This window comes from Mobula hypostoma, chromosome 22, assembly GCF_963921235.1.
Source record: "Mobula hypostoma chromosome 22, sMobHyp1.1, whole genome shotgun sequence".
Lineage (NCBI taxonomy): Eukaryota > Metazoa > Chordata > Chondrichthyes > Myliobatiformes > Myliobatidae > Mobula > Mobula hypostoma.
The window spans coordinates 47,598,760-47,742,938 of NC_086118.1; positions in this window are offsets into that span (position 1 = coordinate 47,598,760).

Genomic DNA, 144,179 nt, shown 5'->3' on the forward strand with positions numbered 1-144,179 from the left:
TGCAATTTTTTTAATCCTAAAGAGAACTCCACTTCTCTTTTCCTTCTTAAGCAGAGTTTTTCTCTTTTTTCATGTTTATAGAAACATAGAAACATAGAAAATAGGTGCAGGAGTAGGCCATTCGGCCCTTCGAGCCTGCACCGCCATTTATTATGATCATGGCTGATCATCCAACTCAGAACCCAGCCTTCCCTCCATACCCCCTGACCCCTGTAGCCACAAGGGCCATATCTAACTTCCTTTTAAACATAGCTAATGAACTGGCCTCAACAGTTTGCTGTGGCAGAGAATTCCACAGATTCACCACTCTCTGTGTGAAGAAGTTTTTCCTAACCTCGGTCCTAAAAGGCTTCCCCTCTATCCTCAAACTGTGACCCCTCGTTCTAGACCTCCCCAACATCGGGAACAATCTTCCTGCATCTAGCCTGTCCAATCCCTTTAGGATCTTATACGTTTCAATCAGATCCCCCCTCAATCTTCTAAATTCCAACGAGTACAAGCCCAGTTCATCCAGTCTTTCTTCATATGAAAGACCTGCCATCCCAGGAATCAATCTGGTGAACCTTCTTTGTACTCCCTCTATGGCAAAGATGTCTTTCCTCAGATTAGGGGACCAAAACTGCACACAATACTCCAGGTGTGGTCTCACCAAGGCCTTGTACAACTGCAGTAGTACCTCCCTGCTCCTGTACTCGAATCCTCTCGCTATAAATGCCAGCATACCGTTCGCCTTTTTCACCGCCTGCTGTACCTGCATGCCCACTTTCAATGACTGGTGTATAATGACACCCAGGTCTCGTTGCACCTCCCCTTTTCCTAATCGGCCACCATTCAGATAATAATCTGTTTTCCTATTTTTGCCACCAAAGTGGATAACTTCACATTTATCCACATTAAATTGCATCTGCCATGAGTTTGCCCACTCACCCAACCTATCCAAGTCACCCTGCATCCTCTTAGCATCCTCCTCACTGCTAACACTGCCACCCAGCTTCGTGTCATCCGCAAACTTGGAGATGCTGCATTTAATTCCCTCATCCAAGTCATTAATATATATTGTAAACAACTGGGGTCCCAGCACTGAGCCTTGCGGTACCCCACTAGTCACCGACTGCCATTCTGAAAAGGTCCCGTTTATTCCCACTCTTTGCTTCCTGTCTGCTAACCAATTCTCCACCCACACCAATACCTTACCCCCAATACCGTGTGCTTTAAGTTTGCACACTAATCTCCTATGTGGGACCTTGTCAAAAGCCTTTTGAAAATCCAAATATACCACATCCACTGGTTCTCCCCTATCCACTCTACTAGTTACATCCTCAAAAAATTCTATGAGATTCGTCAGACATGATTTTCCTTTCACAAATCCATGCTGACTTTGTCCGATCATTTCACCGCTTTCCAAATGTGCTGTTATCACATCCTTGATAACTGACTCCAGCAGTTTCCCCACCACCGACGTTAGGCTAACCGGCCTATAATTCCCCGGTTTCTCTCTCCCTCCTTTTTTAAAAAGTGGGGTTACATTAGCCACCCTCCAATCCTCAGGAACTAGTCCAGAATCTAACGAGTTTTGAAAAATTATCACTAATGCATCCACTATTTCTTGGGCCACTTCCTTAAGCACTCTGGGATGCAGACCATCTGGCCCTGGGGATTTATCTGCCTTCAATCCCTTCAATTTACCTAACACCACTTCCCTACTAACATGTATTTCGCTCAGTTCCTCCATCTCACTGGACCCTCTGTCCCTTACTATTTCTGGAAGATTATTTATGTCCTCCTTAGTGAAGACAGAACCAAAGTAATTATTCAATTGGTCTGCCATGTCCTTGCTCCCCATAATCAATTATATGACGCAAACATTACTGATTTCTCAACCATTCCAGTTAGACACCTCGTGGCCTAGTATGGAAACATCAATAGCCAAGCATACAAAACAGGGTATAAAAAGCACTGGATTTAGTCCAGTTCGTCACAGAGAGAGCCTTCCCACCAGTGTTTAACGCTGAGCATGTCTACAAGGAGCCCTGCTACAAGAAAGCTGCATCTATCATCAAAGGTTCACCAGATTGATTCCTGGGATGGAAGGACTTTCATATGATGAAAGACTGGATCAACTAGGCTTATACTCTCTGGAATTTAGAAGACTGAGGGGGGATCTTATTGAAACGTATAAAATTCTAAAGAGATTGGACAGGGTAGGTGTAGGAAGATTGTTCCCGATGTTGGGGAAGTCCAGAACAAGGGGTCACAGTTTGAGGATAAAGGGGAAGCCTTTTAAGACCGAGATGAGAAAAAACTTCTTCACACAAAGAGTGGTGATTCTGTGGAATTCTCTGCCACAGGAAACAGTTGAGGCCAGTTCATTGGCTATACTTAAGAGGGAGTTAGATATGGCCCTTGTGGCTAAAGGGATCAGGGGGTATGGAGAGAAGGCAGGTATAGGTTTCTGAGTTGGATGATCAGCCATGATCATATTGAATGGTGGTGCAGGCTCGAAGGGCCGAATGACCTACTCCTGCACTTATTTTCTATGTTTCTATGTTTCTAAGATTCCCACCATCCAGGCCATGTTCTCTTCTTGATGCTGCCGTCAGGAAAGAGGTACAGGAGCCTCAGGTCCCACACCACCAGGCTCAGGAACAGTTATTACCCTTTGACCATCAGGCTCCTGAACCAGCATAAATAACTCACCTCAAGACTGAACTAATTTCCCAACCTATAAATTCTCAAGACTCTACAACTCATGTGCTCAGTATTATTTATCTATCTGTTTATTTATTTACCCGTTTGAATAGAATGGACATCCGTTAGTCCCGTGAGACCATGGACTTATGCCTTGGAAGGTTTCCAGGGGGCAGGCCTGGGCAAGGTTGTATGGCAGACCGGCGGTTGCCCATACTGCAAGTCTCCCCTCTCCACGCCACCGATGTTGTCCAAGGGAAGGGCACTAGGACCCATACAGCTTGCCACCGGTGTCGTCGCAGAGCAATGTGTGGTTAAGTGCCTTGCTCAAGGACACAACATGCTGCCTCAGCCAGGGCTCGAACTAACGACCTTCAGATCACTAGACGAACGCCTTAACCACTTGGCCACGCGCCAATATTTACCCATTTACTTGTCCATTTATTTATTTGTTTGTTTGTTTACATTTGCGCAGTTTGCCTTCTTTTGCACATTGGTTCTTTGTCCGCCTTTGCTTGAGCAGAGCTTTCCATCGATTCTAATGTATTTCTTTGTTGTACCGTGAATGCCTGCAGTAAAATAAATCTTTATGGTGGTACATGCATACTTTGGTAACAAATTTAATTTGAACTTTGACCTTGAATCTCCCTCTATCTATTACCTCAGTAAACACTTTAAACCATATCTTATAAGGCTGTTTCATGGAAAATACATGCTGATATTTATGTATTTATGCATATTTATTACCTACCTGTACTTTAACTTCTAAGTTTATTTTTATGCAGTTCTTTACTCTAGCAATCGTTAAATGTTGTGTTTGTTTCATGTCATGCCAACACACCACAGCAAATTCCTAATACATGTAAATGTATATGGCGAATATAATTGATCCTGGAAATCAGATTCACTTCAGCTGTGCAGATCCCTGCAGCACCCGGTGACACTGCGATCTCCGTCTCTGAGGCTGACTTCAGGTGACAGAACCCAATGGAATACCTCGTAAGGCTCTGCAAACCTATGCCAATCAACTGGTGGATGTGCTCAAAGATACTTTGAATCTCTCATTGCCGCTGCCAGATGTTCCCATCTATTTCTAAAGGACAACAATCATATCAGTACCAAGAAGAGCAGGGTGAGCTGCCTTGATGACTGTCGTCCAGTAGCGCTCATGTCTACAGTGATGAAATGCTTTGAGAGGTTGGTTATCAACTCCTGCCTCAGCAAGGTCCTGGACCTACTGCAATTTGCCTATCGCCACAATAGGTCTACGGCAGATGCAACTTCACTGGCTCCTCATGCGACCTTGCATCACCTGGACAAAACTAATACTTACATCAGGCTGCTGTGTATTGACTGCGGCTCAGTGCTTGACACAATCCTTTCTACAGTTCTGATCGAAAAGCTATGGAACCTGGGCCACCCTCTGAAACTGGATCCTCGTCTTCCTAACCGGAAGACTACAATCTGTGCAGATCAGAAATAACATCTCCACCTCGCTGGCAATCAACACTGGCACACCTCAGGGACGTGTGCTTAGCCCACTGCTCTACTCCCTCTATAGGCACACCGCAAATGCTTCTATAAATCTGCTGATAATACATAGTTGGCAGAATTTCAAATGATGACAAGAGGGCATAAAGGAGAGAGATGCATCAGTAGTTGAGTGGTGTTGAAGCAACAACTTCGCACTCAATGTTATTAAGACCCAAAAACTAATTGTGGACTTCTGAAGGAGTAAGATGAGGGAACACACAGTAATCCTCATAGAGGGATCATAAGTGGAAAGAATGAACAATTTCAAGATCCCGGGTGCCAATGTCTCTGAAGATCTAACTTGGACCCAACATGTTGATGTAGCTACAAAGAAGGTATGACAGCAGCTATACCTTATTAGGAGTTTGAGGAGATTTGTTATGTCAACAAAAAGACTTTCAAATTTCTACAGATGTATCACGGAGAACATTCTGACTGGCTGCATCACTGTTTGGTGTCGGGGTGTGGGTACTACTGCACAGGATTAAAGTAAGCCGCAGAGAGTTGTAAACTTAGTCAGCTCCATCATGGGCACTAGCCTCCACAGTATCTGGGACATCTTCAAGGAACAATGCCTCAAAAAGGTGGTGTCCATGACTGAGGAGCCCCATGCCCCAGGCCATGCCTTGCTCTCATTGCCACCATCAGGAAGGAGATACGGGTGCCTGAAGGCACACCGAACGGTTCAGGAACAGCGTCTTCCCCTTTGCCATCTGTTTTCCAAATGGACATTGAACCCATGAACACTACTTCTACTGTTTTATTTCTTTTTTTTTGCACCACTTATTTAATTTAACTATTTTATATATATATATATATATATATATATATATCTACTTTAATTCTCATTTTTTCTCTTATTATGTATTGCATTGTACTGCTGTTGCAAAGTCAACAAATTTCATGATGTATGCCGGTGATATTAAACCTGATTTTGATTCTGAACTGAGTGCAGCGCCCACAGTTATATGAGGAACACATGTAAGGTTTAATCTGCATGTATCATAGTCACGAACTGACAAAGATGAAATTCCCTGCCTTTTCTTATGCAAATCAAAGGCTCTCCACTCTTCTTCCACAATTTAATTCTTCACCTTTATTCAGTAAGTGGTATAATTACATCTGCACAGCTGCAAGATCTGGTAAAGACCATGGAATTCCTGGAATGTTATGAAAGTTGAGCAACATTGTAGGTTACCTTGGCTTTACGATGGCTTTCACTTTTTCCCCCGCTGATTGCTTCCATTTCCGCCCACTCTTAACTGGATAAACAGCTTCTTTCTGTATAAACGCAAGATCCAAGTTTATTTATCATGCGTCTATCGAATGTCACTGAAATGTGTAATTTGTGTTAAAGAACCAACACAGCCAAGGAATGGGGGAAGCCTGCAAACATCGCCACACATATGGTGCTAAACACAGCATGCAGACAATGTTCAGCTGACCTACATAGCATGTGGACAACCAAGCAGACCAGCATAAATAACATGCAGGCAATACTTTACATATACTTTTTAATCCGACAGGCATATGATTCATTTCAAGCATCACATCATATTCATGTGCCTATGTGAACTCCTCCTGTAGTTGAGAACTTTCTTCTTCTCTACGTGACTGTTACCTTGATCCTGTATTGTGACTGATACCTTGTCATATCCTGTCCTTTATAGCTTGAAAGCAAATGATTTCATTCCATGAGGTACTTCTGGAGAGAATGAGAGGCCTTTCCATGTATTAATTATTGAGCATTTCTAACTCCTTACTTGAGCATTCATATGACAGAATTAGTTTCATGATCATTTTGATGCGTAGGAAATAGAACAGTACAGCATAGTACAGAACCTTTGGTTCACAATATTGTGCCAACCTTTTAAGCTCCACGTGTTGCCGATTAAACTTGTGCGAGAGACAATGGATACTGCTTCCCTTTATTGTACCTATATCTTTCGGCCTTTACTTTCTCCTACAATTACTGTTGTCCAATCAGCTTGCCTTCTCTTTACTAAGTCCTAGTGCTCTTCTAACTTGTTCAGCTTTTCCTCCACTTGATCAAACCAATGCAAGATACAGCTTTTCTTTGTCCAATCCTACTGAAGGGTTTCGGCCCGAAACGTCGACTGTACCCTTCTCCACAGATGCAACCCGGCCTGCTGAGTTCCTCCAGCACTTTGAGTGTGTTACTAAGATAAATCCACTTTTTGCTTTAGACCATATTACAAGAAACAGTACGACACAATGCAAACTCTTCGGCCCTTGATGTTGTGCAAGCTGATATAAACCTACTCCATGATCATTCTAATCCTTTCCTCCTACACAGCTTTGGAATGGAATAGGATAGAATAGAACGTTATTGTCATTGCTCAAGACAGTGAGCTTGCTGTGCTACTCCAGTCTGCAGTATGTTTTAATTTTTTTTTAAGTTCCTATTTTACATGCAACTAGTGACTTCATTAGTGCATAATACTCAAAGGCCATCGTAGGCCATCTCAAGCCAGGGTGTAGCATTATATAATCCTTCACTTTTCTTACATCCACATCTATGTTCATTTAGTAAAATACTTAATTCCTTTTCAAGGACTTTTTTTGTGATGATTTAACTTTTGTGAAGAGATCTTGTGACTGGAATTGTTTTACTGTAATTCCGTCCTTGGCTTTAGACTTGTATGCTGTGTCCTTTTTCCTGACAGTTAAAGTGCTTTGCTGTTTAACACTGACATGCATGTGATGGATGGCTTCCATGACATCAGCAGCAGCAAAGCATCCTGGGCTCACCCATATGCTATATATTACTCTTTACGCCTCTATCCTCTGCCCCGGCGCTGTGACTGTGAAAAGCAAGAACATTTGTCCATGCATTGGATGAAATTCTCAGGTAATTTGTAATGTCCTCTCCAGAACTGTCAACATTTTGTATGCAAAATCAGACATAAGATTCTGTGTGTTGAATAACTGATTGCATTCAGTAATTGATTAAACAATAAACAAACTTCTCACGTGGAGGATGCACTGGGAAAATATTGAAGTCACAATGTTGAGGCTGATCCTTCAATGTGACATTGTATTCATTTGCCAATTCTGATGAAGGGTCAGGACCTGAAACATCAATTGTTCATTTCCCTCCCTAGATGCTGCCTGTCCTGCTGAGTTCCTCCAGCATTTTGTGTGTGTTACTCAATGTACTTACTGATAGTCTTACTCGCTTTGCAAATTTGTCTCTGTCCGTAATTTCTCATAGTTTTGGATTAATGTAATCCTTTACTATCTGCTCTATTTCATCAAGCACATAGTTTGTTTCCAATATATTCCAGAGCATATTATATTTTTGTGTTTTATCTGTCATTGTTCTGCACCTGAGCACCTCCCTCCACAGTATTATTTGCTTTAAATTAAGTCCGCGCATTTCCAATCTGGACCGAACAATTCAGGAACTCAGTCGTACAAACATGGGCTTTCAAAGCATCCAGCTTGGTTTTCCACAGCCATTTTGTTCTACTCTGCAAACCTTGTGGCCAACAGAACGGATGAGATTATACCGGTGTGCGGAAAGTCTTCTCATCAAGTTTGTATCTGGTTAGTTTAAGGGATACGCCATGCAAACTTTAGGCAATGCACACTTACATGTACACACATTATTGTACCACCACACCCCCCCCAAGACACACACACATTCACTTGCAGTCACACCCACATGCGCACACACACGTGCCTACTGTATATACACACACGCACACAGTTCACAATCTCATATACACATAGACTCAATCACTCTCAGGAGCCTCGCACACTAATTACTCTGGCACTGGCTGATCTTCAGACTGCCACCATGTTCAATCACCTCCCAGGTACAGTTGTCTTTTTGTTTACTTCCCTCAAAGTACGTTTATTTTACCCTCATCATTCATTCAGCTGCCTAAGAGATTCTGTATTTGCGTTTAGATGTTACATGGCACATTATTCATTTACGTACAACTTGCTCTGCACAAAGAAATTACCTTCCATCTCAATCTGACATGATCTATCCCTCCTCCTGAGCTCCCTGGCGTTCCAGCCAGAGGAAGCAGCTTTTCAGCGACTAGCTCTGCTTGCGTCAGGGTGTCCGGATGAACAGGAGGATGTCCAGGTGAAGAGGAAGGTATCCAGATGAACAGGAAGGTGTCCAGATGAACAAGAAGGTGTCCAGGTGAACAGTAGGATGTCCAGGTGAACAGTAGGATGTCCAGGTGAACAGGAAGGTGTCCAGATGAACAGGAGGATGTCCAGGTGAACAGGAAGGTGTCCAGGTGAACAGGAAGGTGTCCAGATGAACAGGAGGATGTCCAGGTGAACAGGAGGATGTCCAGGTGAACAGTAGGATGTCCAGGTGAACAGGAAGGTGTCCAGATGAACAGGAGGATGTCCAGGTGAACAGGAAGGTGTCCAGGTGAACAGGAAGGTGTCCAGATGAACAGGAGGATGTCCAGGTGAACAGGAGGATGTCCAGGTGAACAGTAGGATGTCCAGGTGAACAGGAAGGTGTCCAGATGAACAGGAGGATGTCCAGGTGAACAGGAAGGTGTCCAGATGAACAGTAGGATGTCCAGGTGAACAGGAAGGTGTCCAGATGAACAGGAAGGTGTCCAGGTGAACAGGAAGGTGTCCAGATAAACAGGAGGATGTCCAGGGGAACTGTAGGGTGTCCAGGTGAACAGGAAGGTGTCCAGATGAACAGGAGGATGTCCAGGTGAACAGTAGGATGTCCAGGTGAACAGGAAGGTGTCCAGATGAACAGGAGGATGTCCAGGTGAACAGGAAGGTGTCCAGATGAACAGGAAGGTGTCCAGATGAACAGTAGGATGTCCAGGTGAACAGGAAGGTGTCCAGATGAACAGGAAGGTGTCCAGGTGAACAGGAAGGTGTCCAGATAAACAGGAGGATGTCCAGGGGAACTGTAGGGTGTCCAGGTGAACAGGAAGGTGTCCAGATGAACAGGAGGATGTCCAGGTGAACAGTAGGATGTCCAGGGGAACTGTAGGGTGTCCAGGTGAACAGGAGGATGTCCAGGGGAACTGTAGGGTGTCCAGGTGAATAGGAAGGTGTCCAGATGAACAGGAATATGTCCAGGGGAACTGTAAGGGGGTCCAGGTGAACAGGAAGGTGTCCAGGTGAACAGTAGGATGTCCAGGTGAACAGGAAAATGTCCAGATAAACAGGAGGATGTCCAGGGGAACTGTAGGATGTCCAGGTGAACAGGAAGGTGTCCAGATGAACAGGAGGATGTCCAGGGGAACTGTAGGGTGTCCAGGTGAACAGAAAGATGTCCAGATGAACAGGAGGATATCCAGGGGAACGGTAGGGTGTCCAGGTGAACAGGAAGGTGTCCAGGTGAACAGGAAGGTGTCCAGGTGAGCAGTAGAGTGTCCAGGTGAACAGAAAGGTGTCCAGGTGAACAGGAAGGTGTTCAGGTGAGCAGCAGGGTGTCCAGGTAAACAGTAGGGTGTCCAGGTGAACAGGAAGGTGTCCAGGTGAACTGTAGGGCTTCCAGGTGAACAAGAAGGTGTCCAGGTGAACTGTAGAGCTTCCAGGTGAACAGGAAGGTGTCCAGGTGAGCAGCAGGGTGTCCAGGATAACAGCAGCGTGTCCAGGTGAACTGTAGGATGTCCAGGTGAGCAGCAGGGTATCCAGGTGAACAGGAAGGTGTCCAGGTGAACTGTAGGGTGTTCAGGTGAACAGCAGGGTGTCTAGGTGAACTGTAGGGTGTCCAGGTGAACAGCAGGGTGTCCAGGTGAACTGCAGGGTGTTCAGGTGAACAGGAAGGTGTCCAGGTGAACAGCAGGGTGTTCAGGTGAACTGTATGGTGTCCAGGTGAACAGCAGGGTGTCCAGGTGAACTAAAGGGTGTTCAGGTGAACAGGAAGGTGTCCAGGTGAACAGCAGGTTGTCCAGATGAACTGTAGGATGTCCAGGTGAACAGCAGGATTTCTAGGCGAACTGTAGGGTGTTCAGGTGAACAGCAGGGTGTCCAGGTGAACTGTAGGGTGTTCAGGTGAACAGCAGGGTGTCCAGGTGAACTGTAGGGTGTCCAGGTGAACTGTACAGTGTCCGGGTGAACAGCAGGGTGTTCAGGTGAACTGTACAGTGTCCAAGTGAACAGGAAGGTGTCCAGGTGAACAGTAGGGTGTTCAGGTGAACAGGAGGGTGTCCAGGTGAACAGGAAGGTGTCCAGGTGAACAGGAGGATGTCCAGGTGAACAGTAGGATGTCCAGGTGAACAGGAAGGTGTCCAGATGAACAAGAGGATGTCCAGGGGAACTGTAGGGTGTCCAGGTGAACAGGAAGGTGTCCATTTGAACAGGAATATGTCCAGGGGAACTGTAAGGGGGTCCAGGTGAACAGGAAGGTGTCCAGATGAACAGGAAGGTGTCCAGGTGAACAGTAGGATGTCCAGGTGAACAGCAGGGTGTCCAGGTGAACTGTACAGTGTCCGGGTGAACAGCAGGGTGTTCAGGTGAACAGGAAGGTGTCCAGGTGAACAGCAGGGTGTTCAGGTGAACAGCAGTGTGTCCAGGTGAACTGTAGGGTGTCCAGGTGAACAGCAGGGTGTTCAGGTGAACTGTGCAGTGTCCAGGTGAACGGGAAGGTGTCCAGGTGAACAGGAAGGTGTCCAGGTGAACAGTAGGGTGTTCAGGTGAACAGAAGGGTGTCCAGGTGAACAGTAGGGTGTTCAGGTGAACTGTACAGTGTCCAGGTGAACAGCAGGGTGTTCAGGTGAACTGTAGGATGTCCAGGTGAACAGCAGGGTGTTCAGGTGAACTGTACAGTGTCCAGGTGAACAGGATGGTGTCCAGGTGAACAGTAGGGTGTTCAGGTGAACAGGAAGGTGTTCAGGTGAACAGCAGGGTGTCCAGGTGAACTGTAGGATGTCCAGGTGAACAGGAAGGTGTCCAGGTGAACAGCAGGGTGTCCAGGTGAACTGTAGGATGTCCAGGTGAACAGGAAGGTGTCCAGGTGAACAGCAGGGTGTTCAGGTGAACTGTACAGTGTCCAGGTGAACAGGAAGGTGTCCAGGTGAACAGTAGGGTGTTCAGGTGAACAGGAAGGTGTTCAGGTGAACAGCAGGGTGTCCAGGTGAACTGTAGGATGTCCAGGTGAACAGGAAGGTGTCCAGGTGAACAGCAGGGTGTTCAGGTGAACTGTACAGTGTCCAGGTGAACGGGAAGGTGTCCAGGTGAACAGGAAGGTGTCCAGGTGAACAGTAGGGTGTTCAGGTGAACAGGAGGGTGTCCAGGTGAACAGTAGGGTGTTCAGGTGAACTGTACAGTGTCCAGGTGAACAGCAGGGTGTTCAGGTGAACTGTACAGTGTCCAGGTGAACGGGAAGGTGTCCTGGTGAATAGTAGGGTGTTCAGGTGAACAGGAGGGTGTCCAGGTGAACAGTAGGGTGTTCAGGTGAACTGTACAGTGTCCAGGTGAATAGCAGAGTGTTCAGGTGAACTGTAGGGTGTCCAGGATAACAGAAAACAATGGACTGAAAGCCCTTCCAACTGCATCTAACGTGATTCTGTGGGATTGCTGGGTGGCGTGGCTTGAAGGGCCAGAAGGGCCTATTCTGTGTCGTATTTCAATAAATAAATAAACAAACACAATTGACTATTCATGAAGTGATTGAGATTGTTGTAGTATAAAGCTCAGAGGTTAAATCATTACAGTCTGTCCACAGCATAGTCTGATTAATAAAAGCATTGGAACAATTCCTTCAGTCTTCAAACTTAATCATATCTGACCTGCAGCTGAAGTCTGGATTACCTCTTGGCTGTCAAGAAGTGAACAATCTCAGATTTAAAATTAACCAGTGGGCAAATATTTGGAGGAGATTGTTCCAAATTTCTATCTTCTCTGCTTATAGTTTTCTTAATTTCACTTCTGAAAGGTTGAATCAAACCATTCGTCTGGTCACTTGAGCCAGACACCCAAACCGCCAGCAACAGTTTTAATTCTGCCTGGTTTAAAAGTTCCCTGTAACATCCTGAATCATCTCTTAACCTTCTAAACTTCATGGAATACAGGCCTAGTTTCTGTCACCTCTTCTCAGAATTTAACACATGCATTCTAGGTATTGTTCTGGTAACCCTGCAATGCATACCCTTTAAAGTCTACACCCTCTAAAGGTCTGATGCTTGGAACCGCTCACAGATCATCAACTGTGGTTTAACTGTTCCGTTGTGCAGATTAGTGTAACCTCTACCCCTTCAGCTCCTGTCTGAAATGTGAAGGCTAGCATTCAATTAGCCTTTATGATTGATTTCTCAACATGTCTATGCCATTATCATGATTTATTTATCCAGATCCCAGATCTGTCCTCTCCAGTTTGTCACCATTTCTGTCCTTTAGGTTTAATGATAGAATTTTTTAACTCTTTATGTGAAGATTTGCCCAATCTCCTTACTACAGTATTTCCCATTCGCTTTATGTACTTTTATGTGAAATCATCATCATTATAGAATTGAATTGACTTTATTACTTACATCCCTCATATTCATGAGAAGTAAATACATTACATCTCCGTCTAAATGTGCAATGTGCAATTTATAGTAATTTAATTATAAATAGTATGTAGAACAGGACAGTCAATATAACATAAAAATACAATTGTGTCAGCATGAGTTAATCAGTCTGATGGCCTGGTGGAAGAAGCTGTCCCGGAGTCTGTTGGTCCTGGCTTTTATGCTGCGATACCGTTTCCCGGATGGTTGCAGCTGGAACAGTTTGTAGTTGGGGTGACTTGGGTCCCCAGTGATCCTTTGGGCCCTTTTCACACACCTGTCTTTGTAAATGTCCTGAATAGTGGGAAGTTCACATCTACAGATGCGCTGGGCTGTCCACACCACTCTCTGCAGAGTCCTGCGATTGAGGGAAGTACAGTTCCCATACCAGGCAGTGATGCAGCCAGTCAGGATGCTCTCAATTGTGCCCCTGTAGAAAGCTCTTAGGATTTCTTGTCACAGAAGGCTGTACAGGCCAATTTAATCGGTGTATTTAAGGCAGAGATTGTTAGTTACTGATTGGTAAAGCAGTTAACGGTTACAGAGAGAAGGAGGTTAAAAATATTCAGCTATGATTGAATGGTGGAGCAGACACAATGGTCCATTAATATCATTTGTGTTGTGTTCCATGGTCTTCTCTCCTTGGAGATATAAACTAATTCTCGTACCACAGTTCCTTTCAAAGAGCTTCCTGCGATGTTTGGGAGTCTTATTCATTAGCAAACTTGTACATTTTATAAATGCAAGAGATTCTGCAGATGTTGGAAATCTTGAGCAACACACATGGGCACCCTAATGAAGGGTGTCGTGCTGAAAATTCCACTGTGCGTTGCTCTTGCCTGACTTGTTGAGCTCCTCCAGTATTTTGTGTGTGTTGCACACTTTACTGTATCATTACTCAGGGATCATCACTCATCTCAAATCTACAATGTTAGTAGCTGTTTCACATTTTTCTGATTTAAGTATCACATTTTACTTGATTGCTTAGTCATTATTATTAGATAAATACCTCTTGAATGTTAGGTTGTGCAGTAAGTCTGGTCGGTTATCTGTACTAGATCTAATATGGACTGCCCCCTAGTTGTTTGTTGCAGAAAACTAGGCTGAATGGCTTTCAGATATTGCTGACGTTTCAGACATGGAATTCACTGTGAAAAAGTTCACCATTTCTACACCTGACTCTCTTCCTGATTTCTCATCTTTTTTCCCAGTCCCGATGAAAGGTCTCGGCCCAAAATGTCCACTGTTCCTTCACTTCCGTAGACGCTGCCTGACCTGCACGAGTTCCTCCGGTACTTTGTGTGCATTGCTCGGGATTTCCAGCATCTGCAGACTGTCTCGCATTTGGCCCTCTTCATTCTGTTCTTTTCTCCTTTCCCCTCCTCCACCTGCCCATCAGCCACACACTATCTCCAATCGGCCCCCTCCACCTACTGTTCTCGTCTGACCTCCCCACCTTCCTCATTTGATACCACATTTCCTGTCCTATGAGATTCTATCATCCGCAACCCTTTGCTGCCTCCACCGACCAATTCACAACATCTGTCACTCTCTCCACTCTACCTTCCTCCATCTGCCTGTCAGCTCTCCTCACCTGGATCTGCTAACACTTGCCAACCCTTGCTGCACTGCTTCCCCTCATTTCCTTTTACAGACTATCTCCTATCTAACTTTTCTGGTCTCAGCCCGAAACATTAATGGTTCACTTCCCTCCACAGATACTGGCCAACCACTTGAATCTTGTTCTGTTGTTCCACGTTCCCAAATCTGCAGGTTCATGTGTCTCCATCAATATACAACATCTTGATGCATTCTAAACAACACAACTTTTCCTCATCAGGTGAGTGTGAGAATCTGAGTTATCAAGGAATCATTGATAAACATTATTAGCAGCTGGGCAGTCTACAACCAGATGGCATGAATGCTGAATTCTATGGTTTCAGGTAAACTGACCAGGAAGACATTTGTGCACAAGTCCTTGAAACTGCGAGAGCATATTTACTGAGAGTTTATAACAGATTGTGAGATTTATAATTAGATGAAAGATTAACAAATAAACAAGTGTGTTGAACTTATTAAAAACAGCTGGGGAAACAAATGGAGGAATGTAGCACACACAAAATGCTGGAAGAATTCAGCAGCTCTTTACTGACGGGTCTTGGCCTGAAGCGTTGACTGTTTATTCCTCTCCATAGACGCTGTCTGACCTGCTGAGTTCCTCCAGCACTTTGTTTGTGTGTTACTCAGGATTTCCAGCATCTGCAGAATCTCTTGTGTTTATAAAATGGAGGAATGTCTCCATTTATGGCCACCACCCTTCAGAGATGACACAAGAAGCTGAGATTTATCTAAAAGCGCAGACACGAGGAAATCTGCAGATGCTGGAAATTCAAGCAACACACGCAAAAAATGCTGGTGAGCGCAGCAGGCCAGGCAGCATCTCTAGGAAGAGGTACAGTCGACATTTCGGGCCGGGACCCTTCGTCAGAACTAACTGAAAGAGGAAATAGTAAGAGATTTGAAAGTGGGAGGGGGATGGGGGGGATTTATCTAAGATGGTTTAAGGGATGGAAGCTTGCACCTACAATATTAGAATGAAGAAGCTGGTGTTCATCTCTTGATAGGAGAGGTGATTTGACAGAAGTTTCAAAGTTCAAAGTACATTTATTATCAAAGTACAGATATGTCACCATATACAACCCTGAGATTCATTTTCTTCCAGGCATACTCAGTAAATCCAAGAACCATAATAGAATCAATGAAAGACCACACTTCACTGATTTAGATAGTGAGAACCCATTGCCCGAGTGAACAGTCCAAGGACAAGGGCTACAGATTTGAAATTTCAGCTAAATCACATGGAAAGAATGTGGGAAAACATGATTTCTTTTAAACAAAGCACTTCAACTCAGAGTTCACTGCCTGTGGGGGAAGTGGAAATCAGAAACGTTCAAAAAAATTGGATTGGCACTTAGGAGGCTTTTGGGAAGAGGAGAACTTCCAGGAACTGAAATGGGCTTAGGGGACTAAATGCCTTCCTTGTATGGCATTTAAAAACAAATAAGACAAAACCGAATTCTCCATATACAGTCTAATTACAGCTGCAGGAAACAAGATGCTGGAAATTTGGAAAATAACAAAACAAAGTGGGAAATACAGGAAAATATTTGTTCATAGCTGGTACATAAACTTATCTTTTCTTCCATTGATGTCTATCTGCGCCATGTTTTGCTTACACTCAGCAGTGTATTTGTATGGTGATAACAAGTACAAGGAGCTTGGAAAAGTTGTTTGCAGCATATTGCCAAAGAGTATAGGAAAAGGCTGACAGGGCAGTGAATGACAGGACAGGGCCTAGCAGGGCAGTGAATGACAGAGGGGTGAGTGAGTGACAGGGGAGCGAGTGACAGAGGGGTGAGTGAGTGACAGGGGAGCGAGTGACAGAGGGGTGAGTGAGTGACAGGGGAGCGAGTGACAGAGGGGTGAGTGAGTGACAGGGGAGCGAGTGACAGAGGGGTGAGTGAGTGACAGGGGAGCGAGTGACAGAGGGATGAGTGAGTGACAGCAGAGAGAGGGCAGGAGTGACAGAGGGGTGAGTGAGTGACAGGGGAGCGAGTGACAGAGGGGTGAGTGAGTGACAGGGGAGCGAGTGACAGAGGGGTGAGTGAGTGACAGGGGAGCGAGTGACAGAGGGGTGAGTGAGTGACAGGGGAGCGAGTGACAGAGGACACTGCCGTTGGTTCGTTTATCCAAAAAAAAGAATTTTCGAAGATTTGTGGAGACAGCCTTTGAGACATTTTCCCAGTGCTCCAAGGAGCTAGCTACCTACTGAGTGGGGCAAACCATTTCATCTCTCCAAGGATTTGGGGAGGCTGGTTGAGGAGGGGTTAAGTGAGAGCACCTGGTCCTGGCTCTATGAATGAAGTCAATGGATTAGTATGTCACTCCATTTGCAGGGAGTTAGATCTAAAGATAAACCCAGATGAGGGCCATCCAATACTCAAATACGTGAACTAAAGTGGAAAGGAAACAGTGAAACAGAAATTTAAAATATAATCTCCTTACAAATTATCTTCTATTTTCAGCTACAGATTAACTGAGCCAGTTTAAGGACTCTGCCAATCTTTCCAGGGGCAATAAATGCAGATGCATATCTCCTCTTGACATCCTTGATTTTGGGTTCTATGCCATGAAAATGTTCTTTGTTCCATTCCCACCCACCTCACCATATTCACATTTCACCTGTGTTTAATGTCTTCATCCCAACCAAAATGCTGTCAGCCCACCTGTTAGACATGCGCCAGTTTACCTGTATACAAGACATATCTCACTTGTCCCACAGCCCGACTAACATACATTGTGACAGACAAGTTACATTCTGTTACAAACCCCACACCCTACGCAAGCTTCAGCTGACATGAAACTACCTCTAGGCACTCTAACTATTACTTATGGTGGCGGGGTGGAGCTAAGTCTCTATCAAAGGAGGTGGAAGGCGCTCCTTCCCTCCGCTGGCCTGCAGGTGTAGCACCTGCTTCGCTCTCTGATCAAGGTCATGTGAAGTCATGGGAGCCGGTGGTGGATGGTCGTATGAGCAGCTGGTGCATATCACCACTGACACCGAGCAGCCAATCTCTGAAAAGTTTTGATAATGCCTGGGGTTACCCACCTTGCAAAGACACTGCCAAGAAGAAGGCAATGGCAAACCACTCCTGCAGAAAAATTTGCCGAGAACATTTATGGTGATGGAAAGACCGTTCTCGCTCATCTCATGTGTCATGGCACATAACGAATGAATGAATGAACCGGTTACTTACCTGGGTAGATAGGGACAAAGTCCAGAAGGTACAGTTCTGTGCAAAAGTATAGGCACATATATATAGCTAGAGTGCCTAAGATTTTTGCACAGTACTGTAGTAATTTTATGTATTGCACTGTACTGCTGCCACAAAAAAAAATCTCAGGACAAATGTGGTTAATGATGATAAACCTGATTCTGATATGGGTCTCTATTGTGGACCGAGGGTGGGAAGGGGGCAGGGAGAGGGGAGGGAGCAGGAAGCACCAGAGCGAGATTCTGTAATGATCAATTGTTTGGACCTTGCCTGTTCTCAGGGATGGGTGCGTCTGCACCCACGCCACCCCCTGACCCCGGCACTCCTTATCTGCCACCTGTCCCACACCTCTCCCGCAGCGCTCCACCCTCGCCATTCCCAGCATCCTTTGATCCCACCAGATTTACAAACTTGCTCTCCACTCCACATTGACAAATACAGTACTGTGCAAAGTCTTAGGTGCTCTAGCTATCTGAAAGACTTCTGCACAGTACTGTACGTCACTCATTTTGCATCCTGACCAGTATATGCCCCACTCAATATATATTTAATGTCTTCATAATACATGTACCCATTCGGTATTACCCAATGATTACCCAGCATCTTTAAGTCTGATGCTAGAACATTAGAAGAATAGCTTTATTTGTCACATTTACATGAAAACATCAAAACATACAGTGAAATGTGTTATTTGCGTGAAGGACCAACACTGTTCAAGGATGTGCTGGGGGCAGCCCACAGGTGTCACCGTGCTTCTGGTGCCAACTTAGCAAGCACACAGCTTACTAACCCTAAACCATATGTTTTTTTGAATGTAGGTGGAAACCAGGGCACAGGGTCACAGGGTCACAGGGAGAACGTACAAACTCCTTACAGACAGTGGAGGGTATTGCATCCAGATCTTTCGATCATTGGCACTGTAAAGCATTAACCTTAAGGCTGATTTATACTTGTGCATCAAATGGACGCCGTAACCTACGCAAGTGGCTTACGTGCGTAGTGAGCATTTATACTTGTGCGTTGGTGTGTCTGCGTCGCTCTGCAATTCGGGCATGTCGCGTATGCACACACACCTGCCCGCGCAAGGCTTCATGGTCTTGGTAGTCTCTCTCCGCGTAAATAAGTTTAAAGGCTGCGTCTTTTCTCGTAAAAGCGAAATGTGTCCTCCATAATTTCGGAGGTCTGTAAGGCTTTATGGAAAGCATTGCAGCCAGAGTCCCTTCCCTGCCCTTCAGTCGCCCAATGGGAAGCTGTTGCAGCGTAGGAGGAAATGCGATACTACCAGGCTGACCAATCACAGTTGTTGCGGTTTGTGTTGCCGCGATGCATAGTTACATTTTGGGAGAGGTACGCGTCAGGCTACGACGTAGGGATCGGCATAGTCTCTGCGTAGGGTTAGCAGCTACACCGTGCCTACGGTGTCGATTTGACGCAGAAGTATGAATTAGCCTTAACCACTGTGCTACTGTGCCTCCCAGAATGCTAAGATAAACCTAGAAGATAGAGACATTCTCCTGCTCTGGACGGGTGGTTTATGTTGATTTCAATGAAGTGATATTCACTCAGTGGCCATCTGTATACCTGTGCACTTGCTCACTAATGCAAATATCTATTCAGCCAATCAGGGGGCAGCAACTCAAGACATAAAAGTATGCAGACAGAGTCAAGAGGTTCAGTTGTTATTCAGACCAAATGTCAAAGTGGTGAAGAAATGTGATTTAAGTAACCTTGACCATGGAATGATTGTTGGTGCCAGACAGGGTGGTTTGAGTATCTCAGAAACTGCCGATCTCCTTGGATTTTCACCCACAACAGTCTCTAAAGTTGACAGAGAATGGTGTGAAAGAAAACCATCCAGTGAGAGGCAGTTCATGTTACTGAGAGAGGTCAGAGGAGAATGGCCAGACTGGTTCAAGCTGGCAGCAAGGCGACAGTAGCTCAGATAACCATGCATTAAAATGGCTGTGGGTAGCAGAGAATCTCTGAGCACACAGCACATTGAATCTTGAAGTGGATGAGCTACAGTAGCCGAAGACCACAAACATACACTCTGTGTCCACTTTATTAGGTGCCTTCTGTATCGAATACAATGGCCCACTGAGTAAAATAGCACTGAGAAGTAACCGGCTGCCCAGACTTGATCGATTAGCAAGGGCAGAGTGAAACACCTCAGGCTCCGTTCTTGCAGAATAAACTTGTGAGTTTGCAGATTACGTGTGGAAAGTCTCCATCATTATTATGTGAGGAATGTACTTTTGCCCACAAGCTTTCAGACTGTTGAGGGAAGGAGGATGCAAACTTCATACTAAACCCACCAATCTGTTCTTAATGAAATGAGGAATGTGGTTCATTTTTTAAATCCAGTAATGTATGACTGCTGTATCTAAAACTGTCACATAATGGAATCCTGTATGCGCGAAGTATGAATATCCTGCTATAACTCAAACCATCGGCAGCAGTGCCGCGGCCATGCAAAATAAAACGTGTCCGTGATAAGGGAATTTTGGTTTTGACCATCTGTTTGAGCAGAATCTTGGGATTTCTCTGACAACATCGTTCATCTTCATATCTCCTTAATCTGGTTTAATCCAGAATAAAGGTTATTGCGCTGGAGATCTGCTTCAGTTGCACTTTTTTAAAGCTCCAGATAATATCATGTACTAACATGTAGCTGGTTGTGTGCTGTTGCTGATAATGGACACAAAAGCCAATATTTCCCGTCAGTGGAATCATTTCTTAACATTCTGGAATCAGCCCAAGGTCTTAAACATGATTCCAAGAATTCTGAAGCCTACCAGTCAGAAGACCAACAACAGCAGCTTAGAAATATGAAAGATTTTAGTGCATTGTGCCTAACCTAAAAGTAAACTGTTGATATAGGGGAGACCTCTGGCTTGATGAAAAGATTTCATGGGATTCCTTTTATTTAGCAGTGTGTGGTTATACAATGCATATTAACTGCCCAGCTAGGTTATTTGTTTGTGATTGTTATGTGACTCATGTTTTATTGACTGTAAGCAAAGGCAACATCGAAGCCTTTATTTACAGCTGTCATAGTTACACCCTGTAGAAATTATTATGGCTTTGTATGTTCTGATAAGCCCCTTCTAAAAACAATCAGGTCATGGTCTAATTTGTGTTGCTATTTTTCTCGTTCATTTACAAGGTGTTACTGGCAAGGGCAGCATTTATTGCTAATCCCTTTAATCACCCCTGTAAAGCTTGTGATAAAAATGGTGACATATCTCACAGTCAGGCTGTTGTGCCATCTCCGCCACGCATGGTCCCAAGTCCATCTGCGAAAGGAGGAGGGTTGGGCATGTGGCTGGAAATCCCATCCTGTAAAAGCCTAGTGCAACAGAAACGGCAAAAGAATCTCCTGCCCCAATCTCCAATTCATGCCCTGACTAATCAAGAATCTATCAACCTCTGCCTTAAATATACCCAATGACTATAGACACATGTGGTAACAAATTTCTCTGATCCACCACTCTCTGGCTCATCTCCACTCTAAATGGACATCCCTCTATTCTGAGGCTGTGTCCTCTGGTCTTAGACTCCCCCACCATAAGAAGAATCCTCTCCACATCCACTCTATCAAGGCCTTTCAACACTTAATAGGTTTCAGTGGAAATCCTACCCACACCCCCACATCCCCCCCACCACCCAGCTCCGCATTCTTCTGAATTCCGGTGGGTACAGACTCTGGGCCTGTAAGAACGAGGAAGTATCTTCAGAGATTGGCTACACCTGGGGACGACTTGACAGACTGGCCCAGGACAGAAGACTCTGGCAAGCTGCTGCTGGCAGCCTATGCACCAGAAGGGGAAATGGGATTAAGAAAGAAAGCAATGATGTGCCTCTTGGAGTAAAAGCTTCAGGTCATGATGTTCTCTTTCACCAGCTGCCTGTGAACTTGTGGCCGGTAGTGATCACAGACTTGGCAGAGGCCCTTGAAAAATACTTGGCAAATTGCTGAATGGATCGTATACACTGTAGACACAATTCTTTGGTGGTAGAAGAGATAAGGTATGGGTGTTATAGATAGGGTGCTAATCCAGCTGCCTGAATTCCCTGGATCACGTTGACCTTTGTAATAGATGTAGGAGCTATATCCATCTAAATTTCAAACTTCAAAGCACATATATGTCACCATATACTTCCCCTAAGATTCATTTTCTCGCAGGCATTCACAGTAGAGCAAAGAAATACGATAGAATCCATGAAAATCTCCTCACAGACTGACAAACAACCAATATGCAAAAGAAGACAAACCATGAAAACTATGTAATAAATAAGTAATACTGTTCTTGAACCTGGTGATGTGGGACCTAAGATTCCTGTACCTCTTTTCCGATGGCTGCAGCAGGAAGAGAGCTTGGCCTGGGTGGTGGAGGTCCTTGACGATGGACGCTGCTTTCTTGTGGCACTGCTCCTTGTAGATGTGCTCGGTGGTGGTGAGGGCTTTTCCTGTGATGGACTGGGCTGTGTTCACTCATTTTTTGTAGGTTTTTTCTGTTCTTAGACATTGGTGTTTCCATACCAGGCAGGATACTCTCCACTATGCATCCTTAGAAGTCTGCCAAAGTTTCAGATGACATTCTGAATCTGTGGATTCTTTGTAATGGCAGTTGTATTCCATGATACTCCTGAGATCCCCCTTGCAAAAACTGGAAAGACTTGGGTAAATTCAAATGGAAGTTTCGGTAGCCTCTGACCTGCCTTTCTTCCCTCAGTATCTCCTACATGTGTCCGACCTGATCAATGGTTTTCTTACTTTTCAGCTTGACACTGGAAAGTTTCGTTAAAGTCACCTTCAGAAAAGGATCAAGGATCAACTTTGTTTGCCATATACGTTCACATGAATTAAGAATGCGCAATGGTGCATTGGTCAGGGTGTGACATGCAACTAAAAGCAACATTCAATAATTTTAAAGAATAAAAATACATAAAAAATAAAGAATTATATACAAATAAAACTCGTAAAGTTAGAGGTTAAAGGATGGATACGGTCTAAAATGTGCATATATAAGTACCAGCAAGCATTTACAATGTAAACAGCATTACAAAAAGTGTTTTGCAATTCAAAGTTCAAAGTAAATTTATTATCAAAGTACAGATGTGCTGCTGTATACCTTAAGATTAATTTTCTTGCAGGCATTCAGAGTAGAACAAAGAAGAACAATAGAATCAATGAAAAACTACACACAAGGACTGATAAACAACCAATGTGTAAAAGAAGATAAATAGAAAATCAAAAAGTAAGTAAATAAATAATACTGAGGATCTGAGTACTGCATTGCATTGCAGTGAAGGGGGTAATAGAGGGAGTAAGGAGGCAATCTATAATGGCTGATCAGATTAATTACGGTACATACACTCAGTGGCCACTTTATTAGGTACACCTGCACACCAGCAAATCATGTGGCAGCAACTCAATGCATAAAAGCACGTAGGCATGGTAAAGAGGTTCATTTGTTGTTCAGAACAAATGTCAGAATAGTGAAGAAATGTGATCCAAGTGGCTTTGACCGTGGCACGATTGTTGGTGCCAGAATGAGTGATTTATGTAGCTCAGAAACTGCTGATCTCCTGGGATTTTCACATACAGCAGTCTCTAGATAATGATGCAAAAAAAAGAACAAAAATATTCATCCATTGAGCAGCAGTCTTGTTAGTGAGAGAGGTCGGAGGAGATTGGCCAGACTGGTTCAAGCTGACAGGAAGACAACAGTGATTCAAATAACTATGCATGACAACAGTGGTGTGCAGAAGGGCAACTCTGAATAAACAGGACATCAAAGTTTGAAGTGGATGAGCAACAGCAGCAGAAGACCATGAACATACACTCATCGACAGGTATCTCGTCCCTACTAAAGTGGCCACTGAGTACGAAGGTCCAAGTTTTTATTTTTAAGGTTTATACGTTTCCAATTTCAGCAGATTTCATAATCAGAGTCAAGCTTAATGTTATTGACATGTGTTACGAAATACGTTGTTTTGTGGCAGCGGTACACTGCAATGAAGAACTTTTTTAAAAAAGCTATAAATTACAATAACCCGAAAAATATGGATACATATAATGAAATTACACAGCACAAAATGAGAGCAGAAAATAATAGTGAAATAGTGTAATGGGCTGGGTTGATCAGACCCAAAAGACTCAAACCAATTCGAGGTCCAGGAAGTGTGGTAATAAGCATACAAGCAAAACAAAGTAACTTATTGTAAGCCTAATTTATTATCATAAAATTGAAAGCACAAATAAACTACATAAAATACTATGTAGTAAGTTACAAGGATTTCCACAAAGATGTCAGGGCTCATGATTCGTAGTCTCCACTTGATTATTGCTGTCATCAGGGGACTTGATTGCCACTCTTGTCAGGGAAGCTCCAAATTTTGACTCGTGAAATCATCCTGGGACCATCTGAGGCACCTATTGATCATAATTTTTCAGTCTAGGTGAAGTTCCGAGAACTGAGGGAAAGGTGCCTCAATAAACTAGTGTTCAATCCCCAAGCATTGAGAGACACACAGAGACAGATAAGCTCTGTTCTCTGTTCTCATGCCATTACCTCAGCATGGTTCCTTTCATTCAAGCTACTTGAGTTCATCGACAGACATCCCCATGCCACTTGTGCCTTGAGGCCAAGGAAGACTCTAGCGGCTATCAGCAAACATTAGACACTAACAACCCTACAGTGTTTAACTTGTACAGACACCTTGACATCGTACATGTTGTGAGCTCACAAAGAATTAAAGTTTCACTTGGAGCTGTTCAAATTTTCATCCAATAGAAACATAGAAACATAGAAAATAGGTGCAGGAATAGGCCATTCGGCCCTTCGAGCCTGCACCATCATTCAGTATGGTCATGGCTGATCATCCAACTCAGAACCCTGTACCTGCCTTCTCTCCATACCCCCTGATCCCTTTAGCCACAAGGGCCATATCTAACTCCCTCTTAAATATAGCCAATGAACTGGCCTCAACAGTTTCCTGTGGCAGAGAATTCCACAGAATCACCACTCTCTGTGTGAAGAAGCTTTTCCTCATCTTGGTCCTAAAAGGCTTCCCCTTTATCCTCAGACTGTGACCCCTCGTTCTGGACTTCCCCAACATCGGGAACAATCTTCCTACATTTAGCCTGTCCAATCCCTTTAGAATTTTATACGTTTCAATAAGATCCCCCCTCAATCTTCTAAATTCCAGAGAGTATAAGCCTAGCCGATCCAGTCTTTCATCATATGAAAGTCCTGCCATCCCAGGAATCAATCTGGTGAACCTTCTTTGTACACCCTCTATGGCAAGAATGTCTTTCCTCAGATTAGGGGACCAAAACTGCACACAATACTCTAGGTGTGGTCTCACCAAGGCCTTGTACAACTGCAGTAGTACCTTCCTGCTCCTGTACTTGAATCCTCTTGCTATGAATGCCAGCATACCATTCACCTTTTTCACTGCCTGCTGTACCTGCATGCCCACTTTCAATGACTGGTGTACAATGACACCCAGATCTCGTTTCACCTCCCCTTTTCCTAATTGGCCACCATTCAGATAATAATCTGTTTTCCTTTTCTTGCCACCAAAGTGGATAACCTCACATTTATCCACATTAAATTGCACCTGCCATGAATTTGCCCACTCACCTAACCTATCCAAGTCACCCTGCATCCTCTTAGCATCCTCCTCACAGCTAACACTGTTGCCCAGCTTTGTGTCATCCGCAAACTTGGAGATGCTGCATTTAATTCCCTCGTCTAAGTCATTAATATATATTGTAAACAACTGGGGTCCCAGCACTGAACCTTGTGGTACCCCACTCGTCACTGCCTGCCATTCTGAAAAGGTCCCATTTATTCCCACTCTTTGCTTCCTGTCTGCCAACCAGTTCTCTATCTACAGCAATACCATGCCCCTAATACCGTGTGCTTTAAGTTTGGACACTAATCGCCTGTGTGAGACCTTGTCAAAAGCCTTTTGAAAATCCAAATATACCACATCCACTGGTTCTCCCCTATCCACTCTACTAGTTACATCCTCAAAAAACTGTTTCACAAAATTTTAATACACCAAGGCGGTGAGTTCATTGTCCATTCAGAAATCTGGTGATGGTGGGGAAGAAGCTGTTCCTAAAAAAAAATTTGTTGTGTATTTAATATTTCAATAATATTTGAGTAATATTGTAAACATATTGTTTGATTAAGAATGTTTTGTTTGTTTACATAATTCATTATGGATTATATATAAGAAGTATGTGAATGGTATACATCATTACGCCTCAATGTTATATGTGAGTTCTTCACCTAGTGCACGAGTATCCCCAGGCTCCCATGTATTTCTTTAAATTAATTTCTGGAGGTACAAAACGTAAGAGTTGAGTGTGTGTCTTCAGGCTCCTCTGCTTCCTCCTTGATGGTGGCAGTGAGAAGAGGGCATATCCTGGGTGATGGGCCCTTATTGACAGATGCCTCTTTTTTTGAGACATCGCCTTTTGAAGATGTCCTTGTAGCTGGGGAGGCTAATGCCCATGATGGAACTGGCTGTGTTTGCAGCTTTCTGCAGATTTTCTGATCCTGTGCAGTGCCCTCCTCCCACCCCTCCCCCCATACCAAACAGTTATGCAACCAGGTCGAATGCTTTCCATAGTACGTGAAGTACATGAATCGTACACGTCATTATGCCACCATGTTAAGGCTGATTTATACTTGTGCATCAAATTGACACTGTAGGTATGGCGTAGCCGCGAACCCTATGCTGTGCCTACGTGGATCCTTACAGCGTAGCCTGACGCGCACCTCTCCCAAAATGTAACTACGCGTCGTGGCGACACAGACCGCAACAACTGTGATTGGTCTGCTTGGTAGCATCGCATTTCCTCCTACGCTGCAATAGCTTCCCATTGGGCGACTGAAGGGCAGGGAAGGAACTCTGGCTGCAATGCTTTCCATAAAGCTTTACAGACCTCCAAAATTATGGAGGACGCATTTCGCTTTTATGAAAAAAGACGCTCGCTTTAAACTTGTTTACCCCGAGAAAGACTACCATGACCATGAAGCCTTGCACAGGCAGGTGTGTGCACATGCATGACGTGCGTGAATTGAGAGTGACACAGACACACTAACGCACAAGTGTAAATGCTCACAACGGCGTAGCCCACTTGCGTAGGCTACGACGTAAGCTGGTACGCACAAGTATAAACCATCCTTTACGCGTAAGCACCTCACTACAGTAAAGAAATGTAGGGCATGAGTATCCTTAGGCTCCTATGTTTTTCTTTCAATTAACTTCTGGAGTTACAAATCATAACAATGGTGATGATGTAGTTTTAAAACAAAGCGGAGACAACTACCTATTTGTTGAAGTGCAGCATGTTGTTCTTTTTAAGGGGAGAGACAGATGGTCAAGTTAAAAAAAGCAGAAAATGGACAAAATTCACATGTTCATAAACAGAGAATAGTGGGTGATAATAATCATAAATTAAAAAGGCAGAAATGGCTGGCTACATCTGAAAGATAGATGTGTTTGATTGCACAACGGATAACTGGACGATGTATTTTGAACAAATTGAATCAGAATCAGGTTTATTATCACTGGCATGTGACATGAAATTTGTTAATTTAGCAGCAGTAGTTCAATGCAATACATAATCTAGCAGAGAAAAAATAATAAATAAAATAAAAAATAATAATAATGAGCAGTATTTTAAAACAAATGGAATAGCCAATAAGAAACGAGTGCCAGTTCTGCTGAGGCAATTGTTGGAAAAGCTTACAGTTTGCTTAGAAATTAAGCTACTCCATCCAAACCAGCTGAAATGAGCTTTGCTGATATCATGAAAGTATTGCAAGAATAATTGTTACCAAAACAATTTTTTTGGCAGAACTCTTTAGGTTTCATTGAGAGGAATCAAAAGGAAGGGAAATCTATTTCAGCTTACATGACTGAATTGATGATAAACGTCCAAGCATTATCAGTTCAGTAATGGGCTTAATGATGCACGGAGAGATCATTTAGTTTGCGAAGCTTTAAAAGAAAACACTCAGAAACAGCTCCTAATTGAAGTACAACTTACATGTAAAAAAGCAGTTGAAATTGCTGTATCAACGGAAACAGCTGCCAGGACACAATTGAGTTTCAGTCAGGAATGAAAGTAAGCGTGAACAAAATTGCAACATCTCAGCAGAAACCTGCTGAGCAAACAACTTGCATTACTGCTGTGGCAGGGGCTCACATAAACCACACCAATGCAGGTTTAAAGGCAAAACTTGCAGAAAATACAACAAAATGAGGCCTCTATTGGTCAGAGTTGGCTGTGGATATTGCATCCTAGCTGCTTAGATATGCAAACCAGGGCAGTACAATATGGAGAGCAAGCTGTTGCCCATATAGCAAGCTTCTCCTCTCCATGCATCTGATGGAGATGATACATCAATCAATTGAGGAGAGCAGAGCCAATTGTAGAGAAGAAAGGGGTCCAGAGTTGCCAACATTCTCACTTGGCAAGCAGAGTGACCCTTCCCCCCCCCCCCATCCCCTTGTCAGGAAAGACATTATCCACAAGAGTAAGAAATCCTCCACAGTGATTAAATCTTCAGGCCTGAATGGGACATTTTAAAATCTACTATGCTGTAGATGTCTGTATAGTGTATTTTATATATATTTAGATTTTAGATTATGAGGACACTCAGTCCTCATTTATTGTCATTTAGAAATGCATGCAATAAAAAATGATACAATGTTCCTCCAGAATGATATCACAAGAAACACAGGACAAACCAAGACTACAACTTACAAAACCATGTAATTATAACATATAGTTACAACAGTGCAAAGCAATGCCATAATTTGATAAAGAGCAGACCATGGGCACGGTAAAAAAAAGTCTCAAAGTCCCGATAGCCTCATCATATCACGCAGAAGATAGAAGGGAGAAACTCTCCCTGCCATGAACCTCCAAGTACCGCAAACTTGCTAATGTATATACACATACACACACACACACACACACACACACACATTACATATATTCTATACATTATGTACTGTATATATATGACTAGAGAGCAATACATTACATATTTGAGTTGAGGTGCATTCTATATTGAGTTGGAGTTTATAGCTAGGCAGGAAGGAGTGTTGTGTAATGTTTCAGTAATATTTGATCAGTATAGTAAATATGTTGCTGAATTAATCATTGTTTACATAATTCTTTACAGTTACAGTATATGTAAGAAGTCTGCGAATAACATGCAGTCCATGAGCGCCTCACTAAGGTAAAGAACCAAGGAACTCTGGGCTCCCATGTTTTCCTTTCAATTAATTTCTGGAGATATAAAACATAAGAGTTGAGTGTGTGTATTCAGGTTCCTGTACCTCCTTCTTGATGGTAGTAATGAGAAAGGGGCATGTCCTGGGTGACAGATGCTGCTTTTTGGAGGCATGGGCTTTTGAGGAAGCCCTTGAAGCTGGAGAAGCTAGTGCCCATGATGGAGTTGGCTAGTTTACAACTTTCTGTAGTTTTTTTTTTCTAATCCTGTGTAGTGGCTCCTCCATATCAGACAGTGATGCAAACAGTTTGAATCCTCTCCATGGTGCATCTGTTGAAATTTGACAGTGTCTTTGGTGACCTACCAAATCTCCTCAATCTCCTAATGAAATATAGCCACTGTCATGCCTTCATTGTAATTGTATCAATATGTTGGGCTCGTGGTTTGATCTTCAGTGATATTGACACCCCGGAACTTCCAACAGTTCAACTTTTAAACTGCTGATCCCTCGATGTGGATTGGCTTGTGCTCCTTCAACTTCTCCTCTCTAAAGTCCATCAAGTCCATGGTCCTACTGGCATTGAGTTTCAATACTACTCAATTAGCTGATTCATCTCACTCCTCTACATCTCCTCCTCACCATCTAAATTTCTACCCATGCTTATGTCATTGGCAAATTTATAGATACCATTTGAGCTGTGCCAAGCTAAACAGTCATGGGTGCAGAGAGAGTAGACCAGTAGGCAAAGCATGCATCCTTGAAGTGTGCCAGTGTTGATTGTCAGTGAGGAGATGTTATTTCTGATTTGTACTGACTGTGGTCTCTTGATGGCGAAATCAAGGATCGAATTGCAGAGGGAGATACAGAGTCCAGGTTTTGGAGCTTGTTAATTTGTGCTGATGTATGATGGTGTTGAACACTGAGCTGTAATCAATGAACATCAGCCTGATGTAAGTATTGCAATTGTCCAAAAGATCTGAGACCAAGTGGAGAGCCAGTGAGATTGCATCGACTGTAGTCCTGTTGTGGTGATAGGCATATTGCTATGAGTCCAGGTCCTTGTTTAGGTGGAAATTGATTCTGGCCATAACCAACCTCTCAAAGCACTTCATCACAGTGGATGTGAGTGCCGTTGGGCAATGGTTTCTTTTCTTGAAGGATATTAATGAATCAGTTGGGGCTGCTGTTGTCAGTTCAGTAGTTTCAAGGTTACTGTAAGTAACACCAGCTTTTTAATTTTCCTTATTTATTTGATTACTGAGTTTAATTTCCCCATCTGCTGTGGTGGGGGTTGAAGAGTCAAACATATTTCATGAATCACTTCACAGAATGAAAATCTGGGGCAACAGTCTCTCCCCCTGAACCTTCAAAAACACTAATCACTGCAGTTTACAAACACTATGACAATTTTGACCTGAAATAAACTTTTTTTTCGTTCTAGTTATGTTTTCTTGTAAACATTATGCATAATTTATGCTTAATTAATGGCTTTATCTGGAGAACATTCTGACAGGCTGCATCACTATCTGGTATGGGGAGGAGGCTACTGCATAATAAGTTGCAGAAACTTGTAAAATTGGTCAGCTCCATCATGGGTACTAGCCTTCATAGTGTCCAAGACATCTTCAAGGCGACGTCCATCATTAAGGACCCCCACCACCTAGGACATGCCCTCTTTTCATTGTTACTGTTGGGAAGGAGGTACAGAAGCCTGAAGGCACACACTCAGTGATTCAGGAACAGCTTCTTTCCCTCTGCCATCTGATGTCTAAATGGACATTGAACCCACAAACATAACCTCACTACTTTTTTTATTTCTGTTTTTTGCACTACTTACCTTAACTATTTAATAGACATACTTAATGTAACCCAGTTTTTCTCTATATTTATTTGTCATGTATTGCATTGTACTACTGCCATAAAGTTAACAAATTTCATGACATATACCAGTGATATTAAGCCTGATTCTGATGTTGATTATTTGATGCCTGTGATGCAGCAGTTTTTTGTTATACCTTTACATTCGTGTGCATATTGTGTAGATGACAATAAACTTGACCCTCTCATTAACTTTGACTTAGTAATGATCTGGAGCCCTTCTATGCAATTGAAATAGGTTGGAATGTAAATAATTAAGTTATCTTGCAGCATTCAAACTCTACAATTTAACCTCAAAAATGTCACCAAGCATAGTCACTGCTCTGTTGTAGGTAATGTCAATTTTGATCAACAGTTTAATTTAGTGTTAAGTAATGAGCATTATAGTTAAGGTTTTCATTATTGTGATAAAAGATTTGCATTAACTGACCAGAAGTGCCCAAAGGAGTTGACTGTGACTCCTGTAGAAATGCTAGGAATGTAGGAACCCTGTCCCAGTGAGAGCCTCCAGCAAACCTTCAAGATATCTTGGCACAAACACGAGGAATTCTGCAGATGCTGGAAATTCAAGCAACACACATCAAAGTTGCTGGTGAACGCAGCAGGCCAGGCAGCATCTTTAGGAAGAGGTACAGTCGACCTTGGTCTCGGCCTGAAACGTTGACTGTACCTCTTCCTAGAGATGCTGCCTGGCCTGCTGCATTCACCAGCAACTTTGATGTGTGTTGCTCAGATATCTTGGCACAATAGCCATTGATGAGTTCAAATAGGCATTTTAAAAGTATGCTTGGCCAGAGACCGTCTCACCATACGCATATGGATGGGTTGATGAGCAAAATGTAATCAGGTACTTTAAAGATTTGCACTGGCATCGCACTACTTTCTATTGACATTGCTGGTTGACTATGGGAGAAGTATTGATTCCAAGGTATGGTGCACTCTCCTTTCGCATGATCTTGCGCAAGTTTTCAATAGAGCTGTCATCTCAGGCTCATATCTGTCTCAGAGGTTTGCCTAGCATAGGTATCACACTGAATTTAACTCAATTGCTTCAAGATCATCTGTTCTTTGAGCAAAATCCGTTGGTTTGAAACCTTAGTTATTCATTCCTCTGTTAGTATGGTCGACCACCCTCCTCTGGCTTGAGTTTCTGTCCTGTTGTGCTTTGGCCGTTACTCAGCAGAGAGTCGCGGGACTGATATGAAGGATTGTGGAATTATGTTCAGCAGAAATTGTCTTTCTGTGATCTTCTACCGCTAGTCACTGAACAACCAGAATTAGAATCAGGATTATTATCTATGAAATATGACATGAATTTTGTTGTTTATTCACAGCAGTACAGTGTTAAACATAAAACACACACACACACACACACACACACACACACAAACACAGAAATCTACAGCACATTACAGGCCCTTTGGCCCACAACGTTGTGCCAACCATGTAACCTTCTCTAGAAGCTGCCTAGAATTTCTCTACTGCATAGCCCTCTATTTTTCTAAGCACTATGTACCTATCTAAGAGTCTTTTAAAAGACTCTATTGTATCCGCCTCCACCATCGTCGCTGGCAGTGCATTCCACGCACCCACCACTCTCTGCGTGAAAACACATATGCATATATATTTAAATAAGTAGAGCAAAAAGAGAGCAAAAATGGTAGAGTTCATGGGTTCATTGTCAGTTCATAAATCTGATGCTGGAGGGGAAGAAGCTGATCGTAAAACATTGAGTGTGTGTCTTCAGGCTCCTATACCGCCTCCCTGATGGTAGCAATTAAAAGAGGACATGCACTGGATGGTTGGGGGTCCTTTTGATTACAAAACTTAATTCGAAGACATGCAAACATTGAAAGGACAAGGATTACAATACAGTTACTAAATTCAAATTAAAACACAGTTATTAGCATCTATAATACGCTGGGTTCCCTGGTGGGCCCTCCATTCCCGAAAATCCCCCTCCGAACCTCTAGTGATCACATGCTCCTTCCCTAAGGACACCCTGGCATGGATGTAGCCCCGCAGGAAGGGCAGGCATTTGGCTCAGGCAGAGCCCGCGAAAACCCGCTACCTGGACCTGTGAATGGCCAGAGCAGGCCTCCCAGGACACCCTTAGAGCAATACCACCTTTTTGAGGCATTGCCATTGTCCTTGATGGTGGGGAGGGTACCCATGATGAAGCTGGCTGAATTTCCTGCCCTCGGCAGCTTTTACCCATCCTGTGCAGTGGTCTCTCCATACCCACTTACTAGGGTGAATTAATCATCCTTTGGGTCCTCAGATACAGGCTTTCGAGGTGTTTCAAAATTGGGCACAAGGAAACTAATGGAGCTGTTTATTTGAAAGAAGCTTTACTCAAATGCAATAAAAGTTTTATTTAAAACTCACATTCAGTGAGTTCAAGTCAGCTTCTGCACAGCTGATAGATTAATGCTGGTTTTGTACCGTTCATAATTTTATCTAAGTCCATCTCAAGCTGCACATAGCAACTACTATTCAATATTTCAATTGCCGAAGGGACAACGTTTTTAATCACGGTTACTTTATGAAACACAATTCTTTTTCAGATTGCCCCAACCACTTGCAAGTAAGTTGGAGCTGAAACTCAAAAATGAGGAAATCTTCTCAAAGTAGAAACAATTCTGAGCTGCTGATCACATCCAAAGTAGACATTCTATCCAAACATTAGCATTTAAGCATTAAGGAATAGCAACAATATGGATTCTGTTAGTGAGTTTGTCTTCATGTGACGTGTGCAAACCTGTCACATTATCTGCACAAAATGCCAAAAAGATTCATTGTTATTGGACAGTAATGCTCAGGCCCAGGCTTTCAGTTTGATTGGACAGACATTTATGAAAAAGAATATTCAGTGATTTTCCAGGTTTTGTCAAATTCCCTCAACCTTCCTTTGACAAAGTCTGACATCTATTGATATTGGAGTTTTGTTTACATCTGAGTGCTTTGTGGTCCAGACAAAGACCCAAATCCCAGAATATGCCAGTATTTCGTATTAAATTCTATAATCTCAGCTAAAATAAAGGCTGGACTTCTTTCGTGACATTCAGCCGAGTAATCACTTCCAGAATATTAAAAAAAAATTAAGATGGGATTCATTTTGCTCATTTCCCCAGCTCTCTGTTGAATACATCTGCTTAAGATGTTCCATAGTACGATCACCCGAGTTGAGCGTGCTGTTCTCCTGAGGGGCTGATTATTGGTGGGTCCTCAGGTACTTGTAAAGGCCAAATCGGCATCCACATATGCAGGACGTTAGGGTGGACGTCCTTAATGGATTATGTAGATGTGACTTTGTTTAACATGTGGAGACTGATACATGGGCAGCCAACACACGGTCCTTGACAGATCTGGGTCAGGGTCCGGCGGTATAGAATCCAAGAGGACTGGGGACCTTTCATCGCTGTAGCCTTCCTCCACCTTCACTGCCATTGTGACGTGTCATCATCTTCTGCCAGCTCCACCGTCGATTGGATTAGTTGGATTACTCTTTAGGGAACCTTCCCCCTTAAACATACCGGCATAGGTGAGCCTACCAGGAACTAAGTTCCGGATGGCTAAACTCCAGACGGTATCGTTCTCGGGATCTCAGGAACTCACAAGCTGACAATCCTCGGAGACGTAGCCCATCTCGGGCAGTACAACAGTGACTGCTCTTCAGGAATACTTAAAGCACTTCAGGACATTCTGATGTTCAATTTAGAGTTGCAAATCCTTAAGCTACAGAGGAAAAAAAGCAAATTAATAATCCTCAAATTCTTTAAAAACATTGAAATAAGAATTTTAATGAATGGATATGTTTACTAAGTTGTCAAAAACTTCCATTGTTCCAACACTACATCCAACTCCACTTATGCAAACACAGCAGGGCAAAGAAAAACTTTCACTTGTGTACCACTTTTCACTCCTTTGGGATATTAACATAGAAACATAGAAATCCTACAGCACAATACAGGCCCTTCGGCCCACAAAGTTGTGCCGAACATGTCCCTACCTTAGAAATTACTAGGCTTACCCATAGCCCTCTTTCAACCCATATTCCAAAGTACGTTTCAGGCAATGACTCATTATTAGAAATGGAGACCCAGTATTAAGGCAGAGAGTTAGGTTGAGATTGGGGATGTCGAAGGGAGATTTACAAGCCAGGCCGTGAGACCACTCAACTCCCTGCCACCGTCCAGGTGTCATCACTTATGAAACACCAGAGGCGCGTTATACTGGTCACTTTTTAACTTGTGTCATGAATGCACCTTATAATTTTTTAATTTATTTGTGGTAATGTAGGTTTTCGCAAATAAAATGGACTGAGGCATTTTATGTTTAAGGAAAACCATAACAACCCACTTATTGTACTCCAGCCACTGAACAAAAATCATGGTAACAGTACTTCATGTAATTACCTCATTGCGTTAGACCAGCCTCTTAAAGTGAAACCCCAACTCAACGTCAGTGGTTGTGAGTTACGTACATTTTCACCAACTATATTACCTTAGAGTAATATTACTTCCTATGTTGTGTGTTGTGTGTGTGTGTGTGAGAGAGAGAGAGAGAGAGAGAGAAAGATATCAGCTGTGTTCTACGCCTTGGTCTGGAGGAACATTGTTTTGTTTGGCGGTATTTATGTGTACAGTTGAATGACAATGAACTGATCTTGAAGTTTTTTTTACATAGAGAAGTGTTATGTGTCAGGAGCATGCTGTTCAGGGAAATGGTGGAAGCAGTCGCAGCAGCAATTTTAAAGTCATTTAAACAGGGTGTGGAGAGATATAGACCATTGGCAGGCAGATACACAGTGTAATGGTCATCCTGTTTCCACAGAGTTGTGGGCCGAAGGGTCTGCTAATGAGATGTACTGTTCTATGTTCTATGTTCAGTTTGCACAAAGTAAGTTCCCACACAGAGTACCTACAAAAAGTATTCACTCCCCTTAGAAGTTTTCATGTTTTGTTGTTTTACAACATTGAATCACAGTGGATTTAATTTGGCTTTTTTTGACACTGATCAATAGAAAGAGACTCTTTCATGTCAAAGTGAAAACAGATCTCTACAAAGTGATCTAAATTAATTACAAATATAAAACACAAAATAACTGATTGCATAAGTATTCATCTCCTTTAATATGACACACCAAATCATCACTGGTGCAGCCAATTGGTTTTAGAAGTCACATAATTAGTTAAATGGAGATCACCTGTGCGCAGTCAAGGTGTTTCAAATGATCGTAGTAAAAATGCACCAGTAGCTGGAAGGTCCAACTGCTGGTGAGTCAGAATCCTGGCAAAAACTACACCATGAAGACAAAAGAACACTCCAAGCAACTCCGCAAAAAGGTTATTGAAAAGCACAAGTCAGGAGATAGGCACAAGAAAATTTCCAAGTCGCTGAATATCTCTTGGAGTACAGTTAAGTCAATGTTCAAGAAATGGAAAGAATATGGCACAGTTATAAATCTGTCTAGAGCAGGTAGTCCTCAAAAACTGAGTGACCGTTCAAGAAAGGGACGAATGAGGGAGGCCACCAAGAGACGTATGACATCTCTGGAGGAGTTACAAGATCAGTGGCTGAGAAAGGAGAGATTGTGCATACAACAATTTACGGCCAGGTGCTTCACCAGTCACAGCTTTATGAGAGAGTGGCAAAGGGAAAGCTGCTGTTGAGAAAAACTCACATGAAATCTCAGCTAGAGTTTGCCAGAAGGCATGTGAGAAACTCTGAAGTTAGCTGGAAGAAGGTTCTATGGTCTGGTGAAAGCAAAATTGGGCTTTTGGCCATCAGACTATATGCTATGTTTAGCATAAACCAAACACCACATATCATTAACAACACCATCCCTACTGTGAAGCCAGGTGGTGGCTGCATCATACTATGGGGATTCTTCACTGCAGCAAGACCTGGAAGGCTTGTGAGGTAGAGGGTAGGATGAACACAGCATATTACAGGGAAATCCTGGAGGAAAACCTGATGCAGTCTGCAAGCGAACTGCGACTAGGGAGAAGATTTGTTTTCCAGCAAGGCAATGATCCCAGGCATAAAGCCAAAGCTACGCAGGAATGGCTTAAAAACAACTAGGTTAATGTCCTGGAGTGGCCAAGTCAGAGTCCAGACCTCAATCCAATTGAGAATTTGTGGCTGGACTTGAAAAGGGCTGTTCACTCACAATCTCCATGCAACCTGACAGAGCTTGAACAGTTTTGTAAGGAAGAATGGAGAAAAATTGCAGAGTCCAGATGTGCAAAGCTGATAGAGACCTATCCACACAGACTCAAGGCTGTAACTGCTGTCAAAGGTGCATCTAGTAAATACTGACTTGAAGGGGGTGGGCAATTATGCAATCAATTATTTTGTGTTTAATAATTGTAATAAATTTAAACCAATTTGCGGCAATTTGTTTTCACTTGGTCAGTGTCAAAAAACCAAATAAAATCCATTGTGATTCAATGTTGTAAAACAATAAAACATGAAAATTTCCAAGGAAGGTGAATACTTTTTATAGGCACTGTACGTGTTTCACAGTACCAGGAAGAAAACAACAAGTAGTATTGCTCCCTGGAATAAAGCTTTAAGGAATATTAAAGATGAAGTAAAAAAATAATAACATTTTTGTTGAGCAGAGATTGAGATGAATGAGTCTATATACTCTCGTATTTCGAAGAGTGACGATTGTCCCTCTGACACATATAAGATTATAAGAAGGACTGATTAAATTTGTTTCATCACAGAAGAAAGCCCGCCCCACCATTGAGCACTTCTACAAGGTGTGCTGCCGCAAGGAAGCAGCGTCCATCATCAAGAACCTCTCCACCCATCTCTTCTCTCTTGGCTTCATTTGGTTGCTTGTCAGTCTTTGTATATGTATAGTTTTTCACGGATACTTTGTACTACTATGAATGCCTGCAAGAAAATGGATCTGAGGTTCCATATAGTGACTTTATGTACTTCGATAATAAATTTACTTTGAAGTTTGAAATTTGATTTGATAAGGTGCTGCACATGAGGCCTGTGTAACAAGAGCCCATGGTATTACTGGAAAGATGCTAGCATGGATAAAGGATTGGCTGATTGACAGGAGGCAAAAAGTGGGAATAAGGGGCACCTTTTTCTGGTTGACTGCAGGTCACGTGGTGTTCCACAGGGGTCTGGGTTGGGACCTCTTCTTTTTGCATTAAATGTCAATGACTTGGATGACAGAATAGATGGCGTTGTGGCTGAGTTTGTGGACGATATTGAAGATAGGTGGAAGAGCAGGTAGTGTTGAAGAAGCAGAGAGGCTGCAGAAGGCCTCAGACAGATTAGGAGAATGGACAAAGAAGTGGCAGATGGAATACAGTGTCAGTCAGTGTACGGTCATGCAATTTGGTAGAAGGAATAAAAGCATAGACTATTTTCTAAATGGGGAGATAATCCAGAAATCTGATGTGCAAAGGGATTTGGAAGTTCTCATGCATTCCATAAAGGTTAACCAGCAGGTTGAGTCAGTGGCGAAGAAGCCAAATGTAATGTAAGCATTCATTTCGAGAGGTTTAAAATATAAAAGCAAATACGTAATGCTGAGGCTTTATAAGACACTGATTGGGTCTCAACTGGAGTATTGTGAACAGTTTTGGGCCTCTTGTGAGAGAAGGATGTGCTGACATTGGAGAAAGTTCAGAGGAGGATCACAAGAATGACTCCAGGATTGAAAGTGTTCGAACTTGAGGAGCGTTTGATGGCTCTGGGCCTGTACTTGCTGGAATTTGGAAGAATGAGGAGGGAATCTCATTGAAACCTATAAAATGTTAAAAGGCCTGGATAGAGTGGCTGTGCAGAGGATGTTTCCTATAAAGTACATGTATGTCAGCCTCTCAAAGTACAACCCTACACCATGAGAGGTGGAAACGGGTAAGGCTGGCCGTCAGGGACCTGGTGAAGCTGTATAGGCCAATCCGCTGTACAGCGGATGTATCGGATAACAGAAACATTGATAAACTCCAACCATACGATTGATTTTGAACGATGGAGACGGGAGGTCATCAATGGCCTATACTCCACTGGGAGCTCAGGGCCCACAAACAAGAAGACATACAGTATATGTCACCACATACAACCCTAAGGTTCAGTTTCCTGTAATAGACTGGGCAGTATCCAATACCTTTTGTAGAATTTTCCATTCAAGGGCATTGGTGTTTCCATACCAGGCTGTGATGCAGCCAGTTAATTGTACTCTCCTCCACACATCTATAGAATGTTTTAGATGTCACGCCGAATCTTCGCAAAGTCCTATGGAAGTAGAGGTGCAGCTATGCTTTCTTCATAATTGCACTTGTGTATGGGGCCCAGCTCAGGTCCTCTGAAATGATTACACCAAGGAACTTAAAGTTTCTGACCCTCTTCCCCACCGATCCTCCGATGAGGACTGGCTCCTGGATCTTTGGTTTCCTTCTCCATAAGTCAATAATCAGCTCTCTGGTCTTGCTGACACTGAGTAAGAGGTTGTTGTTGTGGTACCACTCAGCCAGATTTTCCTTTTTTATTTTGTTCAGATACAGCGTGGAATAGGGCCTTCCGGCTCTATGAGCCGCGCCACCCAGCTATCCCCTGATTTAACCCTAGTCTAATTTCAGGGCAATTTACAATGACCAATTAACCTTCTGGACTGTGGGAGGAAACCAGGGCACCCAGAGGAAACCCACATGGTCACAGGGAGAACATGAAACTCTTTACTGGCAGTGGTGGAAAATGAACCTGCGTTGCTGGTACTGTCAAGTATCGTGCTAACCACTGCACTACAGGCTCCCTCTGTTATGTTGATTCATCACCACCTTTGATCTGGCCCACGACAGCAGTGTCGTCAGTAACCTTGAGTATGGCGTTGGAGATGCGCTTGACCACACGGTCAAAAGTGTAAAGAGAGTAAAACAGGAGGCTAAGCACACAGCCTTGTGGAGATTGTGGAGGAGACATTGACACCAATCTGAACTGACTGGGGTCTGCAAGTGAGAAAAGCGAGGATCAAATTGCACAAGGAGGCATTGAGGCCAAGGTCCGAGGCCCAGTGCCAACTCTCAAACACCTCCGCTTACTTACCCCTCGATCGGGACCCTACTAAGGAACACCAGGCCATTGTCTCCCACACCATCACCAACCTTATTGACTCTGGGGATCTCCCATCCACTGCCACCAACCTCATAGTTCCCATACACCGCACCTCCCGTTTCTACCTCCTACCCAAGATCCACAAACCCGCTTGTCCAGATAGACCCATTATTTCAGCTTGTTCCTGCCCCACTGAACTCATATATGTATATCTTGACTCTGTTTTATCCCCCTAGTTCTGTCCCCTCCTACCTACATCCGTGACCCCTCACACACTCTTGATCTTTTCAAGGATTTCAGGTTCTCTAGCCCCCATCATCTTATTTTTACTATGGATGTCCAGACCCTGTACACATCTATCCCCCACCAGGAAGGCCACTAAGCTCTCCGTCTTTTTCTGGACACTAGACCCAACCAGTTCTCCTCCACCACCACTCTCCTCCGCCACCATTTCTCCTTTGGCTCCTCACACTTACTTCAAACGAAAGGAGTAGCCATGGGCACTCGCATGGGTCCAGCTATGCTTGCTTGTTTAGTCTATGTTCCAAGCCTACACTGGTGACTGTCCCGCACTTCTTATACATTACATCGACAACCGCATTGCAGCTCGTCGATTTCACCCACTTTGCCTCCAACTTCCACCCTGCCCTCAAATTCACCTGGTCCATTTCCGACACCTCCCTCCCCTTTCTCAATCTCACTGTCTGCACCTCCGGAGAGCACTTATCCACCGAGGTTATTACAAATCCACGGACTCTCACAGCTACCTGGACTACACCTCATCCCACCCTGTTACTTGTAAAACTGCCATCCCCTTTTCTCAATTCCTCTGTCTCCACCACATCTGCTCTCAGGATGAGGCTTTCATTCTAGAATGGAGGAAATGTCCCCCTTTTTCCAAAAAAGGGGCTTACTTCCTCCACCATCAAAGCTGCCATCAACCGCATCTCTTCCATTTCAAGCATGTCTACTCTTACCCCCATCCTCCTGCCACGCCACCAGGGACAAGGTTCCTCTTGTCCTCACCTACCACCCCACCAGCCTCCACGTCCAGCACACAATTCTCCAAAACTTCCATCACCACCAACAGGATCCCGCCACCAAGCACATTTTTCTCTCTCTCCACTTTCTGCTTTCTGCAGCGATCGCTCCCTATGTGACTTCCTTGTCTATTCATCCCTCCCCACTGATCCTCCTCCTGGCACTTATCCTTGCAAGCAGAACAAGTTCTACACCTGCCCCTACACCTCCTCCCTCACTACTATCCAGGGCCCTAAATAGTCCTTCCAGGTGAGGTGACACTTCACCTGTGAGTCTGTTGGGGTCATTTACTGTGTTCAGTGCTCCTGGTGTGGCCTTCTGTACATCAGTGAAACCGGACATAGATTGGGAGACCACTTTGTCCGCCAGAACAAGTGGGATCTCCCAGTGGCCACCCATTTTAATTCCACTTCCCATTCCCATTCTGATATGTCCATCCATGGCCTCCTCCACTGTTGGGATAAGGCCACACTTAGGATGGAGGAACAACACCTTATATTCCATTTGGGTAGCCTCCAACCTGATGGCATAACAATCGATTTCTCAAACTTCTGATAATGCCCCCCTTCTCCATTCCCATCCCCTTTTCCCTCTCTCACCTTATCTCCTTGCCTGCCTATTGGCTCCCTCTGGTGTTTCTTCCCCCTTTTTCTTTCTGCCTCTTTCACCAATCATCTTCCCAGCTCTTTACTTCATCCCTCCCCCTCCAGATTTCACCTATCACCTGGTGGTTCTTTCTCCTGTACCCCCAATTCTTAAATCTACTCCTCAGCTTTTTTTCTCCAGTCCTGCCAAAGGGTTTTGGCCCAAAATGTTGACTGTACTTTTTTCCATAGACCCTGCCTGGCCTGCTGGGTTACTGCAGCATTTTGTGCGTGTTGCTCAGATTTCCAGCACCTGCGGATTTACTCTTGTTTGTGATTGAGGCCACGGTCCTGAAGCTGACTGATGAGTTTTGAGGGGATGATAGTACTGACTACTGAACATAGCTATAAAGAGCATCCTGGTGAATGTTGTTAGTGGGTTAATTTGTCATTGTAAATTGTCTTGTGATTAGGCTAGGATTAAATCGGTGGGTTGTTGAGTGTCACGGTTCAAAGTGCTAAAGAGGCCTGTTCTGTGCTGTATCTCTAAGTAAATCCAGATTAATTGGTTTAAAAAAATAAAGACTTGGTATTAATAGTACCAGAAAAGTTCAAAACCATGGCAGTTTTAAAAATGTTTAAGCACATCGAGTGGCAAAGATTAAGCAGAATAGAAAGAAGCTTCTACCTCATACATAGCCATAGCGGGTGTCAATTTAAACAGTATTTCACATACAGCATAAATGCACTTCAGTGCTGTCCATTGTTACTGGCGACAGTTTAGTATAACCTCATTCCAGTACCAAATGAACCACTGATAGGCCTGCTTTTGAACGATAATTAATTTGTAACTGACTGCTGTCAAAAAATGACTACTGTTTTACGGGAAAGTCTTGCTGATATTGTTGCCATGGCAGCAAAGAGACATGACTCCCTCAAAAGCTGAAATGCCGTCTTGCTGAGCTGTCTGAAAGCCGCAATTGTTCTGGATAAACTTTGAATATATAGAGGGGTGTTGGTTCTTGATAGTTCTCACAAGGAAGGAGATACATTATCTGCACTGCATCTGTGCCTATTGGTTCATTCGAGTTCAAGTTTATTGTCATCTGACTGTGTATACATACAACTAAGTGAAACCACATTCCTCCAGACCCCAGTGCACCAACCAAACATAAAAACGTAGAGCAGATGAAACAAAATATTACCACAAATTAGCTAATGAACTATAACTCAGAATGCATGTAGTCAACATGCATTTGGTGTCTGTTGCTCGGATTTCCAGCATCTGCAGATTTTCTCTTTGTTTGTGATTAGTCAACAGTAAACAACTTGCTGTCCTAGTGACGAGACCTCAGAGGTGTGTAGCCCCCGGCCAGCCTCAGGCTCGCTCAGCTCGCTGTCGTCTAGGGGGAGCAGCCTTTGGCCCTGCCAAACTGAGTAATCAGTTTGTGTAGATGCTGTGTGATGTACCCCACCACGCCAAATAACAGACAATACACCATATGTGATTAAATGATTACACTTTATAGATCTTACTGGAACTATGTAATTAATAGAGATACAATACAAAAGGGAAAGTAAAAGGCGCCAAACTTATCAAAGTTCAACCACTTCGTGCACAACAGTTAGTGCTCAATTAACGGAGTCTTCTTTCCACCATTCGATCCCCTCCGACTTCCTCAACCCGCCGCCTGGGACCAACCACGGTGGTTGACTAGATACTCCACATGAGTCTGTCCTTGTCTCCTCTCCTTGCCGAAGACTCTGGGCCTCGGACTTCCGCTCGGGGTCCGGTCCATCACCCAGCTTACAGCATCGCGTCTCCTCTCTCTGTCCCCATCGCGCCATCTGCCCCAAAGCCCGCGAAAACAATAGCTTACAGACACACAAGAAAGAATAACATCTATCCCAATTGGTTAGCAAATGAATACAATTCTCTCTATCAGTAATTATAACCCAAACAAGCTGTGAGAGAGAAGCACTTTCTCAGCAGTTAACATAACAAAGAAGCCATTTTATTCTAACATAACAAAGAAACCATTTTTATTAGCCTTAGCAGTAACATAAAAGAAAAAAACCCTTACAGGTGGCAGGGTGTTCATTAGTCTCAGAGCATGAGGGAAGAAGCTGTTACCCAATCTGGCAGTGCAAGTCTTGATGCTCCTGTACCTCCTTCCTGATGGTAATGGGTCAGAGAGATTGTAGGAAGGGTGGTAGAGATCCTCAACGATGCCTTGGACCCTTTGTCGACAACACTCCTGGTAACTGTCAAAGTCATGGTGAGGGAGACCCCAGTGACCCCCTCAGTAGTTTTCACTGTCCTCTGTAGGCTCTTGCAGTTCATTTTTAGAATTAATGATAATTTTATTATGACATGTCACTTTATTTGGTATCCCCTTATCTAATATAGTGGCCATTGAACGTATATTTGTAGTTGGCTGGAATGGTTGAGTATTTTGTTTAAATTGTGAGGGAAGGATACGGCCTGGGAGAGAGAGAGCTTCAGTCATCAGAAGAGACTGGATTGACTGGGTTAGTTTCCTTGGAGCAGAGGTAACTCAGGGAAGGGCTGGAGTACTTGCGCTGGGTTGATAAGGAAGGAACTGGAACATGTGCAGTGAAGGCTCACCAGATTAATTCCTGGGATGATGGGTTTGCCACTTGAGAAGAGATTAAGCAGATTAATTTTATGCTCATGATTTCATTGCATTACTGTCTGGTATGGGGGGTGGGGGAGGCTACTGCACCAGATTGAAGTAAATTGTAGCGTTGTAAATTGAATCAGCTGCACCGTGGGCCTTTGAGGTATCCAGGACATCTCAGGAAGGCGGCATCCATCATTAAGGACCCTCACAACCCAGGACAAGCCCTCTTCTTATTCCTCCCTTCGGAAGGAGGAACAGGAGCCGGAAGACAGACACTCAACAATTCAGGTATAGCTTCTTCCCCTCTGCCATCAGTTTCTGAATGGACATTGAACCCATGAACACTACCTCAATACATTTTTATTTCTGATGTCACACTACCTATTTAATTTAACCATGTAATTAATACATACTTGCTGAAATTCCATTTTTTTCCTATATTATCATGTATTGCATTGTACTGCTCCTGCTAAATTAGTAAGTTTCGCATCATATGCTGGTGATATTAAACCTGATTCTGATTCATTGAGAGGCAATTTCATCAACAGACCAGCATCTTGATGTGGAGTCAATGTTTCCCTGACTGGGCTATTGAGAATCAAGCATCATAGTCTCAAAACGAGGGATAGTCATTCAGGACAGAGATGAGAACATATCCCTTCACCCAGAGCTTCGTGAATCTTTGGGTTTGGATGGCTGGATTGGAATCAGGTTTATTATCACTGACATCAGCTGTAAAATTTGTTGTTTTCTGCTGTCAGTACTGTGCAAGGATAACTTACAAAAATTAAGTGCAAAAAAGAAACAATGAGATGGTGCTCATGTTCTGGGCCATTCGAAAATCTGATGGAGACGAGTAGAAGCTGTTCCTAAAATTTTGTGTGTAGTCTCCAAACTCCTGTACAACCTCTCTGATGGTAGTAACGAGAAGAGAGCATGTTTCCGAAGGTTGAGAGTATTTAATAATGGTTGCTGCCTTCTGCAGGCACCACTTACTGAAGATGACCTCGATTGGGTGAAGGAGCGCACCTCAACTATCAGGCTCGCGAACCAGAGAAGATAACTTCATTCTCGCTTAAATTCAGAAGAATGAGAGGAAATCTTATAGAAATGTATGAAATTATGAAAGGGATAGATAAGATAGAGGCAGGAAAGTTGTTTCCACTGGTGGGTGAGACTAGAACTAGGGGACATAGCCTCAAGATTCGGTGGAGTAGATTTGGGACAGAGATCAGAAGGAACTGCTTTTCCCAGAGGGTGGTGAATCTGTGGAATTCTCTGCCCAATGAAGCAGTGGAGGCTACCTCAGTAAATATATTTAAGACAAGGTTGGATAGATTTTTGCATAGTAGGGGATTTAAGGGTTATGGGGAAAAGGCAGGTAGGTGGAGATGGATCCTTGGCCAGGTCAGACATGATCTTATTGGGTGGCGGGGCAGGCTCGACAGGCTGGATGGCCGACTCCTGCTCCCATTTCTTATGTTCTTATGCCCCATCACTGAACTGTTCCCACAACCTACGGATTCACTTTCAAGGACTCCTCATCTCATGTTTGCAGTACTTATTGCTTAAATATCTATTATTATTTTTCTTTTGTTGTCTTTTGCACACCGGTTGTTTGTCTGTCCTGTTAGGTGGGGTCCTTCATTGATTCTGTTGTGGTTCTTGGATTTACTGTGCATGTCCGCAAGAAAATGAATCTCAAGGTTGTATATGGTGACGTATAAACTTTGAAGTAAGTTTACAATTGAAGTAAGGAATAGATTTCAAAGTCCAGAAATAGAATCTGTTGAAGATGATAGCAATCATGTCAAAATGAAATTTAACTCTCTAAAGGATGGCTTGGTAGAATCAGCAAAGTCAGTGAATCCTAAAAAAGAAAAAAGCACAAAGAATAAATGGATGACAGATGAAATCAAAAATCTAATGGAAAAAAGGAGACGGAAGAAAGCAAATCCTATAGAATATAAGTCCTTAGATAAAAAAGTTAAGAGCTTATGTCAAAAAGCCAAAGAAGAATGGTTAAACCAGGAATGTGAGCAAATAGAAAGAATCCCTATTACTGATCCAAAAAGGTTACATCAACAAATCAAGAATATCACTGGTAAAAAGCTCCTCTGTTCTTCAGGTGGATGATTGAAAGCAAAGGACGGTACCATTATCATGGAAAAAGATGAGATTATGAACAGATGGACTGAGTATGTTCAGGAATTGTTTGAAGACGATCAAGGTGATAAACCAGAAATTAAGAAAAACATTGAAGGTCCAAGTATTTTAAAATCTGAAGTTCGTAATGCAATAAATAAGATGAAGAAAGGAAAGGCAGTAGGTCCTGGTGAACTCGTAATAGAACAAATTATCGCCCTTGAAGATTATGGAATTGAAAAACTTACTGATTTAATCAATGACATTTATGAGACTGGAATAATACCAGAAGAGATGAAAAAATCATTATTTATCACTCTCCCTAAGAAACCTGAAGCAATAGAATGCAAATTACAGAGGATCATAAGTTTAATGAGTCATATCACTAAGATATTTTTAAGGATTTTGATGACAAAAGCTAGAAGTGAGATACAAGCTGAAATAGGCAAAGAACAATGTGGTTTTGTGAAAGATAAAGATACAAGAAACGCAATATTGATGTTAAGGATACTATCAGAATGAGTTATTCAAGTGCAAAAACATTTGTTTGTTTGTTTCATTGACTACACAAAAGCATTTGATAAAGTGAAGCACAATAAGTTATTTGAAATATTACAGGAAACTCTAGATGGAAATTTGAAAAACCTTCGCCTAATCAGAAATCTGTACTGGGAACAAACTGCCGCTGTAAGAATAGATGGAGAAGTGAGTCAGTTTATGAAAATCAAGAGAAGCATTAGACAAGGGTGTGTTTTCTCCCCTGATTTGTTTAATGTGTACAGTGAAACAATATTACAAAGAAATAAGAGACATCTTAGGAATCAAAGTTGGCGGTGAAAACATCAATAATTTCAGATATGCAGATGACACTGTGTTAATTGCAAGTACGGAGGAAGAACTACAAAACATAATTGATATAATTGTTGAAGAAAGTGCAAAAATGGGTCTATCTATCAATTGTAAAAAGACAGAATGTATGGTGATATCCAAAATGGAGAATTCTATCTGCAGGCTGAGAATAAATGGGGAAGACATAAAACAAGTACAGAACTTTTGCTACTTAGGAAGCTGGGTGACATCAGATGGCAGGTGCGACATGGACATCAAAAGAAGAATTTGGGATGGCAAAAGACACCTTTATGAGAATGAAGAGTATGCTGACCAACACTAAACTAGGCATGACAACCCGCCTCAGAGTACTGAAATGTTACGTTTATCCAGTTATGTTATATGGCTCAGAATGTTGGACAATATCTAGTAACATGAGGAAATGAATTGTAGCAGCAGAGATGTGGTTTTTGAGGAGGATGCAAAGAATATCATGGACGAAACGAATATCTAACGAGGATGTCATGAACAGAGCAAACACAAAAAGAGAAATAATGTATGAGAACATGAAAAGGCAAGGTAACTTTATTGGACATGTGATTAGGAAAGAGGAGTTAGAATGCACGGTAATTACGGGAAAGATTGAAGGGGAGAAAGCAAGAGGAAGACAAAGACAAATGATGATGGAGACAGCAGCCAGAGAACTGGAAATGAATACCAATGAATTGATCCACTTGACCCGAAACAGGAGTGTGTGGGCCATGGCAGTCAAAGCTCAAACTGGGCACGGCACCTGATGATGATGACGATGATGATAAAATTTGATAATAAATTTATTTTGAACTGTATCTACATAGTCATTCAATATACTTAAGGCAGGTTAATGGATAGCTTTTTTTGGAACGTTTGGGTTTGTGGTAGAGTATTTAAAGTGGAAAAATCATTGCACTGGAGCAGTTTCACCCTTTCAAGCTTGGAAATCTGGGTCCAGTGGTATAAGTAGCCATCACCACTCAGATCCGTCCTAGTTGCAGTGGATGACCATGACTTTTATGCCTTCTCTTGCCCTTCACTCTCCATGAAGCTTTGAAGTTCTATCTTTCTACCCACTGGATCTCACTGTAGATCTCATCCGTCCAGTCTGTCAAAACAGACTTCATATGCTAGGACAGGCAGCTCCCTATCTCACTGGAGTGTGAGGCCTGCCAGCTACCGTCCCAGGATTTAGCCCACCTATCAAAGTGATATACCAGGGTGTGGCCACTGTCACATGCAAACACTTATTTGGAAGCATGTTATTAGAATGGTGGAAAGGGCTGAGGAGTTAACGGTGAACAGCTGGCCATTCAGCCCATTGTGCTGTGTGTGTGATCACACACTGGCCAATGCGATTAAGGTCCACAGATTTCCTTCTCTAAAAAACATTATGAAACCTACTGAGCTCAATACTGCTTATTTTCAAAAAAATTAATTAATTGAGGGCAACTTTTAAAATCCATATTGTGATATGGAAGCAAAAAATAGCCTATCATCTTGTAGAAGGAGATATATATATATAGATTGTGACTCTAGTGTCATAAGTGGACACATAATATGTTCATTGTTATTCTGTGGTACATTTTTAACAATAGTAATTTATGGGTTAAGGCTTCCTTCTTACAGGCACATTAAATATTTATACACTAATGTTGCCAATAACAACTTGTTACTTTAGTGTACTCCTACACTAAAGAAGATTAAATTAGGTACACGTGTACACCTGCTCGTTAATACAACTAACTAATCAGCCTATCATGTGGCAGCAACTCAATGTATAAAAGTATGCAGACATGGCCAAGAGGTTCAGTTGTTCAGACCAAACATCAGAATGGGGGAAGAAATGTGATCAAAGTGACTTCGACTGTGAAATCATTGTTGGTGCTGGACACAGTGGTTTAAGTGTCTCAGAAACTGCCTATCTCTTGGAATTTTCACATATAACTGTGTAGAGATGACAGAGAATAGTGCTGGTGCAAAAAACAAAAAAAAAATCCAGTGAGCGGCAGTTCTGTAGGCAAAAACACCTCGTTAATGAGAGAAGTCAACAGAGAATGGCCCGAGTGGTTCAAGTGACAGGAAGGGAAGGTGACAGTAACTCAAATAACCAGCGTTAAAACAGTGGTGTGCAGAGGAGCATCCCTGAACACACAACACATTAAACCTTGAAGTGGTTGGGATACAGCAGTAGGAGACCTCAAAGATACATTCACCTTATCGGGTGCAGGAGGTACCTAATAAAGTGGCCACTGAGTGTAAATTGCCACAAATAGTGAGTGCACTTGGTGGGCTAAACTTTGGCGCAAAATTACACTGATTCAGAACGGGCGATGGAGATCGGTTAATGAGATGGTCAGAAATTGAGCAGTTGTGAAACGCATATACCAGATCATGGGTGGTAGTTTTCCTCTGTCAGTCAGCAGTCTCTTCAGGTTGTCTTCCCGCTTTGTTGGAACTGTTGCCTAAAATTCCTTGTGGTAACAAAGAAAGGCTTTGTACTGATCCGCCACATAAGCCTGGAACTTGTGACTTCAGATAAATGAAGTTTCATAAGCAAATGCCTACGAAGTAATCTTTCTGTTGGAGTTTGACATGGGTGAAGAGCATGTTGAAAGCATTAACATACTGCTATTCCAGAAACAGAGCCGGAGGAACCCAACAGTTTGATTTCTGTTCCGTGTTTCAGCATCTGCGGTCTCCTGTGTCTCCTGCTATTCAATAAAGCTGGCTGCAGTCCTCAACGCTGCCCAGATCAGTTTAAATGTTTGCCTGCGTGCATTGTGTGAGATGGAATAAAGGGAAACAATTGCCAATATCTGAAAATTATCGGTCTGAAAGCAGCATAAATAACTAACTTGAGGAAAATATTCAAGGTGGGACTGTTAGGAGAAAAAGTTCACTGTGTTCCCTTTCCCAGCATCACAAAGAGTGATTTCATTACAGACTCTGAATGAGGACCCGTCTCCTGATAACATTAAAACATAAGAATACAAGGTTAATAGAAAGGTTTCTAGCAGTGTGGAGGAACAGAGGGATTTTGGGATCCATAGAGCCCTCAAAGTTTCCCTGCAATTTGATAGGTTGGTTAAGAAGGTGTGTTGGTTTGCATTAGTCAGACGATTGAACTCAAGTGCCGCAAGGCACTATTAACGCTCCATAAAACCCTTGTTAGACCATACATAGACTATCGTTTCAGTTCTGGCTGACTCATTAGAGGAAGGATGTGAAAGCTTTAGAGGAGATTTACCAGAATACTGCCTGGATTAGCATACTTGTCTTCTCAATGAAGGTTGAGCAAGTTAGGGCTTTACTCTTTGAGGGATGAGAAATGTATAAGATCATGAGAGACTTCGGGCCACTGCTCACTGGATGTTTTCTCTTATGCTTTTTATTTCGATTTTCACAACCTTCTCCGTGAACTTGCAGGGGTTCCCAACCTTTTTTATGCCATGGGCCCTTTTTCTCGGGATGGCCATGGCCAACACTAGTGGAGAAAAGTTCAAAGGGAGGGTTTTTTTTCATACACAGAGTGCAGAGTGCCTGGAACACACTGATGGAGTTGCCCTCTCTATTGCCTGTAACACCACTGGCATTTAGGGCAGCAATAAAGTTCCTCCAACTCTGGTGGTGTTCAGGGCCTCTTTCACCATGTCAGTAGCTTCCTCTCGGTTTTTACTACTGCTAACCATGCAAGTTCCAGGTGGATGACTATCACACTCAAATGTAGAAGGTCTCTCCATTGCTGTTTCCATAACAGTTTTGTTTTACCGATCAGGGTTGTTAGCCCTGAGCTGAACCCCAAATCTGGAGGACTGGCAGACCACTCTTAGTCTGACCTCTACCCTTTGACCTGTTTGGCATGCGTGACCTCTACCATGAGGCAAAGCTCAAAGTGTTGACTCCAGCCAAATGAATCTCAGGGTAGTATATGCCAACATGTACAGTACTGTGCAAATGTCTTCGATATTTTAGATTCATTTTCTTGATGACTACACACCCGAGTTAAGAAATTTCAATTCACTTCCATCCCAAATCTTCAAATGGGATTCCAGGTTCTGTAGCTTAAAAACACAGAGGAGTTCTAGATATCATTACATTTAAGAGAAAGGCACTCGAACAGTTAACATATATGGACCTTAATGCAGAGAAATGGGATTCGTAGTAGCTAGTGGGTGTCATGGGTACCATTTTCCACTCATCACTGGCATATGCAGATCAAGTTGTATGTATCCCATAGATCCAGTTTAGTGAAGATCTGCACTCACAGAGTGTTTGAATGCACTATACATCAAGGAAAGAGGGTAGCAGTTCTTATTGGTGATTTTGTTGAGTCCACGGTAATCGATGCAGGGCTAGAGATCCCCATCTTGCTTTTTGACAAAGCAGGATCCTGCGTCGGCTTGGGACTCAAATGGTCAAATGAAGCCATGCTGTAGCGCTTTGACAATGTAGTCATTCCCTGGCTTATTGGCGAACGGCGGGGGAGCTGAAGACTACGTCTCAACCGCGGTGTCACCTGTTTGTGACCACCTAGAAAAGAGGCGTCGGAGTGGGTGCAGTCCACCAGCGTGCCAGAGGCAGTGTGGCACGGCATACAGAGTGGAACTGGTGCTGCTCTCCAGTGTTCACTCAGCAGAAGACAAGACATAGTGTTCAACTGCAGACTGCTGCAACTTTCTTGGACTATTTTTTTTTTGCGTGACTGTATTTTCTTCTTCTTCTTGGGCCCTTGGCTCCCAGTGGAGCATAGGCCATTGATGTTCTCCCATCTCCAACATCCGAAGTCAATGGTATAGTTGGAATTCAATGTTCCTGTAATCCATTGTATCCACTCTACAGGGGATTGGCCTGTACGTCTTCACCAGAGCCCTGTGGGCTGACCTTCCCCATTTCCAACTCTCACAACGTCAGCGTTTCCAACTCTCATAACGGACATGCAGGGTTGGACTCTGAGAGGCTGACTGTATTTTACTGCTGTCTTATATGTGCTGTGTGTGACTGTTGGTACTGGGTTTGCACCTTGGCCTGGGAGTAACACTGTTTTGCTTGGCTGTATTCATGTGTTTTCATGCATGGTTGAATGACAATTAAACTTGAACTTGGGCCTTGATGCAGGTGAAGTATCCAATCCGCCGCCTCGCTTCTACTTCCCAGTTGGATGAAAACCCGGTGCATCTCAGCGGTGAATTCTTCATATTTACTGCAGATGGTGGCTTTGTCGTTCCAGTTAGTGGTGACCCAGGTCGCAGCTTGTCAGTCAAGAGAGAGGTGATGAAGACAATCTTTGCTTGGTCCATAGAACATAGAGGTTGCTGCAGCTTGAAGTGTAAGACACACTCAGACAGGAAGTTGCAGCATCGGGTTGGGGATCCATCAAAGCATTCGAGCACCGTAATCCAGGGCTACGAGGGAGGAGGTTGACTGGTGCAAGGTTACGGTAACAAAACGGAGAATTGGTTGAGAGTGGTGAGCAGACGGTCAGTGCTTTACTGCTGCTTCTGGATCAGGTGCTCATTAGGGCAGGCTACTTCCTTTAGGCAAACAAACTATGCTGAATCAATTATAGGTTCACCCATCCTGTTAGGAAATGTAGAGGAGCCTTCACCCAAATGCAAAGCAGTGGAGATGATTTAGCAGTGAGCCAGCACTTTAACAAAAAAACCAGCAAAATAACAATCCGTGGAGGGCCACAAAACAAGCGAGAATGGATACTTAACACAACAAAGTTAGTGACGGCTGGAAGCAACTGGTCGAAAATGGCTGGTTTGATTGGTGAACAAACACTGTGGATGACAGCTGGGTTTAAATAGGTTGCAGGTGATGAGTTGCAGATGAGTGACAGGTGACTCCTGTTATGTGGGTGGAGATCGGGGGGTGCATGCATGTGCAGGCCAGACAATACTACCTTTCTTCCAGGCAAAATAAAAATGCAACAGAATTTATGAAAACTACAAATAACAAATAACAAACATTGAGGCCATGATTAACATTAGTTTGATCTGTGTATAGATGGCTGGCTGCAGGAGGGAAATGGCTGTCACCAATGTAAAGAATGCTTTGATTGGGTCACAACACTATTTGACGCAAGAAGCTATCAAAAGTATAAGAAATTATATACATGAGTTGAAAGGACCTCAAGGTTTGTTGGAAGCAGTTTCTAAGCAAATAAAAAACCTGCTCATGGACTGTTTGTCCCAAGGAGGAGGCCTTGTAACCAAGACCACTAGACTCAAAGACAGTTACTATCCCCAAGTAGTAAGGCTGATCAGCACCTCCACCCATTAACTCACCCCACCACACTTCCACCGCCACTACTTTATCATTTCTGGTCAGAATCACTGCATGCACAGATACTCCTGTGCATTGTGTCACTCCATCGATCTTCCATCATCCATCTCTCCTTTATACTTAAGTACTGGAAATAACTTTAAATCATCTTGTATGTTGGATCTCGTGCTTTCTTCAAACCTAGAAAAGCTATAAAACTCCATTAAATGATATTTAATGCGATTTAGTTCAGAATCTTAAAAGTTTCTGAAACTAATTGAGAACAAGACTGAGCAATTATAGTATGTTGTTTAAGCATGCTGTACAAAGAGGACTGATGTTTATAATTATGTTCAACATTCACAGACACTTGAGTACCATATAAATATCCATACATCTGCTGGTTTATTTAACACAATTGGGTCTAGTTTCTCAGGGATCAGGAGTGGGAATGTTCTCAAGCATAGATTTCCGATGACGTGCTTGTCCCATTTTGCAGAGTAATCTTACTTTTCTTTCACATATATTTGTTCCTCTATCTAAGTGGGTGAACTCTGAATTGAAAGATTAAATGCATGTACATCTTACTGTCAAACAACATCAGCAGGCTGTCAGGATTGATAGCAGGAGGGCTACAACGAACGTATCACTAATCAACTAACAGATGGAGAGGAAACTTGATCCATACAGACATCCAAACTCAAATCCTTGCCTCAGTATCATACACGACAGGTTTAATTCCCATTCCAGAGACTCAAACATAACATTCAAAGATGATACTTTGGAGGTGGTGGAAATTAAATTAATACAGGCTCTCAACCCCCACCCTCAATATCTCAAAAACAACACCATACACTAAGTGGCCATTTTATTAGGTACACTTGTACACCTGCTCATTAATGCAAATATCTAATCAGACAATCATGCGGCAGGAACTCAATGCATAGGTGCATGCAGGCATCTTCAAGAGGGGCAATTGTTGTTCAGACAGAAACACCAGAATGGGGAAGACATTTGATCTCAGTAATGTTGACTGTGGAATGATTGTTGGTACCATACGGAAACACAAGGAAATCTGCAGATGCTGGAATTTCAAGCAACACACATCAAAGTTGCTGGTGAACGCAGCAGGCCAGGCAGCATCTCTAGGAAGAGGTAAAGTTGACGTTTCGGGCCGAGACCCTTCGTCAGGACTAACTGAAAGCAGAGCAAGTAAGAGATTTGAAAGTGGGAGGGGGAGGGGGAGATCCGAAATGGTAGGAGAAGACAGGAGGGGGAGGGATGGAGAAAAGTTGAAGAGTTGAAGAAATTACAGATGGAGAGCAGTGAGAGATGGTTTCACTGAACTGCGTTCACCAGCAACTTGTATGTGTGTTACTTGAAATTCCAGCATCTGCAGATTTCCTCATGTTTGCGTTTTTAAATTCACTACTGCGAAGCCTCTTCCAGTGATGCCTACACTGAAGAAGTTTAAATCCTCTCTTCGACGGGAGTTCAGTGAAACCATCTCTCACTGCTCCCCATCTGTAATTTCTTCAACTCTTCAACTTTTCTCCATCCCTCCCCCTCCTGTCTTCTCCTATCATTTTGGATCTCCCCCTCCCCCTCCCACTTTCAAATCCCTTACTAGCTCTGCTTTCAGTTAGTCCTGACGAAGGGTCTCGGCCCAAAACGTCTACTGTACCTCTTCCTAGAGATGCTGCCTGGCCTGCTGCGTTCACCAGCAACTTTTATGTGTGTTGGTACCATACAGGATGGTTTGAGTGTCTCAGAAACTGCTGATCTCCTGAGATTTTCACTCACAACAGTGTCTAGGGTTGACGGAGAATGGTGTAAATAAAACATGCAGTTTGCGGCAGCTCTGTGGGTGGAAATGCCTTATTAATGCAAGAGATCAGAACAGTACGGCCAGACTGGTTTGAGCTGACAGGAAGATGACAGTAACTCAAATAACCCCATGTTATAGCAGTAGTGTGCAGAAGAGCACAGCACATCAAACTTTGGAGTGAATGGGCTACGACAGCAAAAGATCGTGGATGTACACTCAGTGGCCACTTTATTAGGTACAGGAGGTAGATCAGAGGACTAAGCAGATGCTACGTCATGCCCAAAGGTGACCTGTGTGCTAGGAGAGGGAAGGAGTGCCTTGAACCTCCTTTGGGAGAGATGTATCTCCAACCCGCCACCCTAAGTTTTGATGTACATGGTGACAAAGCTCAGCTAACAACTAAGCTAAATCTGCATTCCTTCCCCGAATCGCAGAGTCCTCCAGTCATCTCCAAGGTTGTGTGAAAAATAATCACGCCACACCTTATTACAGGTGACTTTTATTGTTAACGAGTTATGTTGATCAACATCTGATGAGGTTAATTATTGAAGGAATGCCTTATATCTTTCCATAAGTAATCACTGACTGCAATTTACTGTAATTAGTCGGCAATTGTTAGGAGCCTTACAGTAAAAGGGCTGTAAAAAGAGTGATTAGTTTAGCTCAATTTACATATACCAGAAGTGGAAGTTTACATAGCAAGAGTCTGCTATTACAGTAATGGCAAGATAGTATCACATCATGAGAGTATACCGAGGCTGGTAACAGCTGGCAGCTGCTGCCAGCTAAAAATCTATTTCTAAGACAGGCAACATTTGCAGCTGGTATGATTTCTCCCTTTTTAAATAGCTTCAGGAACCAAGGTAATTTTTAGAGGCTTTTAAAAATGCAAACACAAGGAATTCTGCAGATGCTGGAAATTCAAGCAACACACATCAAAGTTGCTGGTGAACGCAGCAGGCCAGGCAGCATCTCTAGGAAGAGGTACAGTTGACGTTTTGGGCCGAGACCCTTCGTCAGGACTAACCTCATTAGTCCTGACGAAGGGTCTCGGCCTGAAACGTCGACTGTATTTTTTTCCACAGATGCTGCCTGGCCTGCTGTGTTCACCAGCAACTTTGATGTGTGTTGCTTTTAGAGGTTTTTTTTTAGGTTTGAAGGAAATACTACAGTGTATGAATTGATACTATTTTATTCTATCAGAGTCACCTTGGGTAGAGGCACTCCTGTACCTAGCATCACTTTATGTATATAAAATCAATATATATATATGCTATCTTTTGTACTTGTGTTTATGTGATTCTTTAACATTATTATTGAGTTCTTTATCTTGTGTTTTTCTTTGTGCTGCCCGGAATTCAGAGTAACAATTATTTTGTTCTCCTTTACACTTGTGTGCTGGAAGTGACATTAAGCAAACTTGAACCTTGAATCTACACTTTGGAATACTCTAACACGGTTTGTTATTACAAAGCCTCAAATTATGTGACTGTCAGAAGAACAGACATCTGACTTGAGAGTTTCTGATACTTTCCAAACTGCACACTGAATGGCTGGTCACAAGGTGGGCACTAGACACGAGAAAGATGAAAGTTACTGGAGAGTGTGCCGACAAACCAAGTTATCAGAAGATTGATGCTGATGAGAGAGATAAGAGAGACAATGGAGAAACATTCAAAATGCTGATAAGAGAGAAGAGAGAGATTAACGAGCAAGAAACACACTTCAGAATATTGACAGACTGGTTGCTTTGAACCTGAACTGTTTGAAGTTTGATGGACAGGCGATACCCCAGCAGGGGGATAAAAAGAACAGGTTCGCTAAGGCACAACACCACGAGATCACGAGATAACGAGACCCTGGAAGAGCGGTGTGCCCCCACAAGTCGGTGGGAGTTTGGAGGTCTGGACGCGGGAACCGACCATAGATGCACAGGGTGAAAGGGTACGATCGGCGAGAACCTGGTGTGTGTGTCCGCCCTTGCCTGGGTGCCGGGTTCACCACAGAAGAACGGTCGTATCTGGAGCAGAGGGTTCACAGTCGGTGACCACAGAAGACATAAAAGGGTCCGCCCGAAACCACCTGTGAACATCAAAGGTCTGCTGAGTGAAATTTGCATTCTTTCTCTCTCTCCAACGGCACAACAGCGATTACTGCGAACTGTACTAAGCTGAACTGAACTCTGCGTCACTTGAGACTGATCATTTTACCCCTAGGCTGCGATACAGCTTGGTTGATTCCTATTACCCTAGTTCTGTGTACATGTGTGTTTTATCATTGCTAACCTGTTGCATTTATATCCCTACGATTAGAGTACTGTGTTACTTATTTCTTTAATAAAACTTTATTAGCTTCTGTTAAACCAGACTCCAACTAAGTGGTCCTTTTCTGCTGGTTTGGCAACCCAGTTACGGGGTACGTAACAAGAGACACTGAAGTTATTGGACACAGAAGTGTTTAATTCAACAATATGAGACACTCTTGGAGGAAGAGGCCTCTCGACCCAACATTTCATGAAATTTTTATTTGCTAAAGATCAAAGAAAACAGCAGGACAATTCTATAGTCGCAATGTATCCACAATGTTTTCTTTGAATTACATATAGTTTTCAAACACCTTCTTCTTCACACCCACACTCCAGACACCCAAAATGAGTGTTAATCAGCATTTTCAGGTTTGATATCAACTCCAGTCCACAGCTCCAGAAAAACTATTGCTCTGGGCTGCATTTTAAATTTAATTTACAATTCAAATTCAAATCTGAAGAAGGGATGCCATTGAACTTAATATTTGCTATAAACCCTAACTCCAGGATATGCTCTAACAAGGCCTCGTAACAGTAACAGTGACAAAAATCAGATGCACTGTCAGGCATTTCAATGCATCATCAGATCTAGTCTGTTTTGGGTGCTAAAAGATCATAGAATCATAGAGTTTTACAGCACTGACATTGGACCCTTATCCCAGCTAGTCCCATTTGCTTGCATTTGGCCCATCTAAACCCTTCCTAACCATGTCATGTCCAAATGCCTATTTGATATTATAATTATACCTGCCTCCACCATTTCCTGGGGCATCCCATCTCCAATGGACTCACTTTCAAGGACTCTACAACCCATGCTCTCAATATTATTTATTACTTCTTTACTTATTATTATTTTTCTTTTTGTATTTTAACATGTTTTGAACAATGCATCATTTGTGAGTAGCTTTTCATTGATTCTAGTGTGCTTCTTTGTAAATGCCTGAGAAAAAAGAATCTCAGGGTAGTATACGGTGACATATACATACGTGGGTAATAAATTTATTTTGAACTTGAACTTTCCTCAACACCCTCTGTGTGGATAGGACCTTCTGGTCTCTTTTCACTTCTCACTTTAAACCTACGTCCTCTGGTTTTGGATTCCCTACCCAGAGGAAGAAGACTTCGGCGGTGCCTTCCAATCCTGAGGGCAAGTCGTAATTGCTTATGGCACATTACCCACTGTAACAGGAGAAGCTGAAATAGTTGGCATACAATGCAGGCGTAGGCTAATTGACCCCATGAGCCTCCTTCACCATTCAGTAAAATCATAGCCAGTCTACTCATGCTCTCACCTCCTCTTCCCTGGCTGTTCCCTGTGGTGCGGATTCAACTCAACACCGTCTCGGCCATGATTATATTTACTGACTCCACCTCCTTCTTTATTCCGATACAGTTCAGAACAGGCCCTTCTGGCCCCTCGAGCCACGCCGCCCCCAATTTAACCCTAGCCCAATCACGGGACAATTTACAACAACTAATTAACCTACCGACCGGTAGGTCTTTGGACTGTGGGAGGAAAGCAGAGCACCCGGAGGAAACCTACTCTGTCCTGGGGTGGAGGGGAGAATGTACAAACTCCTTGCAGGCTGCATCAGGAATTGGACCCCGGTCGCTGGTACTGTAAAAAGCGTTGTTCTAACCACTATGCCACCATGCCGCCATGTCTGTTTGATGTGGAGAACGCTGAAGATTAAAACTGCACTGATAGAGGAAGTTTATTCCCAACTCTCTCCTTAAACGGGCAGACCTGATTCTGAAGGACACAGTTGTTGTAGATTCACCATAATAAGAAACACCTTGTCATCAGCCACCCCATCAAGGACCCTCAGAATCGTATCCTTTCTCTAATTTGTCCAAATTCCAGTCAACATGGGCTCTCAGCATTTCCACAAGACACTCCAGCTTTGCCTGAGGAAACAGTCCTGTGAATAAAAAGATTAAAAAATTGCAGACACTTGAAGTGAGAAACAGCCAAAAGATGCCAAAGAGATCAGCAGGTCAGGCAGCATATTGGGAGGGGAGTGAAGTAGTAAACTAGAGACACGAGAGATCACAGATGCTGGAACCTTGAGCAAATGGCTACTAGCATCGGGCAGGAGACACCAGAGTCATGTGGACTTCAGGAAGATGGAAATGAACCACCCTCTCTGCGAGTACATGGCTCCTCCGTAATGAGAGTTAAGTGCACCAAGTTTTCGGGAGTTCACATCATGGATGGCCCCACCTGGTCCCTTAATAACACCTCCTTGAACAAGAAGGCACAGTAGTGCCTCCACTTCCTAAAGAAATTCAGGCAAACAGCTCTCTCCCCACTCCACCCCTTAACTGTGTTTTACAGGAGCACTATTGAGAGCGTCCTGACAAACTGCATCTCCACCTGGTATGGGAGCAGCCGAGCATCGGACTGTAAATCCCTACAAAGGACTGTGAGAACAGCAGAGAGGATCATAGGGGGTCTCCCTATCACCCACTGAGGACATTTATCAGGAGCACTGCATACACGACACCCTTAGTATTATTAAGGATCCCTACCATCTGTCAGCATCCTCGTTGGCTTTCTACCATCAGGCAGGAGACTCTGATGCATAAAAACAAGAATGGCTAGGAAGAGAAACAGCTTCATCCTTCTGGCCATTAGGCTTCTGAACTCCCTGCCGCATCACATTCGAAGTGTCACAGTTGAACCTGTTCTGTACCTTACAATATATAATTTATGCATTTTACTTTCTTATTTATACATGATTCATGTATAGTTTTTATCCTTGCATTCATTAATTATTGAGTTGTGTGTGCTATGTGTACTACTGTGCTTTGCACTCACGTTCAGAGAAACATTGTCTCTTTTCTATATACGTTATTTGGTTATTTACATGAATATAGATAAATGACCATGAACTTGACTTGAACTGGACTTGACTTGATTTTCCTCCCATACGGTAAAGACATACGAGTTCGGTTTAATAAGCCGTGAGTAAGCTATGTTGACGTTGGAAGCATGGCGACACTTGCGGACAGTCCCCAGAACATCCCCGGGCTGTGGTCATTGATGCATATGTTTCAATGTACTTGTGGCAAATAAAACTAATTTTTAGATCTCTAATCTTTAAACCCAGAAACACTCAACAGATGAGGCAGCATCTGTCGGGAGAGAAACATTTCAGCATGATAGAGATGGAGAGAAGATTTCAGAGCCTAAAGCAAGGACCAAGGACAATGTTTGCTGGAAAATGTTACTACCTACCTACTAACACACAATATGCTGGAGGAACTCAGCAGGCCAGGCAGCATTTATGGAAAAAAGTAAAGACGACGTTTCGGGCTGAAATACCGACTGCACTTTTTTCCATAGACGCTGTCTGGCCTGCTGAGTTCCTCCAGCATCTTGTGTGTGTTGCTTGAAATTCCAGCATCTGCAGATTTTCTCTTGTTTGTGATTGGTCTACTTACCTACTGCTGACTCGTGGTCTAGCAATGTGACGGGTTGGAAATCATGAGGGGTGTGACGAGAATACACATAAAATTAAGATGTTTGCTGGCCTGGGTTAGCATCAGTGACATCAGCAAGTGGTCTGCCACCTGCCCTCAGGGGAAGGAGAGATAAGGAACAATGGAGCAGCGTCTGGAGATGTGTAATGAAGGGACGTGGGAGAGAGAGCTGTCTGGAGCGGCTTCCCCTTTGAACCTTGAACTGTTTGAAGTGATGGACAGGCGATACCCCAGCAGGGGGATAAAAAGGGACCGGTTCACTAAGGCAGCACACACGCCACCCGAGGTAACGAGACCCTGGAAGCGGTACGCCTCTCATGAGTCGGTGGGAAGTACCAGACAACGGCCAGGGTGGAAAGGTACGATCAGCGGGAACCCGGTGTGTGTCCGCCCTTGCCTGGGTGCTGGGTTCACTGCAGAGGATCGACCGCATCTGGAGGAGGGGTCACAGTCGGTGCCCTCAGGTGACATCACCAAGGACCCGCCCAAAAGCTGCTTGTGAGCCATCTCGCTGGTCTGTGAGTGAAGCCGTGTCTGAATGATCAGTTGTTCCTGTTCTCTCTCTCTCTCCCCCCCCCCACGTTGTCCATCGCCATGGCAACGATTACTGCGAACTGAACTACTAAACTGGACTGAACTTTGAATCACTTTGAAATTTGGTCATTTACCCCTAGACAACGATAGAGCTTGATTGATGCTGTTATCTTAATTCTGTGCACATGTGTGTTTATCATTGCTGAACTGTTGCATTTATTATTCTTTCGATTACTGTGTTGCTTATTTCTTTAATAAAACTTTCTTAGTTCTAGTACTCCAGACTCCAACTGAGTGATCCATTTCTGCTGGTTTGGCAACCCAGTTACGGGGTACGTAACAGGGGGAAGGTGTTTGTTAGGAGAGTTGTGGGTCAGTTGCTATTGGAGGTCCATGCAACATGGCAGGGAGGGGTAGGGTGAGGTCAGGGTGGGGAAGGGGAGCTCTCTGAGCATCAGGGACTACTCAATGGCAATGTGGACCTTCTGAAATCCAGAGTTGAGTGCATTCCCTGGGTTGGCAGCATTCTTAACAAATGCAGCTAACATATTGACCCCTATGTTATTAGTGAAAATTGCCACTTAGCAGCTCTGTTTGTTCCTATAATTAAAAAATGGTTGAAATTCAGCTGAACAGATTACCATGCAGGGCACCAGAGAGAGTAAAGATGTCATCTGTTGAATGCTTTGGTACAAGTGACATAAACTAAAGTATTTTCACTTTCGCAGGGCAAAGGATCCCGAAGAGAATACAATATAGAAATATAGAAATGTAGAAAACCTACAGCACAGGCCCATCGGCCCACAAAGCTGTGCCGAACACGTCTTTACCTTAGAAATTACCAAGGGTTACCCATAGTCCTCTACTTTTCTAAGCTCCATGTACCTATCCAGGAGTCTCTTAAAAGACCCTATTGTATCTGCCTCCACCACTGTCGCTGGCAGCTCATTCCACGCACTCACCACTCTCTGCGTAAAAAAAAACCTACTCCTGACATCTCCTCTGTACCTACTTCCAAGCACCTGAAAACTGTGCCCTCTCGTGCTAGCCATCTCAGTCCTGGGAAAAAGCCTCTGACTATCCACATGATCAATGCCTCTCATCATCTTGTACACCTCTATCAGGTCACCGCTCATCCTCCACCGCTCCAAGGAATAAAGGCCGAGTTCATTCAATCTATTCTCATGAGGCATGCTCCCCAATCCAGGCAACATCCTTGTAAATCTCTCTGCACCCTTTCTATGGTTTCCACATCCTTCCTGTAGTGAGGCGACCAGAACTGAGCACAGTACTCCAAGTGGGGTCTGACCAGGGTCCTATATAGCTGCAACATTACCCCTCGGCTCCTAAACTCAGTCCCATGACTGATGAAGGCCAATGCACCGTATGCCTTTTTAACCACAGAGTAAACCTGCGCAGCAGATTTGAGTGTCCTATGGACTCGGACCCCAAGATCCCTCTGATCCTCCACACTGCCAAGAGTCTTACCATTAATACTATATTCTGCCATCATGGTTGACCTACCAAAATGAACCACCTCACACTTATCTGGGTTGAACTCCATCTGCCACTTCTCAGCCCAATTTTGCAACCTATCAACGTTCAACTCAACCACTTTCAAGGAATCTTTTTCTCAAGTTCTTGATATTTATTGCTTATTTATTTATTTTTCTTTTTTTTATTTTCACAGTTTGGTGTCTTCTGCACGCTGGTTGAATGCCCTGGTTGGGTGGTCTTTCATTGATTCTGTTTTTGTTATTATTCTATAGATTTTTTTTGAGTATGCCCACAAGAAAATGAATCTCAGGGTGACGTATATGTACTTTGATAATAAATTTATTTTGAACATTTGGACCAGATAGCCTGACTTCAGTAGCTGAAAATGTTGGAGTCCATTATTAAGAATGATACACATCCTTAATAATGGACGTCAGCATTGTTTCCTCAAAGGTAATTCTTGCCTGACAAATCTGTTGCAATTCTTCGAACATAACAAGCAGGATAGACAAAGGGTCAGTGGATGTTGTTTGCTTGGATTTTCAGAAAGCCTTTGACAGCGTGCTGCACATGAGACTGGTAGTTAAGATAGAAGCCCACAGTATTACAGGAAATATATTCGCACAGTTAGAGTATTGGCTGACTGGCAGGGGGCAGACAGTGGGATTAAAGAGTGACTAGTGTTCCACAAGGATTAGTATCGGGACTGCTTCTTTTCACATTGTATGTCAGTGATTTGGATGGTGAAATTGATGGTTTGTGTCCAAGTTTGCAGACTATACGAAGAGAGGTGGTGGGGCAGGTTGTGTTGAGGAAGCAGGGAAGTCTACAGAAGGAACTAGGGCTAGGAGCTAGGGCTTTACTCTTTGGAGAGAAGGAGGATGAGAGGAGACATAATAGAGGTGTACAAGATAATAAGAGGAATAGATAGAGTGGACAGCCAGCGCCTCTTCCCCAGGGCATAACTGCTCAATACAAGAGGACATGGCTTTAAGGTAAGGGGTGGGAAGATCAAGGGGGATATTAGAGGAAGGTTTTTTACTCAGAGAGTGGTTGGTGCGTGGAATGCACTGCCAGAGTCAGTGGTGATACACTAGTGAAGTTTAGGAGACTACTAGACAGGTATATGGAGGAATCTAAGGTGGGGGCTTATATGGGAGGCAGGGTTTAAGGGTCGGCACAACATTGTGGGCTGAAGGGCCTGTACTGTACTGTACTATTCTATGTTCTATGTTCTATGAATTAAATGAATTAGGAGAATGCGCAAAAAAAGTGGCAAATGGAATACATTACAAGGAAACGTATAGTCCTGCACTTTGGTAGAAGGAATAAAGGCTTAGATTATTTTCTAAACAGGAAGCTAATTCAGAAATGTCGAGGTGCAAAGAGGACTTGAGAGTCCTTGTGCAGGATTCCCTAATGGTTAACTTGCAGATTGAGTAGGTGGTTAGGAAGGCAAATGCAAGGTTAGCATTTATTTCAAGAGGACCAGAATATAAAAGCAATGATGTAATACTGAGGCTTTATAAGGCATTGGTCAGACTGCACTTGGAACATTGTGAGCAGGTTTGGGCCTCTTAGCTAAGAAATCATGTGCTGGCGTTGGCGAGGGTTCAGAGGAGGTTCATGAAAATAATCCCGGGAATGAAAGGGTTAACGTATGAGGTGTGTTTAATGGTCCTGTACTCATTGCAGTTTAGAAGAATGGGGGGGGGGCCTCACTGAAACCTATCGAATACTGAAAGGCCTGGACAGAGTGGACGTGGAGAGGACGTTGCCTTTAGTGGAGGAATCTCGAACCGGAGACTCAGACGTCACTTTAGAACAAAGAACAGCTGGAGCTTCTTCAGCCAGAAGGTAGTGAATGTGTGGAATTCATTATCACAAATGGCCATGGAGGCCAATTCACTGGGTAGGTTTAAAACAGAAGTTTATAGATTCTTGATTAGTAAGATCATCAAAGGTTATGGAGAGAAGGCAGGAGAATGAGATTGTGAGGCATAATAGATCAGCCATGAAAGCGTAACATAATAAACAAATTCTTCAGAATTTTCTCATGCCTCTATTAATCTATTAGGTAGTGTGTTCCAGATGACGTTATTCTCTTTATTTCCTCACAAGTTCTTTTGCCAGTTATATTAGAACTGTGACTCCTGCTTGCCACCACAAGACTGAAGAGATGTAGTGGAAATGTGACTAAATTAATGGTTGAGCTTCGAGAGGCCTGGGCTATCGATCCAGTGAGATAAAATCTAATTTGGCAGCTGGGGAGTTTAAATTCAGTTTGTTTAAAAAAAAAGGAATTAAAAAATTCAGTCAGTAAATTAGAGTTGGAATAAAAAGCTGTTATTTTAAGGGTGATCATGAAATGACCGGACTGGTGTTAAAATCCCAAAGGATTTACTAATGTACTTGATGAGAGGTAAATTGTCATCAACTGATCTGACCCACATGCTAACCAGACCTATAGGCTCAAACATGTTGATCAAGTTCAAGAACACTCTAAAATGGGCAACACATTCAGTTTTGCTTAAAATGAAAAAATGGAATGAAATATTTTCTAAAAATTAAAAAAAATGCAGATGCTATATCTCTGAGATGGAAACTGCAGTGTATTTAATATTTCAATAACATATGAGTAATATTGTAAATATGTTGTTTGATGTAAGAAGTACATGAATGGTATATAACATTCTGCAACCACAGCCTTACTGAAACAAAATCTAAGAGGATACGTATATCTCGGCCCCCGTGTTTCCCAGTTGACTTGTTTCTGGAGTTACAATACATAACAGTGGCGATAAGGAAGTTTTAAAATGGATCAAGGTTGACTACCAACTTGTTCTTCGGAAGGGGAGAGGGACAGATATTCGAGTTTTTTAAAAAAAGCAGAGAAAATGAACAAAATTCACAGGTTTAAAAATAGTGAGTACCTGGTGATAATATTTTTTAAAAAAGAAACAGACATTGCTGGCTACATCAGAAGGATAACACAGTTGATTGCATAATTGTTAATTGGATCATGTATACTGAATAAATTCGGCAGTATCTTGAAGCAAATGAAACAGTTGCTGAGTGCAGTGGGTGCAAAAGCATACAGTTTGCTTTGAACTTTAACTACTCCAACCAAGCCAGCCGAAAAGAGCTTTGCTGATATTGTGAACATAATGAAGGAACATTCGCAGAGTGCTTTAGGTTTTAAAAGTAGAATCAAAAGGAAGGGGGGTCCATTTCAGCTTGTGTAGCTGAATTGAAGAGATTGGCTGAGCTTTGACAGTTCAGTGATGGGCTTAATTATGCACTGATAGGGCAGTTAGTTTCAGGAATCTTACAAGAAAGCATTCAAAAACAGCTCCTAACTGTAGCCACCTCACATTTAAAAGAGCAGTTGAAATCACTGTATCACAGGACCCAGAGAAGCAAGTGAGTTGCAGACAAGAATGAAAATGAACATGAACAAAATTGCAACATCCAAACAGAAACCTGCCTGGATGAAAAAATTGTGTTTCTGCTGCGGCAGGGGCTCATATACAACAGACCAGAAGAGGTTTAAAAATGAAACTTGCAGAAAATACACATAGTAGGACACATACAAAGAGCTCGTCAGGCAGACAAAAATAAATAGGCACAGTGAACAGAAAAAAATAAAAAAAAACTAGTTGCATTTTCAAAAAGAGCACTAATCTGTACACAGTCGATAAAAAATCTGATAATGATGTGAGTGACTCGTCACAAGGGTAGCCTTGAGATTTACAATGTGAAAACTAACAAGAGACAAGTAATATGGCTTACAGAAGTGAACAGCAAATTAATTAAAATGGAATTGGACACTAGCTCAGCTGTTTCAGTCATTACATAAACAGAGTTTGAACAGCATTTCAAAGATACAGAACTGAAACCTACAGATATCCAACTAAGCACTTATAGTGGAGAAAGGACATTCATTACAGTGCAATACAACTTCCAACAAGCCTTGCGTGTGGTAAAAATGGGAAGGGCAGCATAGTGGGCCCATGACTGGCTGAGATGACTACAACTTGATTGAAGATCTATCCACTATTTGCATGCAACATGCCATGCAATATTGCCATCAGAAAGTAAATTAAGAAAGGTACCTAACGATGCCACAGCAATGTTCAAGGAAGGCTTTGGAAAACTCAAACATAGCATGGGTAAAATAGTATTAAATGAAAATGCCACACCCAAGTTTTGCGAAGCCTGTCCAGTTGCTTATACCATCTGTGATAAAGTAGCCAGCGTGCTAGATTGTATCCAGACTGAAGCAATTCTTTCCAACGTTGAGTGGAGCCCATAGGCAACTCCAGTAGTCCCAGTAGCCAAGAAGGATGGGTCTGTCAGGCACTGGCATGATTTTAAGGTCACCATCAACCCAGAACTGAAAGTAGATTAATACTCTCTGCTCAGGATAGAGAATATCTTCGCAAACCTTTCTGGAGGGAAACACTTCAGCAAAGTGGACTTAGCTGAGGACTACCTAGAGACGGAGATGAAAGAAGAGTCCAACGTGTTTCTCACCATAAACACGCACAAAGGGCTTTATTGCCATAATAGCGCAAACATGAGGAAATCTGCAGATGCTGGAATTTCAAGCAACACACATAAAAGTTGCTGGTGAACGCAGCAGGCCAGGCAGCATCTCTAGGAAGAGGTACAGTCGACGCTTCAGGCCGAGACCCTTCATCAGGATTAACTGAAAAAAGAGATATCTCTTCTTTCAGTTAGTCACTTTTGCCAATCAACTGTCCAGCTCTTGGCTCCATCCCTCCCCCTCCTGTCTTCTCCTATCATTTTGGATCTCCCCGTCCTCCTCCCACTTTCAAATCTCTTCCTATCTCTTCTTTCAGTTACTCCTGACGAAGGGTCTCGGCCCGAAACGTCGACTGTACCTCTTCCTAGAGATGCTGCCTGGCCTGCTGCATTGCCATAATAGGCTTATTTTTGGAGTAGCATCTGCACTTGCACTCTGGCAGAAAGCTATGGACCAGGTTCTGCCCAGGCACTTAGTGTTACCTGGATGACATCATTGTTCCAGTGAGGATGACCAGGAACATATCTAATATCTCAGAAGACAGTGTTAAAAGGATTAGAAGACTGTTGGATCAGAGCACAGCACAGCAAGTATGAATTCTTTAAACCAAGCATCACATACGGTGGTCACACTACTGATGCACAACGAGTACACCAGGTGCTGAAATAATTCAAGCAGTGGTAGATGCCCGAAGTTGCGGTCCTTTTTAAGATTTCTCAGTTACTATAACAGGTTCCTGCCAAACCTATCTATTTGTGCTCCAACCCTTGAGCTCATTACACAGATCAGGAAGAAATGGCAATGGACAAAGCAGTGTGAGATGGCTTTCCAAAGGGCAAAGAAAATGGTAACGTCAGATACTGTACTCGCACTTTGTCCAGTGAAGTTTGCCCTGTGACACTTCGCATTATGGTAAAGGTGCCGTCACATCTCATGTTATGAATGGTGGAAGCTTTTGCATCACATTCCCTTTCTGCTGCAAAGAAAAAATATGCACAGATTGACGGAGAGGCCTTGAATCTGTGGATTATCAATCGCTGTGGAGGATTTCTTGCTATTGTGAGATAATGCTTTCATGACAATGGTGGTCACTCTGCTTGGCAGGTGAGATCTGATAGGTTTGACTATAAGACCATGAGATATAGGAGCAGAATTAGGCCATTTGGCCCATCGACTCTGCTCCGTCATTTCATTATGGCTAATCCATTTGTGGTGTAAAATGTTTCAACCAGTCCTTGTATGGGAGAGAGTTTACCCTCATTACTGATCATCAACCACTGGTGTCCATTTTCAACCTATAGAAGGACGTTCCACTAATGACAACAGCATAAATACAGAGATGGGCTCTGTTTCTTGGAGGGCACAATTACAAGGTCGAATCCAAAAGACCAGCTAATCATAGAAATGCCAGATGGATTGCTCTGTTTACCTTTGGAAAAGGAAATAAATTGCAATGCAGAACACTCCACAACCACCAGCTCCCCAGCTATGCATTTCCTGCGTTGTCCCTTGCATTCACACTTGGATCTTCTCAAACTCAAGCTCAAGAGTATGCAGAAGAAACAACTGAGACAAACTAAGGGCTCCTCAAACAAGGAGGTTTGATATTTCACCTGCCAAACAATGTGACTGCCCTTGTCAAGAAAGACAATATCCCACAATCTTCAGGCTTGAATGGGACAATTTAAAATTGACTATGCTGTGGATGTCTATATAGTAGTTGTATTGTACAGTATACCCTATGTGTGTGTATGAATACATATAATGACTAGAGAGCATATTTGAGTTAGGGTGATTCTACATTGAATAAGAGTTTATAGCGAAGCAGGAAGGAATGCAGTGTATTTAATATTTCAGTAATGTTTGAGTAAATTGTAAATATAGTTTGATTAAACATTGCAACACACATAAAAGTTGCTGGTGAACGCAGCAGGCCAGGCAGCATCTCTAGGAAGAGGTGCAGTCGACGTTTCAGGCCGAGACCCTTCGTCAGGACTAACTGAAGGAAGAGTGAGTAAGGGATTTGAAAGTTGGAGGGGGAGGGGGAGATCCAAAATGATAGGAGAAGACAGGAGGGGGAGGGATGGAGCCAAGAGCTGGACAGGTGATAGGCAAAAGGGATACGAGAGGATCATGGGACAGGAGGTCCGGGAAGAAAGACAAGGGGGGGGGGACCCAGAGGATGGGCATCTCTTCCTAGAGATACTGCCTGGCCTGCTGCGTTCACCAGCAACTTTTATGTGTGTTGCTTGAATTTCCAGCATCTGCAGAGTTCCTGTTGTTTGCGTTGATTAAACATTCTTTGTTTGCTTACATAATTCATTATGGGTTATACATAAGAAGTATGTGAATGGCGTATGTTATCACGTCATATGTGAGCAGCCTCACTATGAGATGAACTAGGTAGACACGCATCTCCGGGCTCCTGTGTTTTGCTTGCAATTAGTGTCTAGAGTTACAAAACATAACAGAAAACGGAGATACAATTAATATTTTATGTTGAATTTCATGACGTACACCAGTGTTATCAAACCTGATTCTGAAGACCGTTTGTCTCGGAAGGTGAGAAAACAAGCTATTGTAAATTGCAGAGGAACTTGGGGGGAGATGATGGGACCAAAGAAAATAAACCTGGTAGGGTGAGATCAGAGCTTTGAGGTTTACAGAGCAGTGTGGTTAATAGATTAATGAGAGACAAAAAAGAAAACAGACAATGTTATAAAGGAAATTCCTGAGTAATTTGATATAAAAAGAGAAAATGCTCAGAAGGTGAGGCAGTGTCTGTGGAAAGGGGAATAGAGTTACCTTTTCAGGTTGTAGAGACATAGAGTAGCACAGCATGGAAACAGGCCGTTTGGTGCAACGCATCAATGGTGACCATAGTGCTACCGAACTAGTCCCATTTGCCCACATTTGGCCCCCATCCCTCTAAACTGCTCCCATCCAAGTACCTATCCAAATATCTTATAAATGTTGTTGTACCTACACCAACCACTTCCTCTGACAGCTCATTTTGTATGTACATCATGCTTTGCCTAAACAAGTTACCTCTCAGGTCCCTTTTAAATATTTCACCTCTCATTTTAAACCTATGCCCTCTGGTTTTTAAGTTCCCCTTCCCTGGGAGGAAAAAAACTGTATGTTCATGATTTTATAGATCCCTATAAAGAGACCTTTTAATCTCCTTTGTTCCAAGGAATAAAGTCCTAGCCTTCCCTATAACTTGAGCCCTCGAGTCTTAGTAGCATCCGTGTAAAATAACTCTGTACTCATTTCATATCAATTATCCCTTACCAATTTTCAGAACTTACTCATTCCTTTATTACTTTTTCAGTCGGTGCGTTCACAATCTTTGCAATCCTATGGGTACCCACCAACGTGATGGCATGAATATCAATTTTTTTCTTCCAGTGACCAATTTTCCCCTCCTTCCTCTATTCCCCACTCTGATCTTTTACTTCATCTCACCTACCTATCACTTCCCCCTGGGTCCCCTCCTCCTTACCTTTCTCCGATTGTCCACCCTCTTCTCCTATCAGATCCTTTTTTCTCCTCCCTTTGACCTTCCTCACCAACCTGACTTCACCTATCACCTTCCAGCTAGTCTCTTTCCCCTCCCCTCCCCTTTTTATTCTGGCATCTTCCTCCTTTTCCAGTCCTAAAGAAGAGTCTCGGCCCGAAACATTGATTGTTTCCTCGTTTCCATCGATGTTGCCTGGCCTGCTGAGTTCTTCTAGCGTTTTGTGTGTGTTGCTTTGGATTTCCAGGGTCTGCAAGACTTTCTCATATTTGTGAAAAACAATCTCTTGATTTACCCACCTGCTCTTCTGGAAGTCATTTTAAAACCGTGACCTCAGCTTACTATCCCAGGGCTAAAGAAATGCAAAGGAAATGTGACAGCAGGAATGAGCAAATAAAGCCCATTCGAGAAATGAGATCAGTGAATGCCTGAGGAATTGGTAAGGATGTAAGCACAACAGATGCTGCACATCTGCACACTTTTATGCATTGAGTTGCTGCCACGTAATTGGCTGCTTAGAAATTTGCATTTGCAAACCTAATGAAGTGGCCATGGAGTACATATGTTTCATTTTCTTGCAGGCATTCACAACAGAACAGAGCTCCTTTGATACAATAGAATCAATGAAAATCTATACACAATGACTGACAAACAACCAATGTGCAAAAGAAGACAAACTGAGCAAATATAAATAGATACATGAATGAATGAATCAATCAATTAATCATACTGAGTTGTAGTGTCCTTGAAAGGGAGTCCATTGGTTGTGGAATCAGTTCAGTTGATGTGTGACGTTATACATACTGCTTCAGGAGCCTGATGGTTAAATGGTAATAACTGTTCCTGAACAAATTATGGTTTGAAGACAGGATGTTAAAGCAAAATAGAATTGACATTTTCAAAGTAGTTGTAAGAACAGAGAGTGCAGAGATAATCAACAAGTCAGGTAGCATATAGAGAGAGTGAAACAGAGTTAACATTTCAGGTCAGTGACATGCCATCAGAGACACAAGAGAGTCTGCAAATGCTAGGAATCCAGAGCAACACACACAAAAAGAGGGAGGAACTCAGCAGGTCAGGCAGCATCTATGGAGAGGAATAAACAGTTGACATTCTGGGCTGAGATCATCAGGAACAGAGCAGAGGCCAGAATAAGAAGGAGAGGAGGAGGGGAAGAAGTACAAGCTGGCAGGTGATAGATGGGTAAAGGCCAATTTATACGTCTGTGTCAAAACTACGCCATAGGTATGGCGTAGCCGCGTACCCTACGCCGTACTCTACGCCGTAGCCTGACGCACACCTCCCCAAAAATGTAACTACGCGTCGCGGCAACGCAGACCACAACAGCTGTGATTGGTCCGTTTGGTAGCATCACATTTCCTCCTATGCTGCAATAGCTTCCCACTGGGCGACTGAAGGGCAGGGAAGGAACTTTGGCTGCAATGCTTTCCATAAAGCTTTACAGACCTCCGAAATTATGGAGGACCCTGTACTTGACGCCAGTTTGTAGCCAGCTGCTACAGCCTGCTGACTTCCACCTGAAGCTAAAACTCGAATGGTGATTGCCAGTCTCTGAGTATACTGCGCGTACACTGATGCGAAATAAATGGTTGGCAACAATGAACCAAATCGTCAAATCTACCTGCCAACATCCAAAAATATTTGAAATGCATTTCCTCGTCCATGTTTCACAGTGGCCGGACAAGCACAGAAAATTCACCCTCCTTCAGTTTCAGTCGCCGTTGTTTGAGGTTTGAGTTTCTTCGTGTTGAGTTTCAACATGAAGAAACTCAACACAGTGGCATAGAAACCCCACCACCAACTAGCATTTTGGTGATGAATTGCAGAGCGATGTAGACACACCAACGCACAAATATAAATACTCACAATGGCATAGGCCACTTGTGTAGGCTAGTATGCAGAAGTATAAATCAACCTTAAGTACATATTCCTCTGGCTCTGTTTTCCTTCTCTTCCTGGGTTGCTGAGAAAGCCAATTTTGCCAAGAAAAAGGCTGTGTCATTTTCAGAATGTTGAAATCTGTTAGTTCAATTTCTGAGCAATACATCATTACATCTTTTCCATCACTTCGAGGCAGAGTTTAAGTGTTAGTCAACTATTTAAGATTTACTGCCATGTTTGTATTATCAGTTGAAGAATCAGCCAAAGAGCAGCTTTCAATCTGATGAAGTAGAACTGGTAAATGTTATTAAGCTGATTCCATTGGGAATTACCAGGCAGTGATCTTGAGCTTCAGATGACTGCTTTATACTGCTTGAGTTTCTGCAGTGGTAGCATCTAAATCATAGTCTAGTGTTTGCTAATGGGTACCTGCATGACATTAAGTACATATTCCACATAATTAGTTTGAAGGCATTGTCTACAGTAGTCAGAGACAAGAAAGAATTCTTAACCTTCTGCACTCCCTTCCCAGTACATAAAAAAAATTCAGTGTTGGTTTTTATGTAAGATTGTAATTGTGGAAGAAAATACTTCCTTTTAGAAGACTGAAGGTTAATTTTCTTTAGCAAAAGTGCCAATCGTAATGAGAATCACAAGACAGAGCTTACATTCCTCACTCTCGGGTAGTTGGTGTTTATTTGTATTGTTGTATTTGCACACGTTGTTGTCTTTTGCACACCGGTTGTCCGCCCTGTGGGCGTGGTCCTTCATTGATTCTATTTTGGATTTAGTGAGTTCGCCCGCAAGAAAACGAATCTCAGGGTTGTACATGGTGACATATTTGTACTTCGAACTTTGATCTTTATGTGGGCGGATCACTGGGAAAGGAATAAAGTGGTTGAAGTCATCCGGCAATGCTTTTCTTCCTCTGGCATGACAACAGGAAAAATTCCAAGATGTGAAAAGCCAGACTTGCACTCATCATCACAGCCTGTCACACCAGACAGCCAGCCACTCTAGCATTGTTTGGTTGATGTTGAGCTGGTCAGTGTCAGCTAAATCAGGTGAGAGTGGGCAGTTGCACAGAATGTGTTCAACGTTCTGCACCCTTTTGCCACACTCACAGGTCTTTAAACCCCACTTCACCATATTGTCTCCCGTCCTACGAACTCCCGCTCTCACTCTGTTGAGAGTGCACAACTTCCGTCTGTCAAGCAGTGCCCCGTCTGGCAACATTTCTGTGGGGTCTTGCACTGTATTATTTGGTGGGGTTCTGGCTTCTGTTTGTTGCCAGAGGTCAATCCTGTGTGTTTGGGGGGATGTTCCATGCGGTAGTTCCTCTACTGTAGCAAAGCTTCTCCTTGATTTTAGGCGGTTGAAAACTGGCACACGATGGTGTAGTGGGTGCCCTGGATCCGAATTCTGTTTACCTTTTTCAATTTTTGTTGTGGTGTGTCTTCGGATCTCTAGGGGAGCAATGCCTGAAAGTCTGTAGATGATGTTAGTGGGTGTGGGGCGCAGTGTGCCCGTGATTATTCAGCAGGCCTCGTTGAGCAATGGGTCTATTTTCTTCGCATGAGCTGATCTGCCCCACACAGGTGCACAGTATTCTGCAGGTGCATAGCAGAGTGCTAGGGCAGTTGATCTAAGTGTGTGAGCATTAGCTCCCCATTTCGTGCCTGCTAATTTTTTCAAGAGAGAATTGCGAGAGCCAACTTTCCCTTGGAATTTTTGGATGTGGGTGGCAAATGAGAGCATCCTATCCAGTGTCACGCCCAGGTAAATTGGAGTCGGATGGTGTTCGAGCTCCTTCCCACACCAGAAGATCTTGAGTTTCTGAGCTGCTTCTCGATTCCTCAGGTGGAATGCACACACTTGAGTTTTTGATGGATTTGGGTTCAGAGACCATTTTTCGTAATACTGCTTCATTGCTTTGAGGACTGCTGGAAGTTGTACTTCAACTTCTTGGAAGGAGTTAGCTTGTGTTGCTATGCATAGGTCGTCTGCATAGATAAACCTGCATGTGTTAGGAAAGGTTGGTTGGTTATTTGTGTAGACATTAAATAGTAGAGGTGCCAGGACTGATCCCTGTGGTAGTCCGTTCTTCTGTGGACGCCACCTACTCTTAATTCCATTCATTTCTACATAAAGTCTATGATTTTCTAGGAGGCTTCTTATTACTTTGACTGTGGTTTCGTTCTTTAACATTTTAGATAACTTCAGTAGAAGGCCTCTGTGATTCACGGTGTCGTATGCTGCTGTTAAATCAACGAACACTGCCCCTGTAATTTGTCGCATTTCAAAGCCATCCTCAATATATTGGGTTAAGTTCAGGACTTGACCGCAGCAAGAACAGCCTGGCCCGAACCTGGCTTGTTCTGGTGTTAGAAGATCTTTGACTAAGGGGGATATTCTTTTCAGTATGAGTCTCTCGTAGAGTTTATAGAGGGTGCAGAGCAAGGAAATCGGTCTGTAGTTTTTAGGAATGTTGGGGTCTTTATTGGGTTTTAGGAGAGCACAACTTTGGCTCTTCTCCACTTTTTAGGTATTTTTAATGATTTTAGGCGACAGTTAAAAAGAGACAGAAGCCAGTGGAGTGCTTTAGGTCCAAGATGTTTGAGGAATTTATTAAGAATCCCATCTACGCCAGCAGCTTTGTTGGATTTTAGGTGTGATACTTCATCCTTTAATTCTTCTAAGGTGAGAGGTGGGAAGCTGTTATTCCCGTTCGAGAGAGCTGACTCCATCTCCTGATGTTGCTTTTTCTTTTGGCTCTGTTCCTTGTTATTTGGTCGACCATTTAGTATCAGTTGGTGGGCAACCTGATTGGGTGTTACGGCAGCAATTCTCTGTGGTGGTCTATTGTCCGAGTTGAGTTTCCGAACAGTTGCCCATGCCTTCTTACTGTTCGCAAACACGAGGAAATCTGCAGATGCTGGAAATGCAAGCAACACACATAAAAAATGCTGGTGAACACAGCAGGCCAGGTAGCATCTATAGGAAGAGGTACAGTCCATGTTTCGGGCAGGACCCTGATGAAGGGTCTGGGCCCGAAACGTCGACTGTATGTCTTCCTACAGATGCTGTCTGGCTTGCTGCGTTCACCAGCATTTTTTATGTGTGTTCTTTCTTACTGTTCTTGGTCATGCCTGTGTTTTCTATCAGTTCCTGCCAACGCTGGTGTCTCTCTTGGCTCAGTGAGGACAGAACTGACTCTCCCATTTCAATTGTGTCTTGATCAAATGGGTCTTGGTTGTGTAAGTTGACATACTTATCATAACGTTGCTTGATATCACTAGTCAATCCCTGAATATATTTGGTTCTGCAGCCTCTAGCTATGTTCTGCTGCTCTACTTTCCAGATTTGTTGGACAAATTCATCATAATGATCAGGCTCTGGCGGTATGGCATCGATAAGTTGATCAAGGGATTCTGCGAAAGATGTTCAATTCGCTTTTCTCAGGTTAAATCTTTTACCACCCAAGTGATCCAGTGGGTGGTAAAAGGATGAAAGAAAACTCGCACTAAACAAACACAATTCAGTGTACCCCTAGAATCATGGCGACATCAACTTATAAAATCATAGTCATACAGCAAGGAAACAGGCCATTCAGCCCAACTGTCCGTGCTGACCACGATTCCCATCTAAGCCAGTGCCATTTGCTTGTATTCAGGTTTATTATCACCGGCACGTGTCGTGAAATTTGCTCAGGATCATATCCCGTGAAAATTTTCCTACCTGTGTACTTGTCCAAGTACCTGTTAAATGTTGATCAGATCTACCTGCCTCAACCACTTCCTTTGGCAGCTCATTCCATATTCTCACCACCCTCTGGGCAAAATGGTTGCACCTTTGCTTCTAATTAAACCTCTTACTTTCTTACCCAAAACCTATGTCCTCTAGTTCTTGAATCCCAATCCAGGGTGAGGGAAAGCTGAGCATTCACTCTATCTATATCCTTCATGATTTTGTACACCTCTATAAGACTTTACTTTATACTTTATTGTCGCCAAACAATTGATACTAGAACGTACAATCATCACAGCGATATTTGATTCTGCGCTTCCCACTCCCTGGATTACAAATCTACAGTAAATATTAAAAATTTAAATTATGAATCATAAATAGAAAATAGAAAAATGGAAAGTAAGGTAGTGCAAAAAAACCGAGAGGCAGGTCTGGATATTTGGAGGGTACGGCCCAGATCCGGGTCAGGATCCGTTCAGCAGTCTTATCACAGTCGGAAAGAAGCTGTTCCCAAATCTGGCCGTACGAGTCTTCAAGCTCCTGAGCCTTCTCCCGGAGGGAAGAGGGACGAAAAGTGTGTTGGCTGGGTGGGTCGTGTCCTTGGTTATCCTGGCAGCACTGCTCCGACAGCGTGCGGTGTAAAGTGAGTCCACCCCTTATTCTCCTATTCTCCAGTGAATAAAGTCCCAACTTGCTCAACCTCTCAGTCCTTTGAGTCTCAGCAACATTGTCATACATTTCCTCTGCACTCTTCCCAGCTTAATGGCATCTTTCCTTTAGCAGGGTGATCAAAACTGAACTCTATATTCCAAATGTGGCATTACCAACATATTTACAACTGCAATATAACATTCCCAGCTCTGTACTCAGCGCCCTGACTGATGGAGGCCAGCAAGACAAAGGCGTTGTTCACCACCCTGTCTACCTCGAAGCCACTTTCAGGGAGCCATATACTTGCATTCCTTGTCCCTCTGTTCTGCAGCACTCCCTAAGGTCCTACCACTCACTGTGAAAGTCCTGCCCTTCATTTGCGTTCCCAAAGTGTAACGCCCTGCACTTGTCCCTGTTAGAGGAGTAGCAGAAAGGCTAGCGCTACCCTATGGCAGCTTGGCACATCAGAGTTCAGTCCTGGCGCCCTCTGTAAGGAGTCTCTGCATCCTCCTCATGGAATCCATGGGTTCTCTCTGGGTGCTCCGATTTGCTCCCACAGTCCAAAGAGGTACAGTTAGTAGGTTAATTGGTCATTGTAAACTGCCACGTGATTAGGTTAGGGTTAAATCGGGGTGGGGGGTGGTTGTCAGGGGGTTGCTGGGTAGCCGGTCTGGTAGGGCCTATTCGGTGCTGTATCTCTAAATAAATAAACTCTATTTGCCATTTCTTGACGCATTTACCCAACTGATCAATATCCTTTTGGAAATCCTGATAACCATCTTCATTGCCTATAAACCACCTGCTAACTTACTAACAATGCCTTGTCCATTCTCAGTCAAATCATTGGCGTAGATAACAAACATCAGTGAACCTAGCACTAATCGCTGGGGCTCACCACAGGTTACTAGGCCTCCAGTCCGATTAGCAATGTTCCACTTCCACTCTTTGCTTTCTACTTTCAAGCCAATTGCACATTCAGTTAGTTAGCTCTCCCTGGATCCTATGCAGTCTGACTGTCCATAGCTTTCTACCTTGCAGAAACTAATCGAAGTTATTTCTCCAGATATTTAAAAAGTTTAACCACTTTGCAAATAAGCATTTATACTTTATACTTCATTGTTGCCAAAAAATTGATACCAGAAAGTACAATCATCACAGCGATATTTGATTCTGCGCTTCCCACTCCCTGGATTACAAATCGATAGTAAATATTTAAAAAATTAAGTTATAAATCATAAATAGAAAATAGAAAAATGGGAAGTAAGGTAGTGCAAAAAAACCGAGAGGCAGGTCCGGATATTTGGAGGGTACGACACAGATCTGGGTCAGGATCCGTTCAGCAGCCTTATCACAGTTGGAAAGAAGCTGGAAACTCAGCAGGTAAGGCAGCATCTATGGAAAGAAGTAAACAGTCAACGTTTCAGACTGAGACCCTTCTCAGTTCCTCCAGCATTTTGTGTGTGTTGCTTTGGATTTCCAGCATCTGCAGATTTTCTCATGTTTGTGGTGAAGGGTCTCAGCCCAAAACATCAACTATTAAGAAAAGGGGTCCCATTCACAGACCCCTGGATTAATGATAAGACTTTAAAATGGTTGGGAATCCCCAATTTAGAGGAATGATCAACATTTTATCCACTTAAAATATAATAATATGCAGGGTGTAGTTGACTGGAGGTTTAGTTCATACTCTGAAGCAGAATCTGGGCAAAATTTGTCAACTCCACTCCAGAATTAAGATCACTCTAACCTCAGTCGTCAATTTACCGTTTGCAGAGAATTGTACATGTGCTGTTTAGGGGGTGAGCTTCAGATTCATTACTGACTCCCTCACAATCGGTAAAACTTCCAGTAAACATGATTAACCTGTTCTTGCCACCTAACAGTCAAGACCCACAATGAGATCAGTTTCCATATTCTCAGAATTCACTTCTCAAGGAAGGCAGCTGCTGCTGAGAGAAAAACAGTCATCCTGCTTCCAATATGCCAAGTGGCTTACTGCTCTCTGAGCAGAACAATATTTGAAGATCAGGATGTCAAACATCAGACCTAGTGGAACTTCAAGTGCCAGGAGAAGTACAGGTTTCAGTATCCGCATGGATCCAAATCTATTGGTGAGAAAGGCAAGCCAATATTATAATCCTCTCCTTGGCTGATGTTTACAATATTGAGACCCTGAATGGGTTAAACCAATCCTATGGACAGACCGCCCTCCCGAAAATGCATAGTACTCAAAGTTCTCTCACAAGGGATCCCAGAAAGACCGAAATCTTCTCAGAATCCAACTGGAAGAAGCCTAGCAGCCTCACAGAGCCATGGAATCCCTGACCCATGACCCTTAAAATGGAGGAGGAGGATCTGGAAGCAATCGGTACCTCACAGGACCGCGTGGGGGCCATGCATGACCAGCAGAAGATGAAAACACCTCTGAACTCACAGAAGTGGATGGAGGTATATCATCCTCAACTCTGAGGCAATTACCAAGATACTGAAGGAGGAGGAGGAAATCAGCTAGCAAGATGCAAAGCTGTTCACAAAGAGTTTTTCCAGAAAATGTTAGAAAAACATTATTAATTTCACAATCTATGAGTCATAGTAAATGGCTTCAAGATTTATATTTGTTTCAGCAGTGAACATTTCACTGCATTAGAAGCAGTAGAAGTGAGTTAAAAGATCACAAGAAACAGCTGTTTAAATACCCCATTATAAGAATCAGAATTAGAACTAAGTTTATTATCACCTAGAAAGGTGAACTAAGTGACTGACTGCGGAATGACTATTGGTGCCAGATGGGGTTGTTTGAGTATTTCAGAAACTGCTGATCTCCTAGGTATTTTCACATACAATAGTCTCCAGGGTTTACATGGAACGGTGCAAAAAAGCAAAAAATACATCCAGTGAGCAGCAGTTTTGTGGGCGATTATGCCTTGTTAATGAGAGAGATCGGGGAGAATGTCCAGACTGTTTAAGCTGACAGGAAGGAGACAGTAACTCAGAGAACCACAAGTTACAACAGTGGAGTGCAGAAGAGCATCTCTGAATGCACAACACATCAAACGTTGAAGTGCATAGGCTACTGTGGCAGAAGACCACGAACATACACTCAGTGACCACTTCATTAGCTGCAGAAGGTAATATTAGGTAGCTAATAAAGTGGCCACTGAGTATGAGTCTTGAAGCATTTGCTTCAGAGATACTAAAAATTCAGGAAAACATCCCTCCATTTCAAGTATCACGAATAACAAAATCAAGATCTTCAGTGTAACACATACAAAATGCCAGTCCTGATGAAGGTCTTGGCCCAAAATATTGACCTGACTCTTTGTCTGTCTCCATAGATGCTGCCTGACCTGCTGAGTTTGTTCAGCATTTTGAGTGGGTGACTCTGGATTTCCAGCTTCTTCAGAATCTCTTGTGATTTTTTGAATGTATTCAATCTGTACATGCTGAGAACAGTTTTCTAATGAGGATCAATGGCCCCTGCGAGATCGAACTGTTTAATTTTTCTTTTCATTCTAGATGCCTGCGGGGTAATCACCATAAAAATTGGTGCTTAAGTCATGTCGTTATTTTTGAAAGGATATAAAAAGGGGTGGGAGAGTGAAGAGAAAATGTTTTGAACCAAAATGTGACCTCTCCACCACTATGTTAGTTGAATTTGGCCTGTTAAAATGCAACACTTATTTTTCAAGATGGTCTTTGTTGAGGTCTGTGTTTTTTCTATTTGTTCATACTTTACTAAATGACACATAATGATACATTATTAATAGAAAGGAAATCAAAATATGAATTGATTTTTTTTCCATTGTTGGCATTTAACTTTTCAGCTAGAACTTACGGGGAAAGCTAAATGTCTTTTATGTGCTTTAAGCCCAAGAAAATATTTTTTTTTTAATTGGCTCTCAAAAGTAGGGAATTAACTATAACTGTAGAGCCTTTGTCTTTAATGGCTGTTCGTACTAGGATTAAACTAGAACTGGTAAAGTAATTCTTCATTGAAAAACTGACATCAAACCCTCCTTGGCTGAAGTTGGACGACCGGCGAGGTTTAGAGTTGGTGTGTGGACCTATGGTATCATTTTCCTACTTGAAGTTGTGATCCCTTTTGGTGCAGCTGTCTATAGTTGGGGTCTGGTTGTGCTTAAGTGAACAAGCCAGAGAGCAGCAGTCAGTGAGAAGGTCAAGGAAGGATCTGTGGAAATGCCATCCCCTTTCCTGGGGCAAATGGGATGACATGTCCGGGAGATTCATGACGTTGAAGGAGCATGTCCGAGAAACAAAAGAATGCATTACATCAGTCTCACCACAGAAGAAGATACTCTTGGAGTCTCAGCAACAATAGATAGATCTGGCCACCTGCAGACACATCGGCTAGCTTCTTCCATATATCTTGTTCCTGAGACGTGAAAACTGTATATGTTACCCTCTTGCACAAAATAGGCTGCGGGGAAAAAAAATTATTAACTGCAGGCAAGTCTGTTTAATCTCAACAACTGGGGAAAATTCCAGAAGCGTATACCTCCCATCCATGTTCATACTCAATTTTCTCTTAAGTGCTGAAATCGAACTCGCATTCGCCACAGGTCGTTCCACACTCTCACCACCTTTAGAGTAAAGAAGTTCCCCCCCCCCCCCAGGTCCACATTAAATATTTCATCTTTCACCTTAAGCCTCTAGTCTCACCCACCCTCAGTGGAAAAAAGCCTGTCTGCATTTCCTCTATCTGTACCCCTCGTAATCTTGTATAGCTAATTTTCTAATCCTACTTGCCATGGGCACCAACACGGCCCCTTTTAATCCCCTGAATCTTTTGTTAATGGGTGGAGATACGTCTCTACCAAAGGAGGTGTAAGGTGCTCCTTCCCTCCGCTAGCCTGCAGGTCACCCTTGGGCAAGGTGTAGCACCTGCTTAGCCCCCGCATCCCCAAGATCAGGGCCACATGAAGCCATAGGAGCAGGTGGTGGACGTATGAGCAGCTGGCGCATATCACAAGTCCTGGTTATGCGACCGCTGACGGCAGGCAGACAACCTGAGGAGTATTGACAATGCAGTTCAATTGTTAGTCCTGACGAAGGGTTCCGGCCTGAAACGTCGTCTGTACCTCTTCCTATAGATGCTGCCTGACCTGCTGCGTTCACCAGCATTTTTTGTGTGTGTTGCTTGGATGTCCAGCATCTGCAGATTTCCCCGTGTCTGAGTATTGATAATGGCTGGGGTCACCCATCTTATGAAGATACTGCCCAGAAGAAAGCAATGGCAAACCAGTTCTGTAGAATTTGCCAAAGACAATCATGGCCATTGATCAACCATAGTTGCCTATATCATACGATATGACACATAATGATAATGATTTAACACGGGTTGCACAAAGCTACAAGGTCATTGGGGAAAAAAACATCTGGTTCATTGCTGTTCTCTTGTGAAGGAAATGCACTATTTTTAACAACTCTTGTCTCAATATTACTGTATAAGCAGAGCATTTGATTTAAGAGTCTTATGAAATGGTCTGGCAAGCTACTTGATTGGAGGGCCATGCATACATCTTAGCCTTGTCATCAATACAAAATAAACTCCTCTCATAATCTTCTGTCACAGGCAACAAACTCTTCCTTAGGTTACAGTCTGACCTGCTGATTAGTTTCTGCATTTTGTATCATTAACTTCAAAATCAGAAAAAAAAAATCCTGCCAATCTAATCTTAATATTCCAGGCATAGCCATTTACAAAGTTGATCAAAACAGGATCTGCTGGGAATATTTGACAAAATTAATTGAGGATAGGGGTCAACAAGAATGAGTTGGAATGTTTCATTGAAAATTCCTTCTGGTAAAATAAACTCAGTTTTCTGTTCAGAAAAGGAATAGTGTCAGTAAAAGTCAATGGGTATCTGGCAGTTCTTCCAGTAAAGGTTAAGCATCACAGGTCCCCAAGGACTGCTGTCAATCATAATGAACAGGAGTGACCACACTCCCACAGACATGCAGAAAACAACTAAACTATTCAAGACCAATCCCAGTGATAAGTGACACCAGAATCTCTCATTGTGAGACGTGTGGGGAGAATGCGAGGGTGTAGACAATGTAGGGATCGCCAGCCATTGTGATGCAGCCCATGCATTCTATTTAAAAGAAAGATTTGCATTTCAGTAACTGCTTTCTTAATGCCCCAAAGCTCCTTGGTTGGTCTCCTCTGCGTCAAAGGTTGAGGTAATACTTCATTAAATACCTTTGCTCTATTTGCAACGAGCAGGATTTCCCAGTGGCCAACCGTTTTAATTCCAATCCCCATTCCTATTCCGACATGTTGGCCCATGGCCTCCTCTGCTGCCACAACGAGGCCACTCTCAGGTTGGAGGAGCAACACCTCATATTCTGTCTGGGTAGCCTCCAATTTGACAGCATAAACATCAATTTCCCTAACTTTAGATAATTTTCCCCCCTCCCCTTCGCACTTTTTCCATCCTCTATTCTGGCTCCCCTCTTACCCCTTCTCTTCTCCTCAATTGCCTATCACCTCCCTCTGTGAACATTAGCTTGAATGGCTGTGATGTCTTCCATGATGAGTCAGATAGCTGCCCTCACTGTCCCAGAGGTAATATGCTGATGACACCACTGTTAGGGGCTGTATCAAAGGTGGTGATGAATCAGCATACAGGAGGGAGATTGAAAATTTGGCTGTGTGGTATAATAACAACAACCTCTCACTCAATGTCAGTAAGACCAAGGAACTGATTGTAGACTTCAGGAGAGGGAAACCAGAGGTCCATGAGCCAGTACTCATTGGGGGAATCAGAGGTGGGGAGGGTCAGTAACTTTAAATTCCTGGTGTTACTATCTCAGAGGACCCATCATAAAAACATAATTGTAAAGAAAGCACGACAGCACCTCTACTTCCTCAGGAGTCTGCGGATGTTCTGCATGTCCATCAAAAACCTTGGCAAACTTCTAATAGCTGTGTGGTGGAGAGTGTGCTGACTGGCTGAATTACGGTCTGGTATGGGAACACCAATGCCTTTGAGCGGAAAATCCTACAAAAGATAGTGGATTCGGCCCGGTACATCACGAGTAAAACCCTCCCAACTATTGAGCACATCTACATGAAATGTCGCCGTAGAAAAGCAGCATCCATCAGCAAAGATCCTCACCACCCAGGCCCAGGCTCTTTTCTCGCTGCTGCCATCAGGTAGAAGGTACAGGAGCCTCAGGACTCGCACCACCAGGTTCAAGAACAGTTACTACCCCTCAACCATCAGGCTCTTGAACAATAGTCATAGTCATAGTCATACTGTATTGATCCCGGGGGAAATTGGTTTTTGTTACGGTTGCACCATAAATAATTAAATAGTAATAAAACCATAAATAGTTAAATAATAATATGTAAATTATGCCAGGAAATAAGTCCAGGACCAGCCTATTGGCTCAGGGTGTCTGACCCTCCAAGGGAGGAGTTGTAAAGTTTGATGGTCACAGGCAGGAATGACTTCCTATGACGCTCTGTGCTGCATCTCGGTGGAATGAGTCTCTGGCTGAATGAACTCCTGTGCCCAACCAGTACATTATGTAGTGGATGGGAGATATTGTCCAAGATGGCATGCAACTTAGACAGCATCCTCTTTTCAGACACCACCATCAGAGAGTCCAGTTCCATCCCCACAACATCACTGGCCTTACGAATGAGTTTGTTGGTTCTGTTGGTGTCTGCTACCTTCAGCCTGCTGCCTCAGCACACAACAGCAAACATGATCGCACTGGCCACCACAGACTCGTAGAACATCCTCAGCATCAAAAGAGGATAACTACACTCATATATTTCTGGTGTTCCCACAACCAATGATCTCACTTTTAGGTCTCTTTATCTTGTTATTTCATGCTCGTTTTTGATTGCTATTTATTTATATTTGCATTTGCACAGTTTGTTGTTCATTGATCCTGTTTACAGTTATTGTTCTATAGATTTGCTAAGTATGCTCACAGGAAAAAGTATCTCAGACATGTATGTACTCTGATAATAAATTTTACTTTTGAACTTTGAACAATTAGCCCCTCTAGCAAAATCCCAGAGCTTGCTTTGTGCTTAAAATAAAGTCAGAAAATGCACAGCATGTCAGGCAATATCTGTGGAGAGAGAAGCCAAGTCAATAACCTTTAGCTAGAACTTTTTGTAGAAGTTGGAAAGCAAATGTGGTTTATGTTGCAAGGTTGCTGTTTAATGTCATTTCTCGTACACATGTGTAAAGGAGAACAAAATAATTGTTGCACTGGATTTGGAGCCGCACAAAAAAAACCACAATTGGATAATGAACGCAACAATTTAAAAAAACGCAATAGACATAAATACATAAGGTTGCTTATATACATGGATTGATCATATGTCCATAAAGTGATGCTAGGCACGGGAGTGTCTGCACATAAGCTGACTCTGACAGGAAAGATAAAGTATAGGCGATTGGGGGTGTGGTGGGGGTGAGTTAGTGGGTGGAGGTGTCGATCACCCTTACTGCTTGGGGAAAGTAATTGTTTTCGAGTGTAGTGCTCCTGGTGTGGTTGCTGTGTAGTCTTCTCTCTGCTGACAGTGTAACAAACAGTAAATAAAGGGAATTTCTGTGCTGAGGCAAAGACCAAGAGACAGAATGACACAAGGGGGCAAGCCGTAGCTCAAACATGACCAAACTGCAGACCTTCTCGTGTTCAAGATTCTGCAGATGGCTGGAAATCCAAAGCAACACAAACAAGCTTGCTGGATGAACCCAGCAGGTCAGGCAGCATCTACGAAAATGGATAAACAATCGCTGTTTTGGGCTGAAACCTTTCAATAGGACCGGATGAACTTCAGCAGTTTATTAATCACAGGATACTTCTGTTTGTCGGAAAGAGTCTGCAGAGACAAGGGACTGGAAACAGAAACGACTGCCAAGGTATTTTACTTGAACAAAAACTCAATAGTAATCAAAACCATAACCCAGCCTTCACACCCTGGCAATAACAGCTGGCCACCTAACAAGCAATAAACCATGCTTCCTCAGGAATCCATTCCTAGTGTTCCCTGTCCTGTTTTAATTAAAGACGGGTGCAACTTGGCTCAGTCCAATGGAAACCAAACATGCAGTATGAAGGATATTGCAGCCTGCATGACAAATGTGTTCACTGAGCAGACCTCAGGGGAGAGGAAGAGAATGAGCCAAAACAAAGAAACTGGAACATGGCACAGAACGATGAGCAGATGGAAGAGAGGAAAATTCTTTGTGCTAAATAGGTGAAAAGCAGGTCAAATATACCATGCCTTGAAAAGGTTTTCAGCCCCCACAACTGTTTTCACATTTTACTGTCTCACTTTCTAAATTTAAAATATATTGAAATTGGATTTTTTGAGCTAATCTATCAAACATTGTGCATCACGTAAAACCAAAAGAAAAATTCCAAAACCTGTCATCAATTTACTAAAAATTAAAAACCAAAATTGTGAGGCTGAAAAAAAAGTTCATCCCATTTGTAATTACTACACTAACTTTCCTCAGCTTCAGCTGGTGTGGGTTACCTTACCGACCCATCAATTTTTTTTGATGAAGAAAATTGGAGGATCACCTGTTTTCATTGAATTCATAAGAAGAAATATCCCATCTAAAGTCCAACAGTATGATAGATTTTCAACAAACCAAATCAAAATGAAGATAAAAGTATTCAAGACGTCAGGGAACTGATAATAGAGATAATGTGGAAGGGTACGAGACCATCTCAAAGCCACTGAACCTACCTCAGTGCTCAGTGCAGTCCATCACGAAAAAGTGGAAAAAATATGAAACCACAGTCACACTGTCTGAGTCAGGCTGCCCCTCTAAGCTCAGTTGCTGGAGAAGAATGGCACTTGTAAGAGAGGCTACAGTAATACCAGCAGTCACTCTGAGTGAGCTGGAGAAGTCAGTCAGTGGCTGCAACTGAAGATGAAGTTCTTGGCTCCACAATCCCCAAGTTCTTACCAAAAAAGGGTATTTATGGAAGAGTGGAATGGAAGAAGCCCTGGCTAAAAAAAAAAGGCATATCCTTGCCCATAAAGACTTTGCAAAGTGTCACTTAGAAGATACTGTAAAGATGTGGAAGAAGGTCTTGTGGTCGGATGAGACTAAAGGGGAACTTTCTGGCCTCAACGCTAAGTGGTGTGAGTGGTGTAAATCTCATACTCTGCATCAGCAGGTAACACCATCCCTGTTGTAAAGTATGGTGGAGGCAGCAGCGTGCTAAGGAGATGCTTTCCAGCAGCAGGGACTGGAAATCTAGTCAGGGTTGATGGGGGAAGATGAGTGCTGCTAAATACAGAGATATCCCGGATAAAAACCTATAGCCTCTGCTAGAAATCATAACTTGAGTGATAGCAAAGCCGCTCTGATTCTCTAAATGCATTGCTACCAATGTCCTTTTCTGCACCACAGCTGTAATGCTGCTGTACTTCCTCCTGATCTGCTGGGGGACTGGGAAGGTCAGCATTGCGCAGAGCAGAGGAATATCAGACACAAACATGAACAATTAATCTCAGAATGGAACAATCACAAGAGAGGGAAATAATGGGGCATGGGTTTGGTGAGCAACAGATTAATATCCTTGCTCGTTAGAACAGAGAAGAGAGAACATAGAACATAGAACAGTACAGCTTAGGAACAGACCCTTTGGCCTACAGTGTTGTGCTGAACCAATTAAATTAGTAATCAAATGGCCAACTAAACTATTATCTACTGTCGACACAAAGTCCCTATCCTTCCATTATCCTCACAACCATGTGCCTATCTAAATGTTTCTTAAAAGCCGTTACAATTTCTGCCTCTACCACAACCCCAGGCAGCACATTCCAAGCACCCACCACTCTTTGTGCAAGATATTTGCCCGTTGCATCTCCTTTGAAATTATTCCTCTCAACTTAGCTGCAAACCCCCTGGCATTAGACATTTCAACCCTGGGAAAAAGATATTGTCTGTCTCCTCTCTCTCGGCCTCTCATAATCTTATAAACCTTTAACAGATCCCCCCCTCAGCCTGCACCACTCCAAGATGGTCCAACCTGTCGTTATAGTCCATGCTCTTTAATCCATGAAACACCCTGGTAAACTTTTTGTGTACCCTCTCCAAAGCCTCAACATTGATGTTCAGGAAAAGTTACTACCCCTCAACCTTCAGGCCCCTGAACCAAAGGGGATAACTTCACTTGCCCCATCACTGAAATGTTCTCACAACCTACGGACTCGCTTTCAAAGGAATTTTCATCTCATGTTCTCAAAATCCATTACATATATAGATTATTAGTTATTATTAATAGTTTATTTTCTTCTTTCTTTTTGTATTTGCACAATTTGTTGTCTGTTGCGCACTGGTTGTCCACCATTGGTGCTGTCTTTTCATTGATTCTATTATGGTTATAGGATTTTATTGAGTATGCCAACAAGAAAATGAATCGCAGGCTTGTATATGGTGACATATATGTACTTTGAGCTTTGAACATCTTTCCTTTAATCGGGTGACTAGAACTGTATGCAATACTACAGAAAGGGCCAATCTAGAGTTTTATAAAGCTGTAACACAACTTGAACTCAGCGCCTCGACTAATAAAGGTAAGCAAGCCATGTGGTTTCTTAACCCCCATCAACCCGTGTAGACACTTTCAGGGAGCTATGAACTTGGACCTCAACATCCCTCTGCTCATCAACACTGTTAAGGATCTTGCCAGCCTTCTATACTATCCACAACATGTATCCGCTGCAAACTTACCAACCCACCCATCTGCATCTTCATCCAGGTCATTTGTACGTATCACAAACAACAGAAGTCCCAGTTCAGATCCCTGTGGAACACCACTAATCAGGTACCTCCAACCTGAATGAGACCCTTCAACCACTACCCTCTGTCTTCTATGGGCAAGCCAGTTCTGAATCCACTCCATCCTATCTAAAGAATTCCAATTCTGCAAGATTAGTCCCGTCACCTGATCTAAACATGCAATAATGTTAGAGAGTCATAGAGTCATAGAGCACATAAGCAGGCCCTTTGGCCCATCTAGTCCATGCAGAACTGCTGCTCTGCCTAGCTCATTCAACCTGCACATGAGCCATAGCTCTTCATACTCCTCCCATCCAGGTACTCCACATAAATGCTGCAATTAACCCTGTGCCCACCACTTCAGCTGGCAGCTCAGGTTCTTGTCCAGCAACATCCTTGTAAATTTTCTGTGTGCACATTCAAACTTATTGATATCTCTACAGAACTGCACACAATACTTCAATTTTTGCCTCACCAATGTCTTAAGCAACTTCAGTTTAACATCCCACCTCCTGTACTCAATACTCTGATTAATGAAAGGCAGGAGCTCTCTTTACGACCCTATCTACCCACAATTCACTTTCAGGGAATTATGGATCTGTATACCAGGATCCCTCTGCTCTAATGCATTCCTCAGTGCCCTATCATTCATCTGCAAAGATAGTACTGATTATTTTAAGACATATTATAGGAACATTAATCAATAATTAGTGCCGAAACATTAAAATATTTCAGATCAAAAGGAACTAGAGTCAGAGTCATAGAGCACTCTAGCAACAGAAACAGGCTGTTCAGCCTACCTAGTCCGTGCCAAACTATTCTTCTGCTTAGTCCCATTGACTTGTTCCTGGACCGCAGCCCTCCATACCGCTCCCATCCAAACTTCTCTTAAATGTTGAAATCAAACCTGCATCCACCATCCGCCTGTTCCACACACTCACCACACTCTGAGTGAAGATGTCCCCCTTAAACATTTCACCTTTCATCCTTAACCCATGACCTTTAGCTCTAGTCTCATCCAACCTCAGTGGGAAACGAGATTTGACTTTATATATCAATACAAGCAGATTTATTAAAGGCAGAGAATAAAATATTGTTCCATAGGACAAATCATGTAATTACATTTACTGTGCATTTGAGGTCTCAGAGGAAAGGCACGGTGTCACTGACTGATAACTGAATGTCAACGTGATCTGCAATCTGATTTATCTTTAGAATTTAATTATAACAGAAAAAAAAACAAATTTGATGGAGAGAGCATAGTTGCTGTGGCTGCCCAGATGTTATTAATGTTTTGCAATCTCTTCTCTCAATGAAAAACCTCCTTTGGGAATTGCCATTATATATTTGAAAATTGATATGTTTCTTTGTAAATGAGAATTCGGGGAAGTTCTGGCCCAACCCCAGGAAAAGGCTTAATTTGCTTCAGCAACAGTGGGTTAAACTGTATTTATTTACTTAGCATGAAGCTGCATCAGCCATTTCAATACATTTTAGAGAACGCACTTTATTATCTAAAGAGGATTAGAGTTGAATTAATTCACACTAAACCATCCATGAATTTCCATCCATTCAATCACCATTTGCAAGGCATTTCAAGATGTTTACACAACCAGTCTTTCTTAACGAAACAGTGATTAGAGAAAGTACAAAGTGTGCAATGGGATTGTCATAGAATCATACACATAAAAACAAGCCATTTGGACCACTGGTTAATGCCTGCAAGGAAATTAATCTCAAGGGAGTATATGGTAACATGTGTGTACTTTGATAATAAATTTTCCTGAACTGCAGTTTTATACTAACCTTCATGCATCTTTATACTAATCTCATTTACCCACCTGCTTTATTTACTCTTTTATGTTCCTTTTTTAATTTCTATTTTGGCACTAATTTAATTTAACTATTCAATTTATACATGCTGTAATTCACGTTTTTTCTCTATTATTGTGAATTTCGTTGTACTGCTGCTGCAAAGACAACAAATTTCACGACTTGTGCCCATGCTATCAAACCTGATTCTGACTCTGCATTAATTGTATATCCTCGGTGCCATTCTCAGTCAGAACCAGGCTTGCTAACACTGAAGTCTGATATTTTGCGCAATGCATTACGGTGCAATGCATCAAAAAGTACTGTGGGTTGCAACAAGAAATGTAAAGGAATATATAAACAGTGCAGAAAGCGAGCAAAGTAGTAAGGTGTTTGTGGACCACTCAGAAACCTGATGGCGGAAGGGAAGAAGTTGTTTCTAAATTGTGGAGTGCTTGTCTTCAGGTTCCTGTACCTCCTCCCTGATGGTTGCAATGAGGAGAGGGGTGGTGGTGGTGGAGTAGGTCCTTAGTAATCTGTCCAGATGCCCTTTAACTGTTGGTACTGGGACTTCCTCAGACATCTCATACCGGATACCAACCGGTCTCTTTGTGATTAAATTGCCCTTCAGGTCCTCTTTAACCTCCTCACTCTAACTTCGAATTTAAGATGCTGCTTCCATAGGAGACAAATTCAGATTTTAAGTCTACTCTTCGTATGTACATGGAAACATGCAGTAAAGCGGGTCCCTCGCGTTAGCAAGCAACACGTCGGAGAATTTGCTGAGGGCTGCCTGTAAGTGTCGGAACATAACATGCTCTCAATGCTCGACAGAATGACACAGGACATAACAAGCAACAAAACAACAGCAAAACAAGTCCCATTCCTCCCTCCCACCCACAAATATACAGAGTCCTCTAACCCCAGAACAGGAACTGGCTATCTACTGACTATGCCTGTCATAATGGTACATATGTCTATCTTGTCATCTCTCACTTCCTTCATTCCAGGAAAATAATACCTAGCCTACTCAATTTTTTGTGACTAGTCAATAATCTCTCAACCTCCGCTTTAAATATACCCAATGACTTGATCTCCACAGCTGTCTGTGGCAGTGAATTTAGATTAGATTACATGAGATTCAACTTTATTGTCATTGTGCCGAGTACAGATACAAAGCCAATGAAATGCAGTTGGCATCTAACCAGAAATGCAAAGGATAGTGTTATTTACAAATTAACTGTGAATAAAAAGTTAAGTGCTACAGCACACAAATATAAAAGTACTGAGACAGTACAATACGGATGCAATACTGCTTAACGCTGTGATGAGAGGTTCAGCAGGGTCCCAGCCTCAGGGAAGAAGCTTTTCCTGTGTCTGCTGGTGTGGGAGCGGAGGCTCCTGTAGCGCCTACCGGATGGGAGGAGAGTAAAAAGTCCATGGTTAGGGCGAGATGCATCCTTGATAATGCTTTTCGCCCTGCCCAGGCAGCGTTTATGGTAGATGTTCTCAATGGTGGGCAATTGGGTGCCGATAATCTGCTGGGCAGTTTTCACCACACGCTAGAGTGCTTTGCGGTCTGATACGGGACAATTGCCATACCACACTGAGATGCATTTGGTGAGTATGCTTTCAATGGTACAGCGGTAAAAGTCTGTCAGTATCCTGAGACAGAGGTGAGCTTTCTTGATGCTCCGCAGGAAGTAAAGGTGCTGTTGCGCCTTTTTGATCAGGATGGAGGAGTTCAGGGACCAGGTGAGATCCTCGGAAATGTGGACACCAATGAATTTGAAGCTCGATACACACTCCACTACAGCTTAGTTGATGTAGATGGGGACGTGAGTGTGGCTCCTAGCATACCTGAAGTCCACAATGATCTCCTTGGTCTTCTGGGTGTTATGGGCCAGATTGTTGTCGGCACACCACATGGCCAGGTGCTGGACCTCATCCCTGTAGGCTGTCTCGTCATCCCCTCTGATCAGGCCAACCACCTTGGTGTTGTCTGCGAACTTGATTATGGAGTTAGAACCATGTACAGGAACGCAGTCATAGGTGAAAAGGGAGTACAGAAGAGGGCTCAGCACACAACCTTGAGGCACGCTTGTGTTCAGGGTGAGAGTGGAGGAGGAGGGATTGTCTAACTTAACTGATTGGGGTCTGTTAGTCAGAAAGTCCAAAGTCCAATTGCAGAGGGGTGAGCTGATACCAAGATGGCGAAGTTTGGCAATCAGCTTGGAGGAGATCACAGTATTGAATGCTGAACTAAAATCAATGAACAGCATTCTGACGTAAGAGTTGGGGCTGTCCAGGTGGGTCAGGGCAGAGTGAAGTGCCGTGGAGATGGCGTCCTCTGTTGACCTGTGGGTGCGATAGGCAAATTGATGGGGGTCCAGGGTAGTGGGCAGACAGGATTTCAGATGTGATAGAACCACTCTCTCAAAGCACTTTGCAATGATGGGGGTGAGTGCAACTGGACCGAAGTCATTCAGGCCTGTGGCAGTGGAATGCTTCAGCACTGGCACGATGGTGGCGATCCTGAAGCTTGTGGGGACATCTGCCTGGGCCAGGAACAGATTAAAAATGTTCGTGAAGACCTCGCCCAACTGCCCTGCACAGACTCTGAGCACACGGCCAGGTATTCCATCCGGACCAGCTGCCTTCTGTACATTCACCCTGCTCCGGGTGGAGCAAACATCGGAGGTGGAAAGTGAGAGAGGCAGTTCACCAGGTGGAAGATCCGCTTTGAGGGTGACCTCCTTGTTATCTCGGTCAAAGCGAGCATAGAAGTAATTGAGCTCATCAGGGAGGGAAGCAGAGCTGGAAGGGGGCACGGTGCTAGGTGGTTTGAAGTCTGTAACGACCTGTATGCCATGCCACATGCGCCGGGGGTCCGAGGAGTTGAAATGCTCCTCGATTCTCTGTTTGTGTATGTGTTTAGCCTGAGAGATTCCTCTGATTAAAGAAATTCCTCCTTAACTCTGTTCTAAAGGGTTGTCCTTGTACTTTGAGGCTGTGCCCTCTGGTCCTGGAGTTCCCCAGCATAGGAAGCATCCTGCCCACATTCACCCTATTGCATCCTTTCAACATTCAATGCTGTGGTGCTCTGGGGAGTGGGTGCATGGTCGACAGCCCGCTCCAGCATTCCTAGTGGCCTGATCTATTTATTGTTCTTGTGTTAAAATGCATTCGAGGGATTATGGTGGGATGTTCCAGATCATTTATTGTTACGTTTTAGCTTGGGTTATACAGTTCACAGGATCACACAAGATCACAAGACCAAGGAGCAGAAGTAGGCCATTCGGCCCATCGAGTCTGCTCTGCCACTCCACCATGAGCTAAACTCTTCTCCCACCTAGTTCCAATTTCCGGCTTTTTCCCCATATCCCTTGATACCCTGACTAATTAGATACCTGTCAATCTCCTCCTTAAACACCCTCAATGATCGGGCCTCCACAGCTGTATGTGGCAACCAGTTCCATAAATCCATGCCTTCTGGCTAAAAAAATTTCTCCTCATCTCTGTTTTAAATGGGTACCCTCTAATTCTAAGACTGTGGCCTCTTGTCCTGGACTCACCCACCAAGGGAAACGGCCTTTCCACATCTACTCTGTCCAACCCTATCAACATTCGAAATGTTTGTATGAGATCCCCTCTCATTCTTCTATACTCTAATGAATACAGTCCAAGAGCCTACAAACGCTCTTCATATGTTAGCCCCTGCATTCCAGGAATCATCCTTGTGAATCTTCTCTGAACTTTCTCCAACATCAGTACATCCCTTCTAAGATAGAGGGCCCAAAACTGAACACAGTATTCCAAATGAGGTCTCATCAGTGCCCCACAGAGCCTCATCAGCACCTCCTTACTCATACACTATTCCTCTTGAAATGAATATCAACATAGTTCATAATCCCTTACTCACTCTTCCTTCAGTTAGTCCTGATGAAGGGTCTCGGCCTGAAACGTCGACTGCACCTCTTCCTAGAGATGCTGCCTGGCCTGCTGCGTTCACCAGCAACTTTTATGTGTGTTGCCAACATAGTTAATCACTTGCCTGTTTGTGTGTCACCCTAACTGTAACTGGGGTGTGTAATAATCACCTCCCCTGTCTATATGTGACTGAATGGGTTCTCTCCCCATGTCATAGTGCCCGGTCTGTTTTTGTAATTGTCACAATAAAAACAGCTGTTGAGTTCTCTCCTTTGAACTCTCTCTCTCCAATGTCAGCACATCCTTTCTTCGATACCAGACCCAGAATTGCTCACAATACTCCAAGTGAGGCCTTATAAAGCCTCAACATCACATCTCTGCTTTTATATTCCAGCCCTCTCAAGATGAGTGCTAACATTGTATTTGACTTCCTCTCCACAGATTCACCCAGCAAATTAATCTTCTGGGAATCCTGCAGGAGGATCTTTGTTTAACAGTGGTCTACTGTGTTGGGACGTCTGATGCTGCCTGTTATACTGCTGATGGTGACTGGGCAGCGTTTTCTTCAAATAAGCCTAGCTGAAATCCCCAACTATGATTTGATATGAGTCGGGAAGGACTGTTTCTTGTTTGCAGACGGCATCATGCAGTATCTCAAGCGCTTAATTACTGTGTAGTTGGCCGCTGGTATGTAAACTGTAATCAGGATTATGGAGGAGAACTCGCTAGGTAAATAGAAGGGACAACATTTGCCCCATTATTGAAATGTTTCCACAATCTATGGACTCACTTTCAAAGACTCTTCAATCATGTTCTCAATATTTATTATTTCTTTCTTCTTGTATTTGCATAGTTTGTTGTCTTTTGCACACTGGTTTAACGCTCAAGTTGGTGCGGTCTTTCATTGATTCTATTATGATTATTATTCTTTTCTAGATTTATTGAGTATGCACACAAGAAAATTAATCTCAGAGTTGTATATGGTGACATATATGTACTTTGATAATAAATTTACTTTGAACTTTGAACTTTTCACCGAGCATGGTGCCACCAATTTTGTTGTCAGACTTACAAATCATGCACAGTGTATCATGATTTGGGTTAAACTGGCATGCAGTATTGCCTGTGTTAGGCTGTACTCAATTACTAATGTTTTGAAGTGAATATTTGGACAGCTACTTTGGAATTTAATTAAGAAAGCAAGAGAAGGGAAAGAGGAAAAGCAGGAAAGAACTTCCTGACTTACTGGCCAATACTTAACGCTAAATTAACAGAATCAGAATCAGGCTTATTATCACTGGCTTATGTTGTGAAATTTGTTGTTTTGTGGCAGCAGTACAGTGTAATACACGAAATACACCAAAGTTCAATGTTCAAAGTAAATTTTATTATCAAAGTCACCATATACAACCCTGAGATTCATTTTCTTGTAGGCCTTCTCAATAAATCTATTGAATAATAACCATTTCAGAATCATTGAAAGCCCGCTCAACCAGAATGCAGAAGCCAAAAAACTGTGCAAATACAAAAAGAAGAAATAATAATAAATAAGCAATAAATATTGAGAACATGAGATGAAGTATTCTTGAAAGTCAGTCCATTTGTTATGGGAACATTGCAATGATGGGACAAGGAAAGTTGAGTGAAGTTACAAAAAGAAATATAAGCTTGGTAGCCACTTTATTTGGTACTCCTGTACCTATAAAGTGGCCACTGAATGTATAGTCATGCTTTTCTATTGCTGCAGTCCACCCACTTTTAGGTTCACTGTGTTGTGTGTTCAGAGATGCTCTTCTGTACATCACTGTTGTAATGTGTGGTTATTTGAATTACTGTCACCTTCCTGTCAGCCTGAACTAGTCTGGCCATTCTCCTCTGATCTCTCTCATTAACAAGGCATTTTTTCCCCACAGAACCGTTGCTCACTGGATGATTTTTTTTTGTTTTTCGCACCATTCTCTGTAAACTCTAGAGACTGTTGAGGGGTGAGAATCCCAGGAGATCAGCAGTTTCTGAGATACTCAAACCACCCTGTCTGGCACCAACAATCATTCCACAGTAAAAGTCACTTAGATTGCATTTGTTTCCCATTCTGATGTTTGGTCTGAACAACAACTGAACCTCTGCTTGTTTTTATGCATTGAGTTGCTGACACATGAGTGGTTGCTTAGATATTTGCATTAACATGCAAATGTACATATGTACCCAATAAAATAAATGTTACATAAAATAAATAAAGAGTGCAACAGGACAGCAAAAATAGCAAGGCGTTGTTCATGAGTTTATTGTCCATTCAGAAATCTGATGGCGGAGGGAAGAAGCTATTTCTAAAACACTGAGTGTGGGTCTTTAGGCTCCCGTACATCCTAGCTGATGGTAGTCAAGAGAAGAAAGCATGTCCTGGGTAGTGGCAGTCCTCAATGATGGGTGCCACCTTCTTCAGGACTTTGGAAGTGTCCTCGATGTAGTGGAAGCTAATGGCCATGATGGAGCTGGCCGAGTTTACAACTTTCTGCAGCTTTTCCCGATCCTGTGCAGTGGCCCCCTCCATACCAGATGGTGACGCAGCCAGTTAGAACGCTCTCCACGGTACACCGGGGGAAAAAATTGCTGGAGTCTTTGGTGGCACACTCTGAAACCAACTATCTGAATATTACTGCATTGCTATTTGTGGGATCTTGCTGTGCTTTGGCTGCTGGGCCTCTCGAACCTTAGATTGGATTTCGACGGCTGTTGAGTGCCATGGGCTATTCAAAAACTGAGAAGGGGAACACTTTTTTGTGTGCTCATGACATCCAAAAATACTTTGTGGGGATTGGATTACGTTGGCTGTGTAGTTTCAAAAACAAGCACTGTGGCCCAAATATACTCCCATATGACGGAAGGATTGAGTACGAATGGCAGTGTTTGAGTGACAATGGAGATAATTACCAGCTTGAATAATGTGAGAGTCTTCTTGCTGTTATTCGTGTAGTGCAGAGAAGTCTTCTAGGGACGGTGAGGAGGGCATGCCTGCTTAATTTACTCAGTGTCCATTTTATTAGGTCCACCTGTACACCTAGTCATTAATTCAAATATCTAATCAGCCCATCATGCGGCCCATGGAAGGCCACTTCAGGCAGGATGTCGGGAGGCTGCTTCTCGGCGGATGAACGCCCCACGCAAGGACCGAGTTCGACCTTTCGCTCTCCTCGATGCTGACGGAGGATGTTTTCGAAATTCTGTGACATATGTGATTATCAGTGAGGACTGCAGTTTTCTGTGTTTTCTTTCTTGTTGCCGATTGGCAGATGAGCAATATGTTACTTTTTTGGGTGAGGGAGGGATTGGGCATTTGATGTTATTGGCACTGTTTATTTGCAAGGGAGAGGTTGGGGTTTGATGTTTTAGCCGTCATGTCTGAGTGGGTGATTTGTTAGTTTCTGAGCAAGGGAGAGGTAAGGGGGTTAAGGATTTGATGTTTCAGATGCCGTGGCCGGATATGCGATCTGTTAGTTTTTGTGCGAGGGAGAGGTTAGTGGGGTTTGGGTTTTGGTGCTATAGTTGCCGTGGGCATCACTGAGTTGTGGCTGAAAGAAAGCTATAGTTGGAGCTTAACATCAAAGGATATATTTTGTAACAAAAAGACATGCAGGAAGGCACAGGCAGTGGTGTGGCTCTGTTGGTAAGAGATAGAATTACATCTTTAGAAAGAGGTGACATAGAGTCGGAGGATGTTGAATCTTTGTGGGTGGAGTTAAACTGCAAGGGTAAAATAAAATTATGGGAATCATATATAGGCTATTCCAAATACTGTTTGGAGACTACTCCAAATAGTAGCCAAGATGTGGGGTTGAGATTTGCTGAGGGAGCTGGAAAGGGCATGTAAGGGCGTGGAAAGGATAATGACACAATTGTGATGGAGGACTTCAATATGCAAAGAGATTGGGAAAATCAGGTTGATGTAAGAATTGCATGAGAAGGAATTTGTTGAATGTCTACCAGCTGGCTTTTTAGAGCAGCTTATGCTTAAGCCTACTCGGAGAAAAGCTACTTTAGACTCGGTGTTCCATAATAACTTAGATCTTATTAGGGAGCTTAAGGTAAAGGAACTGTTAGGAGGAAGTGATCATAATATGATTGAATTCATACTGCAATTTGAGAGGGAGAAGCATAAGTCACATGTATCAGTATCGCAATTGAATAAAGGGAATTACACAGACATGAGTGAGGAGCTTGCCCAGGTGGATTGGAGAAAGATACTGGAGGGGATGATGGCAGAACAGAGATGGCTGAAGTTTCTAGGAATAGATCACAAGGTGTAGGATAATTATGTCCCACAGAAGAAGAATTTCTCAGATGGCAGGCTAGGCAACTGTGGCTGACAAGGGAAGTTAAAGACTGCATAAAAGCCAAGGAAAGGGTATACAAGGTAGCAAAAGCGAGTGGGAAGTTGGATGATTGGAAAGCTTTTAAAATCCAACAAAAGGCAACTAAAAAAGCTATAAAAAGATAAAAGATGAAATATGAGGGCAAACTAGCCAATAATGTAAAGCAGGATACTGCAAAATCTTCTTCAGTTATATACCAGTCATTGAAAGTGGGCATGCAGGTACGGCAGGCGGTGAAAAAGGCGAATGGTATGCTGGCATTTATAGCGAGAGGATTCGAGTACAGGAGCAGGGAGGTACTACTGCAGTTGTACAAGGCCTTGGTGAGACCACACCTGGAGTATTGCGTGCAGTTTTGGTCCCCTAACCTGAGGAAAGACATCTTTGCCATAGAGGGAGTACAACGAAGGTTCACCAGATTGATTCCTGGGATGGCAGGACTTTCATATGAAGAAAGACTGGATGAACTGGGCTTGTACTCGTTGGAATTTAGAAGATTGAGGGGGGATCTGATTGAAACGTATAAGATCCTAAAGGGATTGGACAGGCTAGATGCAAGAAGATTGTTCCCGATGTTGGGGAAGTCCAGAACGAGGGGTCACAGTTTGAGGATAGAGGGGAAGCCTTTTAGGACCGAGATTAGGAAAAACTTCTTCACACAGAGAGTGGTGAACCTGTGGAATTCTCTGCCACAGGAAACTGTTGAGGCCAGTTCATTGGCTATGTTTAAGAGGGAGTTAGATATGGCCCTTGTGGCTACAGGGGTCAGGGGGTATGGAGGGAAGGCTGGGGCGGGGTTCTGAGTTGGATGATCAGCCATGATCATAATAAATGGCGGTGCAGGCTCGAAGGGCCGAATGGCCTACTCCTGCACCTATTTTCTATGTTTCTATGTTTCTATAATGATTAAAAAGGAGGTGAGAGTTGATATTGGACCACTGGAAAATGATGCTGGTTAGGTAGTAATGGGGGGGGGGGGACACAAAGAAATGGCAGGTAAACTTAATGAGTACTTTGGAAGACACTAGCAGTATGGCAGAGATCCGTGAGTGTCAGGGAGCAGGAATGAGTGCCATTGCTATTACAAAGGGAAAAGTGCTGGGAAAAGAAAAAGGTCTTAAGGTGGATAAGTCACCTCAATCAGATGGACTACATCCCAGAGTCCTGAGAGAGCTTTGAGGAAGTAACAAGCAGGGTGGACAAAGGAGAGGCAATGGATGTCACTTACTTGGATTTTCAGAAGGCATTTGATAGGTGCCAGCCATGAGGCTGCTTAACAAGATAAAATCCCATGGCATTACAGGAGACATACTGGCATGGATAGAGGAACGGCTGACAGGCAGGAACCAGCAACTGGGATTAAAGGGGGCCTTTTCTAGCCAGTGGCTAGTTGTTTTCTGCAGGGGTTCAGTATTGGGAGCACTACTTTTCACATTGTTTGTCAGTAATTTAGATAATGGCTTTGTGGCAAAATTGGAAGATGATACAGAGATAGGTATAGGGAGTGTTGGTGTGTGGCCAAGTGGTTAAGGCATCGGTCTAGTGATCTGAAGGTCGCTAGTTCAAGCCTCAGCTGAGGCAGCATGTTGTGTCCTTGAGCAAGGCACTTAACCACACATTGCTCTGCGACAACACTGATGCCAAGCTATATCGGCTCTAGTGCCCTTCCCTTGGACAACATCGGTGGCGTGGAGAGGGGAGACTTGCAGCATGGGCAGCTGCTGGTCTTCCATTCATCCTTGCCCAGGCCTGCACCCTGGAAACCTTCCAAGGCGCAAATCCATGGTCTCATAAGACTAACGGATGCCTAGTATTAAAGGTATAGGTATAGGTAGTGCTGAGGAAGCAATGCGATTGCAGTGGGATTTAGACAGATTGGCAGAATGGACAAAAAAGTGGCAGATGGAATACAACATTGGGCTACGTATGATAATGCGTTTTGGTAAAAGGAATAATAGTTCAGACTTTTATCTAAATTGGGAGAAAATTCAAACATCAGAGGTGCAGAGGGACTTAGAAGTCCTCATGCAAGACTCCCAGAAGGTTAATTTACAGGTTGAATCTGGTAAAGAAGGCAAATGCAATGTTGGCATTTATTTCTACGGGAATAGAATATAAAAGCAAGGAGATAATGCTGAGGCTTTATAGGACACTAGTCAGGCTGCACTTGGAGTATTGGAGTTTTGGACCACATGTCTCAGAAAGGATGTGTTGTCATTGGAGAGAGTCCAGAGGAGGTTCACGAGGATGATTCTGAGAATGAAAGGGTTTTCATATGAGGAGCATTTGGCAGCTTTGGGCCTGTACTCACTGGAATTTAGAAGAATGCAGGGGTTTGGGGGAATCTCATTGAAATCTACCGACTATTGATAGGACTAAATAGGGTGAATGTGGAGAGGGTATTCCCTATGGTGGGGGTATCCAGAACTACAGGGCACAGCCTCAAAATTGAGAGGCAACTTTTTAGAAAAGAGGTGAGGAGGAATTTTTTTTTAGCCAGAGAGTAGTGACTCTGTGGAATTCTCTGCCACGGACTGCGGTGGAGGCCAAGTCTGTGGGTATATTTAAAGTGGAAGTTGATAGTTTTCTGATTAATCAGGGCATCAAAGGATATGGCAAGAAGGTAGGAGTATGGGGTTGAGTGGGATCCGGGATCAGCCATCATGGAATCATGGAGCACATTTGATGGGCTGAATGGCCTAATTCTGCTTCTATGTCATATGGTGTCTGGGTGGGTGATCTGTTAGTTTTCGTGCAATGGAGTGGTTGGGGGGGGTGTGGTTTGGGGTTTGATCTCTTAGCTGATGTGTTCGGGTGAGTGATCTGTTAGAGTTTGTGCAACGGAGAGGTTGGGTGTTTGGGGTTTGCGAGCTTTGTTCCTTTTTCTTTTTCATTTGGTGGGGTGGCTCAACAACTTCCATGGTTTTTCTGTATTTTATGGCTATCTGGAGAAGACTAATCTCAGAGTTGTATTCTGCATACATACTTTGACAATAAAATGAACCTTTGAACCTTTGGAAAGCATGCTGGCAGGGTCAAGAGGTTCAGTTGTTGTTCAGACCAAACATCAGAATGGGGAAGAAATGTGTTCTAAGTGACTTTGACCACAGGATGATTGTTGATACCAGACAGAGTTGTTTGAGTATCTCAAAATCAGCTGATCTCCTTGGATTTTCATGCTCAGCTGTCTCTAGGGTTTCCAGAGAATGGTATGAATTACAAAAAAACCATCCAGTGAGTGGGAGTTCTGTGGGCAAAAATGTCTTGTTAACGAGAGAGGTCAGAGTTGAATGGCTAGACTGGTTCAAGCTGACAGGAAGGCAACAGTGACTCAAATAACCACTCATTCCAAAAATGGCGTGCAGAAGAGCATCTCTGAACTCATGAAATGTTGAACGTTAAGGTGGATGGGCTGTAGCAGCAGAAGACCAGAAGCATGAAGAAAAACACACAGTTTTCACTTTATTAGGTAACTCCTCCTCCTGCGCTAAGTAAATTGGCCGCTGAGTGTAATTTAGCTGTAGCTTGGTACTTCAAACTTCCATCTCTCCTCAAATTGATAGCCTCCATTTTGTGCTCAAAACACGTGACTTATTGTGAGAGTGAACTAGTGAATGGCCGCAGAACAACAACATTGTTTTTGAAATCTGCCGTCCTCACAGAGTAACACACACAAAATGCTGGAGGAACTCAGCAGGTCGGGCAGCATCGACGGAGAGGAATAAACAGTTGATTTTTCATTCCAAGACCCTTCACCAATTCACCTCTGATCTGGTTTAGTGAAAATACTTCTCCTACATCCAGAGCCCAGGATCTGGAAATCCATCTTCTGTTTTATGCACTAAATCTTCAAACTAGTAACAACTGGGTGACCAGTAACTTCAACATAAATTTCTGAAGAAGACTTCAACTCACTTGTATTTGCATGGTATATTTTAGTACTTGGAAGTAAGGTAGAATTTCTACCCCAAGTCTTGATTATTTCTTCAACTGATTGTTTGTCAGATACATGCTGATTGTTGCATTGAGCAGACATTCTCTGTCCATCAGCACTTAAATCTCAGGATGATACAGGAGGGATATTCAACCATATAACCATATAACCATATAACAAATACAGCACGGAAACAGGCCATCTCAGCCCTTCTAGTCCGTGCCGAACGTTTACTCTCACCTTGTCCCATCTACCTGCACTCAGCCCATAACCCTCCATTCCTTTCCTGTCCATATACCTATCCAATTTTTTTTTAAATGACAAAATCAAACCTGCCTCTACCACTTCTACTGGAAGCTCATTCCACAGTCATCCATTTATCAGTCTACCATTTACGTAATGGTTGTTATGCCCTCATTACAAAGCCAAAACTGAGCTTTTACAGGGTCTATGAAGTTGCAGATCCAACTCACTCCATAATTTCTGTGACAGAAGGAAGTCAAGAATGTTTTTCCTGGTGTCAGTTCCTTTAGTACCTGTCATTAGTCCAGAACCAGCAGATACCTAACTCAGTACTCGTACTATTAATCAGCAGATAAATCATTTATACCACAATAAGATTATTTCCTATAAATACCACCAAGATCCATTAATATTCTACATAATACTGCATTCTCCTTTGGACTCAAGACTGGCTCTTTAAAAGATCTACTCATTTGATCTATAACCTTTCACTTTCCTCACTTTCTGACCAAAACTTTACCAAAGGCTCCTTCAACCAAACCTGTCCAATTATTACCAATGTTTCACAGAGCAACACACATAAAATGCTGGAGGAACTCAGCAGGTCAGGCAGCATCTATGGAGGGGAAATAAACAGTCGGCGTTTCAGGCCGAGGCCCTTATCAGGACCAGACTTGCTGGGTTCCTCCAACATGTTCCGTGTGGTTCTCTGGACTCCCAGCATCTGCAGAATCTCTTGTGATGGAAGACTTCCCTCTATATTAATCTGGATACTCTGACCTGAAACAGAGGTACAACAGGTTTCAGACTGATGATTAAGAGAATGAAAACAGACTGTTTTGTGTGAGCCCAAAGAGCAATTAAATTGGTTCTGTGCGATGATCTTCCTCTGTCACATCCCTCCTTCCCCCGTTGGCTGAGGTAACAGAAGCCACAATGTGAGTACCAGGGTGGCTGTGGTCAGTGCGGTCTGAGTGGTTCTTAAGCTCGCCATGATTCATCTCATCTGAGGTTTTCTTCTTCCATCAGAACATTGTAAGAGTCACGATATGATTGTAGCAAAAGAATGCTAGCATCTGTGGCTTGGCAACGTCGTAGTGGGACAACCAGAGAACAAGTTACAAGCCACTATTAGCTACTGAGTCTTATCTTGGTCAACAACCACTCCTTGGCACCTCACCAGTATTGAACAGGGCTGCCAGTGCAAACTGTACCTCTTCAGTCCACCATGTCACTACAGGCCAGGAGTGGGACTCAAGCGACACCAAGGTCAGACGTGTGGGTTGGAGTTGGGGGCGCGGCAATTGATGTTGGGCGTTGTGAAGGAGCAACACTGCTGATATCACAGCACAAATTCTAATTAAAACACAGCAACATGTTCACAAATGATCTTATCGGGGACAGGCGTGCAAAGCAGAGTTTCAGCTCCTGTGTTGCCCCCCATCATTCTTAACTATGGGAATTAAAGCAAAGGTCAGGGCCATTTTAGTTCAAAGTTCAAATTTCAAAGTAACTTTATTCTCAAATTTAGTATAAGTCATCATGTGAGATTCATTGTCTTGCAGGCATTCACAGTAGAACAGTGAAGGACAGTAGAATCAATGAATAACCACACACAAATATAAAGATTGACAAACCACAACAAGCAATTTACTCAGACATAACAGGATAACAGGCTATCGACCTCGTCCCTGAAACGCTACTGTTGTTAACCATGGGATGCTTTCCGTGATCCCCATGAGGGTTGGCCCGGGATGCTGCCCCTGTCCCTGACATCTTCTCCCAGATCCACCACCCTCCTGTCCTCCCACAGTTGGCCATGAGCTTTCCGCTGCAAACTCCGTTAGGTTGTACCCAAGGCAAAAGGTGACACAACACATATCGCCTTCTATCCTCATTAATTAAATTGATTCCAAGATGCAAAAATATTTTTGAGGAATTGTCAATGGCCTAGATATTGATTTGATACAATTAAACCAATAAAATGATATCCGATAGTTAAACCGTCAAGTGAATTTTAATACAGTATTCTTCTCCGGGGTGTGTGGGGTGTCCAGGTAGCACCTCTGGCGAAGAGGCTTGTCATGTCCATTCTGGGGCAGCTCACTCACCTTTGGTCCCCAAGAGACACTCAGCTCTCACCTTTGGCCTCCAAGTAGCCGTTTGCATGCGACCGCGACCACACCCCGGTACATCGCTTCGACGGGCGGGCTAAACCAGGTGAGGGTAGCCAGCGGCGTCATACGCTGGTGAGTTAGGGACACGCCCGTTCCAGCATGTGAAGTCAGCTCTGGCAGACTGGGTGGATGAGATCTACAGTGAGATCCAATGGCCGGGAAGGCAATACTGCAATGCTCCGTGGAGAGCAAAGGGCATGACAGGGCACAGAAGAAGTCAGGGTCACCCACTGCAACCAAGGAAGACCCCGGTCTGCGATGCTTGCTCACACCACTGGACTCAGACTTCTAAGGTCAAGAGAGTGGAAGAGCCCCAGCGCGATAGCTTTTTACTTTTAAAAACTCTCCTACACAGGTTTCCTGCCAGTGTTGGATATGACAACCAGCACCTTTCTTCTCCACTACCATACTTAAAATGCAACAGTGGCCATCTTGAGCGTGACTGAGAAGAAATTTATTTATTTAAATATGTAGTTTGTGACTGTGACTTAAGGAAGAAATGGCAGTACTTCCTTTGGACCTCAGAGACTTGATCTCCTCTGAGTCACTTCTCCTACATCCATAGCTCCTAGAGTGCAAACTATCCTGAGATCTGTGGGCACGTGGCCAAGTGGTTAAGGCATTGGACTAGCGACCTGAAGGTCGTGAGTTCGAGCCCCAGCTGAGGGAACGTGTTTTGTCCTTGAGCAAGGCACTTAGTCACACATTGCTCTGCGACGACCCTGGTGCCAAGCTGTATGGGTCCTAATGCCCTTCCCTTGGACAACATCGGTGTCGTGGAGAGGGGAGACTTGCAGCATGGGCAACTGCTGGTCTTCCATACAACCTTGCCCAGGCCTGAAGACTTTCCTAGGCACAGGTCCATGGTCTCGCAAAACTAATGGATGCCTTTATCCTGAGATCTGATGACAGTATGAACGCTGCTCCCTTTGATGAGGAAGTACCAACTATTAGGAAAGCACGGTAGACCAGCTGTTAGTCTGCCCGTAATTCCGGGTTCGATATTCCCACTCTCTGTAAGGAGTTTATACGTTCTCCCCGTGACTGCACGGGTTTCCTCTGGGCACTCCAGTTTCCTCCCACATTTCAAAAAACGTACGGGTCGATGGGTTATTTGGTCACCTGGGTGTGATTGGGCAGAGTGAGCTCACTGGGTCGTGAAGGCCTGTAGTGTGCTGTATCTCTACGTAAAATAAAACTCACAAAACACTCCACATGAATTTTTAGATCTAATCAAAATTTGATTTTATGTCTTTCAACAGGGACATTAAAGTCACACTTGCAATATGACCAGCGATGATTCCTACTGAACACAAAGCTTTTGTTTTGCAACACTCCCTTGGCCCAAGCTCAGGATGAACCAAGGTACATGATCGCGAATGAAGCACCTTTTGAACAGTTTCCACTTCAGGAGATGTAACAGGCAACATACACTCAGTGGCCATTTCATGGGGTACACCTCTTCATTAATGCAAACATCTAATCGGCCAATCACGTGGCAGCAACTCGATGCATAAAAGCATGCAGACATGGTCAAGAGGTTCAGTTGCTGTTCCGACCAAAGATCAGAATGGGGAGGTAATGTGATCTAGGTGACTTTGACCGTAGAATAATTGTTGCTGCCAGATGGGGTAGTTTGCATATCTCAGAAACTGCCGATCTCCTGGGATACTCACAGATGGCAGTCTCTAGAGTTAACAAAGAATGGCGCGAGAAACAAAAATCATCCAGTGAGTGGCAGTTCTCTGGATGAAAAATCCTTGTTATTGAGAGCGGTCAGAGGAGAACATCCAGACCAGTTCAAGCAGACAGGAAGACGACAGTAACTCATAACAATACATTACAACAGTGACATAAAGAAGAGCATCCACAAACACACAACACAACAAACCCTGAAGTGGGTGGGCTACGGCAGGAAAGACCACAGGAGATCCTACCTAATAAAGTGGCCATTGATAGCAAACACAATGAGCTCCCACAAAGAGCAGCCTGATAAATGTGTCATTAAATGCTGTCCAAATAATAAAAGTTGGCCAGGACACATGTAAGCTCTCTGCTCTTCTTTGAAGCTCTTACGTCCGCATGATTCAGGGTTTCTCCAGAGAAGCATCATCCATCAGATACTCCAGCAATACTCTGCTGTAATCTTCCTTTGGATTGAGATGAAAATAAAATAACTCAGAATGTATCATAATGAATAATTCATTCTCTGCTCATGCCAACACTGGAACAACTCCGAAACAGGATGAGATTCTCTGGAGTAACATCAAAGTGCTGCAGCCAATATAAACACAGCCCAATTCATTTTCTCTGATAGCACACAATCCACTTCTGTGCATGGCACATACAATGTGACTGGCCGTGCGGAGGACAGGGTGAATTAATTCTCAGAACAACACACACTAAGTGCTGGAGGAAGTCAGCAGGTCAGACAGCATCCCTGGAGTGGAGTAAGCAATCGGCGCTTCAGGCCGAGGCCCTTCGTCGGGAAACGGGGCAGAAGCCAGAGTAAGAAGGCAGGGGGGAGGGGAAGGAGTACAAACTGGAAGGTGATAGGTGAGGCCAGGCATAGTACCACTTACAAGAAGCATGAATTCACCCCCATCGTGTCCGATAACAATGTTATCTGCAGTATTAAGCAAAGGTCTGATGAGGAGGAATGGATTGATTTACTTGTTCAGAGGCCCAGTATAGACTGAAGGGCTGAGTGCTGTCTTTCTACATTGGATGTACCACCTGTCTATAGCAGAACAGCATGGCAATGTCCGGGTTCAAGTCTAATGTCATAGTGTCATAATTTTACATACATAGGGTATAAATGCCATGATTATTAGCTCTGTGCTGCAGTAGCAACACGGTACTTTACAAATTTCAGTTAACATGAATGAAATTCGTTTTACATAATTTACACAAATAAGAAAACGTAATGATGCTAGTGCAAGCTGAGAGAAATATGGTCCAATGTGGAAGCTTTGGGTAAACATTGAAGTGTGAGTCTTCCAGTTCCTGGACCTCCTGTCTGATGGCAGCAGTGAGAAGAGAGCGCGGTTCAGATAGTGAGGGTCGCTGATGACGGGCACTTCCTTCCTCAGATGCCCTTAATGGAGGGGAGAGCTGTATCTGTGACGGAACAAGCGAGTCCAGTCTTCGCAGCCTCGTGTGTTCCGTACCAGGCTGTGATGCAATCAGTCAGAAATCCTTCTACTGTAAATGAGTCAAAATTTATCAATGACATGCCAAATTTAAATTTCTAAGAAAGTCGAGCCCCTTCTTAATGGTTTCATCTACATTCAGTGGCAGTTTTATCAGGTAAACCTGCTCATTAATGCAAATTTCTAATCAGTCAATCATGTGGCAGCAACTCAATGCATTAAGGCATGCAGGCTTGGTCAAGAAGTTCTGCTGCAGCTCAGTCCAAACATCAGACTAGGAAAGAAATGTGATCTACGGGACTTTGACTGAGGAATGATTGTTGGTGCTATATGAGATGGTTTGAGTATCTCAGAAATTGCTGCTATCCTGGGATTTTCATGCACAATAGTCTCTCGAGCAGGGGTTCCCAACATGGCGTCTACAGACCCCTTGCTTAGTGGTATTAGTCCAGGCATAAAACAGGTTGGGAACCTCTGCTCTGGAGTTTATAGAATGAAGCGAGAAACAAAAATCATCCAATGAGTTCTGTGGCAAAAAAAAGCCTTGTTAATGAGAGAGATCCAAGGAGAATGGCCCGTCCGATTCAAGCTGACAGAAAAGTGACAGAACTCAAATAACCACGCATTAAGAGCATCTCTGAATGCATAACACGTCAAACCTCGAAGTGGATGGGCAACAGTGGATAAAAGAATACCCACCAGCTTCTAAAGTCAGTACATGATCAGCACAGCATTGTGGGCCAAAGGGCCTGTATTGTGCTGTAGGTTTTCTATGTTTCCAAGACAATGAATATACAGTCAGTGGCCACTGGCATTAGAAGCTGTTCACCCTTTCCTCTATAGTCCCTTCAGTGAGGCATCTCTTGCTGGTAAATCATGTGATATGTCCTTGGATCTCATTCAAACTTTGAGTGGCCTAAGGGGTGGGAAGAATTGTTTTCATGAAGTAACCTCCAGAAAGAAAAAAAAACTCCTAAAAATGCAACAGCGCTTAAAGGGTTATATAAATGAACTCTTCCAAAAGGAACTTGCTGACTCCCTGACAAACATACCTCCAGAAAAAGAGCAATGAAAAATTTATGTGTGTTCTATGTAATTATTTTTTGAAATAATTTGTGTTCTGAGAAGTCATGTGGGCATGCTGACATCAAAGGAAATTATTTACTTTCACTCATTCCTGCACAAAATTGGAAGCAGAGTTCTGGTGCTTATGTTTCACGGTCGGCTGCCTTACTCTGGCACATCTGTGCGCGGTTAGTTAATCTCAGATAATGCAGAATTAGGGGGCCTGTAAAAGGGGTTCTCAGCACTGACAAGAGGGAAAGAGATTTGCTTCGATGGATTCGATGATCCACACACTTCTACAATACAGAGCCTCCCTTCTCCTGGGCACTCACACACTTAGTAACTATCGGATAAAAGTGACTTGTTCTGTCAATTGCAGCCCCACCAACTTCTAGATTTATCATGTCATTCAGGTGGGGAATCATCTTTTTGTTTGAATTAATAGGGTATAATGAATTATTGGAAAGTGAAATGACCCTGTAGAGAAAGCAGATCAAAAAGTTCAAAGTTCAAAGTAAATTTATTATCTTGTACGTACAGTATATGTTACCATATCCTACCTTGACCTTCATTTTCTTGCAGACATTTTCAGTAGATCAAGGAGCTACAATAGAATCAGTGCAAAACTACACACAAACAAAATTTGCACACAACACTGTGCACAAGATAACAAACTGTGCAAAAAAAGATAGTAGCAGCTCAACGGGGCGGCACAGTAGCGTAGTGGTTAGCACAACGCTTTACAGTATGGGTAACCCGGGTGCAGTTCCCACCACTACCTGTACATGACTGCATGGGTTTCCTCTGGGTGCTCTGGTTTCCTCCCACAATCCAAAGATGTAGTGCTTGATAGGTTCATTGGTCATTATAATTTGTCCTGTAATTAGGTTAAATCAGGGGATTGCTGGGCCGATTCCACGCTGTATCTCAATAAGTAACTAATACTGAGAACATGAGTTTCATTTTCTTGCAGGCATCTACAGGGAAAAAAATTACAGTAGAATCTACGTAAAACTGTGCATAAGCAGACAACAACCGACAAACAACCGATGTGCAAACCGTGCAAATAAAAAAATTAATTCCGTAATACTGAGAACATGAGTCGCAACAATCCTTGAAAGTGAATCTGCAGGTCGTAGAATCAGTTCAGAGTAGTGGTGATTGACGTTCTCCAGACAGGTTCTGGAGGTTGTCAGTTATTAACTGTTCCTGAAGCTGGTGATATGGAACCTAATTTGTACAAAGCCTTTGCCCTGTGCCCTATCGTTCTCTATTAATCATTTAGTCCATTTGAAATGCTGTTGGCTGAGGAGAAAGCATTGGCCAAGACAAGGGGTAAGAAAGTTAAAGGAAATCCCTGCCTCTCTGTTGCTGGAACCATGATCTTTAACAAGTAGGTGGATAAGATGTTAAAAAAATTCCTGAACTTTGTACGACATCAGATGCCATCTTTCAGGGAAGATTATGATGGGGTTGTTGGAGGGGGTGGGGGGGGAGTCCAGCTGGTTAGAAAGTCGTTCTTTTTCTGTCCACATTGGGCTGAAGTCCAACACTCCAACCACAACACTACCAACTGGTATGGAGGCTCAGCTGTAACCTTGGAAGGCTGTCAACATGCTTGGACAGAAGTAAGTGCAAACTCTGCTTTTTGAACCACCACCCACCCACCCGTCATCCCACACTCTATCAATATGAGGGGAGATTTGATAGAGTTATACAAAATTGTGAAGAGTGTAGATAGGGTAAATGCAAGCAGGATTTTTCCATTGAGGAGGGGTGAGACTAGAACTAAAGGTCATGGGTTAAAGGTGAAAAGTGAAGCCTGAGGGAGAACTTTTTAACTCAGAGGGTGGTGTGAGTATGAACGAGCTGTCGTTAGAAGTTGTGGATGTGGGTTGGGTTGCAACATTTTGAAGAAGTTTAGATAAGAACATGGATGAGAGGGAGGGCTATGGTCCAGGTGTGGGTTGATGGGACTAGGCATGGACTAGACAGGCCGAAGGGCCTGTTTTTGTCCTGTAGTGGTCTATTGCAGAGGATCCCAACCTAGGGTCCACAGACCCCTCAGTTAATGGTAAGGGTCCATGGCATAAAATAAAAGTTGGGAACCCCTGCTCTAGGAGAAGGATATATGGCTCTGAGAGAGACTCTTGCACCAACTTCTCTAGACAGTAAGGACAAGAGGATAGACACGTGGCTTCTAACAACACCCTCCCCTGGAGATGTTCCCCCTCAACACCAGCAAATGAAATTACGTTCAAGTTTAATAATCATTTAACCATACATGAATACAACCAAATGAAACAAGCCAGGTTCAGTCCTGAACTTCAGGGCAAACCGTGTGGAGGCAACGCTTTCTCTGCTTGCAACGCTCTGTTCCTTCTGCATCCTACAGACGTGAAGGTTGGGGAGTTAATTGGCCACTGCAATATACCTGCTATATGTAGGTGACTGGTAGAATTTGGGAGGGGTCAGTGAGGAAGGAGGGTGTGGCGGTAGAATAAAATTGGATTGCATCTGAGCAGCTGAGTATCAGACCAGAAGTCCCTACAAAGGACCATGAGAACAGCTGAGGGGATCACAGGAGTCTCCTGACCATCCATCAGGGATATTTATCAGGACTGCTGCTTACGCAGGGCCCTTAGTATTATTAAGGAGCCCCCCCATCCATTCTGCATCCTCTTTGACTTTCTACCATCAGGCAGGAGACTCCAAAGCATAAAAACAAGAACAGTCAGGATGGGAAACAGCTTCTTCCCTCAGGCCATTAGGCTTCTGAACTCCCTGCCGTATTACATTCAAAATGTCACCAGTTAATCTGTTCTCTACCTTACAATATGTAATTTATGCACTTTAGTTTGTTATTTATGAGTGATTCACCTGCAGGTTTCATCCTTACTTTCATATGTGCTGTGTGTACTTCTGTGCTTTATACCGCGGTTCCGAGAAACTTTGTCTTGTTTGACGGTATACATGTATATAGTTAAATGACAATAAACTTGACTTGATTAGTGTAAATCAGAGCTTGGCAGCTGGTGTGGACTCTTTGGACTGTTTTTATGTTGTATGACTTTAGCTATGATTCAAAGCAGAATTAACCCTACTCCAGTCACTTCTAGTCCCATAAGGAAAATAACTAAGAGACATCAAACATGTTGGGGCATCCAGTGGGCCCAGATCCTCCTCCCACACAGGCTTCATCTTGCAAGAAAGCTGTCGCACAAGCTGTTTGCTAATACTTTGATGTGACTAGCGTCATCTGCTTCTAGGTGGTGTGGTAGTGGAACGCTGCACAACACCAGCGGTTGGGGTTCCATTCCCGCCACTGGCTTCAAGGCGTTTGTATGTTCTCCCTGCGTAGATTTCCTTCGGCTGCTCCAGTTTCCTCCCACATTCCAAGGGTGTGTAGGATAGGGTTAGGGTTTGTAAATTGTAGGCATACTATTGCTGGCCCTGGAAACATAGCAACACCTGTGGTATGCCCCGAGCACAGCTTCGAAATGTGTTGGTCATTGACACAAGCACATCTGCCCCCACAGTGTGTATCTGCAAAGCTAAGCAGAGAGTTGAACACCTTCTCAAAAAACACCCGAGCCAGAAGCTTCCTTCAGCATTTTAATGAGATTGTACTCATGAAACTGCATAAAGTAAAATATGTATTGAATAAAGAATCACTGTATACATGAATATACTAATACTACTGATTATTCTCACAATCAAGATAATATACACATGCAACAGTGCATTACCATGCTGTGTAAACAAGAGTGAACTCGTGCGCAATGATATCTTAGTAATGATAAGCAACAAACATAATACTTCCTTCAAAATATATCTACTGAAAGTTTACCAATATTAGCAGAGCTTAAGATACACAGATATTGCTGTTTCAAGGGCAAATAAACAGAGATGGAAATGGATGTCTTTCCACTGTGTGCTTCAAAATTAATCCAAGTTAACCCACGCTGGAAGTGATACAAAAACAGCTTATGTACAGGAAATGATGTTCATACAACACAAACTGCACCTCCAGAGGCCTGAACACAATGCATTTCATGGTATGTTTCAATGTACATGTGACAAATAAAGCCAACCTAGAAAATCTTTGAAGGACGACTCCTGTTTTTTTTAGGTGGGATTTCTTGCCATTGCATGGAAGAGAGTTTATGAGTAAACCAAATCGTTGGGAATAGAGCAAGGCCTTGATGTTCTTTTCTTCTTTCAGGCAATATTAACTCATCTTAGCCTGTGTCCTGTTAGGCAGGGATACTTAAAAATACCACCCAAAGACCAGAAGTGGCAAAGAAATCGGGGGGGGGGGGAATAGATATAAATAAATGGAGGGAAGGCATGGTACGTAGCGTTTAGCTATACAGTGTCAATATTTGGGGTTCAATTCCTGCCACTGTCTATAAGGAGTGGGTACATTCTCCCATGACCATGTGGGGTTTCTCCTGTATTTTGGTTTCTTCCCACATTCCAAAGACATAAGGGTTAGTAGGTTAATTGGTCACATGGATATATTTGGGTGTTCAGGACTCTTTGGACTGGAAGGTCCTGGTACCATGTTGCACCTCTAAAGTAATAAACAAATAAATAAACAAACAGATAGATAGATAGATAGATAAATAAATGAACAGATCGCAGGAACATCGATTCAAAACTATCAAGAAGAACTAAAAGAAACCCAATAGAAAAGATAGTAAAGTAACTCCAGACCACGATGAACTGGCAAGTTGTGCTTCAGAAATAAAAGTCTTGTACTGCAAAAATCCCTGATGATACTGTCCAAAGAAAGAAACAAAAGATCGGCATCTATATAATGTGTTCTGATGAAACATTAACTTGGTTTCTTTGCACAGGTGTTGCCAGACTACCTGAGCGTTTTCAGCATTTCCCGTTTTTATGTTGTGTTCTATCTGAGAGCCTCACAAAGTAAGTCCCAGCCAAAAGACCCGATTTAACTCTGTCTCTCTGTCCATGCATGCTGTCTGGCCTGTCAAGTATTTGCAACATTTGTTTTTTTTTCTGATTTCCACCATCTGCAACTTGTTTATGGCATAAATCTATAATAAGACTGTAAGACATAGAAGCAGAATTGGGCCATTTGGCTCATCAAGTCTGCTCCACCATTCCGTCATGGCTGATTTATTATCCCTCTCAACCCCATTCTCCTGGCTTCTCCCGGCTTCTCCCGTAACCTTTGATGCCCTGACTAATCAAGAATCTATCAACCTCCATTTCAAATATACTCAATGACTTGGCTTCCACAATGGTCTGTGGCAATGAATTTGACAGATTTACGATCCTTTGGCGAAAGAAATTCCTAATCATCCCTGTTCTAAACGGATGCTCTTTTATTCTGAGTTTGTGCCCTCTAAACTGCCCTACTGAAATAAACATCCTATCTAGGCCTATCAATATTTGGCTGGTTTCAATGAGATATCCCCCACCACCCGGCACTCTTCTAAACTCCTGCATGTAGAGGCCCAGAGCCATCAAACGCGTTCATACTGTACGTTAACCCTTTCATTCCCGGGATCTTTCTCGTGAATCTCTTCTGACTCTCTCCTACGCCAGCACGTCCTTTCTTAGATAAGGGACCCACAACTGCTCATAGTACTCCAAGTGTGGTCTGACCAATGCCTTAATAGGTTCAAAATGTGAATACATACCTCAGTCATCATCCTCATTATGTGCCGTGTCGTATGACATCATAGTTGTGCGTGGTGCCATATGACGTGTACGATCATGGTCCCATGACCATGATTGCTCTTAGCAAAGTTTTCTACAGAAGTGGTTTGCCATTACCTTCTTCTGGGCAGTGCCTTTACAAGACGGGTAACACCCAGCTATTATCAGTTCAGTTCAGAGATTGTCTGCCTGACGTCAGTGGCCAGATAACCAGGACTTTTGATACGCACCAGCTGCTCATATGACTGTCCACTATCTGCTCCCATGGCTTCAGGTGACCCTGATCAGGGGCTAAGCAGGTGCTACACCTTTCCCAAGGGTGATCTGCAGACTAGAGGAGCGAAGGAGCATCTTACACCTCCTTTGGTAGGGATGTATCTCCACCCCGCCACCCTACTTACCTCAGTAGGGTGTTCATTAACCAGAAGAGCATAGATTTAAGGGAAGAGGTGAAAGGTTTAGAGAGTGCTGCAGGCACTGTCTGAATCAGTATTACAGCCAGCTCCCCTTCATCATATTTGAAAGAAACTTGGCTAAGCTCTTGGTATTCTGTAATCTACAAGGATATAGACCAAAGACCGAGAAGTAGCATTCGCCTGATTAGTTATTTTATTTTTTTAATTATTGAGATACAGCATGGAATAGGCCCTTTGGCCCTTCGAGTCATGCTGCCCCAGCAATCCCCCTGCTTTAATCTGAGCCTAATCACTGGACAATTTACAATGGCCGATTATCCTACCAACTGGCACGTCTTTAGACTGTGGGAGGAAACCAGGGCACATGGAGGAAACTTACGCTGTCACAGGGAGAACGTACAACCTCCTGACAGGCAGAAACAGAAATTGAACCCGGGGTCACTTGTACTGTGAAGCCCTTGTGCTAACCACTATACTACCATGCCGCCCCTTCTGGGGCTGGCATGGACATGATTGGCCAAATGGCCCCTTTCACTGTTTCAAGAATTCTTTGAGGTCCTCATAAAATGTAGTCATTTTTATACCATTTGAGCATAGAAAGCTCTCATGCAGAAATATATAAACAGCAATGTGGTTTAGGGGAGGCACGGTAGCATACCGGTTAGCGTGATGCAACTACAGCACCAGCGTTTCGGGTTCAATTACGTCATTGTCTGTAAGGAGTTTGTACATTTTCTCTGTGGCCTTCCTCCAGCTGCTCTGGTTTCTTTCCACGTTCCAAAGATGTACAAGGTAGTAGGTTAATTGGCAACGTGGGTGTAATTGGACTGGAAGTACCTGTTGCTGTACTGTATTTCTAAATAAAAAAAAATAAAATAAATACCTAGATCATTTCCTTTGGTGATGATTCTTAAGGGAGAGTATCAAGGTAACTCCCTTTGTCCGTGGGGTTTTTGTTTCGTAGTCACCTTGGGAAGCAGATGGGACCTCAGTTCGACCACAACTCTTGATTGGGATTATAAGGTGTTGCTCTCCCAGCCTGAGAATGGTCTCATCATGCTGTAGAGGAGACCATGGACCAACGTATGGGAATGGGAATGGGAATGGGGAGTGGAATTACAATGTTTGGGCAGCAGGAAATTCTTCCTGTTGTGGATAGAGCGAAGGCGTTCAACAAAAGGTCCCCCCAATCTACGTAAAAAGACGGAGCCCAACTGATTTGCAACATTCTTCTTAAACTTAAGGTTAATTATGCACTCAGTGGCCATTATGTTAACTACCTGCTGTATCTAAAAAAGTGGCCACTGAGTGTACATTCGTGGTCCTGTGCTGCTGTATCCCATCCACTTCATCCATTCAGAGATGTTCTTCTGCACACCACTGTTGTAACGTCTGTTTATTTGAGTTACTACCACCTTAGTATCAGCTTGATCCAGTCTGGTCATTCTCCTCTGACCTCTCTCGTTAACAAGGCATTTTTACCCACAGATCTACCCACTTTTTGCTTTTTGCACCGTTCCCTGTAAACTCTAGAAGCTGTTGTGCATGAAAATCTCAGGAGATCAGCAGTTTCTGAGCTACTCAAACCACCCGGTCTGGCACCAACAGTGGAATTCACTTAGAACATATATCTCAACTATAATGACGTTTGGTTTGAACAGCAACTGAACCTCCTGACCGTGCCTGCATGCTTTTATGCATTGAGCTGCTCCCACACGATTTGCTGATTAGATGTTTGCATCACCAAGCAGGCGTACAGATGTACCTAATAAAGTGGCCACTGCGTGCATTTTCTTACAGAGAAACCCTATCAGACTTAATTGGGTAATAAAGCTTGACATCATTTCTCAGAAAGCAATGTTCTGGTACAAAAAAGTGATGAAGAGAAATAAAGCCACAGGGCATTGCAGTAAATAAAGGCAAAGAAATGGTGAGGGCAGATCAAGTGTAATAGACAATAGATTTACAGTAAGGAACTCTACTGAGAAAGCACTGTTGGTATGGTTTACAGAGAGATGTCAGGAACAATGCTGGCATATAAAGATCAGAAACTAGCTGTGTGTAATAATTGTTACAAAGAACTTACTCACTGAAACAAGCACTTGGCTGTACTCCAAGAGGCCATACTAGATGTGAGAGACATGCACCTCCTCACATACTACTAAATGGAGTATCTATCACAGAGAGTAGGAAAGGCCAGGGGAACAGGCCAAACTAAGCCAGGAAAACCAAAACCAGTCCTGCAGAATCTATTAATTTCTGCAATTTTTTTTAAACGAACTAAATATAAACAGCAGTGTACCAAAGGAGGTGTAAGGCGTTCCTTCCCTCTGCTAGCCTGCAGGTCACCCTTGGGCAAGGTGTAGCACCTGCTTAGCCCACCGATCAGGGTCACGTGAAGCCATGGGAGCAGGTGATGGATGGTCGTGTGAACAGCTGGTGCACATCACAAGTCCTGGGTATGCGACCACTGATGAGAGACAGACAATCTCTGAAGTGTATTGATAATGGCTGGGGTCACCCGTTTTGTAAAGACACTGCAAAGAAGAGGGCAATGACAACCCACTTCTGTAGAAAAAATTGCCAAGACCAATCATGATCACGAGACCATGGTTGCCCAATATTACATAACACTTTGATATGCTAAAGATCAAAGGTAGCAGCAGAATAGTATCTACAATGCTTCCTTTGAATTACATATAGTTTTCACACACCTCCTTCTTTGCACCCACACTCCAGACACCCAACATGAATATTAATCAGCATTGTCTGGTTTGCAATCAACTCTAGTCCACAGCTCCAGGAAAACTGTTGTTCAGGGCTGCATCTTAAGTTCAATCTACAATCCACAGTCAGGTCTGATGACCGATGCTGGTGAAGTAAGTATTTTCTATATATCATAACTCCAGAATACACCCTAACACTTTCCACAATCTCTTTGATCTACTACAGTCAGGAAGGAGGTGCAGAAGCATCAGGACTAGGACTGCCAGACTGGGTGACAGTTTCTTCCCTCAGAAAAAAGAATGAATTCTCTGCCACCATCGAGGTCCTGTCACTAGGACAGTGTACTGTTTACCTGCGCTGTGCTTTACTACATGCATTTTGAATTATAATTTATCAACTTACTTATAGTATAATATTTTGGTTTACATGATGTGCATAATATACTGTATGCTGTGTGGGTGCACTGTAGTCCAGAGGAAAGCTGTTTCCTTTGGTTGTACTGTATATACATACAGTCAGATAGCAGTAAATCCAAACTTGAGCCATGATAGAATGTGGATCTACTTTGATGGGCTGAATGGCCAAATTCTGCTCATATGTCTTATGGTCACATGTCTTATTGTAAGCCTTCCACACATTAGTCTGGCAAGATCTGGCCTAATGACTAGCATTTATAATTTTTTTACCAAAATAAACTATACAGAGTATTGATAATAAAAAATACTAACAAAAATTCAGCAGACCAAAGAAGTGATTGTAGACTTCAGGAGAGGGAAATCAAATTTCCAAGAGCCAGTACTCATCGCAGGATTAGAAGTGGAGAGGGCCAGTCACTTTACATTCCTGGGTGTCACTATCTCAAAGGACCTGTCCTGGACCCATCGTATGAATGTAATTGCAAAGAAAGCACGACAGTGCCTCTACTTCCTCAGGCGTCTGTGGAGATTTGCCATGTCATCAAAAACCTTGGCAAACTTCTATAGATGTGCGGTGGAAATTGTGCTGACTGGCTGTATTATGGCCTGGTACGGGAACACCGGTTCCTTTGAGCGGAAAGTCCGACAAACGGTCCAGTATGTCACAGGTGAAGCCCTCCCAACTGTCGAGTACATCTACATGAAGCATTGTTGTGGAAAAGCATCAAAGATCCTCACCACCCAGGCCATGATTTTTTCTCACTGCTGCCATCATGTAGCAGGTACAAGAGCTTCAGGATTTGCACCACCAGGTTCAAGAACAGCTACTACCCCTCAACCATCAGGCTCTTGAACAAAAGGGGATAACTAAACTCACGTATTTCTGGTGATCCTCACAACCAATGATCTCACTCTAAGGAATCTTTATCTTGTTATTTCATATTCTCGTAACTTATTACTGTATTTGTTGTTATCTTTTATGCTCTTGCTCTTTTACTGATTCTGTTTACAGTTACTTTCTGTAGATTTGCTGGGTATGCCAGCAGGAAAAAGAACCACAGAGTTTTATATGGTGGCATGTACGTATCTGATAATAAACTTTTCTTTGAACTTTGAACATCGTTCAGTGCCTTTTCATTCTTTACATACATGGTCAATGTTTTCCATACTGTTTTATTACGTTCCAGGGTCCTGAGAGAGGTTGCTGAAACCATAACAGATGCGTTAGTCATGAACTTTCAAGAATCACTTCATTCTAGCATGGTCCCGGAGGACTGGAAGATTGCAAATGTCACTCCACTCTTTAAGAGGGAAGGAAGGCAAAAGAAAGGAAATTATAGGCCAGTTAGCCTAAGCTCAGTGGCTGGGAAAGTGTTGGAGTCTACTATTAAGGATGAAGTTTCAGGGTTTCGAGGTACTTGGAGACTAATGATAAAATAAGTCAAAGTCAGCATGGTTTCTGTGAAGGGAAACCTTGTCTGACAAATCTGTTAGAGTTCTTCGAGGAAGTAACAAGCAGGGTGGACAAAGAAGAGGCAGAGTATGTCATTTACTTGGATTTTCAGAAGGCATTTGATAAGATGCCACACTGATTGAATCCTGTGGCGTTACAGGAAAGATACTGGCTTGGTTAGCGGAATGGCTGACAGGCAGGAGGCAGTGAGTGGGAATAAAAGGGGCCTTTCCTGGTTGGCTGCCAGTGACTAGTGATGTTCCTCAGGGGTCAGTATTGAGACCGCTACTTTTCACCATTGTTTTGGCAATGATTTGGATAATGGAATTGTTGGCTTTGTGGCAAAGTTTGCGGATGATATGAAGATAGGTGGAGGGGTAGGTAGTGCTGAAAAAGTAATGCGATTGCAGCAGGACTTAACAAATTGGAATATTGGGCAAAAAAGTGGCAGATGGAATACAATGTTAGAGAATGTACGATAATGCACTTTGGTAAAAGGAACAATAGTGCGGACTATTATCTAAATAGCAGAAGGCTCAAACATCAGAGGTGCAGAGTGACGTAGAAGCCCTTGTGTAAGACTGCCAGAAGGTTAACTTACAGGTTGAATCTGTGGTATAGAAGGCAAATGCAATGCTGGCATTTATTTCAAGGGGAATGGAATATAAAAGCAAGGAGATAATGCTGAGGCTTTATAAGACACTAGTCAGGCAGTACTTGGGGTATTGTCAACAGTTTTGGGCCCCATATGTCAGAAAGGATATGTTGTCATTGGAGAGCGCCCAGAGGAGGTTCATGAGGATGATTCCAGGAATGAAGGGGTTAACATACCAGGAGCGTTTAGCAGTTTTGGGCCTGTACTCACTGGAATTTAGAAGAATGCAAGGGAATCTCATTGAAACCTATGGAATGTTGAAAGGACTAGATAGGGTAGATGTGGAGAGGATGTTTCCTATGGCGGAGTTATCCAGAACCAGAGGGCACAGCCTCAAAGTTGAGGGGCGACTTTTTAGAACTGAGGTAAGGAGGAATTTTTTTAGCCAGAGAGTAGTGACCTCTGGAATGCTTTGCCACAGACTGTAGTGGAGGGCAAGTCCGTGGGCATATTTTAAGGCAGAAGTTGATCGTTTACTGAATGGTCAGGGCATCAAAGGATATGGCGAGAAGGCAGGTGTATGGGGTTGAGTGGGATCCAAGATCAACCATGACAGAATTGCAGAGTAGACTTGATGGGCTGAATGGCCTAATTCGGCTCCGATATCTTATGGTCTTATGGTCTTATTTATACACATTAATAGCTCAGCTGCCACTCATGTGGCCCTCTGGGCTGGTAAAATAACTAGTACAATAATTGAAGGACTTCTTTCCTCCCCTCCCCACCCAGCCACTTCTTCTGCAGTCTGAGAAGAACCCTACACCGTGGGCTTCCCCACTGAACCCTTGCAATGGCTGCACCAAGCTTTTGTGTGTCTCTCAGCACATAATCCTGTAAACTGGAATGTGCCAGCTGGCAGCGTTCATCCACGAACATCTCTCCATGTGCTGGCAGAGCAACAGGTTTCAGGCCCCTTTCACTGAGCTGACGATCTGCCAGCAGCACTTGATGTTCGACTCCTCATGAGCCCTCGGGAATAGACCCTAGATCGGTAAGTTCCCTGCCACGCAGCCGCGCGGGGTGAACTGTGATATGGGCCCCTTCCATCCTTCTCCACGTACTCTTCGCAAACCCGCAGTCTGCAAAGAGGTGAGCCGCTGACTCCTCCCCACTGCAGTCATCTCGCGGGCAGAGGGATGAGGGGACAATTCTCTGGGCATACAGGAAGGGTCTGACTGGGAGGGCCCCTCTCACTGCCAGCCAGGCAAGGTCTTGGCACCTGAGGTGCCAGGGGAGCGTATTCTTTGGTGGGTAGTCCAGTTCACATCATGCATTCAAAGCTCTTCCCCACAAGGCTGTCACTTTTCAGATACTGTGAGTGATCTGATGATTGCTTCCTGCATTATCTGTTTTGGATTGAATAGCTAGATTCCCCATCTGTTAAACAATGCAGCCTCTTTCAAAACTAATCTAACCAGCTCCAGACAGGACCAGTTTGAAGCAGATTACAGAACAAAATTACTGGATTCAAATGCTTACAAATTCAGTGCTCAGTGAGAAGGGTACACTATACACTCACAGTTCAAACACTCACTTTTACAATGTGTTTATTTTCGTAAGAGTTTCCTCAGTTCAGAATTCACATTTCCAGTAAGAGGAATACAATGACTGAATTACGGGCAGGATTTCTACTCTATTTAAAAGTCCTATTGTTATAAACAGTGCAACAATATCTAGGGCTATGATATTCTTCAACAATTGTTTTCAGACTTACTATTAATGAACAAGCACTACTACTGCATAAGGAATAGAGCTGACTGAATAAGATCTATATTTTATTGCTCCTTTTATTATAACTGAAACTTTAAGTGGAGGAAAGTTCATCACCATGGTCAGAAGCGAGTCAGGAGGTGGGGTGGCAGGGGGTGGGGTTGGTAGGGGAGACTACAAGCCCAGGATGAAACACAGGGAGATGAGGCCCCCTCTCCCTGGCATCTTGTTGCAAATGTGCAGTCACTGGAGAACAAAAATGAGGACCTGAGGCAAGATTGCAGTATCGGAGGGAAATGAGAGATTACTGTGTTCTATGCTTGAGCGAGACGTGGCTTTCTTCCAGGAGCCAGATGCAGCAATCAAACCTGAAAATTTTTGTTTCAGAAAAGACAAAAAGGTCGGGTTGTATGTTTCACGATCAACTCTCAGTGGTGCTGCGATGTGGCGGTTTTGTCGAACTTGTGTTCCCCCAGCCTTGAACACCTAATGGTAAAATGCCAACTCTTCTAATTACCTAGGGACTTCTCCTCCATAATCCTGACTGCAGTTTACATACCACCAGCAGCTGACTGTAATCAAGTGCTTGAGATGCTGCATGTTGTCATTCTCCAAACAAAAAACAATCCATCCCAACTCATTTCAAGTCATAGTCAAGAACTTCAAGCAGGTTTGCTTGAAGAAAACTCTGCACAATTACCATCAGCATATAACCCGCAGCACCAGTGGTCCCAACCCACTGTTATGAATAATATCGTTAGGAAAAGGGGAAGTACAATGAGATCTAGGTGTCCTTGTTCATCAGTCATTGAAAGTAAGCATGCAGGTACAGCAGGCAGTGAAGAAAGCTAATGGCATGTTGGCCTTCATAACAAGGGGAATTGAGTATAGGAGCAAAGGGGTCCTTCTGCAGTTGTACAGGGCCCTGGTGAGACCACACCTGGAGTATTGTGTACAGTTTTGGTCTCCAAATTCGAGGAAGAACATTCTAGCTACTGAGGGAGTGCAGCGTAGGTTCACGAGGTTAATTCCCAGGATGGTGGGACTGTCATATGTTGAAAGATTGGAGAGACTAGGCTTGTATACACTGAAATTTAGAAGGATGAGAGGGGATCTAATTGAAACGTATAAGATTATTAAGGGATTGGACACGCTAGAGGCAGGAAACATGTTCCCGATGTCGGGGGAGTCCAGAACCAGAGGCCACAGTTTAAGAATAAGGAGAAGACAGTTTAGAATGGAGTTGAGGAAAAACTTTTTCACCCAGAGAGTTGTGGATCTGTGGAATGCTCTGCCTCAGAAGGCAGTGGAGGCCAATTCTCTGGATTCTTTTAAAAAAGAATTAGATGGAGCTCTTAAAGATAGCGGAGTGAAGGGATATGGGGAGAAGGTAGGAACGGGGTACTGATTGTGGATGATCAGCCATGAACACAGTGAATGGTGGTGCTGGCTCAAAGGGCCGAATGGCCTGCTCCTGCACCTATTGTCTATTGTCTATTGTTGTACAAAATAAGGACTGCCTATCGTTGCATGCCCAGACCACATTTCGGTAAATCTGATCACCTGGCTGTCCGTCTCGTACCTGCACACAGGCAGAGGCTAAAGAGCAAAGCTCCAGAGATTAGAACAACAAAGAGCTCATCGTAGGATACGGAGAATCGCTATAGGATGGCTTCAAGTCAGTGGTCTGGGCCATGTTCAAGGACTCATCTGTAGATCTGAATGAGTACACCACCGTTGTCACAGACTTTATAAGAAAAGTTGCAAGCAAGCATATCCCCACAGAATCATTCAGAGTCTTCCCCAGCCAGATACCATGGATGAACCATGAGATCCGCAATCTGCTGAGGGCCAGATCAGAGGCATTCATCTTTGGCGACCAAGAAAGTTACAAAAGGTCTGGGTACGATCTTCGGAAAACCATCTCACCAACGAATAGAGCCTTGGTCATCAGGATGGCACTTCTGAAGGATGTGCGCAGGAATTTCAACCTAGATTCTTAGTAAGGGCGTCAAAGATGATGGGAAGAATACAGGAGAATGGGATTGAGGGAAATAATAAATCATCCTAGGTAGTCTCCAGCCCCTTGGTATGAACATAGAATTCTCCAGCTTCCGGTAATTCCCTCCCCCTCCCTTCCTCTATCCCTATGTCACTCTGCCACCCCCCCAGCTGCCTATCACCTCCCTCATGGTTCCACCTCCTTCTACTGCCCATTGTGTTTTCCCCTATTCCTTCTTCACCTTTCTTGCCTATCCCCTCCCTGCTTCCCCTTCCCCACCCCTTTGTCTTTCACCTTACTGGTTTTTCACCTGGAACCTACCAGCCTTCTCCTTCCCACCCTCCCCCCACCTTCTTTATAGGGCCTCTGCTCTTTCCCTCTACAGTTCTGACGAAGGGTTCTGGCCCGAAACGTCGACTCATCGTTTCCACGGATGCTGCCCGACCTGCTGAGTTCCTTCAGCGTGTTGTGAGTGTTGCAATAAATCAGCCGTGATGGAATGGCACAGCAGACTCGATGGGCCAAATGGCCTAATTCTGCCCTGCTATGGTCCTACGGTCTGAGCCTCTGGAGTTGTGCTTGAACACAAGGGTGCTGCCCAGTCACCACGAAAAGTTCTACTAACTCAGCGAGATGAGACATGTCAAAAACACAATGTTAATGAGTGCAAAGTTACCTACAGTACTCTCACCAGGTATGTTCAGCATTACACTCCCACAATGAAACAGGTGTGGTTCAGTTGTATGAAACGGACAATATGCTGGTTCACATCTGAAGTGTCTTTTTTATGAAGTGTAGTTTTTACAACTCACTTTCAAGGACTCTACAGCTCAAAATCTCAGTATGGATGTACGACTGTATGCATTTATTTATTTATTCTGTCAGTCATGAATGACTGAATAAACATGGTAGCATTGTGATCAGTCCCACGCTTTGCAGTACGGGTGACACGGGTTCAAATCCCACTGCTGCCTCTGAGGAGTTTGTACGTTCTCCCCGTGACCATGCGGGTTTCCTCCGGGTGCTCTGGTTTCCTCCCACAGTCCAATGGTGGATGATCAATAGGTTAGTCGGTCATTGTAAATTGTCCTGTGATTAGGCTAGGGCTAAATCGGGGGATTTCTGGGCAGTGCAGCTCAAAATCCCAGAAGGGCCTGTTCCGCACTGTATCTCAATAAATAAATACACTTGATTGTTTATCTATCTATTATATTTATTTATTTGCACAGCTTTTCTTTTGCACATTGGTTACTTGTCAGACTTTGTGTGTAGTTCTTCACTGATTTCTTTGTCCTACTGTGAATGCCTGCAAGAAAATGAACTTCAGGGCTGCATATGGTGACATATATGTATTTTGATAATAAACTTACTTTGAACTTCTGAGCCTTACAGCAGACAGCTTGATCAGTGGCTGAATGTTGCCTGAGGGCACAGATTTTACAAGGCAGCTAGGTTAATGTTTTAAAAAAAACAGCTGCACTTGGGTACCTGTGATTCTGAAAAGTCACGTGATTTACAATCTAGAGCACTTTAAATCTGCACTCATATTTAGAGCACTCACCAGGAACTTTGCAATAAACTGGAACGAATGCTTAGTAAGCCACAGCAAGCAGCCTAAGCCATCTGTCTGACCGTTCAGCCAATCAGGTCCCTCTCTTTAAAAATGTTTTCTCGAAGTATTTCTTCAAATTGTTATTTTAAAAATAATTATATAACCACAGGCTGCAGCAAGCACAGTGAAGATAAGGGGGATAAGCTGATACCGGGACAGTCAGAGAGTGATGTTGGAAGCATAAACTCCTTAAAGCAAAGGCTTAGTTGAAGAGTGGGGGTCAATTGAAAAGATTTTTCAGCAATTGCATCAATGTTACTGAACTAGATTGAGTTAATTTAGAACTGTACAGCCCACAACGTTGTGTCAGACTCATTAAATTAGTAATTAAATGCCTAACTAAATTAATGTCCATATCCCTCCTTTCTCCACACATTCATGGGCTTGTCTTATGTGCCTCTGGTGTGTTTGTCTCTGCTGTCACCACAGAGCAGCACACTCCACCACTGTGTGAAAAAACTACCCCCCCCCCACCCAAGTGAATCTTAAATGAATGTGCTCTAGTATTAGACTGAGCCAGGGAAAAAGATGCCACTGTCTATCTATGCCTCTCTCAATCTTATAAACTTATCATGTCTCCCTTCAGTATCTGTTGTTCCAGAGGAAACAGCCCAGGTTGGTCCTTAGAGCACATGCCTTCCAATGCAGCTAGCATCCCAGTCAATCTCTCCTGCAACTTATAACATTCTAACATCACAATTATGATGTTTAAGGGGCATTAAGATGGGCAGTTAAACAGGCAACGTATGGAAGGACATGGTCCTACTGTCGTGAAGTGGGATTAATACTCATGGATTAAAAGGTCAACATGGGTGTGATGGGCCGAAAGGCCTGTTTCTGTGCTGTGCAACCCTATGACTCTAAAAGGGACAGTGATAGCTTGGGAAATTCTCTCAGATGGAAAAATGACTGACTGCAGCTGTGCGTGATTATTCACAGGAACAATCTGGCCAAGAACATGTAGCTCATAAATGCAAGTGATTCTGCTAATGCTGGAAATCTTGAACAAAAACAGACAAAATTCTGGAGAAACTCAGCAAATCAGGCAGCATTTCCAGAAAGTTCTGGTTACTCTCTCGCCTCTTCTCACCTGCCGACAAGCTCCCTCTCGGTCCTCTCTTTCTTCCATGGAACGGAGATTAGAGGCCTGTCTTGGGGTTGGAGAATTGTCTGTGTTTAAGGGTGGCTGGGAGGGAGGAAGGAGGCTTGCTTTGCTATTGTTGTTCTGTTTCTTATTGTGTTCTGTGTTGTTCTGCTATGTTGGCACCTGGATGTGGCAACACCCAGCAGATCCTTAGGTTGTGTTGGTTGTTAACGCAAATTAACGTATTTCACAGTATGTTTTGATGTACACGTGCTAAATAAATGAATCTGACTCTTATTCCTAGTACAGTGTCCAGTAATTATCCCCGACATTAAGAAAAAAAATTGCCCAATCAAAATGTTCTTTCTGTATATAAAATGGCTGCCCATCCTCATTATCATGGAGACTAATCTTCAGATGTGTTTCATTGCTTGTAAAGCATCTTGGGACGTTGTGAAAGCAATATGCCAAGTAATTTCTTTTTGGGGTTTTCAGTGTCCTAAGCACTGAGTGGTAGGAGCACATAATAAGCTTCTGGTAAACTTAGGTATGTGAAGAATGCACTTGCTTTGAGGGCCTTTAAGGCACGAGTACTTCTGCAGATAAGGAGGATGAATGGACATGTTAAACTACTCAGTAATGTCTGAGATGCTTTGGAAAATGTCAGCCTATGTCTCATTTGTGCTTAAGGGAAAAAGTGATGGAGTTCAAGAGGGCAATGTAGCCTTGGTAACAAGATGACTAATTGAGATTAGGAAGGCCTAATTGTATTCTACTGGTACTGTGTTTGTTATTCTGTCTTTTCTTCTTGCATCATTTCCTCTGTCAGTAGTATGAATGGACTGCAGCAGCCCAAGGTAAGATGATAAATGAAGGGTGAGCAAGTCAAGGTTTAGCAATTCATTTTACTTTGAAAGTAGCAATTTACTTCGAATGCTGGTTTTGAGAGAAATAACTAAATATAATCAAATTATATTTATATTTTGCCTTAATGCCAAAATTTACCTCAAGATAGATTTCAGCTACTGCACAGGATCGAAATAAGCTGCAGACAGTTGTAAACTTAGTCAGCTCCATTGTGGGCACTAGCCACCGTAGTATCCAGGACACCTTCAAGGAGCGATGCCTCAAAAAGGCGGCATATATACATACCGACTACAATTCAGTTTTTTTTACTATTACTGTGTATTGCCTTGTATTGCTGCCGCAAAGTCATGACATATACCGGTGATATTAAATCTGATTCTGATACTCCAGGGAATGGTGGTGAAATGGGTGGCAAACCAAATTGAGTGATATTGGTTGGAGGGATGGGATGACAGATAGTTTGGCCAAAGAGGCTAGTTTTTAGAGTGAGATAGTGATTGTAGAGTCACTGGGTAATAGACAGATACAGCACAGAAACAAGACCCTCGGTTACTGTCTCCGCACTAACCATCAACCATCCATTTTTACACTAACTCTACCCTAATTCGCTGCCTACATTCCCATCAGTTCCCCACAGGTTCACCACTCGTTTACCTGGCCAATTAACCTATCGAACGGCACGTGGGAGGACACCAGAGCATTCAGAAGAAACCCAGTGAATTGAATTGACTTTATTTCTTACATCCTTCACATACATGAGGAGTAAAAATCTTTACGTTACGTCTCCGTCTGAATGTGCAATGTGCAATTTATGGTAATTTACAATAAATAGTATGTAGAACAGGACAGTCAATATGACATAAAAATACAGTTGTGTCAGCATGAATTAATCAGTCTGAATCATGGTGGAAGAAGCTGTCCCAGTGCCTGTTGGTCCTGGCTTTTATGCTGCGGTACCATTTCCCAGATGATTGCAGCCAGAACAGTTTGTGATTGGGGTGACTTGGGTCCCCAATGATCCTTTGGGCCCTTTTTAACCCACTTGTCTCTGTAAATGTCGTGAATAGTGGGAAGTTCACATCTACAGATGCGCTGGGCTGTCCACACCACTCTCTGCAGAGCCCTGCGATTGAGGGAGGTACGGTTCTCATACCAGGCAGTGATGCAACTAGTCAGGACGCTCTCAATTGTGCCCCTGTAGAAAGCTCTTAGGATTTGGGGGTCCATACCAAACTTCTTCAACCATCTGAGGTGAAAGAAGCACTGTTGTGCCTTTTTCACCACACAGCCGGTATGTACAGACCATGTGAGATCCTTGGTGATGTTTATGCCGAAGAATGTAAAGCTGTTCATCCTCTCAACCCCAGATCCATTGATGTCAATAGGGATTAGCCTGTCTCCATTCTTCCTGTGGTCCACAACCAGCTCCTTTGTTTTTGTGACATTGAAGGAGGGATTGTTTTCTTGACACCACTGTGTCAGGGTGATGACTTCTTCTCTGAAGGCTGCCTCATTATTATTTGAGATTAGGCCAATCGGTGGAGTGTTGTCAGTAAATTTAATTAGCAGATTGGAGCTGTGGGTGGTGACATAGTCATGGGTATACAGAGAGTAAAGGAGGGGGTTTAGGACACAGCCCTGGGGGGCTGCTGTGTTGAGGATCGGAAGGACAGACATGAGGGAGCCCACTCTTGCCACCTGCCAGAGATCTGACAGGAAGTCCAGGATCCAGCTGCACAAGGCAGGGTTAAGGCCGAGGTCTCTGAGCTTTTTGTCAAACCTGGAGGGAATTATGATGTTGAATGCTGAACTGTAGCCCAGGAACAGCATTCTCAATAAGCATCCCTCCTCTCCAGGCATGTAACGTATAGAAGAACATACAAACTCCACACATTCAGACACGAATGTCAGATCTGAATCAGAATCAGAATCAGGTTTAATATCACCAGCATATGTCAAAGGATTCGAAGTATATTTATACCAAAGTTTATGTATAAATTATACTACCCTGATATTCATCTGCTTGTAGGCAGCCATAAAGCAAGAAGCTTGTTGTGAAATTTGTTAACTTTGCAGCAACAGTACAATGCAATGCATGAATAATAAAAGAAAAATAAAACTGTGAAAAGCAGTAAGTATATGTATAGTAATTAAATTAATTCTAGGGCAAGAGGGCACAGCCTCAGGATAGAGGGGCATCCATTTAAAACAGAGATGTGGAAAAATTTCTTTAGCCAGAGGGTGGAGAATTTGAGGAATTTATTACCACATGCACCTATGGAGGCCAGGTCATTGGGTGTATTTAAGACAGAGATTGATAAATTCTTGATTGGACACTGTTACGGAGAGAAGGCTAGGGAATGCGGTTGAGGAGGGGAAGGAAGCATTAGCCATGACTGAATGGCAGAGCAGACTCAATAGGCCAAATGGCCTAATTCTGCTTCAATGTCTTATGGTCCAAATAAGTAGAGCAAAAAATAGGAATTAAAAAAAGTAATGAGGTCGTGTTCATGGGTTCAATGACAATTCTGAAATCTGATGGCAGAGGGGAAGAAGCTGTTCCTGAATCGTTGAATGTGTACCTATCAGAGAGCAGCTCTGTGAGCTGAACTACTGAGAGGCCCTTTTTGGAGAGACAGATGTAGAAAGAGAAAGAGGCCTTAAGCAGAAGTTTCCAAAGCATGAGATTTAGATGGAGTTAATGGAGCCATACAGCATGGAAATGGGTTCTTTGAATCAGTTGGTCCATGGCAACCCAGATTCCCAACTAAACTAGTCCTATTTGTCTGCATTTGGCCCATATCCCTCTTAGCCTCTCCTATCTATGTACCTTGTCCAAGGACCTTTTAAAGTTTGTCCATGTATCTGCTTTAATTACTTCCACTGGTAGCTCATTTCATATACTGATCACTCACTGGGTGAAAAAGTTGCCCGTCGCATTCCTATTAAATCTCTGCACTCTCACCTATGCCTTCTTGTTCTTCAATCCCCTACAGTTCAAACTTGTTCAATCTCTCTCCATAACTCAGTCCCGCAGGCCCCAGCAACATCCTTGTCAATCTCCTCTGCACTCGTTCCAGCTTAATAACACCTTTCTGAAGGCGAGGTGACCAAAACTGAGTGCAATATTCCAAATGTGGCCTTATCAACATCTTGTACAACTGCAACGTAACCTTCCAACTTCTGACCACGGGAGGAGGAAGAGATACCTTGTGATTGCAAAAAAAAACCATCAACCACTACACTCTGCCTCCGCTACCAAGCTGATTTCAGATACAAGCTAACCGAGTTACCACGGACTTTTATCTTTAGAACCAACATTTTTATACCAGAACTGGTATATTTTTAGAACCAGTGTATGCAGGCTATTAGCAGAGGCCTCACTGAAATCCATCATACTTCCCAGTTAAACACAGCTGGCCACATGCTTAAAAAAAAATTACTCAAATTAGTCCGACAGAATCTTGTCCGAATGAAACTTTGTTATCTCTCACTTACCCCTGCTTCACCAAATGCAAATTAATCCTTTCTTTCAAAGACTTTTCTAATAATTTCCATATTAATTTCAAATAGTTATCAGATCAACAGATCAGAAGCAAATTCATTTTGATACAGAAAATTACAGCACAGAACAGGCCCTTCGGCCCATCTTGTGCCAATCTTTAATGTACTCTGCCTTACCCTTCCCTCCCACATAACCCTCCACTTTTCTGTCATCCATGTGCCTAACTAAGAGTCTCTTAAACGTCATTTTACAACCCTGCCTTTCTGGTGCAATCATAAACACAAGAGATTCTGCAGATGCTGGAAATCCAGAGTAACACACACAAAATGCTGGCAGAACTCAGCAGGTCAGGCAGCGTCTATGGACAGGAATGTTTTGGGCCGAGACCCTTCATCAGAATGTTGACATTTCAGGCCAAGACCTTCATCAGGTGTCGACATTGCAGGCTGAGACCCTTCATAAGGTCATCAACACTTTGGGATGAGACTGTTCATCAGGATGTCAACATTTTGGGCCAATACCCTCCATCAAGCCATCGGGATTTCGGGCTAAGACCATTCATCATGTTATTGACATTTCGGGCTGAAACCCTTCATCAAGATGTCGACATTTAGATTAGATTATGAGGACACGCAGTCCTCTTTTATTGTCATCTAGTAATGCATACATTAAGAAATGATACAATGTTTTTCCAGAATGATATCACAGAAACACATGACAAACCGACTTAAAAACTAACAAAAACCACATAATTAAAACATATAGTTACAACAGCGCAAAACAACACCGTAATTTGATAAGAACAGACCATGGGCACGGAAAAAGTCTCAAAGTCTCTCGAAAGTCCCATCATCTCACGCAGACGGTGAACCTCCAGCGCCGCCAACTTGCCGATGCAGCATCGTGGAAGCATCCGACCACAGTCCGACTCCGAGTCCGTCCGAAAACTCCGAGCCTCCGACCAGCTCTCCGACACCGAGCACCACCTCTGCCAAGCGCTTCGACCCCGGCCCCGGCAACAGGCAATAGGCAAAGCCGAGGATTTGGGCCCTTTGTCTCCAGAGATTCTCGATCGCACAGTAGCAGCGGCAGTGAGGCAGGCATTTCAGAAGTTTCTCCAGCTGTTCCTCCGTGCTTCTCACAGCCGTCTCCATCAAATCCAGATTGTGCACGGCCCCCTAGTTAACACATAATTGCTATCATTCGGAACAGCCGTGCGCGCTGCGTCACGCCGTCATCTTCTCCTCCCTCCTTCATGAGGACTGATGAAGAGTCTTGGCCCAAAATGTTGACTCTTTAATCCTTTCCATCAATGCTGCCTGGCCTGCTGAGCTCCTCTAACAGCTTGTGTGTGTGTTGCTTTCTGGTGGAAACACAGTTTGGATCAAGATCCAACTAACTAACTCATCTCTACTAATTTTTTTAAAATCACAAAACATGGCAATATATCTATAACCAAAAAGAAGTTTCTTGAAAAGGAAACAATTGGATTCAGAACCAGGGATAAAGAGATGAGCCACAACACCCTCTTTCTATTGCTAGAATCAAGGAGGAGGTACGGGAGCCTGAAGACATGCATTCAATGATTTAGGAACACCTCCTTACCCTCCAAATGGACAATGAAATCATGTACACCACCTCACAATTTTTTTTTCTTTGTTTGCTCTTATTTTACACTACTTATTTAATTTTTCTTATTGTTATTTATAGATTTTACTATGTGCTGCACTGTACAGCTGCTGCAAAACAACAAATTTCACAACATATGCCAGTGATATTAAATATGATTCTGACAATGAAGGGCACTGACTGGAATCATTGACCGCCCGTTTCCTCCACAGACGCTGCCTGACGTGTTGAGTTTGACCCTCCAGTACCGGAACCCTGCTCCAGGTTCCAGCTCTAACAGTCTCCGGCATCTCTATTGAGCTATGAGTCAAGCATGTTGCCATTCTTTGTTCTGGAGATGCTGCGCAGTGTGGGCTGAGTCTGCGGGATTATCAGCAAACAGCACATCTCTGAATACAGCCTAAATGGATTGAGGTCAAAGTGGTGAAGACTTTGACCAGTGAGAACATTTTACACTCACTATCTTGTACACATGCAATCCCTGAAACTGTGGACTGTGATGATGGCCCCACAAAGTTGAAGGGTGACAGACACAACAGGATCAACTGGTTTTTGTTCAGTTACCGAATAGCCCCATGAACTACCACAGGTTTCTCTCCATCTGAGTTCTTGGTGGGCCGCAGGTTGCCTTCCCAATTGGACTTATGGCACCCAGAGCTGGAAGACTGAATAAGAGACAGACAAAAGATAACAAAAGTGATGTACGATTCAAATATGGAGCTTTGGAACGTTGAGGGAGCGAGATCAAGGTACGTTTGCCCTGGACCCTGAGAGCCGAAGGTGGATGAAAGAAGTCGTGATGAGAGAGGGCCAATGAGCTACTTCAGCACTTGCCGACGGTAGTGTCTGCCGCCAACATCTGGCCCACGTCAGGAGGTGGCCAAGTGAATCCCTCGTTCCAGAACGAGCTGGTGGGCAAGTCGGGTCAGCTCCGCAAGCTATTGAAGCAGAACCCCCAGATGAAAACCCTGACTCTGGACCAGCACTTGACTCTGGGGCTTCTTGGTTTGCACCGATCAGAATGGAACGGAAAACTGGTGGGATATTATCAAGCAATACACATAAAAGTTGCTGGTGAACGCAGCAGGCCAGGCAGCACCTCTGGGAAGAAGTACAGTCGACGTTTCGGGCCGAGACCCTTCGTCAGCGTCGACTGTACCTCTTCCTAGAGATGCTGCCTGGCCTGCTGCGTTCACCAGCAACTCTTATGTGTGTTGCTTGAAATTCCAGCATCTGCAGATTTCCTCGTGTTTGGGATGTTATCAAGCTGGTTTCGCTAAAAAGTTTACAGGTGGTGAGCTGTCCTATCCACCGTGCGACTGTGATCAGTCTGTCATGTGACATCACTTGATTGGTCAATTTCGTGGGCTTGCCCACCTATGAGTTAACATTTGACCTACTAATCCCATGCATGTGAGCATGTCCATTGTTTCTGGGCAACACATTTGGTCTCAAAGCATCCTGTATGATTGATAGGAAATATCCAAAGAGAATGAGAGAGGTGGAGATTGGAATCACTCACTCAGAGACATGTGAGTCTCTTTCCAAAATCTGTGCAGTCGTTCTCAAAACTTCCATCACAGTTTGTTCTGATCAATTTGTGTTGAGATTATGACATGTCATTTTGAAGTTTTCTGCGAAAGCTGGAGACAAATGGAGCAGTAAATGTGCTGAAACTGGAGAGGGTTCAAAGGAGATTCACAGAAATAATTTCAGGATTGAAATGGCTTGTCATATGTAGAGTGTCTGATGGCTCTGGGCCTGTATTCACTGGAATTCTGAAGAATGAGGGGTGATCTCATTGAAACCTAGCAAATGGTGAAAGGCAAACACGAGGAATTCTGCATATGCTGGAAATTCAAGCAACACACATCAAAGTTGCTGGTGAACGCAGCAGGCCAGGCAGCATCTCTAGGAAGAGGTACAGTCGACGTTTCGGGCGAGTCCTGGAGAAGGGTCTCGGTCCGAAACGTCGACTGTACCTCTTCCTAGAGATGCTGCCTGGCCTGCTGTGTTCACCAGCAACTTTGAATGGTGAAAGGACTCGACAGAGTGGATGTGGAGAGCATGTTTCCTATGGTGGGAGAGTCTAAGACCAGAGGACACAGCCTCAGAATAGAGGAGAGTCCCTTTAGAATGGGAATGAGGAGGAATTTCTTTAGCCAGAGAGTGGTGAATCTGTGGAATCTTTTGCCACAGACAGATGTGGAGGCCAAGTCTTTATGTATATGTAAGGCAGAGGTTGATAGATTCTTGATTGGTCAGGGTGTGAAGGGATGCAGGGAGAAGGCAGGAGAATGGGGCTGAGAGGAAAAATTGGATCAGCCATGATGAAGTGGCAGAATAGACTCGATGGGCCAAACGGCCTAATTCTGTTCCTACAGTTTATGGTCTTATAATAAAGAAAGAAAATGTGCTGACAATATTATTAGCAGAGACACTATTGGCAATATTGCAAAAAATAGAAAAAACAAAGAAGCAATGATCAGTTTTCTGAAGAGGATCACATCCCAAACCAAGATCAATCAGTTTGAAGTATTACTGTGCACTCCAAGTTATCACAAAGGAATGATTTAAATCCTATGTCAAACCTTTTTTAAAACCCAGCTTTTTCCTCTCCCTGTGCACCTCCACTAAAGAGTTAATTATGCAATTGAAAGCAATTGCCAGTTTCAAATGAATATTTATCTCCAAGGTGTTCACAGGGTGAACTCTAACAGTGTCAAATTTCGGAACAAACATTCTTTTAAGAGAAGTCACATGGCCTTTGGAACTGATTGCTTTTGAGTCCCATTCCTTCTTTCAAAGCGTCACACACAAAATGCTGAAGGACCTCAGCACCAATGGGGAGGAGTAAAGAGTCGATACTGCGGGCCAAGACCCTACATCAGGACCGGAAAGGAAAAGGGTGGGGGTAATAAGAAGGTGGGGGGGGGGGAGGATGAAAAACCTGCATCTGCAGATTTTATCGTGTTTGTGATTTCTGTCAAGGGGCTGGAATTCTTTACTCATTTAACCTTAAAGTCAAAGAACAAAGCTGTGTGAATTAACTGCCGAAGTAAATGTGTCCGGTTCCTGAACTGGTACCACCGGGGAGGAGGTACAGGAGCTTGAAGGCCCATTCTCGATAACTCAGAAGCAGCTTCTTTCCATCCGCCATCATATTTCTCTGTGATCTATAAACTCATGAACGTTAACTTGTTATTCCTTTTTCTCTGCACTATTTTTCTAATTCATAGCAATTTTATGTCTTTGCTACCTAACAACCAATTTTATGTCATCTAATTCAGTGGTAATAATTCTGATTCTGATCCTGTAAGATAGGATAGTTGTCTAGAAATTGGTCCCCTTTGCACATATTTTATACGTCACAAGCACATGTAGAAACTGAGCTAACAATTGTTTCTGGAAATGAGCCCAGACGCTTCCAGAATCAGAATTAGGTTTAATCAGACATAATCTAGGCATATTCAGGATATGGGTAGTGGGTAGTGGGTAGTGGCTGCATATGTCACTACTACAGGGCGTGACGACCCCTCCTTACACGAGTCCCGGGCTCAGCTGGCTCTGGCTGACAGTACCCGGGATGGGCCCCTATCCAGGGTTACAGATCCCACTGCCTTGTGGGTATCTTCGGGAGAAGAGAAGGCTAAGGAGTAAACCCTACACAAATCCGGAGTGGAGCCCGGGGGGCGGTTAGATGACGTATCACGTCACCTCCCAGCCGCTCCTGCGGCCAAGCTGATGCCAAATGTACTGCTTCGCATTCCTTTGGACCACATCCGCGAGGCCGAGAGGGGGATCTTGATGTCTGGGCAGCCCAGAATCTCCATATTCATCGGCCAGGTCTGCATCCCAGAAAACCAGGCGCATCCATTGTCTACTTAGACAGACGGAGCCATTAACTAATTAATTAATCTAGGCATATGCTCTAATGTTTTCTCTCAGCGGGGGGCACGCGCATGTAGTAAAATCACTTGGCCCTCAGCAGCCATTCCCGCGTGTAACATCAGAAACTAGATGGGAAAGGTGTGACCTGTGACCTGACCTTTGCACTCACAGTGAAGTAAAAGCCACCCCCACAGCTAATTAGCAAGGGGATGCCATTTAAAGGTATTTTTCTCACAGCTTACTTTTCCATTGTCCAGAAGTATCCCACTGGAATTTAGAAGAATGTGGGGGGATCTCACTGAAACCTACCAGAAGTTGAAAGAACTAGATAGGCCTCATGTGGACAGGATGTTTTCTTTGATGCGGGTGTCCCGAACTGGAGGGCACAGCCTTAGTATTGGGGGCGACCCTTTAGAACAGAGGTAAGGAGGAATTTTTTTTAGCCAGAGAGAAGTGAACCTGTGGAATGTTCTGCCACAGACAGCTGTGGAGACTACGACCATGGGTATAGTTAAAGCAAACATTGATAGTTTTCTGATTGGTCGGGGCATTAAAGGTTACGGCGAGAAGGCAGGTGTATGGGGTTGAGTGTGATCAGGAATCAGCCATGATGGAATGGCGGAACAGACTTGATGGGCTGAATGGCCTAATTCTGCTCCTATTCCTTATAGTCTTAGGGTCCTATAATTTAGTTCAATATTTTGGGTTGACAATGTTTCCTTAGAACTGCATATCTACGTGGGAGGCACCTCTGAACGTTCGAATTGTTCTTTCGTTATGTGCCGTGTCGTACGATGTAGGCCATCATTGACGTGGACAGTTCTTGGCAAAATTTTCTGCAGAAGTGGTTTGCCATTGCCTTCTTTTTTGGGCTGTGTCTTTACAAAACAGGTGACCCCAGGCATTATCAATGCTCTTCAGAGATTATCTGCCTGGCGTCAGTGGTCGCATAACCATTTCTTATGATATGGACCAGTTGCTCTCACGACCATTCACCACCTGCTCCCATGACGTCACGTGGCCCTGATCAGGTGGGGGGGGGAGCAGGTGATCTGCTGGCTAGCAGAAGGAAAGAGCATCCTACACCTCCTTTGGTAAAGACCTATTTCCATCCACCCTGCCATCTGAGAATGTTCAAATACCTTTGCTAATTACAGACTGCTTTGAATTTATTTACAATGGCACACATTACTTAAACCCACAGTTGTCTGGATTACTGCAGGGAAATTCGCACACCCCACTGTCTGATCTATACGCAAAATTCTCATGGTCACCATTTTGAAAACTATATATCTCTGTGGGTTTTGAAGTTCAGTTTAATGCTTGCCATTTACAATAAAATGAATTAAATCTGTTATATTCGCATAGACCCAGAATATATCCTAACAGACTCTACAATTCATGTTCTCAGTATTATATATTTATTTATTTGTTTTGTTATTATTATTATTAGTATTTATTTGCACAGTTTGTCTTCTTTTGTACATTGGCTGCTTGTCAACCTTGGCTTGTGTATTGTTTTTTTCATTTACTCTATTGTATTTCTTTGTTCTACTGTGAATGCCCACAAGAAAATGAATCTTAAGGTTGATAATGGTGACATATATGTACCTTGATAACGAATTTACTTTGAACTACTTTGAATGTTGGTCTAAAAGTAAATAAAGGCAAAATAATATTGCAACTAATTAACATGTCAGGGAACATCTGTGAAGAAAGAATCTTCATAGCATACTCCTGGCTAACGTTCAGTCCCTGGATAACAAGATTTGTGAACTGAGAGCCAGAATCTCCTATCAGTGGGAAAAAAGGAATGCAACGTTTTGTGCTTCTTGGAGACCTGGCTGATGGAGGAGATACTGGATCATGCCATTGAGCCCTCTGGGCTCTCCCTGTTCCAGGCAGACAAGTCGAAAACCTCTCTGGGAAGAGTAAAGGAGGAGGGGTATGTTTCATGGTCAATAATGCTTGGTGTGACCCCCAGAATGTGCATGCGCTCAAATCCTTTTGTTCCCCAGACCTGGAGTACCTGGGGCTGCTGTGCAGACCCTCCTGGCTGCCTAGGGTGTTCATGGCTGTTATCATCACAGTGGTGTACATTCCGCCGCAGGCTGATACTGAGCTGGCTCTCAAGGAACTGTACGAGACCATCAACACGCTGGAGACTGCACACCCAGAGGCTGCCTTCATCGTTGCCGGTGACTTTAATCGAGCATCACTGACGAAAGTCTCTCTGAAGTTTTGTCAGCATATCCAGGTGAGCACTCGTGGAGATAACACACTTGACCACTGTTACACTCCCTTCTGCAACGCTTACAAAGCTCTCCTTCGACTAGCTTTTGGAAAATCAGATCACTCTTCAATCCTGCTTCTGCCGACGTACAATCCGAAGCTGAAACAGGAGGCGGCCATTGTTAAAACCGTCCACTGTTGGTCCGACCAATCAGCCTCCATGCTGCAGGACTGCTTCGATGAGATCGACTGGAATGTCTTCCATGATGAGGATGTCTCCAAGTTCACTGATGGAGTCACGTGCTTCATCCGGAAATGCATCGACGATGGTGTCCCCCAGAAATCGATCAGGGATATCCTGAACTAGAAACCCTGGATCAATAGTACCATACGAGTAGCACTTACTGTGCGACGTCGAGCTTACATCGCTGGAGATCAACTAGAGCTCAAGAAAAGCAGCTACGATCTGCGCAAAGCTATCAAGGCTGCGAAACAACAATACAGGGACAAGATTGAGTCAAGATTCACAACGAATAGCACACGTGACTTGTGGCGAGGGCTGCATACCATCGCAGACTTCAAAGCCAACATCATGCCCTCTCTCCCAGAAGAGCTCAATCGCTTTCACGCTCGGTTCGATATCGCTAGCTCTGAGCCTCCGAGGAAAGTCACCGCTACAACCTGCAACCTGGTCATCCCTGAGGCTGAGGTACGCAGATGTTTCCAATGAAAGGACGGTCGTAAGGCTGCGGGACGGGATGGCATCCCAGGGCGAGTACTCAGGATGTGCGCAGCACAACTGGCAGGTGTGTTTACAGACATTTTTGATCTTTCCCCCCAGTGTAGAGTGCCCTCCTGCTTCAAATTATCCAACATTGTCCCTGTACCAAAAAAGACCAAGGTAACATGCCTGAACGGCTGGCGTCCTGACCTCAATAATAAGCAAATGCTTTGAGAGGCTGGTCAAGGGTTACATCTGCAGTTTGCTACCACCCAAAATGTATCCCCTACAATTCGCCTACCGACACAACTGATTAACAGATGACGCATATAGCCACTGCTCTAAATACCGTCCTTACACATCTGGAGAAAAAGGTTGCTCATGTGAGAATGCTGTTCTTGGACTACAGTTCAGCATTCAACACCATAGTTCCATCCAGGCTCGACAAGAAGCTCAGAGACCTCGGCCTGCACCCTGGCTTGTGTAGCTGGATCCTGGACTTCCTGTCAGATCGCCAGTGGGTTGGAAGAGTGGGCTCCCTCACCTCCAACCCTCTGACTCTCAATACAGGAGCACCTCAGGGCTGCATACTGAGTCCCCTCCTTTACCCCCTGTACACTCATGACTGTATCACTAACCACAACTCCAATCTGCTAATTAAATTTGCCAACGACACTACATTGATTGGCCTTATCTCAAACAATAACGAGGTGGCCTACAGGGAAGAAGTCATCTCTCTGACACAATGGTGTCAAGAAAACAACCTCTCCCTCGATGTTGTGAAAACAAAGGAGCTGGTTGTGGATTACAGGAGGAATGGAGACTGGCTAACCCCTATTGACATCAATGGATCTGGGGTTGAGAGGGTAAACAGCTTCAAGTTCCTCGCCATACACTTCACCGAGGACCTCACGAGATCTGTACACACCAGCTGTGTGGTGAAAAAGGCACAACAGTGCCTCTTTCACCTCAAACGGTTGAAGAAGTTTGGAATGGACCCTCAAATCCTTAAGAACTTTCTGCAGGGACACAATTGAGAGCATCCTGACTGGCTGCATCACTGCCTGGCAGGGGAACTGTACTTCCCTCAATCGCAGGACTCTGCAGAGAGTGGTGCGGACAGCCCAGCACATCTGTAGTTATGAACTTCCCATGATTCAGAACATTTACAAGGGTCGGTAGGATCACTGGAGACCCAAGCCATTCCAACCACAATCTATTCCAGCTACTACCATTCGGGAAGCGGTACCACAGCATAAAAGCCGGGACTAATAGGCTCCGGAACAGCTTCTTGCTCCAGTCCATCGGACCAGTGAACTCACGCTGATTTGAGTGTACTCTATATTACATTGACTGTTCTATTTATTATAAATTATTATAAAGTACTATGATTGCACATTGTACATTTAGATGGAGACATAATGTAGATTTTTACTCCTCATGTATGTGAAGGATGTAAAAAATAGAGTCAATTTAATTCAAGGTTAAATTCTGAGGTCAAAGACCTTACATCAGAAATGGGACAGAGAGAAAACAAAATATTAGTTTTACACTGCAGAGAGGTGGGGAGAAGTGGTAGACAGGACAAAGGAATATATCTGATAGGATGAGGTCAGTGTTGCTGAGGTGATTACATTGTTTACAGAGACATCTGGTTAATCTATTAATAAAAGCAGCAAGTCAGGGTCTGTAAAGGCTGTGAAATGTGGATCAAGAGTTGTCCCTGAGAGCAGAAAACAGAAGGAGGATGCTGTAGATGTGTAAAAGATCAGGAAATGTTTATAGAGAGGGAAAAAGAAAAATGGAGTTAATATTATCGAAAAATGATCTTTCTTTTGAGTTGGGTAGTTTAGTTACCACAGGAAAAGCAAGTTATCTGAAATTGCTCATTTCAGCATGGAGGCTGCAGCATGAGCTGTCGATCCTCAAGCTGACATTGGAATTGTTGGAACAGTGTAAAAGGGCCTGGATCAAGGTGTGCGTGAGTTGGAGAACTTAAGTAACAACTGGAAGTTCTGAGTCACTCTTGTGGAATGAATGCAGGTGCTTGACCAGTCTCGATGGCAGCTTCTATCCTGCTTTCATTCAACACTTGAACAAAGCTTTTATAAGATTAACTTCATTTGTCACATGTACATAGAACATAGAATAGTACAGCACAGTACAGGCCCTCTGGCCCACATTGTTGTGCCGACCCTCAAACCCTGCCTCCTATATAACCCCCCACCTTAAATTCCTCCATATACCTGTCTAGTAGTCTCTTAAATTTCACTAGTGTATCTGCCTCCACCACTGACTCAGGCAGTGCATTCCACACACCAACCACTCTCTGAGTGAAAAACCTTCCTCTAATATCCCCCTTGAACTTCCCACCCCTTACCTTAAAGCTATGTCCTCTTGTATTGAGCTGGGGAAGAGGCGCTGGCTATCCACTCTATCTATTCCTCTTAATATCTTGTATACCTCTATCATGTCTCCTCTCATCCTCCTTCTCTCCAAAGAGTAAAGCCCTAGCTCCCTTAATCTCTGATCATAATCCACACTTTCTAAACCAGGCAGCATCCTGGTAAATCTCCTCTGTACCCTTTCCAATGCTTCCACATCCTTCCTATAATGAGGTGACCAGAACTGGACACAGTACTCCAAGTGTGGCCTAACCAGAGTTTTATAGAGCTGCACCATTACCTCGCGACTCTTAAACTCTATCCCTCGACTTATGAAAGCCAACACCCCATAAGCTTTCTTAACTACCCTATCGACCTGTGAGGCAACTTTCAGGGATCTGTGGACATGTACCCCGAGATCCCTCTGCTCCTCCACACTACCAAGTATCCTGCCATTTACTTTGTACTCTGCCTTGGAGTTTGTCCTTCCAAAGTGTACCACCTCACACTTCTCTGGGTTGAACTCCATCTGCCACTTCTCAGCCCACTTCTGCATCCTATCAATGTCTCTCTGCAATCTTCGACAATCCTCTACACTATCTACAACACCACCAACCTTTGTGTCGTCTGCAAACTTGCCAACCCACCCTTCTACCCCCACATCCAGGTCGTTAATAAAATTAACATTGAAACATGCAGTGAAATGCATCATTTGCATCAAATTAAATCAGTGATGATTGTGCTGGGCAGCCACACTTGCGGTGCAAACATGGCATGCCCACAACTCACTACCTCTAACCCATACATCATTGGAATGTGACAGAAAACGGAGCACTCAGTGGAAACCCACGGTCCTGGAGAGAACATACAACCTCTTTACAGGCAGTGACGGGAATCAAGCCCAGTTGCTGATGGCTGACTGTCACTGTGAGGCGAAGCGCTAATCGCTTCTTTACTATGCCGCCTGATGAATTCTCGATCTCCCAATCTACCTTGTTGTGGCCCCTGCACTTTATTTGTTTATCTATACAGCTCGTTCTCTGTAGATGCTTCAAGATTCAAGATACAAAGTGCATTTATTACTTTAATTATTTATTGAGATACAGCACAGAATAGGCAATTCTGGCCCTTCAAGCCTCAACACCCAGCAACCCACCTTTAGTTAAAAGTTAAAGTCTGTCCCGAGCCTTATAGGCTCATCAGGCCGGTGCTTATGCCGGTTTCCGTGGCGTGGAGCAACTGAGAGTACGAGACACCCCCCCAGATAGGACACCAGTCTATCACGAGGTTAACCCCCAGCATTTTGCCGATACCCATTTTCAGC